General features: G+C 33.6%; 2 protein-coding genes and 2 pseudogenes across 3 annotated transcripts; 2 read left to right on the top strand and 2 right to left on the bottom strand.

The window, feature by feature from the left end:
- The first annotated feature begins 19,524 nt into the window (after positions 1–19,524).
- LOC145934304 (uncharacterized) lies at positions 19,525–104,739 on the top strand. Its single transcript, XM_083034667.1, has 7 exons — positions 19,525–19,595; positions 19,734–19,923; positions 102,772–103,035; positions 103,311–103,526; positions 103,884–104,104; positions 104,189–104,365; positions 104,475–104,739. The coding sequence occupies exons 1-7, from the start codon at positions 19,525–19,527 to the stop codon at positions 104,737–104,739; spliced, it is 1,404 nt and encodes a 467-aa protein (XP_082890793.1).
- Positions 104,740–119,267: 14,528 nt separating this feature from the next.
- On the bottom strand, positions 119,268–121,266 carry LOC145933704 (BAG family molecular chaperone regulator 2-like; annotated as a pseudogene). The gene is made up of 3 exons (XR_014424917.1): positions 121,032–121,266; positions 120,357–120,469; positions 119,268–120,278 (listed from the first exon to the last, which is right to left on the bottom strand). The product of XR_014424917.1 is annotated as a BAG family molecular chaperone regulator 2-like (transcript).
- A 4,888-nt stretch (positions 121,267–126,154) lies between these two features.
- On the bottom strand, positions 126,155–128,213 carry LOC145934303 (uncharacterized; annotated as a pseudogene).
- Positions 128,214–129,207: 994 nt separating this feature from the next.
- On the top strand, positions 129,208–130,041 carry LOC145934512 (uncharacterized). Its single transcript, XM_083034985.1, has 4 exons — positions 129,208–129,254; positions 129,402–129,603; positions 129,693–129,901; positions 129,984–130,041. Exons 1-3 carry the CDS (start codon positions 129,234–129,236, stop codon positions 129,899–129,901), a joined length of 432 nt encoding a protein of 143 aa, XP_082891111.1. The 5' UTR covers positions 129,208–129,233; the 3' UTR covers positions 129,984–130,041.
- The last annotated feature ends 5,106 nt before the right edge of the window (positions 130,042–135,147 follow it).

Raw genomic sequence — 135,147 nt, 5'->3', positions numbered from 1 at the left:
TATACATTTTAATAGTACATTGATTACAGAATCATTTGGTACCAAACAGACACCAGCGTACAAATTTTTTAACTTGATATACATAAAATAAGATTGCGTCGCATAGGGTCAGCGGTAAAAAAGTATGGATTTCTAATATTTTAAGACGAGCCAAAATTTCATCGATTATACATTTTAATAGTACATTGATTACAGAACTATTTGGTACCAAACAGACACCAGCGTACAAATTTTTTAACTTGATATACATAAAATAAAGTTGCGTCGAATGGGGTCAGCAGTAAAAAAGTATCGATTTCTAATATTTAAAGACGAGCCAAAAATTCATCGATTATACATTTTAATAGTACATTGATTACAGAATCTTTTGATAGCATGCAGACACCAGCGTACAAATTTTTTAACTTGATATACATAAAATAAAGTTGCGTCGAATGGGGTCAGCGATAAAAAAGTATCGATTACAAATATTTAAAGACGAGCCAAAAATTCATCGATTATACATTTTAATAGTACATTGATTACAGAATCATTTGGTACCAAACAGACACCAGCGTACAAATTTTTTAACTTGATATACATAAAATAAGGTTGCGTCGAATGGGGTCAGCGGTAAAAAAGTATCGATTACAAATATTTAAAGACGAGCCAAAAATTCATCGATTATACATTTTAATAGTACATTGATTACAGAATCATTTGGTACCAAACAGACACCAGCGTACAAATTTCTAATATTTTAAGACGAGCCAAAAATTCATCGATTATACATTTTAATAGTACATTGATTACAGAATCATTTGGTACCAAACAGACACCAGCGTACAAATTTTTTAACTTGATATACATAAAATAAGGTTGCGTCGCATAGGGTCAGCGGTAAAAAAGTATCGATTTCTAATATTTAAAGACGAGCCAAAAATTCATCGATTATACATTTTAATAGTACATTGATTACAGAATCTTTTGATAGCATGCAGACACCAGCGTACAAATTTTTTAACTTGATATACATAAAATAAAGTTGCGTCGAATGGGGTCAGCGGTAAAAAAGTATCGATTACAAATATTTAAAGACGGGCCAAAAATTCATCGATTATACATTTTAATAGTACATTGATTACAGAATCATTTGGTACCAAACAGACACCAGCGTACAAATTTTTTAACTTGATATACATAAAATAAGGTTGCGTCGCATAGGGTCAGCGGTAAAAAAGTATGGATTTCTAATATTTTAAGACGAGCCAAAATTTCATCGATTATACATTTTAATAGTACATTGATTACAGAACCATTTGGTACCAAACAGACACCAGCGTACAAATTTTTTAACTTGATATACATAAAATAAAGTTGCGTCGAATGGGGTCAGCGGTAAAAAAGTATCGATTTCTAATATTTTAAGACGAGCCAAAAATTCATCGATTATACATTTTAATAGTACATTGATTACAGAATCATTTGGTACCAAACAGACACCAGCGTACAAATTTTTTAACTTGATATACATAAAATAAGGTTGCGTCGCATAGGGTCAGCGGTAAAAAAGTATGGATTTCTAATATTTTAAGACGAGCCAAAATTTCATCGATGAATCTTTTGATAGCAGAATCTTTTGATAGCATGCAGACACCAGCGTACAAATTTTTTAACTTGATATACATAAAATAAAGTTGCGTCGAATGGGGTCAGCGGTAAAAAAGTATCGATTTCTAATATTTTAAGACGAGCCAAAAATTCATCGATTATACATTTTAATAGTACATTGATTACAGAATCATTTGGTACCAAACAGACACCAGCGTACAAATTTTTTAACTTGATATACATAAAATAAGGTTGCGTCGCATGGGGTCAGCGGTAAAAAAGTATCGATTTCTAATATTTAAAGACGAGCCAAAAATTCATCCATTATACATTTTAATAGTACATTGATTACAGAATCTTTTGGTACCAAGCAGACAACAGCGTACAAACTTTTTCATTTGCTATACATAAATTAAGGATGCGTCGCATAGGGTCAGCGGTAAAAAAGTATCGATTTCTAATATTTTAAGACGAGCCAAAAATTCATCGATTATACATTTTAATAGTACATTGATTACACAATCATTTGGTACCAAACAGACACCAGCGTACAAATTTTTTAACTTGATATACATAAAATAAAGTTGCGTCGAATGGGGTCAGCGGTAAAAAAGTATCGATTTCTAATATTTTAAGACGAGCCAAAAATTCATCGATTATACATTTTAATAGTACATTGATTACAGAACCATTTGGTACCAAACAGACACCAGCGTACAAATTTTTTAACTTGATATACATAAAATAAGGTTGCGTCGCATGGGGTCAGCGGTAAAAAAGTATCGATTTCTAATATTTAAAGACGAGCCAAAAATTCATCCATTATACATTTTAATAGTACATTGATTACAGAATCTTTTGGTACCAAGCAGACAACAGCGTACAAACTTTTTCATTTGCTATACATAAATTAAGGATGCGTCGCATAGGGTCAGCGGTAAAAAAGTATCGATTTCTAATATTTTAAGACGAGCCAAAAATTCATCGATTATACATTTTAATAGTACATTGATTACAGAACCATTTGGTACCAAACAGACACCAGCGTACAAATTTTTTAACTTGATATACATAAAATAAAGTTGCGTCGAATGGGGTCAGCGGTAAAAAAGTATCGATTACAAATATTTAAAGACGAGCCAAAAATTCATCGATTATACATTTTAATAGTACATTCATTACAGAATCATTTGGTACCAAACAGACACCAGCGTACAAATTTTTTAACTTGATATACATAAAATAAGGTTGCGTCGCATAGGGTCAGCGGTAAAAAAGTATCGATTTCTAATATTTTAAGACGAGCCAAAATTTCATCGATTATACATTTTAATAGTACATTGATTACAGAACCATTTGGTACCAAACAGACACCAGCGTACAAATTTTTTAACTTGATATACATAAAATAAAGTTGCGTCGAATGGGGTCAGCGGTAAAAAAGTATCGATTTCTAATATTTTAAGACGAGCCAAAAATTCATCGATTATACATTTTAATAGTACATTGATTACAGAATCATTTGGTACCAAACAGACACCAGCGTACAAATTTTTTAACTTGATATACATAAAATAAGGTTGCGTCGCATAGGGTCAGCGGTAAAAAAGTATGGATTTCTAATATTTTAAGACGAGCCAAAATTTCATCGATGAATCTTTTGATAGCAGAATCTTTTGATAGCATGCGGACACCAGCGTACAAATTTTTTAACTTGATATACATAAAATAAAGTTGCGTCGAATGGGGTCAGCGGTAAAAAAGTATCGATTTCTAATATTTTAAGACGAGCCAAAAATTCATCGATTATACATTTTAATAGTACATTGATTACAGAATCATTTGGTACCAAACAGACACCAGCGTACAAATTTTTTAACTTGATATACATAAAATAAGGTTGCGTCGCATGGGGTCAGCGGTAAAAAAGTATCGATTTCTAATATTTAAAGACGAGCCAAAAATTCATCCATTATACATTTTAATAGTACATTGATTACAGAATCTTTTGGTACCAAGCAGACAACAGCGTACAAACTTTTTCATTTGCTATACATAAATTAAGGATGCGTCGCATAGGGTCAGCGGTAAAAAAGTATCGATTTCTAATATTTTAAGACGAGCCAAAAATTCATCGATTATACATTTTAATAGTACATTGATTACACAATCATTTGGTACCAAACAGACACCAGCGTACAAATTTTTTAACTTGATATACATAAAATAAAGTTGCGTCGAATGAGGTCAGCGGTAAAAAAGTATCGATTTCTAATATTTTAAGACGAGCCAAAAATTCATCGATTATACATTTTAATAGTACATTCATTACACAATCATTTGGTACCAAACAGACACCAGCGTACAAATTTTTTAACTTGATATACATAAAATAAGGTTGCGTCGCATAGGGTCAGCGGTAAAAAAGTATCGATTTCTAATATTTAAAGACGAGCCAAAAATTCATCGATTATACATTTTAATAGTACATTGATTACAGAATCTTTTGATACCATGCAGACACCAGCGTACAAATTTTTTAACTTGATATACATAAAATAAAGTTGCGTCGAATGGGGTCAGCGGTAAAAAAGTATCGATTACAAATATTTAAAGACGAGCCAAAAATTCATCGATTATACATTTTAATAGTACATTGATTACAGAATCATTTGGTACCAAACAGACACCAGCGTACAAATTTTTTAACTTGATATACATAAAATAAGATTGCGTCGCATAGGGTCAGCGGTAAAAAAGTATGGATTTCTAATATTTTAAGACGAGCCAAAATTTCATCGATTATACATTTTAATAGTACATTGATTACAGAACTATTTGGTACCAAACAGACACCAGCGTACAAATTTTTTAACTTGATATACATAAAATAAAGTTGCGTCGAATGGGGTCAGCAGTAAAAAAGTATCGATTTCTAATATTTAAAGACGAGCCAAAAATTCATCGATTATACATTTTAATAGTACATTGATTACAGAATCTTTTGATAGCATGCAGACACCAGCGTACAAATTTTTTAACTTGATATACATAAAATAAAGTTGCGTCGAATGGGGTCAGCGATAAAAAAGTATCGATTACAAATATTTAAAGACGAGCCAAAAATTCATCGATTATACATTTTAATAGTACATTGATTACAGAATCATTTGGTACCAAACAGACACCAGCGTACAAATTTTTTAACTTGATATACATAAAATAAGGTTGCGTCGAATGGGGTCAGCGGTAAAAAAGTATCGATTACAAATATTTAAAGACGAGCCAAAAATTCATCGATTATACATTTTAATAGTACATTGATTACAGAATCATTTGGTACCAAACAGACACCAGCGTACAAATTTCTAATATTTTAAGACGAGCCAAAAATTCATCGATTATACATTTTAATAGTACATTGATTACAGAATCATTTGGTACCAAACAGACACCAGCGTACAAATTTTTTAACTTGATATACATAAAATAAGGTTGCGTCGCATAGGGTCAGCGGTAAAAAAGTATCGATTTCTAATATTTAAAGACGAGCCAAAAATTCATCGATTATACATTTTAATAGTACATTGATTACAGAATCTTTTGATAGCATGCAGACACCAGCGTACAAATTTTTTAACTTGATATACATAAAATAAAGTTGCGTCGAATGGGGTCAGCGGTAAAAAAGTATCGATTACAAATATTTAAAGACGGGCCAAAAATTCATCGATTATACATTTTAATAGTACATTGATTACAGAATCATTTGGTACCAAACAGACACCAGCGTACAAATTTTTTAACTTGATATACATAAAATAAGGTTGCGTCGCATAGGGTCAGCGGTAAAAAAGTATGGATTTCTAATATTTTAAGACGAGCCAAAATTTCATCGATTATACATTTTAATAGTACATTGATTACAGAACCATTTGGTACCAAACAGACACCAGCGTACAAATTTTTTAACTTGATATACATAAAATAAAGTTGCGTCGAATGGGGTCAGCGGTAAAAAAGTATCGATTTCTAATATTTTAAGACGAGCCAAAAATTCATCGATTATACATTTTAATAGTACATTGATTACAGAATCATTTGGTACCAAACAGACACCAGCGTACAAATTATTTAACTAAAGATATTCGAAATCTGAAAGCGCGTGCTGGTTCGTATCGTTTGTACCCGTTTGTACCGCTTTTCGTTTCGTTTGTACCCCCAGTACTGGGGTGAAAGTACCGGATTCTAAATGTAGGGGTAAGAGCTAACTTTTTTATTTTTAAAGATATTTGAATTGTGAAGCGGATGTTGCCTTCTAATCGTTTGTATATTTAATTGCGGAATCTTTTATATAAAATCTACGGTATAGATGTAAAAAAAATAAGTTGCAGGTTTGATATAAAATTAAACTAAAATTAAACTGAAATAAAATTCTCAATCTGAACTCAAACTAAAATTGAACTAAAAAATTAAACTGAAATAAAATTCTCAAACTAAAATTAAACTAAATTTAAACTTAAATTAAAATTCTCAAACTAAACTCAAACTAAAATTAAACTTTAATTAAACTCAAAATAAAATTGAACATAAAATGAATATTCTTTGATTGAAAATTTATGTCTCATTGATTAATCATTTTTTATTTCAGCGTAACTAAATAACAAAAACTAAAATGTAAATGCTTTGGTATAGTAAAATAAAAACGTGTGTGTGTGTGTGTGTGTGTGTGTGTGTGTAAATTGTGAAGTATAAATATATATAAATATATTAAAATGTAAATAATATGTTAAAACTTTACATATATTTTTTATTTTTTTTACCTTTTTTTATTTTTTTGAGGTTTTTTAATTTTTTTACTTTTAAACTTTAAAATTATTTTTGTTTTATAGACATTAAACGAACTTAAAATGAATAATTAAGATGTGGCACATATGTATAATAATAGTGTGTTTTATATTTTAATATATATTAATAAAGATAATTTCTTTTTTGTAATATCATTCTTTCTGATGCCAGTAGCGGCTTTTTATCTCTACAGAGATCATTATGAACTTCCCATTTTCCTGTCAGCCTGCGTATGTTTGCAATATAATGCCCTACACTTTCTGCATCTGATGTGCCTTGATACTCTATAACGGAAAGCAATTTATACATGCAATCATGAAATAGGAGATCTACGGGTACGTGGCTCAATGTGAATGTTCCTTCCCAATCTGATATATTTAAGTTTCTTGCTAGAATGTGAGGAATATCTTAACGAATTACTACTGGAAGGTCACGTAGACATTGTTAAAATTATTCGAGAAAATTGTTTAACATTTTATGTGACTGCTGCAGAAGAAATTCGTAAAAGATTACCAATAAATGACATATTTTTATCACAATTAATAGTTTTTCAACCATTTGTAAGCTTTTATAATAGAGAAACATCATTCAATAACGTTTCTTTCGTCATTAAAATTATTATCGGTTTTGATGAAGATGCTTTAAAAAAAGAATGGATTGCATTAGCATCAGATTTTACAATGGTAGAAAAACAAAGCCTCACTAAATTAAATTTTGATAATGCTTGGAAAGAAATTTTACAACGTCGAGACACCAATAATAATGCTAAATATCCTAATTTAAAAAATGTTATAAATACTATTAGATCGCTTCCAAATTCTAATGCCGATCCGAAGAGAATGTTTTCTCTTTTAAATAATGTAAAAACAAAAAAACGTAATAAATTTTCGTCGGCTTCTGTTAATGCTATTTGTGTATTTAAATCTGCATTAAAGACGAGGGGAGAAACAGCTATAAACATGCAAGTTAATGAAAAACATTTGTTTCTTATGTCGGCGGACAAATTATATGCTACTGCTGTAAAAAAAATAAAAATATTTTAAAGCTACATGCTGCAGACGCTGATGTTGCCGACATACCTGGTCCCTCGTCTTATTAATAATACATTTTATTTAAAAGATGTCATGCTTAAAAGCATGTAAGAAAATTGTGTATATAAATATATATATACACACACACATACACATAATATATTTATATTGAAGTATATTGGGATGCAATTCACTTTTTATTAATTAATTATATATAATTGACTTTTTATTTCTTTTTTATTTATTTTATTAATTTTTTTATTAATTTTTTTTATTTTAAATATTTATTTATTTTTATTATTTTATAATTTTAATAATGACATTTCCCAATATACATTTTAAATTTTTTGACTGAAGAAACCACCACTTTCTCGCGGTTTCCGTTGAGCAACAATATGTACGTCGTACATTTCTTCTTCTTCCTCGTCGTATCTTCATGCCTGAAGAATCGTGACATTATGGTCATGTGCAGTGGCGAACCACCGTCGTCCAACGTTGGCGGTCTTCCGCCTCTCGGAGATTCTTTTGCAATGGTTGGCCCGTGATCTCTACGTCGTACATTAGTACAAAATAAATAGGGAATAAAAAGAATAAAATCTTAAACAATATTTATAAATTAAAATATTATTTTATTACAATTATTTCTTTAAAGATAAAAAATCTTTTTTAATAGAAAGGCGTAAGTAGTGATATAAGGAGAGTTCTAACCCATGGAGCAATGAGGGGGTGAGGGGCGAGGGGAACCCAGGGCGCGGGGGATGACATCACGCGGGGAGGGGGAATGACGTCACGCGGGGAGGGGGAGGCGTCCGCGGGGAGGGGGAAGCGTCCGCGATTTTGGTGCCTGGTCCGCGAGGGGTCCGCGGGGAGGGGGAGGCGTCCGCGAGGTTAGGGTCCGCGAGGGGTCCGCGGGGAGGGGGAGGCGTCCGCGAAAGACCGCATGAAGCTTTTTGGATAAGGGGTCCGCGTGGAGAGAGGAACGCGAAGGAGAGCGCGAGGCGCACGCGAGAGAGATGACGCAAGCGAGGCGTATATGCAAGAGCGAGAGAGATAGTGCGAGATGGTTAGGTAGCGAGATGATGCGGCGATTGAGAGCGCGAGGTGTTGCAGCGAGGCGTATATGCAAGAGCGAGAGAGATAGTGCGAGATGGTTAGGTAGCGAGATGACGCGAAGGAGAGCGCGAGGCGCAGGCGAGAGAGATGACGCAAGAGCGAGAGAGATAGCGCGAGATGACGAGAGGTAGCGAGATGACGCAAAGGAGAGCGCGAGAGCTGATGCAGCGAAGGAGAGCGCGAGGTGCACGCGAGAGAGATATCACAAGAGCGAGAGAGAGATGTTGCGAGACGATGCGGCGATGGAGAGCGCGAGAGCTGATGCAGCGAAGGAGAACGCAAAGAAAGAGGTGGACGCGAGAGAGACTTTTTTTTAATAATATTTTTTTTTTAAATTAATATTTTTAGGATGAGGAAGGGGAGAAGATCTAATCTAAAATAAACTATATATTTTTAATATTTAAAATAATTTTTATTATATAACTATGTGTGTGTGTATATTTTACAAAATGTTTGTGTGTGTATGTGTGTGTGTGTGAATTTAAAATTTAAAATATAATAATAATAATATATAAAATATAAAATATAAAATATAATATAAAATATAATATAAAATATAAAATATAATATAAAATATAATATAATCATAAAATCTAAAATATAATATAATAATATAAAATATAATATTTACGACAGCAACACATGGTTAAGCAATGCCTGTCTGAACGAGAGTGCCTGGATATGATGAGGCGGTCAAATGTTTGATGCAGCGCGAAGCGGAGGCGACGGCTGGGCGGGGACTCCTGCATAACAGAAATTTGTTATTAATTAATTTAATAATTTATAATTAAAAAGAAATACTTACTAGTTCCAATTTTCCACCACAGGTTCTGGTGGATATGGCTCTAGGCCAAACAGTTCCCGAAGAGCATACATGTTCTCCCATAGCCAACTGTTATTGGCATCCATTTCCCGCGCCTCTGCAGTTTCGCACCACATTTCTGCAAACATTTATCGATGTTCCCACCTCAGCATTCTCACCCACTCTCGTTCAGTTAAATCTTGCTCCACCACGTGTTGCGGCCGTAAATTTTGCACAATGTTATAGATCATCTGAAAAATATGAATATTTAATATATATCTAAACATATTGCAACATTCTGTACAATAGTTTTAAATAAATTGTACAACTTACTATTTCGGGGAGCGTACGGCGCAGAAAACTTCCAGTCATTTTTTTTGTTTTTTTTCACTCTTTTTTAAGATACTAACGTGTCAAACGCTAAAAACTTTATGACGAACATCGCGGAGACAGACCCGCTCACGTTAAAAAGAGTAGGGGAGTAGTATGACATAATAGCTTGAACGCTTACTCGGCACATGAGATAAGAAAACAGATGGTCCGAGACAAAGATTCCATGATGAGAATAAGCATATGAATAATATTTAAAATTGAAACCACCTTCGAACGTCAATAGAACCACGTTCGAATCACAATCGAACCTCGAATCACGATCGAACCACGTTCAAACATCAATCAAACACCTTCGAACCACTTTCGAACCACATTCGTACCTCGATCAACCACGTTCGAACATCGATTGAACGTCAATCAACCACCTTCGAACCACTTTCGAACCACGTTCGAACATCGATCGAACGTCAATCAACCACTTTCGAACCACTTTCGTACCTCAATCAACCACTTTCGAAGCACGTTCGTACCTCGATCAACCACGTTCGAACATCGATTGAACGTCAATCAACCACGTTCGAACATCGATCGAACATCAATCAACCACTTTCATACCTCAATCAACCACTTTCGAACCACCTTCGAACCTCGATCAAACATCAATCAACTTCGATCGAACCACCTTCGAACCTCGATCAAACATCAATCAACCTCGATCGAACATCAATCGAACCACTCTTTTCATCATTATTTCTCGCGGTAATTTAATGTGGCATCCCGCACGCATTGGATTATACTTGTTTATATTTACAGTTAAATTGTTTATTCGCGATAATGCCCAACCACTATCGCGTTCTTGAAACTCTTCTAGCGATGCTAGTGTGGGGTCGATAACGCGGCGTTTGTACCAATCATGTAAATCGGAGGTGCGAAAGATTTCAAAGTTTTTCATATTGATACTTTTATTAGCACGCTTATCACCCGACACGAACTCGCCATTAAATATAGTGTTCACTTTCACATTAGTGTGTTTTTGCAACACTTTTTGCACGTGTCTGATCACAATGTCTTTGGCCTCCTCTAGAAATTGACGAGGTTCAATGTGATTATAGTTTATTACCGCACCAGTCAAGATGCGGCTCTCGAACGCCGTATCAATCTCTCGGCATATGAGTCCGATGTCTCGCGAACTGCTTCCGGCACTTGCATGTACAAAACGTCTGCGTACTGAATTCTTCAACCCTTCGAGACGCGCGATTTGGGAGACAAGCGATTGTCGAACTCCGATCGATAATCGTGGTCGTTTTATTCTACTTTGTTCTTCCAGTGATTCGATGTATTCGTCACATTGCTGCTCCCACACAATATATTCTTCCACCGAATTCACCCTTGCGGCTTGCTCCAACAAACTTGCTTCCAATTGTGCCATTTTTGAGATGCTCTTGCTGAACCTCTGACAATGATACTAACATGGTATGCCTCTTTACCATCCTTTTTATTTAATCGTAGAGATCATTGGCACTCGAGTATGTTGCACATTTAACCTTGACAATAATTCTAATATTTCATTAAGGATGATGTCATAGCAGCCGTGCATCGGCGCTTGAAAATTGCAATTTTACACATTTTGAACACCTGGGGGATGACAGCAGCCGGTGCATTGGTGCTTAAAATTTGAATATGTTGCATTTTGCACATTTTGACCTTGACAATAATTCTAACATTTCATTTGTGGATGATGTCATAGCAGCCGCGCATCGGCGCTTGAAATTTTGAATATGTTGCATTATTTTACATTTAATATTTCATTGAGGATGATGTCATAGCATTCGTACATTGACGCTTGAAATTTTGGATATGTTGCATTATTTTACATTTAATATTTCGTTGAGGATGATGTCATAGCAGTCGTACATTGACGCTTGAAATTTTGAATATGTTGCATTAATTTACATTTAATATTTCATTGAGGATGATGTCATAGCAGTCATACATTGACGCTTGAAATTTTGGATATGTTGCATTATTTTACATTTAATATTTCATTGAGGATGATGTCATAGCAGTCGTACATTGACGCTTGAAATTTTGGATATGTTGCATTATTTTACATTTAATATTTCATTGAGGATGATGTCATAGCAGCCGTGCATCGGCGCTTTGATTGGTTGAAAATAATTTTGCGTGAGCAATAATCCTCACCCCATTGCTTTGTATCAATAAAAACTTGTAATAATGATTTAGTATTGTATCAATCACTTATGTGAAAGGTTCTTTTAAAATGTACTCCGCCAGCATGAATTATTACGTTCCAGTACAAGAGAGCAATGTTTTGTACAAGAAGAAATGTGACAAGTAAGTTTCAATATTATCTGTTAAATGAATTTTTCAATAAACAACTTTTTTTTGTTGTTAAATAATTATTTTCAATAAAATTTTTGTAGCGCTTCATCTCATCGTGCGGCTCGTATACTCGGAAGAAGATACGTCTTAATCCCAACATCCTATAAATATTTGGAAATAGGAATCAGCGTCGGAATAATATCCTATGTGGAATTGGCTCTCGGTGATAATCGAGGCAATCAAATAATATTACCCATTGAAACATGGAAATCTCTAATGCGTAAACGAGCAGACATTGAGCAGCTAACTGAAACTCCGCTATGGATTAGTGATCTAACACTCAAAGTGGTTAACATGTATACTTCAAAAATTATAAAAATTACTTCATCTGATAATTCTTTGTACATGAAACCATCAACGTTACTACATTTATTCGATTTCGACAAATGTATTGATCATATGTATTCCTAGCTGTGTGAGAATACTCATAGTGTTAATGAAAAATTTAAACAATTTGTAAATATTTTACAATGTGATAATATTCGCGATGTGAGCAATGCCGCAAAGGCGATACGTGATAGTAATATGTTTAATAGCGAATCACTTATAGATTGTGAATTGATAACTTGTGCTATAAATGAAATTATTTATAATGCTTGCAACAAATAAATTATTTTACTGTTAAACTGTGTGTTTAATTATTTCTTTCCCGCCCCTGTTCTATATGTATATGAATAGTATGATGTGCACATGCATTATCAGCAAAACTCTTCATCAAAAAATGATGAGTTAGATGATACTCCAGTTAGAACAGAGAGATGAAGAGTGATGTAGAATTAAAATCAAGAGGGGAGCAACATTATAATATATGTGTCGTGTCATAGAGTAGCAGACTTATACGTGCATGCTCGTGCTGTGCGGTTGCATGAAACTGTAAGATATATAATTCTGCAAGTGTTGTAAAGATGATAACTCTGGAGGAATACATTGAATTACTGGAACAACTTGTGTTGTGCAATGCTGCTGACCTGAAAGAATGGGATTTTTTCGGACTGCCTCCACATAAAATTGATAAAACGATTTACTGGATGTGGGAGCCAGATTGTGATGGTTGTATCAACTTGTTAGAAAGACAATGCCCGCAAGAACTAATGAGAATTTTCGGAATGCAAATCAACCCCAAGAAATTATTAATTGGAAATTTGCAGTCACGGACAACTCGAATCGCGCGACTTGAAGAAATAAGAAGATTGCTTCGCAAACGTTTCTTAAGCATAGATACCAGTGTTCCTGCGCTTTCGACACACACTCCGGTTAATTCAATTGTGCAGGCGATACATGGGCCTACCGGAAACTATGGGATGATCCGAAAAAACGCTCTTTCCTATTCGAGGTGAACGTTAAAAGATTTTCCTATGCTGAGCATAGAGAATCCTCTGAGGAGGAATAATTGTTGTAAGTATTTCTTTTCATTTAAAAATTATTAAAATAATAAATTGATAATAAAATAAATATATTTAATAAAAATTTCTGTTATGCAGGAGTTCCGCCCTGCCGCCTCGCAGCCACCGTCACCTCGCAGCCACCACCACCTCGCAGCCACCACCTCACGCACCGCCTCGTACCACAAGTGGTGATACATGGGTCGATCGTCACGGAATATCATATCGATCCATGTGATTCGATCACCATCGCTCAACACCTCCCCACATCCCCCTATACATTTTATATTTTAAATTTTTTAATTTACACACACACACATACACACACAAACATTTTGTAAAATATACACACACACACATAGTTATATAATAAAAATTATTTTAAATATTAAAAATATATAGTTTATTTTAGATTAGATCTTCTCCCCTTCCTCATCCTAAAAATATTAATTTAAAAAAAATATATTATTAAATAAAAGTCTCTCTCGCGTCCGCCTCTCTCTTTGCGTTCTCCTTCGCTGCATCAGCTCTCGCGCTCTCCATCGCCGCATCGTCTCGCAACATCTCTCTCTCGCTCTTGTGATATCTCTCTCGCGTGCACCTCGCGCTCTCCTTCGCTGCATCAGCTCTCGCGCTCTCCTTCGCGTCATCTCGCTACCTCTCGTCATCTCGCGCTATCTCTCTCGCTCTTGCGTCATCTCTCTCGCGTGCGTCTCGCGCTCTCCTTCGCGTCATCTCGCTACCTAACCATCTCGCACTATTTCTCTCGCTCTTGCATATACGCCTCGCTGCAACACCTCGCGCTCTCAATCGCCGCATCATCTCGCTACCTAACCCTAACCATCTCGCACTATCTCTCTCGCTCTTGCATATACGCCTCGCTTGCGTCATCTCGCGTGCGCCTCGCGCTCTCCTTCGCGTTCCTCTCTCCGCGCGGACCCCTTACCCGAAAAGCTTCATGCGGTCTTTCGCGGACGCCTCCCCCTCCCCGCGGACCCCTCGCGGACCCGTCACCTAAAATCGCGGACGCTCCCCTCCCCGCGGACCCCTCGCGGACCCTAACTTCGCGGATGCCTCCCCCTCCCCGCGGCCCCCTCGCGGACCCTAACCTCGCCGACGCCTCCCCCTCCCCGCGGACCCCTCGCGGACCAGGCACCAAAATCGCGGACGCTTCCCCCTCCCCGCGGACGCCTCCCCTTCCCCGCGTGACGTCATTCCCCCTCCCCGCGTGACGTCATTTCCCCTCCCCGCGTGACGTCATCTCCCCTCCCCGCGTGACGTCATGCCCCCTCCCCGCGTGACGTCATTTCCCCTCCCCGCGTGACGTCATCCCCCGCGCCCTGGGTTCCCCTCGCCCCTCACCCCCCCTCATTGCCCCATTGGGTTAGAACTCTCCTTATATCACTACTGGCGTATATATTGGCCAAGAGTGGATTTTTATATATAAAATATACTTATAATTATTAATTATAATTATTATTAATTAATAATTATTAATTAATAATTATTAATTATAATTATTATTAATTAATAATTATTTTTAATTAAAGTTTTAAATATAAGTTACTTAATTTATGTTTAAAATATAATAATTTTATTAATATTATTTTATAATATTAAATATATTTTTTATATTTTATATTTTCTTTTTGCATATTGGGTCGCATCGCCTACTCGCTATCGCCAGTATTCCGGATTCGCTCGAAATTCGTAGCTCTATTCTATCAAAAGAAAATAAAGGACAAAAGATATATACCTGTCCTCTTCTATATGTTCGAAGGACAAGGGTTCTCATCTTTTCGGTGCGCTCTGCGCTGCCGACCTATCCCCTCCACTGCAAGATGGCTGTCGCGAAGTGGCTGTCGCGCGTGAAATCTTGCATCACTGCCTCTATCCCTCTTTCTCCGTTTTCCCTTCCCCTTTCACCTTCCTCCCTCTCATCGCCCCACTCTCACCCTCCCACGATGTCCTCTCTCCTCCTTCATCCTCGTCCTCTTCTCTCTTCTTCCCGCCTGCGCCTATAATCCTAATAGGATATCAGGACGATTCTACAAACTACTGTCTACACAATACGAGCACTGAACAAATCGTATCACGAGATATTGTTTTCAAGGAGGAATCGCTTGGAGAGTTAACGATGAAGAACGAAGAGACTTGCAACGAGTACACGTTCTCTAATTACGAAAAAGACAAACATAATACTCTCGAGCAAGCAGAAGACATCGAGCTGGTATCTCAAGAAGAACAATGAGGACAAGAGCATGCAAAACTAATCGAGGACAGAATCGAACAAGAAGAGCCTATTTAAAATTGACAACTTTAGATCGGTCTTCGATTTGGAGGCCTTCTAGGTATGAGGTCTAGATAGCCGAGTATAATACAACTTCTTCGTTCTAGGAAGCAATAAACAGCTTGGAGACTGAGAAATGGATCGAGGCTATGAGGAACGAGTTCAACGCTTATAAGAGCAACAAAATGATCAAACGCAACTTAGACGATCGTACCGAAAAAACATAATCGGAAGCCCATCGATACAAAGTACCCGTGTTCAAAATGTTGCGAGATACATCGCGACAAAACATATCGCTATAAAGCACAACTCTGCGTTCGAGAATTCTTGCAGGAACAGTGTTTTGATTATACAGAAACCTTTTCTCCAGTCATGAGATTCGATTTTCTGCGAGTTCTATTTATCTTGGTAGTTGAAAAAGATTTGAAGCTCGTGCAGTTCGAGAGCTGTGAGAAGAAATTTACATGGAAATCTCTCAGGATTTCAACATCAAGGAAGCAGAAAACAAGACATCGTATACAAATTAAATAAATCGTTGTATGGTTTAAAATAAATACTTCGGTGCTGGAACGAGAAGTTTCGCGGTTCTTAAAAACAGTAATTTTCGAGAAACTTAGGCCGATAAGTACTTATTTTGTGGTTATGATTATGTTGACGGAATCAATGTATATTAGTCGTGGATGACAGGCTAATCGCAGCCAAATTACGTCGATTTAATTGTCAAATCTCTGCGAAATGCAAAATTATGTGTCGAAATTATATGTTCTCGGTGACGGGCACATATTTGTCGGAGTTTAAATAGAAAGAAATCGCGAAAATAAAATATTTTTCTGTCATCAAGCAGCACATACGAAGCGAATAATTGATCAATTTCAAATGAGTAGGACAAAAGCTATAAGTTGCTTGCCAATCTATATTATTAATTTCAAACGATTCTGATGAAGAGAGTTAGGTAAAAGTATATATATCACGGTCGAGTCACTAATGTTTCTCGTTGTATCACGATCAGATATTGCGTATTCTGTAAGTAGATATTTAAATAATTACGACCACTGGAAAACCGTAAAAAGGATCTTTAAATATCTAATTGAATGGTCAATGTGTGTCCAAATAAAGTACAAAAACGACGGAAACATTTTCAAATCTATCGAGTTTTCAGAACTGCACGAGCTTCAATTTCACAAGCGATGTGGAGACTCGAAGGTCAATTATTGGGTTACGTGTTATGTGCAATTAATAATCTTGTATCTTGGTCGTCTCAATGACAGAAAACTTGTGACATTGAGCACGTAGACATATGAGATAATCCCAACATGCCATATATTTCCTTAGAATACAAGTTAGGTTAGGTTTGGCAGAACGGAGAGAGAGGCAAAACATCGGTGAATCTGTGTCCTTTTCTTGTACACGTATTGGTGACAGCAATGATCGGCAATCTAACTTCACCTGAAAGTATAAAGTATCGTGATGAAAAGAAAAAATTCTCCTATGTTTTACCTCTTTGTTCTGCCAAAGATATGCATGTTGGGTCTATCTTATATGTCTATGGTTGAGCACAACGGAAGCCGAATACGTAGTAGGTAGTAACGATTGCGAAAGAAGCGATATCACAGTATAAGTACACACAGTAGCGACACTGAGCGAGTAGTCGGCATCTTTGATGTAGTTGTCCTAAGTCCTAAGTCATATGACCCATTGCCACATTGAAAATTGTACATCGCTTAAATTTGAATGTAAAATGTAATGTTAGTTTATATATAAATAAATAAATAGAATGTTAATTTTTATATTAGAAATAACTATTTTTAATATCATACACCTTTTCGAATTATAAAAAACAGGTTACATACACAGGTTAATACAGGTACTTAGGCCGGGTCTACATTGATCGTAGAATCGTAGATCGTAAAAAAATTGACCAACCACAGTTGATTATTTTTGAAATAATCGACTGTGGTTGGTCAAATTTCTTACGATCTACAATTCTACGACCAATGTAGACCCGGCCTTACAGGTTATAATATCGTATATATGGGCGCAGCTATATCTTCAAATGTACAACCGACGCATGCGTACTGGAAATTTGATCTCATATAGAATAAAGAAGCGACGCTACTGTGTATATTTATACTATGGCGATACGGAACGACTGCGGAAACTATTAAAAGATCTTAGCTGCGTACTCAAGGGTGCGACGATTCTATTTGTCGATAATAAGAGCGCAGTTCGAATAGTTCATAAACGCATCAAACATATATGTAGACATAAAGTATCATTTCATAAGAGAAACTGGCAAAAACGATGAAATAGATGTGCAATATGTGTTGACGAATATGCAGCGAGCGGATATTTTTATCAAAGCTCTACCAAAGAATCAATTTAATTTTCTATGCAATAGTTTAAGCTTAGTTAAGACATCTACGTATTCGGCGGGAATTATGAATTTTAAGTTTTCTCCGACAGTCCTTCCAAATAGATTCTATAGATTGCGCAAGTGCAAGTAAGCACACTCATTCAATCTTATTGTTCTTTGTACATTAGTCCGACTAAAAGCATTCAAAAGAAAATAAAACTCTCTCAAACTCTCATTTTGTTTAGATCTTAAATAGGTACGCTCAATTACGTTAACATTGATCATAAATTTAGATACTCATATGTAGCAAAAGTATTATTATGTTATGATTTTCTTTCTGTATTAACTGAAATTTAAGATCACGAATTTAAGTTTACGGTTAGTACTTAATGTAACGTAACGTATTATGAAAAAGCTTGTGGTTGCCTTTAGTCTATGTGACTTTTAACACAATAGTTGAATTAATTTTTTTAAAGCAATGAGAAATGTAAACGTGAAAATTGACGGTTTATTCGGATGTGCTGCCTTTTGCAATATAATGTTATCAGAGAGCATTAGAATATCTGTTATCGACAAAAAGTAGTTCAAAGAGTCTAAATGAGGAACAGTCGGTTAGTGAATTACAGATTTTATTCGAAAATTGCATATAAAAGTTCATGATAATTTGGCAGCTGCATAGATTAAAAACAAAAGCCTATGATGCAGCTTTAGAAAATGTAAACCATGTTTTGTCAATCACAAAATGTGAAAACTATTTATGAAAGATATTGCAAAAATTCTATATATATTTTATTGAAAATAAAATTGAAATAATTATTAAGATCTCTTATATTAAGATCTCATCTTTCAGTAGTGCCTTTCTATATTTAATCCATTTTTTAAGAAGTCGTGTGTCGTATCTTGATCAAAATTGATAATTAATATATTTTGAAAGAAAGAAAAATAAAAGGGACTGGTTGGTTGAGGTTCTCAATATAAGTAGTAAATTTTTCGCACGTTGATCCATCTAGTAACATCCTGTCTAATCATTCTATGTATTACGTAGATATCTGTCATTATTGTCTTATATTTATAAGATTTTTTTTTAAACGATCCTAAACACTTCATGACCTGTCAATCAGCGCCGAACATATGACGTTCTGTAGATCGTGAACAAATCTCGGATAAATATTTTATATATATTGTGACGTGACGTTTTTACGCCCGTCACAGGGCCGGCACGGCCCGGCCGAGGAAGGGTCGAGAGAGAGCGACGAATACTTTTCGTCGACTCGCCTTTAGTTTTATTTAGGTACGTTCGATTCCTTTTCGTGTAATACCGAGTTGAAGTGAGTGGTCGGAGATGACCCAAATGTACCGAAGGGAGCAATCATCGTGGGATGGCGGATTTGCAGCGAAAGTGGACGACCTGGGTGGAAGCGGTGCGTTCGGGGACGCCGGATAACGCACGGTCACGTAAGGTCTTTATTGTAAGATAAATGAAATAAATAAGCAAGGGCCCGTTACTGTCGAATACGTTTTGCAGCCTCGGATAGCGGAAGGAACTAAGCGGAGGAGCACATAAAAGGGTTCCGATATCTCGAGACAGGGATGGCTACTCCAATGGGGCCGTCGGCATCGTCCCGAAGAAATCGGAACCGTCGGAGACTGATCACCTCTCGGCGGGTCCCTCAGCAAGTCGACAAACATCTGAGAAGGAAAAGCAGTTGTTCGGGAACAGCCATATTATCCGCGCCAACATTCCGAAACGTACCGAGAGCGGTTTCGAAATTACCGGGGCAACGAGGCCCGCAAGGATCGACTAGTGTCGAAATAGGATCAAGGATCGATTATCGGCGGCGCGCGCAGCGCCACAGGCTACCGGCTACCGGCGTACCGCGAGCCCAGAGTCGGGACACTGTTCGACGAGACGGCGGCGTGCGAACCACGTGAGACACCGACGGACCGCAGTAAATTGTACCGCTGACCCTATGCGACGCATCCTTAATTTATGTATAGCAAATGAAAAAGTATGTACGCTGTTGTCTGCTTGGTATCAAAAGATTCTGTAATCAATGTACTATTAAAATGTATAATCGATGAATTTTTGGCTCGTCTTTAAATATTTGAAATCGATACTTTTTTACCGTTGACCCCATTCGACGCAACTTTATTTTATGTATATCAAGTTAAAAAATTTGTACGCTGGTGTCTGCATGGTATCAAAAGATTCTGTAATCAATGTACTATTAAAATGTATAATCGATGAATTTTTGGCTCGTCTTAAAATATTAGAAATCGATACTTTTTTACCGCTGACCCTATGCGACGCAACCTTATTTTATGTATATCAAGTTAAATAATTTGTACGCTGGTGTCTGTTTGGTACCAAATGATTGTGTAATCAATGTACTATTAAAATGTATAATCGATGAATTTTTGGCTCGCCTTAAAATATTAGAAATCGATACTTTTTTACCGCTGACCCCATTCGACGCAACTTTATTTTATGTATATCAAGTTAAATAATTTGTACGCTGGTGTCTGCATGGTATCAAAAGATTCTGTAATCAATGTACTATTAAAATGTATAATCGATGAATTTTTGGCTCGTCTTAAAATATTGGAAATCGATACTTTTTACCGCTGATTCTATGCGACGCAACCTTATTTTATGTATATCAAGTTAAAAAATTTGTACGCTGGTTTCTGTTTGGTACCAAATGGTTCTGTAATCAATGTACTATTAAAATGTATAATGGATGAATTTTTGGCTCGTCTTAAAATATTAGAAATCGATACTTTTTTACCGCTGACCCCATTCGACGCAACTTTATTTTATGTATATCAAGTTAAAAAATTTGTACGCTGGTGTCTGTTTGGTACCAAATGATTCAGTAATCAATGTACTATTAAAATGTATAATCGATGAATTTTTGGCTCGTCTTTAAATATTAGAAATCGATACTTTTTTACCGCTGACCCTATGCGACGCAACCTTATTTTATGTATAGCAAGTTAAAAAATTTGTACGCTGGTGTCTGCATGGTATCAAAAGATTCTGTAATCAATGTACTATTAAAATGTATAATCGATGAATTTTTGGCTCGTCTTTAAATATTTGTAATCGATACTTTTTTACCGCTGACCCCATTCGACGCAACTTTATTTTATGTATATCAAATTAAATAATTTGTACGCTGGTGTCTGTTTGGTACCAAATGATTGTGTAATCAATGTACTATTAAAATATATAATCGATGAATTTTTGGCTCGTCTTTAAATATTTGAAATCGATACTTTTTTACCGCTGACCCTATGCGACGCAACCTTATTTTATGTATATCAAGTTAAATAATTTGTACGCTGGTGTCTGTTTGGTACCAAATGATTGTGTAATCAATGTACTATTAAAATGTATAATCGATGAATTTTTGGCTCGCCTTAAAATATTAGAAATCGATACTTTTTTACCGCTGACCCCATTCGACGCAACTTTATTTTATGTATATCAAGTTAAATAATTTGTACGCTGGTGTCTGCATGGTATCAAAAGATTCTGTAATCAATGTACTATTAAAATGTATAATCGATGAATTTTTGGCTCGTCTTAAAATATTGGAAATCGATACTTTTTACCGCTGATTCTATGCGACGCAACCTTATTTTATGTATATCAAGTTAAAAAATTTGTACGCTGGTTTCTGTTTGGTACCAAATGGTTCTGTAATCAATGTACTATTAAAATATATAATGGATGAATTTTTGGCTCGTCTTAAAATATTAGAAATCGATACTTTTTTACCGCTGACCCCATTCGACGCAACTTTATTTTATGTATATCAAGTTAAAAAATTTGTACGCTGGTGTCTGTTTGGTACCAAATGATTCAGTAATCAATGTACTATTAAAATGTATAATCGATGAATTTTTGGCTCGTCTTTAAATATTAGAAATCGATACTTTTTTACCGCTGCCCCCATTCGACGCAACTTTATTTTATGTATATCAAGTTAAAAAATTTGTACGCTGGTGTCTGCATGGTATCAAAAGATTCTGTAATCAATGTACTATTAAAATGTATAATCGATGAATTTTTGGCTCGTCTTAAAATATTGGAAATCGATACTTTTTACCGCTGATCCTTTGCGACGCAACCTTATTTTATGTATATCAAGTTAAAAAATTTGTACGCTGGTGTCTGTTTGGTACCAAATGATTCTGTAATCAATGTACTATTAAAATGTATAATCGATGAATTTTTGGCTCGTCTTTAAATATTTGAAATCCATACTTTTTTACCGCTGACCCTATGCGACGCAACCTTATTTTATGTATATCAAGTTAAAAAATTTGTACGCTGGTGTCTGTTTGGTACCAAATGATTCTGTAATCAATGTACTATTAAAATGTATAATCGATGAATTTTTGGCTCGTCTTAAAATATTAGAAATCGATACTTTTTTACCGCTGACCCCATTCGACGCATCCTTAATTTATGTATAGCAAATGAAAAAGTTTGTACGCTGTTGTCTGCTTGGTACCAAAAGATTCTGTAATCAATGTACTATTAAAATGTATAATGGATGAATTTTTGGCTCGTCTTTAAATATTAGAAATCGATACTTTTTTACCGCTGACCCCATTCGACGCAACTTTATTTTATGTATATCAAGTTAAAAAATTTGTACGCTGGTGTCTGCATGGTACCAAATGGTTCTGTAATCAATGTACTATTAAAATGTATAATCGATGAATTTTTGGCTCGTCTTAAAATATTAGAAATCTATACTTTTTTACCGCTGACCCCATTCGACGCAACTTTATTTTATGTATATCAAGTTAAAAAATTTGTACGCTGGTGTCTGCATGGTATCAAAAGATTCTGTAATCAATGTACTATTAAAATGTATAATCGATGAATTTTTGGCTCGTCTTAAAATATTAGAAATCGATACTTTTTTACCGCTGACCCTATGCGACGCATCCTTAATTTATGTATAGCAAATGAAAAAGTTTGTATGCTGTTGTCTGCTTGGTACCAAAAGATTCTGTAATCAATGTACTATTAAAATGTATAATCGATGAATTTTTGGCTCGTCTTAAAATATTAGAAATCGATACTTTTTTACCGCTGACCCTATGCGACGCAACCTTATTTTATGTATATCAAGTTAAAAAATTTGTACGCTGGTGTCTGTTTGGTACCAAATGATTCTGTAATCAATGTATTATTAAAATGTATAATCGATGAATTTTTGGCTCGTCTTAAAATATTAGAAATCGATACTTTTTTACCGCTGACCCCATTCGACGCAACTTTATTTTATGTATATCAAGTTAAATAATTTGTACGCTGGTGTCTGTTTGGTACCAAATGATTGTGTAATCAATGTACTATTAAAATGTATAATCGATGAATTTTTGGCTCGCCTTAAAATATTAGAAATCGATACTTTTTTACCGCTGACCCCATTCGACGCAACTTTATTTTATGTATATCAAGTTAAATAATTTGTACGCTGGTGTCTGCATGGTATCAAAAGATTCTGTAATCAATGTACTATTAAAATGTATAATCGATGAATTTTTGGCTCGTCTTAAAATATTGGAAATCGATACTTTTTACCGCTGATTCTATGCGACGCAACCTTATTTTATGTATATCAAGTTAAAAAATTTGTACGCTGGTTTCTGTTTGGTACCAAATGGTTCTGTAATCAATGTACTATTAAAATGTATAATGGATGAATTTTTGGCTCGTCTTAAAATATTAGAAATCGATACTTTTTTACCGCTGACCCCATTCGACGCAACTTTATTTTATGTATATCAAGTTAAAAAATTTGTACGCTGGTGTCTGTTTGGTACCAAATGATTCAGTAATCAATGTACTATTAAAATGTATAATCGATGAATTTTTGGCTCGTCTTTAAATATTAGAAATCGATACTTTTTTACCGCTGACCCTATGCGACGCAACCTTATTTTATGTATAGCAAGTTAAAAAATTTGTACGCTGGTGTCTGCATGGTATCAAAAGATTCTGTAATCAATGTACTATTAAAATGTATAATCGATGAATTTTTGGCTCGTCTTTAAATATTTGTAATCGATACTTTTTTACCGCTGACCCCATTCGACGCAACTTTATTTTATGTATATCAAGTTAAAAAATTTGTACGCTGGTGTCTGCATGGTATCAAAAGATTCTGTAATCAATGTACTATTAAAATGTATAATCGATGAATTTTTGGCTCGTCTTAAAATATTGGAAATCGATACTTTTTACCGCTGATCCTTTGCGACACAACCTTATTTTATGTATATCAAATTAAATAATTTGTACGCTGGTGTCTGTTTGGTACCAAATGATTGTGTAATCAATGTACTATTAAAATGTATAATCGATGAATTTTTGGCTCGTCTTTAAATATTTGAAATCGATACTTTTTTACCGCTGACCCTATGCGACGCAACCTTATTTTATGTATATCAAGTTAAATAATTTGTACGCTGGTGTCTGTTTGGTACCAAATGATTGTGTAATCAATGTACTATTAAAATGTATAATCGATGAATTTTTGGCTCGCCTTAAAATATTAGAAATCGATACTTTTTTACCGCTGACCCCATTCGACGCAACTTTATTTTATGTATATCAAGTTAAATAATTTGTACGCTGGTGTCTGCATGGTATCAAAAGATTCTGTAATCAATGTACTATTAAAATGTATAATCGATGAATTTTTGGCTCGTCTTAAAATATTGGAAATCGATACTTTTTACCGCTGATTCTATGCGACGCAACCTTATTTTATGTATATCAAGTTAAAAAATTTGTACGCTGGTTTCTGTTTGGTACCAAATGGTTCTGTAATCAATGTACTATTAAAATATATAATGGATGAATTTTTGGCTCGTCTTAAAATATTAGAAATCGATACTTTTTTACCGCTGACCCCATTCGACGCAACTTTATTTTATGTATATCAAGTTAAAAAATTTGTACGCTGGTGTCTGTTTGGTACCAAATGATTCAGTAATCAATGTACTATTAAAATGTATAATCGATGAATTTTTGGCTCGTCTTTAAATATTAGAAATCGATACTTTTTTACCGCTGCCCCCATTCGACGCAACTTTATTTTATGTATATCAAGTTAAAAAATTTGTACGCTGGTGTCTGCATGGTATCAAAAGATTCTGTAATCAATGTACTATTAAAATGTATAATCGATGAATTTTTGGCTCGTCTTAAAATATTGGAAATCGATACTTTTTACCGCTGATCCTTTGCGACGCAACCTTATTTTATGTATATCAAGTTAAAAAATTTGTACGCTGGTGTCTGTTTGGTACCAAATGATTCTGTAATCAATGTACTATTAAAATGTATAATCGATGAATTTTTGGCTCGTCTTTAAATATTTGAAATCCATACTTTTTTACCGCTGACCCTATGCGACGCAACCTTATTTTATGTATATCAAGTTAAAAAATTTGTACGCTGGTGTCTGTTTGGTACCAAATGATTCTGTAATCAATGTACTATTAAAATGTATAATCGATGAATTTTTGGCTCGTCTTAAAATATTAGAAATCGATACTTTTTTATCGCTGACCCCATTCGACGCATCCTTAATTTATGTATAGCAAATGAAAAAGTTTGTACGCTGTTGTCTGCTTGGTACCAAAAGATTCTGTAATCAATGTACTATTAAAATGTATAATGGATGAATTTTTGGCTCGTCTTTAAATATTAGAAATCGATACTTTTTTACCGCTGACCCCATTCGACGCAACTTTATTTTATGTATATCAAGTTAAAAAATTTGTACGCTGGTGTCTGCATGGTACCAAATGGTTCTGTAATCAATGTACTATTAAAATGTATAATCGATGAATTTTTGGCTCGTCTTAAAATATTAGAAATCTATACTTTTTTACCGCTGACCCCATTCGACGCAACTTTATTTTATGTATATCAAGTTAAAAAATTTGTACGCTGGTGTCTGCATGGTATCAAAAGATTCTGTAATCAATGTACTATTAAAATGTATAATCGATGAATTTTTGGCTCGTCTTAAAATATTAGAAATCGATACTTTTTTACCGCTGACCCTATGCGACGCATCCTTAATTTATGTATAGCAAATGAAAAAGTTTGTATGCTGTTGTCTGCTTGGTACCAAAAGATTCTGTAATCAATGTACTATTAAAATGTATAATCGATGAATTTTTGGCTCGTCTTAAAATATTAGAAATCGATACTTTTTTACCGCTGACCCTATGCGACGCAACCTTATTTTATGTATATCAAGTTAAAAAATTTGTACGCTGGTGTCTGTTTGGTACCAAATGATTCTGTAATCAATGTATTATTAAAATGTATAATCGATGAATTTTTGGCTCGTCTTAAAATATTAGAAATCGATACTTTTTTACCGCTGACCCTATGCGACGCAACCTTATTTTATGTATATCAAGTTAAAAAATTTGTACGCTGGTGTCTGTTTGGTACCAAATGATTCTGTAATCAATGTATTATTAAAATGTATAATCGATGAATTTTTTACCGCTGACCCTATGCGACGCATCCTTAATTTATGTATAGCAAATGAAAAAGTATGTACGCTGTTGTCTGCTTGGTATCAAAAGATTCTGTAATCAATGTACTATTAAAATGTATAATCGATGAATTTTTGGCTCGTCTTTAAATATTTGAAATCGATACTTTTTTACCGTTGACCCTATTCGACGCAACTTTATTTTATGTATATCAAGTTAAAAAATTTGTACGCTGGTGTCTGTTTGGTACCAAATGATTGTGTAATCAATGTACTATTAAAATGTATAATCGATGAATTTTTGGCTCGCCTTAAAATATTAGAAATCGATACTTTTTTACCGCTGACCCCATTCGACGCAACTTTATTTTATGTATATCAAGTTAAATAATTTGTACGCTGGTGTCTGCATGGTATCAAAAGATTCTGTAATCAATGTACTATTAAAATGTATAATCAATGAATTTTTGGCTCGTCTTTAAATATTAGAAATCGATACTTTTTTACCGCTGACCCTATGCGACGCAACCTTATTTTATGTATATCAAGTTAAAAAATTTGTACGCTGGTGTCTGTTTGGTACCAAATAATTCTGTAATCAATGTACTATTAAAATGTATAATCGATGAATTTTTGGCTCGTCTTAAAATATTAGAAACTTTTTTACCGCTGACCCTATGCGACGCAACCTTATTTTATGTATATCAAGTTAAATAATTTGTACGCTGGTGTCTGTTTGGTACCAAATGATTGTGTAATCAATGTACTATTAAAATGTATAATCGATGAATTTTTGGCTCGTCTTAAAATATTAGAAATCGATACTTTTTTACCGCTGACCCCATTCGACGCAACCTTATTTTATGTATATCAAGTTAAAAAATTTGTACGCTGGTGTCTGTTTGGTACCAAATGGTTCTGTAATCAATGTACTATTAAAATGTATAATCGATGAATTTTTGGCTCGTCTTAAAATATTAGAAATCGATACTTTTTTACCGCTGACCCCATTCGACGCAACTTTATTTTATGTATATGAAGTTAAAAAATTTGTACGCTGGTGTCTGCATAGTATCAAAAGATTCTGTAATCAATGTACTATTAAAATGTATAATCGATGAATTTTTGGCTCGTCTTAAAATATTAGAAATCGATATTTTTTTACCGCTGACCCTATGCGACGCAACCTTATTTTATGTATATCAAGTTAAAAAATTTGTACGCTGGTGTCTGTTTGGTACCAAATGATTGTGTAATCAATGTACTATTAAAATGTATAATCGATGAATTTTTGGCTCGCCTTAAAATATTAGAAATCGATACTTTTTTACCGCTGACCCCATTCGACGCAACTTTATTTTATGTATATCAAGTTAAATAATTTGTACGCTGGTGTCTGCATGGTATCAAAAGATTCTGTAATCAATGTACTATTAAAATGTATAATCGATGAATTTTTGGCTCGTCTTAAAATATTGGAAATCGATACTTTTTACCGCTGATTCTATGCGACGCAACCTTATTTTATGTATATCAAGTTAAAAAATTTGTACGCTGGTTTCTGTTTGGTACCAAATGGTTCTGTAATCAATGTACTATTAAAATATATAATGGATGAATTTTTGGCTCGTCTTAAAATATTAGAAATCGATACTTTTTTACAGCTGACCCCATTCGACGCAACTTTATTTTATGTATATCAAGTTAAAAAATTTGTACGCTGGTGTCTGTTTGGTACCAAATGATTCAGTAATCAATGTACTATTAAAATGTATAATCGATGAATTTTTGGCTCGTCTTTAAATATTAGAAATCGATACTTTTTTACCGCTGCCCCCATTCGACGCAACTTTATTTTATGTATATCAAGTTAAAAAATTTGTACGCTGGTGTCTGCATGGTATCAAAAGATTCTGTAATCAATGTACTATTAAAATGTATAATCGATGAATTTTTGGCTCGTCTTAAAATATTGGAAATCGATACTTTTTACCGCTGATCCTTTGCGACGCAACCTTATTTTATGTATATCAAGTTAAAAAATTTGTACGCTGGTGTCTGTTTGGTACCAAATGATTCTGTAATCAATGTACTATTAAAATGTATAATCGATGAATTTTTGGCTCGTCTTTAAATATTTGAAATCCATACTTTTTTACCGCTGACCCTATGCGACGCAACCTTATTTTATGTATATCAAGTTAAAAAATTTGTACGCTGGTGTCTGTTTGGTACCAAATGATTCTGTAATCAATGTACTATTAAAATGTATAATCGATGAATTTTTGGCTCGTCTTAAAATATTAGAAATCGATACTTTTTTACCGCTGACCCCATTCGACGCATCCTTAATTTATGTATAGCAAATGAAAAAGTTTGTACGCTGTTGTCTGCTTGGTACCAAAAGATTCTGTAATCAATGTACTATTAAAATGTATAATGGATGAATTTTTGGCTCGTCTTTAAATATTAGAAATCGATACTTTTTTACCGCTGACCCCATTCGACGCAACTTTATTTTATGTATATCAAGTTAAAAAATTTGTACGCTGGTGTCTGCATGGTACCAAATGGTTCTGTAATCAATGTACTATTAAAATGTATAATCGATGAATTTTTGGCTCGTCTTAAAATATTAGAAATCTATACTTTTTTACCGCTGACCCCATTCGACGCAACTTTATTTTATGTATATCAAGTTAAAAAATTTGTACGCTGGTGTCTGCATGGTATCAAAAGATTCTGTAATCAATGTACTATTAAAATGTATAATCGATGAATTTTTGGCTCGTCTTAAAATATTAGAAATCGATACTTTTTTACCGCTGACCCTATGCGACGCATCCTTAATTTATGTATAGCAAATGAAAAAGTTTGTATGCTGTTGTCTGCTTGGTACCAAAAGATTCTGTAATCAATGTACTATTAAAATGTATAATCGATGAATTTTTGGCTCGTCTTAAAATATTAGAAATCGATACTTTTTTACCGCTGACCCTATGCGACGCAACCTTATTTTATGTATATCAAGTTAAAAAATTTGTACGCTGGTGTCTGTTTGGTACCAAATGATTCTGTAATCAATGTATTATTAAAATGTATAATCGATGAATTTTTGGCTCGTCTTAAAATATTAGAAATCGATACTTTTTTACCGCTGACCCTATGCGACGCAACCTTATTTTATGTATATCAAGTTAAAAAATTTGTACGCTGGTGTCTGTTTGGTACCAAATGATTCTGTAATCAATGTATTATTAAAATGTATAATCGATGAATTTTTTACCGCTGACCCTATGCGACGCATCCTTAATTTATGTATAGCAAATGAAAAAGTATGTACGCTGTTGTCTGCTTGGTATCAAAAGATTCTGTAATCAATGTACTATTAAAATGTATAATCGATGAATTTTTGGCTCGTCTTTAAATATTTGAAATCGATACTTTTTTACCGTTGACCCTATTCGACGCAACTTTATTTTATGTATATCAAGTTAAAAAATTTGTACGCTGGTGTCTGTTTGGTACCAAATGATTGTGTAATCAATGTACTATTAAAATGTATAATCGATGAATTTTTGGCTCGCCTTAAAATATTAGAAATCGATACTTTTTTACCGCTGACCCCATTCGACGCAACTTTATTTTATGTATATCAAGTTAAATAATTTGTACGCTGGTGTCTGCATGGTATCAAAAGATTCTGTAATCAATGTACTATTAAAATGTATAATCAATGAATTTTTGGCTCGTCTTTAAATATTAGAAATCGATACTTTTTTACCGCTGACCCTATGCGACGCAACCTTATTTTATGTATATCAAGTTAAAAAATTTGTACGCTGGTGTCTGTTTGGTACCAAATAATTCTGTAATCAATGTACTATTAAAATGTATAATCGATGAATTTTTGGCTCGTCTTAAAATATTAGAAACTTTTTTACCGCTGACCCTATGCGACGCAACCTTATTTTATGTATATCAAGTTAAATAATTTGTACGCTGGTGTCTGTTTGGTACCAAATGATTGTGTAATCAATGTACTATTAAAATGTATAATCGATGAATTTTTGGCTCGTCTTAAAATATTAGAAATCGATACTTTTTTACCGCTGACCCCATTCGACGCAACCTTATTTTATGTATATCAAGTTAAAAAATTTGTACGCTGGTGTCTGTTTGGTACCAAATGGTTCTGTAATCAATGTACTATTAAAATGTATAATCGATGAATTTTTGGCTCGTCTTAAAATATTAGAAATCGATACTTTTTTACCGCTGACCCCATTCGACGCAACTTTATTTTATGTATATGAAGTTAAAAAATTTGTACGCTGGTGTCTGCATAGTATCAAAAGATTCTGTAATCAATATACTATTAAAATGTATAATCGATGAATTTTTGGCTCGTCTTAAAATATTAGAAATCGATACTTTTTTACCGCTGACCCTATGCGACGCAACCTTATTTTATGTATATCAAGTTAAAAAATTTGTACGCTGGTGTCTGTTTGGTACCAAATGGTTCTGTAATCAATGTACTATTAAAATGTATAATCGATGAATTTTTGGCTCGTCTTAAAATATTAGAAATCCATACTTTTTTACCGCTGACCCTATGCGACGCAACTTTATTTTATGTATATGAAGTTAAAAAATTTGTACGCTGGTGTCTGCATAGTATCAAAAGATTCTGTAATCAATGTACTATTAAAATGTATAATCGATGAATTTTTGGCTCGTCTTAAAATATTAGAAATCGATATTTTTTTACCGCTGACCCTATGCGACGCAATCTTATTTTATGTATATCAAGTTAAAAAATTTGTACGCTGGTGTCTGTTTGGTACCAAATGGTTCTGTAATCAATGTACTATTAAAATGTATAATCGATGAATTTTTGGCTCGTCTTAAAATATTAGAAATCCATACTTTTTTACCGCTGACCCTATGCGACGCAACCTTATTTTATGTATATCAAATTAAAAAATTGGTACGCTGGTGTCTGTTTGGTACCAAATGGTTCTGTAATGAATGTACTATTAAAATGTATAATCGATGAATTTTTGGCTCGTCTTAAAATATTAGAATTCCATACTTTTTTACCGCTGACCCTATGCGACACATCCTTAATTTATGTATAGCAAATGAAAAAGTATGTACGCTGTTGTCTGCTTGGTATCAAAAGATTCTGTAATCAATGTACTATTAAAATGTATAATCGATGAATTTTTGGCTCGTCTTTAAATATTTGAAATCGATACTTTTTTACCGTTGACCCTATTCGACGCAACTTTATTTTATGTATATCAAGTTAAAAAATTTGTACGCTGGTGTCTGTTTGGTACCAAATGATTGTGTAATCAATGTACTATTAAAATGTATAATCGATGAATTTTTGGCTCGCCTTAAAATATTAGAAATCGATACTTTTTTACCGCTGACCCCATTCGACGCAACTTTATTTTATGTATATCAAGTTAAATAATTTGTACGCTGGTGTCTGCATGGTATCAAAAGATTCTGTAATCAATGTACTATTAAAATGTATAATCAATGAATTTTTGGCTCGTCTTTAAATATTAGAAATCGATACTTTTTTACCGCTGACCCTATGCGACGCAACCTTATTTTATGTATAGCAAGTTAAAAAATTTGTACGCTGGTGTCTGCATGGTATCAAAAGATTCTGTAATCAATGTACTATTAAAATGTATAATCGATGAATTTTTGGCTCGTCTTAAAATATTAGAAATCGATACTTTTTTACCGCTGACCCTATGCGACGCAACCTTATTTTATGTATATCAAGTTAAAAAATTTGTACGCTGGTGTCTGTTTGGTACCAAATGGTTCTGTAATCAATGTACTATTAAAATGTATAATCGATGAATTTTTGGCTCGTCTTAAAATATTAGAAATCCATACTTTTTTACCGCTGACCCTATGCGACGCAACTTTATTTTATGTATATGAAGTTAAAAAATTTGTACGCTGGTGTCTGCATAGTATCAAAAGATTCTGTAATCAATGTACTATTAAAATGTATAATCGATGAATTTTTGGCTCGTCTTAAAATATTAGAAATCGATATTTTTTTACCGCTGACCCTATGCGACGCAATCTTATTTTATGTATATCAAGTTAAAAAATTTGTACGCTGGTGTCTGTTTGGTACCAAATGGTTCTGTAATCAATGTACTATTAAAATGTATAATCGATGAATTTTTGGCTCGTCTTAAAATATTAGAAATCCATACTTTTTTACCGCTGACCCTATGCGACGCAACCTTATTTTATGTATATCAAGTTAAAAAATTGGTACGCTGGTGTCTGTTTGGTACCAAATGGTTCTGTAATGAATGTACTATTAAAATGTATAATCGATGAATTTTTGGCTCGTCTTAAAATATTAGAATTCCATACTTTTTTACCGCTGACCCTATGCGACGCATCCTTAATTTATGTATAGCAAATGAAAAAGTATGTACGCTGTTGTCTGCTTGGTATCAAAAGATTCTGTAATCAATGTACTATTAAAATGTATAATCGATGAATTTTTGGCTCGTCTTTAAATATTTGAAATCGATACTTTTTTACCGTTGACCCTATTCGACGCAACTTTATTTTATGTATATCAAGTTAAAAAATTTGTACGCTGGTGTCTGTTTGGTACCAAATGATTGTGTAATCAATGTACTATTAAAATGTATAATCGATGAATTTTTGGCTCGCCTTAAAATATTAGAAATCGATACTTTTTCACCGCTGACCCCATTCGACGCAACTTTATTTTATGTATATCAAGTTAAATAATTTGTACGCTGGTGTCTGCATGGTATCAAAAGATTCTGTAATCAATGTACTATTAAAATGTATAATCAATGAATTTTTGGCTCGTCTTTAAATATTAGAAATCGATACTTTTTTACCGCTGACCCTATGCGACGCAACCTTATTTTATGTATAGCAAGTTAAAAAATTTGTACGCTGGTGTCTGCATGGTATCAAAAGATTCTGTAATCAATGTACTATTAAAATGTATAATCGATGAATTTTTGGCTCGTCTTTAAATATTTGTAATCGATACTTTTTTACCGCTGACCCTATGCGACGCAACTTTATTTTATGTATATCAAGTTAAATAATTTGTACGCTGGTGTCTGCATGGTATCAAAAGATTCTGTAATCAATGTACTATTAAAATGTATAATCGATGAATTTTTGGCTCGTCTTAAAATATTGGAAATCGATACTTTTTACCGCTGATTCTATGCGACGCAACCTTATTTTATGTATATCAAGTTAAAAAATTTGTACGCTGGTTTCTGTTTGGTACCAAATGGTTCTGTAATCAATGTACTATTAAAATATATAATGGATGAATTTTTGGCTCGTCTTAAAATATTAGAAATCGATACTTTTTTACCGCTGACCCCATTCGACGCAACTTTATTTTATGTATATCAAGTTAAAAAATTTGTACGCTGGTGTCTGTTTGGTACCAAATGATTCAGTAATCAATGTACTATTAAAATGTATAATCGATGAATTTTTGGCTCGTCTTTAAATATTAGAAATCGATACTTTTTTACCGCTGCCCCCATTCGACGCAACTTTATTTTATGTATATCAAGTTAAAAAATTTGTACGCTGGTGTCTGCATGGTATCAAAAGATTCTGTAATCAATGTACTATTAAAATGTATAATCGATGAATTTTTGGCTCGTCTTAAAATATTGGAAATCGATACTTTTTACCGCTGATCCTTTGCGACGCAACCTTATTTTATGTATATCAAGTTAAAAAATTTGTACGCTGGTGTCTGTTTGGTACCAAATGATTCTGTAATCAATGTACTATTAAAATGTATAATCGATGAATTTTTGGCTCGTCTTTAAATATTTGAAATCCATACTTTTTTACCGCTGACCCTATGCGACGCAACCTTATTTTATGTATATCAAGTTAAAAAATTTGTACGCTGGTGTCTGTTTGGTACCAAATGATTCTGTAATCAATGTACTATTAAAATGTATAATCGATGAATTTTTGGCTCGTCTTAAAATATTAGAAATCGATACTTTTTTACCGCTGACCCCATTCGACGCATCCTTAATTTATGTATAGCAAATGAAAAAGTTTGTACGCTGTTGTCTGCTTGGTACCAAAAGATTCTGTAATCAATGTACTATTAAAATGTATAATGGATGAATTTTTGGCTCGTCTTTAAATATTAGAAATCGATACTTTTTTACCGCTGCCCCCATTCGACGCAACTTTATTTTATGTATATCAAGTTAAAAAATTTGTACGCTGGTGTCTGCATGGTATCAAAAGATTCTGTAATCAATGTACTATTAAAATGTATAATCGATGAATTTTTGGCTCGTCTTAAAATATTGGAAATCGATACTTTTTACCGCTGATCCTTTGCGACGCAACCTTATTTTATGTATATCAAGTTAAAAAATTTGTACGCTGGTGTCTGTTTGGTACCAAATGATTCTGTAATCAATGTACTATTAAAATGTATAATCGATGAATTTTTGGCTCGTCTTTAAATATTTGAAATCCATACTTTTTTACCGCTGACCCTATGCGACGCAACCTTATTTTATGTATATCAAGTTAAAAAATTTGTACGCTGGTGTCTGTTTGGTACCAAATGATTCTGTAATCAATGTACTATTAAAATGTATAATCGATGAATTTTTGGCTCGTCTTAAAATATTAGAAATCGATACTTTTTTACCGCTGACCCCATTCGACGCATCCTTAATTTATGTATAGCAAATGAAAAAGTTTGTACGCTGTTGTCTGCTTGGTACCAAAAGATTCTGTAATCAATGTACTATTAAAATGTATAATGGATGAATTTTTGGCTCGTCTTTAAATATTAGAAATCGATACTTTTTTACCGCTGACCCCATTCGACGCAACTTTATTTTATGTATATCAAGTTAAAAAATTTGTACGCTGGTGTCTGCATGGTACCAAATGGTTCTGTAATCAATGTACTATTAAAATGTATAATCGATGAATTTTTGGCTCGTCTTAAAATATTAGAAATCTATACTTTTTTACCGCTGACCCCATTCGACGCAACTTTATTTTATGTATATCAAGTTAAAAAATTTGTACGCTGGTGTCTGCATGGTATCAAAAGATTCTGTAATCAATGTACTATTAAAATGTATAATCGATGAATTTTTGGCTCGTCTTAAAATATTAGAAATCGATACTTTTTTACCGCTGACCCTATGCGACGCATCCTTAATTTATGTATAGCAAATGAAAAAGTTTGTATGCTGTTGTCTGCTTGGTACCAAAAGATTCTGTAATCAATGTACTATTAAAATGTATAATCGATGAATTTTTGGCTCGTCTTAAAATATTAGAAATCGATACTTTTTTACCGCTGACCCTATGCGACGCAACCTTATTTTATGTATATCAAGTTAAAAAATTTGTACGCTGGTGTCTGTTTGGTACCAAATGATTCTGTAATCAATGTATTATTAAAATGTATAATCGATGAATTTTTGGCTCGTCTTAAAATATTAGAAATCGATACTTTTTTACCGCTGACCCTATGCGACGCAACCTTATTTTATGTATATCAAGTTAAAAAATTTGTACGCTGGTGTCTGTTTGGTACCAAATGATTCTGTAATCAATGTATTATTAAAATGTATAATCGATGAATTTTTTACCGCTGACCCTATGCGACGCATCCTTAATTTATGTATAGCAAATGAAAAAGTATGTACGCTGTTGTCTGCTTGGTATCAAAAGATTCTGTAATCAATGTACTATTAAAATGTATAATCGATGAATTTTTGGCTCGTCTTTAAATATTTGAAATCGATACTTTTTTACCGTTGACCCTATTCGACGCAACTTTATTTTATGTATATCAAGTTAAAAAATTTGTACGCTGGTGTCTGTTTGGTACCAAATGATTGTGTAATCAATGTACTATTAAAATGTATAATCGATGAATTTTTGGCTCGCCTTAAAATATTAGAAATCGATACTTTTTTACCGCTGACCCCATTCGACGCAACTTTATTTTATGTATATCAAGTTAAATAATTTGTACGCTGGTGTCTGCATGGTATCAAAAGATTCTGTAATCAATGTACTATTAAAATGTATAATCAATGAATTTTTGGCTCGTCTTTAAATATTAGAAATCGATACTTTTTTACCGCTGACCCTATGCGACGCAACCTTATTTTATGTATATCAAGTTAAAAAATTTGTACGCTGGTGTCTGTTTGGTACCAAATAATTCTGTAATCAATGTACTATTAAAATGTATAATCGATGAATTTTTGGCTCGTCTTAAAATATTAGAAACTTTTTTACCGCTGACCCTATGCGACGCAACCTTATTTTATGTATATCAAGTTAAATAATTTGTACGCTGGTGTCTGTTTGGTACCAAATGATTGTGTAATCAATGTACTATTAAAATGTATAATCGATGAATTTTTGGCTCATCTTAAAATATTAGAAATCGATACTTTTTTACCGCTGACCCCATTCGACGCAACCTTATTTTATGTATATCAAGTTAAAAAATTTGTACGCTGGTGTCTGTTTGGTACCAAATGGTTCTGTAATCAATGTACTATTAAAATGTATAATCGATGAATTTTTGGCTCGTCTTAAAATATTAGAAATCGATACTTTTTTACCGCTGACCCCATTCGACGCAACTTTATTTTATGTATATGAAGTTAAAAAATTTGTACGCTGGTGTCTGCATAGTATCAAAAGATTCTGTAATCAATGTACTATTAAAATGTATAATCGATGAATTTTTGGCTCGTCTTAAAATATTAGAAATCGATACTTTTTTACCGCTGACCCTATGCGACGCAACCTTATTTTATGTATATCAAGTTAAAAAATTTGTACGCTGGTGTCTGTTTGGTACCAAATGATTGTGTAATCAATGTACTATTAAAATGTATAATCGATGAATTTTTGGCTCGCCTTAAAATATTAGAAATCGATACTTTTTTACCGCTGACCCCATTCGACGCAACTTTATTTTATGTATATCAAGTTAAATAATTTGTACGCTGGTGTCTGCATGGTATCAAAAGATTCTGTAATCAATGTACTATTAAAATGTATAATCGATGAATTTTTGGCTCGTCTTAAAATATTGGAAATCGATACTTTTTACCGCTGATTCTATGCGACGCAACCTTATTTTATGTATATCAAGTTAAAAAATTTGTACGCTGGTTTCTGTTTGGTACCAAATGGTTCTGTAATCAATGTACTATTAAAATATATAATGGATGAATTTTTGGCTCGTCTTAAAATATTAGAAATCGATACTTTTTTACCGCTGACCCCATTCGACGCAACTTTATTTTATGTATATCAAGTTAAAAAATTTGTACGCTGGTGTCTGTTTGGTACCAAATGATTCAGTAATCAATGTACTATTAAAATGTATAATCGATGAATTTTTGGCTCGTCTTTAAATATTAGAAATCGATACTTTTTTACCGCTGCCCCCATTCGACGCAACTTTATTTTATGTATATCAAGTTAAAAAATTTGTACGCTGGTGTCTGCATGGTATCAAAAGATTCTGTAATCAATGTACTATTAAAATGTATAATCGATGAATTTTTGGCTCGTCTTAAAATATTGGAAATCGATACTTTTTACCGCTGATCCTTTGCGACGCAACCTTATTTTATGTATATCAAGTTAAAAAATTTGTACGCTGGTGTCTGTTTGGTACCAAATGATTCTGTAATCAATGTACTATTAAAATGTATAATCGATGAATTTTTGGCTCGTCTTTAAATATTTGAAATCCATACTTTTTTACCGCTGACCCTATGCGACGCAACCTTATTTTATGTATATCAAGTTAAAAAATTTGTACGCTGGTGTCTGTTTGGTACCAAATGATTCTGTAATCAATGTACTATTAAAATGTATAATCGATGAATTTTTGGCTCGTCTTAAAATATTAGAAATCGATACTTTTTTACCGCTGACCCCATTCGACGCATCCTTAATTTATGTATAGCAAATGAAAAAGTTTGTACGCTGTTGTCTGCTTGGTACCAAAAGATTCTGTAATCAATGTACTATTAAAATGTATAATGGATGAATTTTTGGCTCGTCTTTAAATATTAGAAATCGATACTTTTTTACCGCTGACCCCATTCGACGCAACTTTATTTTATGTATATCAAGTTAAAAAATTTGTACGCTGGTGTCTGCATGGTACCAAATGGTTCTGTAATCAATGTACTATTAAAATGTATAATCGATGAATTTTTGGCTCGTCTTAAAATATTAGAAATCTATACTTTTTTACCGCTGACCCCATTCGACGCAACTTTATTTTATGTATATCAAGTTAAAAAATTTGTACGCTGGTGTCTGCATGGTATCAAAAGATTCTGTAATCAATGTACTATTAAAATGTATAATCGATGAATTTTTGGCTCGTCTTAAAATATTAGAAATCGATACTTTTTTACCGCTGACCCTATGCGACGCATCCTTAATTTATGTATAGCAAATGAAAAAGTTTGTATGCTGTTGTCTGCTTGGTACCAAAAGATTCTGTAATCAATGTACTATTAAAATGTATAATCGATGAATTTTTGGCTCGTCTTAAAATATTAGAAATCGATACTTTTTTACCGCTGACCCTATGCGACGCAACCTTATTTTATGTATATCAAGTTAAAAAATTTGTACGCTGGTGTCTGTTTGGTACCAAATGATTCTGTAATCAATGTATTATTAAAATGTATAATCGATGAATTTTTGGCTCGTCTTAAAATATTAGAAATCGATACTTTTTTACCGCTGACCCTATGCGACGCAACCTTATTTTATGTATATCAAGTTAAAAAATTTGTACGCTGGTGTCTGTTTGGTACCAAATGATTCTGTAATCAATGTATTATTAAAATGTATAATCGATGAATTTTTTACCGCTGACCCTATGCGACGCATCCTTAATTTATGTATAGCAAATGAAAAAGTATGTACGCTGTTGTCTGCTTGGTATCAAAAGATTCTGTAATCAATGTACTATTAAAATGTATAATCGATGAATTTTTGGCTCGTCTTTAAATATTTGAAATCGATACTTTTTTACCGTTGACCCTATTCGACGCAACTTTATTTTATGTATATCAAGTTAAAAAATTTGTACGCTGGTGTCTGTTTGGTACCAAATGATTGTGTAATCAATGTACTATTAAAATGTATAATCGATGAATTTTTGGCTCGCCTTAAAATATTAGAAATCGATACTTTTTTACCGCTGACCCCATTCGACGCAACTTTATTTTATGTATATCAAGTTAAATAATTTGTACGCTGGTGTCTGCATGGTATCAAAAGATTCTGTAATCAATGTACTATTAAAATGTATAATCAATGAATTTTTGGCTCGTCTTTAAATATTAGAAATCGATACTTTTTTACCGCTGACCCTATGCGACGCAACCTTATTTTATGTATATCAAGTTAAAAAATTTGTACGCTGGTGTCTGTTTGGTACCAAATAATTCTGTAATCAATGTACTATTAAAATGTATAATCGATGAATTTTTGGCTCGTCTTAAAATATTAGAAACTTTTTTACCGCTGACCCTATGCGACGCAACCTTATTTTATGTATATCAAGTTAAATAATTTGTACGCTGGTGTCTGTTTGGTACCAAATGATTGTGTAATCAATGTACTATTAAAATGTATAATCGATGAATTTTTGGCTCGTCTTAAAATATTAGAAATCGATACTTTTTTACCGCTGACCCCATTCGACGCAACCTTATTTTATGTATATCAAGTTAAAAAATTTGTACGCTGGTGTCTGTTTGGTACCAAATGGTTCTGTAATCAATGTACTATTAAAATGTATAATCGATGAATTTTTGGCTCGTCTTAAAATATTAGAAATCGATACTTTTTTACCGCTGACCCCATTCGACGCAACTTTATTTTATGTATATGAAGTTAAAAAATTTGTACGCTGGTGTCTGCATAGTATCAAAAGATTCTGTAATCAATGTACTATTAAAATGTATAATCGATGAATTTTTGGCTCGTCTTAAAATATTAGAAATCGATACTTTTTTACCGCTGACCCTATGCGACGCAACCTTATTTTATGTATATCAAGTTAAAAAATTTGTACGCTGGTGTCTGTTTGGTACCAAATGGTTCTGTAATCAATGTACTATTAAAATGTATAATCGATGAATTTTTGGCTCGTCTTAAAATATTAGAAATCCATACTTTTTTACCGCTGACCCTATGCGACGCAACTTTATTTTATGTATATGAAGTTAAAAAATTTGTACGCTGGTGTCTGCATAGTATCAAAAGATTCTGTAATCAATGTACTATTAAAATGTATAATCGATGAATTTTTGGCTCGTCTTAAAATATTAGAAATCGATATTTTTTTACCGCTGACCCTATGCGACGCAATCTTATTTTATGTATATCAAGTTAAAAAATTTGTACGCTGGTGTCTGTTTGGTACCAAATGGTTCTGTAATCAATGTACTATTAAAATGTATAATCGATGAATTTTTGGCTCGTCTTAAAATATTAGAAATCCATACTTTTTTACCGCTGACCCTATGCGACGCAACCTTATTTTATGTATATCAAGTTAAAAAATTGGTACGCTGGTGTCTGTTTGGTACCAAATGGTTCTGTAATGAATGTACTATTAAAATGTATAATCGATGAATTTTTGGCTCGTCTTAAAATATTAGAATTCCATACTTTTTTACCGCTGACCCTATGCGACACATCCTTAATTTATGTATAGCAAATGAAAAAGTATGTACGCTGTTGTCTGCTTGGTATCAAAAGATTCTGTAATCAATGTACTATTAAAATGTATAATCGATGAATTTTTGGCTCGTCTTTAAATATTTGAAATCGATACTTTTTTACCGTTGACCCTATTCGACGCAACTTTATTTTATGTATATCAAGTTAAAAAATTTGTACGCTGGTGTCTGTTTGGTACCAAATGATTGTGTAATCAATGTACTATTAAAATGTATAATCGATGAATTTTTGGCTCGCCTTAAAATATTAGAAATCGATACTTTTTTACCGCTGACCCCATTCGACGCAACTTTATTTTATGTATATCAAGTTAAATAATTTGTACGCTGGTGTCTGCATGGTATCAAAAGATTCTGTAATCAATGTACTATTAAAATGTATAATCAATGAATTTTTGGCTCGTCTTTAAATATTAGAAATCGATACTTTTTTACCGCTGACCCTATGCGACGCAACCTTATTTTATGTATAGCAAGTTAAAAAATTTGTACGCTGGTGTCTGCATGGTATCAAAAGATTCTGTAATCAATGTACTATTAAAATGTATAATCGATGAATTTTTGGCTCGTCTTAAAATATTAGAAATCGATACTTTTTTACCGCTGACCCTATGCGACGCAACCTTATTTTATGTATATCAAGTTAAAAAATTTGTACGCTGGTGTCTGTTTGGTACCAAATGGTTCTGTAACCAATGTACTATTAAAATGTATAATCGATGAATTTTTGGCTCGTCTTAAAATATTAGAAATCCATACTTTTTTACCGCTGACCCTATGCGACGCAACTTTATTTTATGTATATGAAGTTAAAAAATTTGTACGCTGGTGTCTGCATAGTATCAAAAGATTCTGTAATCAATGTACTATTAAAATGTATAATCGATGAATTTTTGGCTCGTCTTAAAATATTAGAAATCGATATTTTTTTACCGCTGACCCTATGCGACGCAATCTTATTTTATGTATATCAAGTTAAAAAATTTGTACGCTGGTGTCTGTTTGGTACCAAATGGTTCTGTAATCAATGTACTATTAAAATGTATAATCGATGAATTTTTGGCTCGTCTTAAAATATTAGAAATCCATACTTTTTTACCGCTGACCCTATGCGACGCAACCTTATTTTATGTATATCAAGTTAAAAAATTGGTACGCTGGTGTCTGTTTGGTACCAAATGGTTCTGTAATGAATGTACTATTAAAATGTATAATCGATGAATTTTTGGCTCGTCTTAAAATATTAGAATTCCATACTTTTTTACCGCTGACCCTATGCGACGCATCCTTAATTTATGTATAGCAAATGAAAAAGTATGTACGCTGTTGTCTGCTTGGTATCAAAAGATTCTGTAATCAATGTACTATTAAAATGTATAATCGATGAATTTTTGGCTCGTCTTTAAATATTTGAAATCGATACTTTTTTACCGTTGACCCTATTCGACGCAACTTTATTTTATGTATATCAAGTTAAAAAATTTGTACGCTGGTGTCTGTTTGGTACCAAATGATTGTGTAATCAATGTACTATTAAAATGTATAATCGATGAATTTTTGGCTCGCCTTAAAATATTAGAAATCGATACTTTTTCACCGCTGACCCCATTCGACGCAACTTTATTTTATGTATATCAAGTTAAATAATTTGTACGCTGGTGTCTGCATGGTATCAAAAGATTCTGTAATCAATGTACTATTAAAATGTATAATCAATGAATTTTTGGCTCGTCTTTAAATATTAGAAATCGATACTTTTTTACCGCTGACCCTATGCGACGCAACCTTATTTTATGTATAGCAAGTTAAAAAATTTGTACGCTGGTGTCTGCATGGTATCAAAAGATTCTGTAATCAATGTACTATTAAAATGTATAATCGATGAATTTTTGGCTCGTCTTTAAATATTTGTAATCGATACTTTTTTACCGCTGACCCTATGCGACGCAACCTTATTTTATGTATATCAAGTTAAAAAATTTGTACGCTGGTGTCTGTTTGGTACCAAATAATTCTGTAATCAATGTACTATTAAAATGTATAATCGATGAATTTTTGGCTCGTCTTAAAATATTAGAAACTTTTTTACCGCTGACCCTATGCGACGCAACCTTATTTTATGTATATCAAGTTAAATAATTTGTACGCTGGTGTCTGTTTGGTACCAAATGATTGTGTAATCAATGTACTATTAAAATGTATAATCGATGAATTTTTGGCTCGTCTTTAAATATTTGAAATCGATACTTTTTTACCGCTGACCCCATTCGACGCATCCTTAATTTATGTATAGCAAATGAAAAAGTTTGTACACTGTTGTCTGCTTGGTACCAAAAGATTCTGTAATCAATGTACTATTAAAATGTATAATGGATGAATTTTTGGCTCGTCTTTAAATATTAGAAATCGATACTTTTTTACCGCTGACCCCATTCGACGCAACTTTATTTTATGTATATCAAGTTAAAAAATTTGTACGCTGGTGTCTGCATGGTACCAAATGGTTCTGTAATCAATGTACTATTAAAATGTATAATCGATGAATTTTTGGCTCGTCTTAAAATATTAGAAATCGATACTTTTTTACCGCTGACCCTATGCGACGCAACCTTATTTTATGTATATCAAGTTAAATAATTTGTACGCTGGTGTCTGTTTGGTACCAAATGATTGTGTAAACAATGTACTATTAAAATGTATAATCGATGAATTTTTGGCTCGTCTTAAAATATTAGAAATCGATACTTTTTTACCGCTGACCCCATTCGACGCAACCTTATTTTATGTATATCAAGTTAAAAAATTTGTACGCTGGTGTCTGTTTGGTACCAAATGGTTCTGTAATCAATGTACTATTAAAATGTATAATCGATGAATTTTTGGCTCGTCTTAAAATATTAGAAATCGATACTTTTTTACCGCTGACCCCATTCGACGCAACTTTATTTTATGTATATGAAGTTAAAAAATTTGTACGCTGGTGTCTGCATAGTATCAAAAGATTCTGTAATCAATGTACTATTAAAATGTATAATCGATGAATTTTTGGCTCGTCTTAAAATATTAGAAATCGATACTTTTTTACCGCTGATCCCATTCGACGCAACCTTATTTTATGTATATCAAGTTAAAAAATTTGTACGCTGGTGTCTGTTTGGTACCAAATGGTTCTGTAATCAATGTACTATTAAAATGTATAATCGATGAATTTTTGGCTCGTCTTAAAATATTAGAAATCGATACTTTTTTACCGCTGACCCCATTCGACGCAACTTTATTTTATGTATATGAAGTTAAAAAATTTGTACGCTGGTGTCTGCATAGTATCAAAAGATTCTGTAATCAATGTACTATTAAAATGTATAATCGATGAATTTTTGGCTCGTCTTAAAATATTAGAAATCGATACTTTTTTACCGCTGACCCTATGCGACGCAACCTTATTTTATGTATATCAAGTTAAAAAATTTGTACGCTGGTGTCTGTTTGGTACCAAATGGTTCTGTAATCAATGTACTATTAAAATGTATAATCGATGAATTTTTGGCTCGTCTTAAAATATTAGAAATCCATACTTTTTTACCGCTGACCCTATGCGACGCAACTTTATTTTATGTATATGAAGTTAAAAAATTTGTACGCTGGTGTCTGCATAGTATCAAAAGATTCTGTAATCAATGTACTATTAAAATGTATAATCGATGAATTTTTGGCTCGTCTTAAAATATTAGAAATCGATATTTTTTTACCGCTGACCCTATGCGACGCAATCTTATTTTATGTATATCAAGTTAAAAAATTTGTACGCTGGTGTCTGTTTGGTACCAAATGGTTCTGTAATCAATGTACTATTAAAATGTATAATCGATGAATTTTTGGCTCGTCTTAAAATATTAGAAATCCATACTTTTTTACCGCTGACCCTATGCGACGCAACCTTATTTTATGTATATCAAGTTAAAAAATTGGTACGCTGGTGTCTGTTTGGTACCAAATGGTTCTGTAATGAATGTACTATTAAAATGTATAATCGATGAATTTTTGGCTCGTCTTAAAATATTAGAATTCCATACTTTTTTACCGCTGACCCTATGCGACGCAACCTTATTTTATGTATATCAAGTTAAAAAATTTGTACGCTGGTGTTTGGTACCAAATGATTCTGTAATCAATGTACTATTAAAATGTATAATCGATGAATTTTTGGCTCGTCTTAAAATATTAGAAATCGATACTTTTTTACCGCTGACCCCATTCGACGCAACTTTATTTTATGTATATCAAGTTAAAAAATTTGTACGCTGGTGTCTGTTTGGTACCAAATGGTTCTGTAATCAATGTACTATTAAAATGTATAATCGATGAATTTTTGGCTCGTCTTAAAATATTAGAAATCGATACTTTTTTACCGCTGACCCTATGCGACGCAACCTTATTTTATGTATATCAAGTTAAATAATTTGTACGCTGGTGTCTGTTTGGTACCAAATGATTGTGTAAACAATGTACTATTAAAATGTATAATCGATGAATTTTTGGCTCGTCTTAAAATATTAGAAATCGATACTTTTTTACCGCTGACCCCATTCGACGCAACTTTATTTTATGTATATCAAGTTAAAAATTTGTACGCTGGTGTCTGTTTGGTACCAAATGGTTCTGTAATCAATGTACTATTAAAATGTATAATCGATGAATTTTTGGCTCGTCTTAAAATATTAGAAATCCATACTTTTTTACCGCTGACCCTATGCGACGCAACCTTATTTTATGTATATCAAGTTAAAAAATTTGTACGCTGGTGTCTGTTTGGTACCAAATGATTCTGTAATCAATGTACTATTAAAATGTATAATCGATGAATTTTTGGCTCGTCTTAAAATATTAGAAGTCGATACTTTTTTACCGCTGACCCCATTCGACGCAACTTTATTTTATGTATATGAAGTTAAAAAATTTGTACGCTGGTGTCTGCATAGTATCAAAAGATTCTGTAATCAATGTACTATTAAAATGTATAATCGATGAATTTTTGGCTCGTCTTAAAATATTAGAAATCGATACTTTTTTACCGCTAACCCTATGCGACGCAACCTTATTTTATGTATATCAAGTTAAAAAATTTCTACGCTGGTGTCTGTTTGGTACCAAATGGTTCTGTAATCAATGTACTATTAAAATGTATAATCGATGAATTTTTGGCTCGTCTTAAAATATTAGAAATCCATACTTTTTTACCGCTGACCCTAAGCGACGCAACCTTATTTTATGTATATCAAGTTAAAAAATTTGTACGCTGGTGTCTGTTTGGTACCAAATGATTCTGTAATCAATGTACTATTAAAATGTATAATCGATGAATTTTTGGCTCGTCTTAAAATATTAGAAATCCATACTTTTTTACCGCTGACCCCATTCGACGCAACTTTATTTTATGTATATCAAGTTAAATAATTTGTACGCTGGTGTCTGTTTGGTACCAAATGATTGTGTAATCAATGTACTATTAAAATGTATAATCGATGAATTTTTGGCTCGTCTTAAAATATTAGAAATCCATACTTTTTTACCGCTGACCCTATGCGACGCAACCTTATTTTATGTATAGCAAGTTAAAAAATTTGTACGCTGGTGTCTGTTTGGTACCAAATGATTCTGTAATCAATGTACTATTAAAATGTATAATCGATGAATTTTTGGCTCGTCTTTAAATATTAGAAATCGATACTTTTTTACCGCTGACCCCATTCGACGCAACTTTATTTTATGTATATCAAGTTAAAAATTTGTACGCTGGTGTCTGTTTGGTACCAAATGGTTCTGTAATCAATGTACTATTAAAATGTATAATCGATGAATTTTTGGTTCGTCTTAAAATATTAGAAATCCATACTTTTTTACCGCTGACCCTATGCGACGCAACCTTATTTTATGTATATCAAGTTAAAAAATTTGTACGCTGGTGTCTGTTTGGTACCAAATGATTCTGTAATCAATGTACTATTAAAATGTATAATCGATGAATTTTTGGCTCGTCTTAAAATATTAGAAGTCGATACTTTTTTACCGCTGACCCCATTCGACGCAACTTTATTTTATGTATATGAAGTTAAAAAATTTGTACGCTGGTGTCTGCATAGTATCAAAAGATTCTGTAATCAATGTACTATTAAAATATATAATCGATGAATTTTTGGCTCGTCTTAAAATATTAGAAATCGATACTTTTTTACCGCTGACCCCATTCGACGCAACTTTATTTTATGTATATCAAGTTAAAAAATTTGTACGCTAGTGTCTGTTTGGTACCAAATGGTTCTGTAATCAATGTACTATTAAAATGTATAATCGATGAATTTTTGGCTCGTCATAAAATATTAGAAATCGATACTTTTTTACCGCTGACCCCATTCGACGCAACTTTATTTTATGTATATCAAGTTAAAAATTTGTACGCTGGTGTCTGTTTGGTACCAAATGGTTCTGTAATCAATGTACTATTAAAATGTATAATCGATGAATTTTTGGCTCGTCTTAAAATATTAGAAATCCATACTTTTTTACCGCTTACCCTATGCGACGCAACCTTATTTTATGTATATCAAGTTAAAAAATTTGTACGCTGGTGTCTGTTTGGTACCAAATGATTCTGTAATCAATGTACTATTAAAATGTATAATCGATGAATTTTTGGCTCGTCTTAAAATATTAGAAGTCGATACTTTTTTACCGCTGACCCCATTCGACGCAACTTTATTTTATGTATATGAAGTTAAAAAATTTGTACGCTGGTGTCTGCATAGTATCAAAAGATTCTGTAATCAATGTACTATTAAAATGTATAATCGATGAATTTTTGGCTCGTCTTAAAATATTAGAAATCGATACTTTTTTACCGCTGACCCTATGCGACGCAACCTTATTTTATGTATATCAAGTTAAAAAATTTCTACGCTGGTGTCTGTTTGGTACCAAATGGTTCTGTAATCAATGTACTATTAAAATGTATAATCGATGAATTTTTGGCTCGTCTTAAAATATTAGAAATCCATACTTTTTTACCGCTGACCCTAAGCGACGCAACCTTATTTTATGTATATCAAGTTAAAAAATTTGTACGCTGGTGTCTGTTTGGTACCAAATGATTCTGTAATCAATGTACTATTAAAATGTATAATCGATGAATTTTTGGCTCGTCTTAAAATATTAGAAATCCATACTTTTTTACCGCTGACCCCATTCGACGCAACTTTATTTTATGTATATCAAGTTAAATAATTTGTACGCTGGTGTCTGTTTGGTACCAAATGATTGTATAATCAATGTACTATTAAAATGTATAATCGATGAATTTTTGGCTCGTCTTAAAATATTAGAAATCCATACTTTTTTACCGCTGACCCTATGCGACGCAACCTTATTTTATGTATAGCAAGATAAAAAATTTGTACGCTGGTGTCTGTTTGGTACCAAATGATTCTGTAATCAATGTACTATTAGAATGTATAATCGATGAATTTTTGGCTCGTCTTTAAATATTAGAAATCGATACTTTTTTACCGCTGACCCCATTCGACGCAACTTTATTTTATGTATATCAAGTTAAAAATTTGTACGCTGGTGTCTGTTTGGTACCAAATGGTTCTGTAATCAATGTACTATTAAAATGTATAATCGATGAATTTTTGGCTCGTCTTAAAATATTAGAAATCGATACTTTTTTACCGCTGACCCTATGCGACGCAACCTTATTTTATGTATATCAAGTTAAAAAATTTGTACGCTGGTGTCTGTTTGGTACCAAATGGTTCTGTAATCAATGTACTATTAAAATGTATAATCGATGAATTTTTGGCTCGTCTTAAAATATTAGAAATCCATACTTTTTTACCGCTGACCCTATGCGACGCAACCTTATTTTATGTATATCAAGTTAAAAAATTTGTACGCTGGTGTCTGTTTGGTACCAAATGATTCTGTAATCAATGTACTATTAAAATGTATAATCGATGAATTTTTGGCTCGTCTTAAAATATTAGAAATCGATACTTTTTTACCGCTGACCCCATTCGACGCAATTTTATTTTTTGTATATCAAGTTAAAAATTTGTACGCTGGTGTCTGTTTGGTACCAAATGGTTCTGTAATCAATGTACTATTAAAATGTATAATCGATGAATTTTTGGCTCGTCTTAAAATATTAGAAATCCATACTTTTTTACCGCTGACCCTATGCGACGCAACCTTATTTTATGTATATCAAGTTAAAAAATTTGTACGCTGGTGTCTGTTTGGTACCAAAAGATTCTGTAATCAATGTACTATTAAAATGTATAATCGATGAATTTTTGGCTCGTCTTAAAATATTAGAAGTCGATACTTTTTTACCGCTGACCCCATTCGACGCAACTTTATTTTATGTATATGAAGTTAAAAAATTTGTACGCTGGTGTCTGCATATCAAAAGATTCTGTAATCAATGTACTATTAAAATGTATAATCGATGAATTTTTGGCTCGTCTTAAAATATTAGAAATCGATACTTTTTTACCGCTGACCCTATGCGACGCATCCTTAATTTATGTATAGCAAATGAAAAAGTTTGTATGCTGTTGTCTGCTTGGTACCAAAAGATTCTGTAATCAATGTACTATTAAAATGTATAATGGATGAATTTTTGGCTCGTCTTTAAATATTAGAAATCGATACTTTTTTACCGCTGACCCCATTCGACGCAACTTTATTTTATGTATATCAAGTTAAAAAATTTGTACGCTAGTGTCTGTTTGGTACCAAATGATTCTGTAATCAATGTACTATTAAAATGTATAATCGATGAATTTTTGGCTCGTCTTAAAATATTAGAAATCGATACTTTTTTACCGCTGACCCCATTCGACGCAACTTTATTTTATGTATATCAAGTTAAAAAATTTGTACGCTAGTGTCTGTTTGGTACCAAATGGTTCTGTAATCAATGTACTATTAAAATGTATAATCGATGAATTTTTGGCTCGTCTTAAAATATTAGAAATCGATACTTTTTTACCGCTGACCCTATGCGACGCAACCTTATTTTATGTATATCAAGTTAAATAATTTGTACGCTGGTGTCTGTTTGGTACCAAATGATTGTGTAATCAATGCACTATTAAAATGTATAATCGATGAATTTTTGGCTCGTCTTAAAATATTAGAAATCGATACTTTTTTACCGCTGACCCTATGCGACGCATCCTTAATTTATGTATAGCAAATGAAAAAGTTTGTATGCTGTTGTCTGCTTGGTACCAAAAGATTCTGTAATCAATGTACTATTAAAATGTATAATGGATGAATTTTTGGCTCGTCTTTAAATATTAGAAATCGATACTTTTTTACCGCTGACCTCATGCGACGCAATCTTATTTTATGTATATCAAGTTAAAAAATTTGTACGCAGGTGTCTGTTTGGTTCCAAATGGTTCTGTAATCAATGTACTATTAAAATGTATAATCGATGAATTTTTGGCTCGTCTTAAAATATTAGAAATCGATACTTTTTTACCGCTGACCCTATGCGACGCATCCTTAATTTATGTATAGCAAATGAAAATGTTTGTATGCTGTTGTCTGCTTGGTACCAAAAGATTCTGTAATCAATGTACTATTAAAATGTATAATGGATGAATTTTTGGCTCGTCTTTAAATATTAGAAATCGATACTTTTTTACCGCTGACCCCATGCGACGCAACCTTATTTTATGTATATCAAGTTAAAAAATTTGTACGCTGGTGTCTGTTTGGTACCAAATGGTTCTGTAATCAATGTACTATTAAAATGTATAATCGATGAATTTTTGGCTCGTCTTAAAATATTAGAATTCCATACTTTTTTACCGCTGACCCTATGCGACGCAACCTTATTTTATGTATATCAAGTTAAAAAATTTGTACGCTGGTGTCTGTTTGGTACCAAATGATTCTGTAATCAATGTACTATTAAAATGTATAATCGATGAATTTTTGGCTCGTCTTAAAATATTCGAAATCCATACTTTTTTACCGCTGACCCTATGCGACGCAACCTTATTTTATGTATAGCAAATGAAAATGTTTGTATGCTGTTGTCTGCTTGGTACCAAAAGATTCTGTAATCAATGTACTATTAAAATGTATAATGGATGAATTTTTGGCTCGTCTTTAAATATTAGAAATCGATACTTTTTTACCGCTGACCCCATGCGACGCAACCTTATTTTATGTATATCAAGTTAAAAAATTTGTACGCTGGTGTCTGTTTGGTACCAAATGGTTCTGTAATCAATGTACTATTAAAATGTATAATCGATGAATTTTTGGCTCGTCTTAAAATATTAGAAATCGATACTTTTTTACCGCTGACCCCATTCGACGCAACTTTATTTTATGTATATCAAGTTAAAAAATTTGTACGCTGGTGTCTGTTTGGTACCAAATGGTTCTGTAATCAATGTACTATTAAAATGTATAATCGATGAATTTTTGGCTCGTCTTAAAATATTCGAAATCCATACTTTTTTACCGCTGACCCTATGCGACGCAACCTTATTTTATGTATAGCAAGTTAAAAAATTTGTACGCTGGTGTCTGTTTGGTACCAAATGATTCTTCTAATCAATGTACTATTAAAATGTATAATCGATGAATTTTTGGCTCGTCTTAAAATATTAGAAATCGATACTTTTTTACCGCTGACCCTATGCGACGCAACCTTATTTTATGTATATCAAGTTAAATAATTTGTACGCTGGTGTCTGTTTGGTACCAAATGATTGTGTAAACAATGTACTATTAAAATGTATAATCGATGAATTTTTGGCTCGTCTTAAAATATTAGAAATCGATACTTTTTTACCGCTGACCCCATTCGACGCAACTTTATTTTATGTATATCAAGTTAAAAATTTGTACGCTGGTGTCTGTTTGGTACCAAATGGTTCTGTAATCAATGTACTATTAAAATGTATAATCGATGAATTTTTGGCTCGTCTTAAAATATTAGAAATCCATACTTTTTTACCGCTGACCCTATGCGACGCAACCTTATTTTATCTATATCAAGTTAAAAAATTTGTACGCTGGTGTCTGTTTGGTACCAAATGATTCTGTAATCAATGTACTATTAAAATGTATAATCGATGAATTTTTGGCTCGTCTTAAAATATTAGAAATCGATACTTTTTTACCGCTGACCCCATTCGACGCAACTTTATTTTATGTATATGAAGTTAAAAAATTTGTACGCTGGTGTCTGCATGGTATCAAAAGATTCTGTAATCAATGTACTATTAAAATGTATAATCGATGAATTTTTGGCTCGTCTTAAAATATTAGAAATCGATACTTTTTTACCGCTGACCCTATGCGACGCAACCTTATTTTATGTATATCAAGTTAAAAAATTTGTACGCTGGTGTCTGTTTGGCACCAAATGATTCTGTAATCAATGTACTATTAAAATGTATAATCGATGAATTTTTGGCTCGTCTTAAAATATTAGAAATCCATACTTTTTTACCGCTGACCCTATGCGACGCAACCTTATTTTATGTATATCAAGTTAAAAAATTTGTACGCTGGTGTCTGTTTGGTACCAAATGATTCTGTAATCAATGTACTATTAAAATGTATAATCGATGAATTTTTGGCTCGTCTTAAAATATTAGAAGTCGATACTTTTTTACCGCTGACCCCATTCGACGCAACTTTATTTTATGTATATGAAGTTAAAAAATTTGTACGCTGGTGTCTGCATAGTATCAAAAGATTCTGTAATCAATGTACTATTAAAATATATAATCGATGAATTTTTGGCTCGTCTTAAAATATTAGAAATCGATACTTTTTTACCGCTGACCCCATTCGACGCAACTTTATTTTATGTATATCAAGTTAAAAAATTTGTACGCTAGTGTCTGTTTGGTACCAAATGGTTCTGTAATCAATGTACTATTAAAATGTATAATCGATGAATTTTTGGCTCGTCATAAAATATTAGAAATCGATACTTTTTTACCGCTGACCCCATTCGACGCAACTTTATTTTATGTATATCAAGTTAAAAATTTGTACGCTGGTGTCTGTTTGGTACCAAATGGTTCTGTAATCAATGTACTATTAAAATGTATAATCGATGAATTTTTGGCTCGTCTTAAAATATTAGAAATCCATACTTTTTTACCGCTGACCCTATGCGACGCAACCTTATTTTATGTATATCAAGTTAAAAAATTTGTACGCTGGTGTCTGTTTGGTACCAAATGATTCTGTAATCAATGTACTATTAAAATGTATAATCGATGAATTTTTGGCTCGTCTTAAAATATTAGAAGTCGATACTTTTTTACCGCTGACCCCATTCGACGCAACTTTATTTTATGTATATGAAGTTAAAAAATTTGTACGCTGGTGTCTGCATAGTATCAAAAGATTCTGTAATCAATGTACTATTAAAATGTATAATCGATGAATTTTTGGCTCGTCTTAAAATATTAGAAATCGATACTTTTTTACCGCTGACCCTATGCGACGCAACCTTATTTTATGTATATCAAGTTAAAAAATTTCTACGCTGGTGTCTGTTTGGTACCAAATGGTTCTGTAATCAATGTACTATTAAAATGTATAATCGATGAATTTTTGGCTCGTCTTAAAATATTAGAAATCCATACTTTTTTACCGCTGACCCTAAGCGACGCAACCTTATTTTATGTATATCAAGTTAAAAAATTTGTACGCTGGTGTCTGTTTGGTACCAAATGATTCTGTAATCAATGTACTTAAAATGTATAATCGATGAATTTTTGGCTCGTCTTAAAATATTAGAAATCCATACTTTTTTACCGCTGACCCCATTCGACGCAACTTTATTTTATGTATATCAAGTTAAATAATTTGTACGCTGGTGTCTGTTTGGTACCAAATGATTGTGTAATCAATGTACTATTAAAATGTATAATCGATGAATTTTTGGCTCGTCTTAAAATATTAGAAATCCATACTTTTTTACCGCTGACCCTATGCGACGCAACCTTATTTTATGTATAGCAAGATAAAAAATTTGTACGCTGGTGTCTGTTTGGTACCAAATGATTCTGTAATCAATGTACTATTAGAATGTATAATCGATGAATTTTTGGCTCGTCTTTAAATATTAGAAATCGATACTTTTTTACCGCTGACCCCATTCGACGCAACTTTATTTTATGTATATCAAGTTAAAAATTTGTACGCTGGTGTCTGTTTGGTACCAAATGGTTCTGTAATCAATGTACTATTAAAATGTATAATCGATGAATTTTTGGTTCGTCTTAAAATATTAGAAATCCATACTTTTTTACCGCTGACCCTATGCGACGCAACCTTATTTTATGTATATCAAGTTAAAAAATTTGTACGCTGGTGTCTGTTTGGTACCAAATGATTCTGTAATCAATGTACTATTAAAATGTATAATCGATGAATTTTTGGCTCGTCTTAAAATATTAGAAGTCGATACTTTTTTACCGCTGACCCCATTCGACGCAACTTTATTTTATGTATATGAAGTTAAAAAATTTGTACGCTGGTGTCTGCATAGTATCAAAAGATTCTGTAATCAATGTACTATTAAAATGTATAATCGATGAATTTTTGGCTCGTCTTAAAATATTAGAAATCGATACTTTTTTACCGCTGACCCTATGCGACGCAACCTTATTTTATGTATATCAAGTTAAAAAATTTGTACGCTGGTGTCTGTTTGGTACCAAATGGTTCTGTAATCAATGTACTATTAAAATGTATAATCGATGAATTTTTGGCTCGTCTTAAAATATTAGAAATCCATACTTTTTTACCGCTGACCCTATGCGACGCAACCTTATTTTATGTATATCAAGTTAAAAAATTTGTACGCTGGTGTCTGTTTGGTACCAAATGATTCTGTAATCAATGTACTATTAAAATGTATAATCGATGAATTTTTGGCTCGTCTTAAAATATTAGAAATCGATACTTTTTTACCGCTGACCCCATTCGACGCAATTTTATTTTTTGTATATCAAGTTAAAAATTTGTACGCTGGTGTCTGTTTGGTACCAAATGGTTCTGTAATCAATGTACTATTAAAATGTATAATCGATGAATTTTTGGCTCGTCTTAAAATATTAGAAATCCATACTTTTTTACCGCTGACCCTATGCGACGCAACCTTATTTTATGTATATCAAGTTAAAAAATTTGTACGCTGGTGTCTGTTTGGTACCAAAAGATTCTGTAATCAATGTACTATTAAAATGTATAATCGATGAATTTTTGGCTCGTCTTAAAATATTAGAAGTCGATACTTTTTTACCGCTGACCCCATTCGACGCAACTTTATTTTATGTATATGAAGTTAAAAAATTTGTACGCTGGTGTCTGCATATCAAAAGATTCTGTAATCAATGTACTATTAAAATGTATAATCGATGAATTTTTGGCTCGTCTTAAAATATTAGAAATCGATACTTTTTTACCGCTGACCCTATGCGACGCATCCTTAATTTATGTATAGCAAATGAAAAAGTTTGTATGCTGTTGTCTGCTTGGTACCAAAAGATTCTGTAATCAATGTACTATTAAAATGTATAATGGATGAATTTTTGGCTCGTCTTTAAATATTAGAAATCGATACTTTTTTACCGCTGACCCCATTCGACGCAACTTTATTTTATGTATATCAAGTTAAAAAATTTGTACGCTAGTGTCTGTTTGGTACCAAATGATTCTGTAATCAATGTACTATTAAAATGTATAATCGATGAATTTTTGGCTCGTCTTAAAATATTAGAAATCGATACTTTTTTACCGCTGACCCCATTCGACGCAACTTTATTTTATGTATATCAAGTTAAAAAATTTGTACGCTAGTGTCTGTTTGGTACCAAATGGTTCTGTAATCAATGTACTATTAAAATGTATAATCGATGAATTTTTGGCTCGTCTTAAAATATTAGAAATCGATACTTTTTTACCGCTGACCCTATGCGACGCAACCTTATTTTATGTATATCAAGTTAAATAATTTGTACGCTGGTGTCTGTTTGGTACCAAATGATTGTGTAATCAATGCACTATTAAAATGTATAATCGATGAATTTTTGGCTCGTCTTAAAATATTAGAAATCGATACTTTTTTACCGCTGACCCTATGCGACGCATCCTTAATTTATGTATAGCAAATGAAAAAGTTTGTATGCTGTTGTCTGCTTGGTACCAAAAGATTCTGTAATCAATGTACTATTAAAATGTATAATGGATGAATTTTTGGCTCGTCTTTAAATATTAGAAATCGATACTTTTTTACCGCTGACCTCATGCGACGCAATCTTATTTTATGTATATCAAGTTAAAAAATTTGTACGCAGGTGTCTGTTTGGTTCCAAATGGTTCTGTAATCAATGTACTATTAAAATGTATAATCGATGAATTTTTGGCTCGTCTTAAAATATTAGAAATCGATACTTTTTTACCGCTGACCCTATGCGACGCATCCTTAATTTATGTATAGCAAATGAAAATGTTTGTATGCTGTTGTCTGCTTGGTACCAAAAGATTCTGTAATCAATGTACTATTAAAATGTATAATGGATGAATTTTTGGCTCGTCTTTAAATATTAGAAATCGATACTTTTTTACCGCTGACCCCATGCGACGCAACCTTATTTTATGTATATCAAGTTAAAAAATTTGTACGCTGGTGTCTGTTTGGTACCAAATGGTTCTGTAATCAATGTACTATTAAAATGTATAATCGATGAATTTTTGGCTCGTCTTAAAATATTAGAATTCCATACTTTTTTACCGCTGACCCTATGCGACGCAACCTTATTTTATGTATATCAAGTTAAAAAATTTGTACGCTGGTGTCTGTTTGGTACCAAATGATTCTGTAATCAATGTACTATTAAAATGTATAATCGATGAATTTTTGGCTCGTCTTAAAATATTCGAAATCCATACTTTTTTACCGCTGACCCTATGCGACGCAACCTTATTTTATGTATAGCAAATGAAAATGTTTGTATGCTGTTGTCTGCTTGGTACCAAAAGATTCTGTAATCAATGTACTATTAAAATGTATAATGGATGAATTTTTGGCTCGTCTTTAAATATTAGAAATCGATACTTTTTTACCGCTGACCCCATGCGACGCAACCTTATTTTATGTATATCAAGTTAAAAAATTTGTACGCTGGTGTCTGTTTGGTACCAAATGGTTCTGTAATCAATGTACTATTAAAATGTATAATCGATGAATTTTTGGCTCGTCTTAAAATATTAGAAATCGATACTTTTTTACCGCTGACCCCATTCGACGCAACTTTATTTTATGTATATCAAGTTAAAAAATTTGTACGCTGGTGTCTGTTTGGTACCAAATGGTTCTGTAATCAATGTACTATTAAAATGTATAATCGATGAATTTTTGGCTCGTCTTAAAATATTCGAAATCCATACTTTTTTACCGCTGACCCTATGCGACGCAACCTTATTTTATGTATAGCAAGTTAAAAAATTTGTACGCTGGTGTCTGTTTGGTACCAAATGATTCTTCTAATCAATGTACTATTAAAATGTATAATCGATGAATTTTTGGCTCGTCTTAAAATATTAGAAATCGATACTTTTTTACCGCTGACCCCATTCGACGCAACTTTATTTTATGTATATGAAATTAAAAAATTTGTACGCTGGTGTCTGCATGGTATCAAAAGATTCTGTAATCAATGTACTATTAAAATGTATAATCGATGAATTTTTGGCTCGTCTTAAAATATTAGAAATCGATACTTTTTTACCGCTGACCCTATGCGACGCAACCTTATTTTATGTATATCAAGTTAAAAAATTTGTACGCTGGTGTCTGTTTGGCACCAAATGATTCTGTAATCAATGTACTATTAAAATGTATAATCGATGAATTTTTGGCTCGTCTTAAAATATTAGAAATCGATACTTTTTTACCGCTGACCCCATTCGACGCAACTTTATTTTATGTATATCAAGTTAAAAAATTTGTACGCTGGTGTCCGTTTGGTACCAAATAGTTCTGTAATCAATGTACTATTAAAATGTATAATCGATGAATTTTTGGCTCGTCTTAAAATATTAGAAATCCATACTTTTTTACCGCTGACCCTATGCGACGCAACCTTATTTTATGTATAGCAAGTTAAAAAATTTGTGCGCTGGTGTCTGTTTGGTACCAAATGATTCTGTAATCAATGTACTATTAAAATGTATAATCGATGAATTTTTGGCTCGTCTTAAAATATTAGAAATCGATACTTTTTTACCGCTGACCCCATTCGACGCAACTTTATTTTATGTATATGAAGTTAAAAAATTTGTACGCTGGTGTCTGCATAGTATCAAAAGATTCTGTAATCAATGTACTATTAAAATGTATAATCGATGAATTTTTGGCTCGTCTTAAAATATTAGAAATCGATACTTTTTTACCGCTGACCCTATGCGACGCAACCTTATTTTATGTATATCAAGTTAAAAAATTTGTACGCTGGTGTCTGTTTGGTACCAAATGGTTCTGTAATCAATGTACTATTAAAATGTATAATCGATGAATTTTTGGCTCGTCTTAAAATATTAGAAATCCATACTTTTTTACCGCTGACCCTATGCGACGCAACATTATTTTATGTATATCAAGTTAAAAAATTTGTACGCTGGTGTCTGTTTGGTACCAAATGGTTCTGTAATCAATGTACTATTAAAATGTATAATCGATGAATTTTTGGCTCGTCTTAAAATATTAGAAATCGATACTTTTTTACCGCTGACCCCATTCGACGCAACTTTATTTTATGTATATGAAGTTAAAAAATTTGTACGCTGGTGTCTGCATGGTATCAAAAGATTCTGTAATCAATGTACTATTAAAATGTATAATCGATGAATTTTTGGCTCGTCTTAAAATATTAGAAATCGATACTTTTTTACCGCTGACCCTATGCGACGCAACCTTATTTTATGTATTTGTACGCTGGTGTCTGCATAGTATCAAAAGATTCTGTAATCAATGTACTATTAAAATGTATAATCGATGAATTTTTGGCTCGTCTTAAAATATTAGAAATCGATACTTTTTTACCGCTGACCCTATGCGACGCAACCTTATTTTATGTATATCAAGTTAAAAAATTTGTACGCTGGTGTCTGTTTGGTACCAAATGGTTCTGTAATCAATGTACTATTAAAATGTATAATCGATGAATTTTTGGCTCGTCTTAAAATATTCGAAATCCATACTTTTTTACCGCTGACCCTATGCGACGCAACCTTATTTTATGTATAGCAAGTTAAAAAATTTGTACGCTGGTGTCTGTTTGGTACCAAATGATTCTGTAATCAATGTACTATTAAAATGTATAATCGATGAATTTTTGGCTCGTCTTAAAATATTAGAAATCGATACTTTTTTACCGCTGACCCTATGCGACGCAACCTTATTTTATGTATATCAAGTTAAAAAATTTGTACGCTGGTGTCTGCTTGGTACCAAAAGATTCTGTAATCAATGTACTATTAAAATGTATAATGGATGAATTTTTGGCTCGTCTTTAAATATTAAAAATCGATACTTTTTTACCGCTGACCCCATTCGACGCAACTTTATTTTATGTATATCAAGTTAAAAAATTTGTACGCTAGTGTCTGTTTGGTACCAAATGATTCTGTAATCAATGTACTATTAAAATGTATAATCGATGAATTTTTGGCTCGTCTTAAAATATTAGAAATCGATACTTTTTTACCGCTGACCCCATTCGACGCAACTTTATTTTATGTATATCAAGTTAAAAAATTTGTACGCTAGTGTCTGTTTGGTACCAAATGGTTCTGTAATCAATGTACTATTAAAATGTATAATCGATGAATTTTTGGCTCGTCTTAAAATATTAGAAATCGATACTTTTTTACCGCTGACCCTATGCGACGCAACCTTATTTTATGTATATCAAGTTAAATAATTTGTACGCTGGTGTCTGTTTGGTACCAAATGATTGTGTAATCAATGCACTATTAAAATGTATAATCGATGAATTTTTGGCTCGTCTTAAAATATTAGAAATCGATACTTTTTTACCGCTGACCCTATGCGACGCATCCTTAATTTATGTATAGCAAATGAAAAAGTTTGTATGCTGTTGTCTGCTTGGTACCAAAAGATGCTGTAATCAATGTACTATTAAAATGTATAATGGATGAATTTTTGGCTCGTCTTTAAATATTAGAAATCGATACTTTTTTACCGCTGACCTCATGCGACGCAATCTTATTTTATGTATATCAAGTTAAAAAATTTGTACGCAGGTGTCTGTTTGGTACCAAATGGTTCTGTAATCAATGTACTATTAAAATGTATAATCGATGAATTTTTGGCTCGTCTTAAAATATTAGAAATCGATACTTTTTTACCGCTGACCCTATGCGACGCATCCTTAATTTATGTATAGCAAATGAAAAAGTTTGTATGCTGTTGTCTGCTTGGTACCAAAAGATTCTGTAATCAATGTACTATTAAAATGTATAATGGATGAATTTTTGGCTCGTCTTTAAATATTAGAAATCGATACTTTTTTACCGCTGACCCCATGCGACGCAACCTTATTTTATGTATATCAAGTTAAAAAATTTGTACGCTGGTGTCTGTTTGGTACCAAATGGTTCTGTAATCAATGTACTATTAAAATGTATAATCGATGAATTTTTGGCTCGTCTTAAAATATTAGAATTCCATACTTTTTTACCGCTGACCCTATGCGACGCAACCTTATTTTATGTATATCAAGTTAAAAAATTTGTACGCTGGTGTCTGTTTGGTACCAAATGGTTCTGTAATCAATGTACTATTAAAATGTATAATCGATGAATTTTTGGCTCGTCTTAAAATATTCGAAATCCATACTTTTTTACCGCTGACCCTATGCGACGCAACCTTATTTTATGTATAGCAAGTTAAAAAATTTGTACGCTGGTGTCTGTTTGGTACCAAATGATTCTGTAATCAATGTACTATTAAAATGTATAATCGATGAATTTTTGGCTCGTCTTAAAATATTAGAAATCGATACTTTTTTACCGCTGACCCTATGCGACGCAACCTTATTTTATGTATATCAAGTTAAATAATTTGTACGCTGGTGTCTGTTTGGTACCAAATGATTGTGTAAACAATGTACTATTAAAATGTATAATCGATGAATTTTTGGCTCGTCTTAAAATATTAGAAATCGATACTTTTTTACCGCTGACCCCATTCGACGCAACTTTATTTTATGTATATCAAGTTAAAAATTTGTACGCTGGTGTCTGTTTGGTACCAAATGGTTCTGTAATCAATGTACTATTAAAATGTATAATCGATGAATTTTTGGCTCGTCTTAAAATATTAGAAATCCATACTTTTTTACCGCTGACCCTATGCGACGCAACCTTATTTTATGTATATCAAGTTAAAAAATTTGTACGCTGGTGTCTGTTTGGTACCAAATGATTCTGTAATCAATGTACTATTAAAATGTATAATCGATGAATTTTTGGCTCGTCTTAAAATATTAGAAATCGATACTTTTTTACCGCTGACCCCATTCGACGCAACTTTATTTTATGTATATGAAGTTAAAAAATTTGTACGCTGGTGTCTGCATGGTATCAAAAGATTCTGTAATCAATGTACTATTAAAATGTATAATCGATGAATTTTTGGCTCGTCTTAAAATATTAGAAATCGATACTTTTTTACCGCTGACCCTATGCGACGCAACCTTATTTTATGTATATCAAGTTAAAAAATTTGTACGCTGGTGTCTGTTTGGTACCAAATGGTTCTGTAATCAATGTACTATTAAAATGTATAATCGATGAATTTTTGGCTCGTCTTAAAATATTAGAAATCCATATTTTTTTACCGCTGATCCTATGCGACGCAACCTTATTTTATGTATATCAAGTTAAAAAATTTGTACGCTGGTGTCTGTTTGGCACCAAATGATTCTGTAATCAATGTACTATTAAAATGTATAATCGATGAATTTTTGGCTCGTCTTAAAATATTAGAAATCGATACTTTTTTACCGCTGACCCCATTCGACGCAACTTTATTTTATGTATATCAAGTTAAAAAATTTGTACGCTGGTGTCCGTTTGGTACCAAATGGTTATGTAATCAATGTACTATTAAAATGTATAATCGATGAATTTTTGGCTCGTCTTAAAATATTAGAAATCCATACTTTTTTACCGCTGACCCTATGCGACGCAACCTTATTTTATGTATAGCAAGTTAAAAAATTTGTACGCTGGTGTCTGTTTGGTACCAAATGATTCTGTAATCAATGTACTATTAAAATGTATAATCGATGAATTTTTGGCTCGTCTTAAAATATTAGAAATCGATACTTTTTTACCGCTGACCCCATTCGACGCAACTTTATTTTATGTATATGAAGTTAAAAAATTTGTACGCTGGTGTCTGCATAGTATCAAAAGATTCTGTAATCAATGTACTATTAAAATGTATAATCGATGAATTTTTGGCTCGTCTTAAAATATTAGAAATCGATACTTTTTTACCGCTGACCCTATGCGACGCAACCTTATTTTATGTATATCAAGTTAAAAAATTTGTACGCTGGTGTCTGTTTGGTACCAAATGGTTCTGTAATCAATGTACTATTAAAATGTATAATCGATGAATTTTTGGCTCGTCTTAAAATATTAGAAATCCATACTTTTTTACCGCTGACCCTATGCGACGCAACATTATTTTATGCATATCAAGTTAAAAAATTTGTACGCTGGTGTCTGTTTGGTACCAAATGGTTCTGTAATCAATGTACTATTAAAATGTATAATCGATGAATTTTTGGCTCGTCTTAAAATATTAGAATTCCATACTTTTTTACCGCTGACCCTATGCGACGCAACCTTATTTTATGTATATCAAGTTAAAAAATTTGTACGCTGGTGTCTGTTTGGTACCAAATGATTCTGTAATCAATGTACTATTAAAATGTATAATCGATGAATTTTTGGCTCGTCTTAAAATATTAGAAATCGATACTTTTTTACCGCTGACCCCATTCGACGCAACTTTATTTTATGTATATGAAGTTAAAAAATTTGTACGCTGGTGTCTGCATGGTATCAAAAGATTCTGTAATCAATGTACTATTAAAATGTATAATCGATGAATTTTTGGCTCGTCTTAAAATATTAGAAATCGATACTTTTTTACCGCTGACCCTATGCGACGCAACCTTATTTTATGTATATCAAGTTAAAAAATTTGTACGCTGGTGTCTGTTTGGTACCAAATGGTTCTGTAATCAATGTACTATTAAAATGTATAATCGATGAATTTTTGGCTCGTCTTAAAATATTAGAAATCCATATTTTTTTACCGCTGATCCTATGCGACGCAACCTTATTTTATGTATATCAAGTTAAAAAATTTGTACGCTGGTGTCTGTTTGGCACCAAATGATTCTGTAATCAATGTACTATTAAAATGTATAATCGATGAATTTTTGGCTCGTCTTAAAATATTAGAAATCGATACTTTTTTACCGCTGACCCCATTCGACGCAACTTTATTTTATGTATATCAAGTTAAAAAATTTGTACGCTGGTGTCCGTTTGGTACCAAATGGTTCTGTAATCAATGTACTATTAAAATGTATAATCGATGAATTTTTGGCTCGTCTTAAAATATTAGAAATCCATACTTTTTTACCGCTGACCCTATGCGACGCAACCTTATTTTATGTATAGCAAGTTAAAAAATTTGTACGCTGGTGTCTGTTTGGTACCAAATGATTCTGTAATCAATGTACTATTAAAATGTATAATCGATGAATTTTTGGCTCGTCTTAAAATATTAGAAATCGATACTTTTTTACCGCTGACCCCATTCGACGCAACTTTATTTTATGTATATGAAGTTAAAAAATTTGTACGCTGGTGTCTGCATAGTATCAAAAGATTCTGTAATCAATGTACTATTAAAATGTATAATCGATGAATTTTTGGCTCGTCTTAAAATATTAGAAATCGATACTTTTTTACCGCTGACCCTATGCGACGCAACCTTATTTTATGTATATCAAGTTAAAAAATTTGTACGCTGGTGTCTGTTTGGTACCAAATGGTTCTGTAATCAATGTACTATTAAAATGTATAATCGATGAATTTTTGGCTCGTCTTAAAATATTAGAAATCCATACTTTTTTACCGCTGACCCTATGCGACGCAACATTATTTTATGCATATCAAGTTAAAAAATTTGTACGCTGGTGTCTGTTTGGTACCAAATGGTTCTGTAATCAATGTACTATTAAAATGTATAATCGATGAATTTTTGGCTCGTCTTAAAATATTAGAATTCCATACTTTTTTACCGCTGACCCTATGCGACGCAACCTTATTTTATGTATATCAAGTTAAAAAATTTGTACGCTGGTGTCTGTTTGGTACCAAATGGTTCTGTAATCAATGTACTATTAAAATGTATAATCGATGAATTTTTGGCTCGTCTTAAAATATTAGAAATCCATATTTTTTTACCGCTGACCCTATGCGACGCAACCTTATTTTATGTATATCAAGTTAAAAAATTTGTACGCTGGTGTCTGTTTAGCACCAAATGATTCTGTAATCAATGTACTATTAAAATGTATAATCGATGAATTTTTGGCTCGTCTTAAAATATTAGAAATCGATACTTTTTTACCGCTGACCCTATGCGACGCAACCTTATTTTATGTATATCAAGTTAAAAAATTTGTACGCTGGTGTCTGTTTGGTACCAAATGGTTCTGTAATCAATGTACTATTAAAATGTATAATCGATGAATTTTTGGCTCGTCTTAAAATATTAGAAATCCATATTTTTTTACCGCTGATCCTATGCGACGCAACCTTATTTTATGTATATCAAGTTAAAAAATTTGTACGCTGGTGTCTGTTTGGCACCAAATGATTCTGTAATCAATGTACTATTAAAATGTATAATCGATGAATTTTTGGCTCGTCTTAAAATATTAGAAATCGATACTTTTTTACCGCTGACCCCATTCGACGCAACTTTATTTTATGTATATCAAGTTAAAAAATTTGTAAGCTGGTGTCCGTTTGGTACCAAATGGTTCTGTAATCAATGTACTATTAAAATGTATAATCGATGAATTTTTGGCTCGTCTTAAAATATTAGAAATCCATACTTTTTTACCGCTGACCCTATGCGACGCAACCTTATTTTATGTATAGCAAGTTAAAAAATTTGTACGCTGGTGTCTGTTTGGTACCAAATGATTCTGTAATCAATGTACTATTAAAATGTATAATCGATGAATTTTTGGCTCGTCTTAAAATATTAGAAATCGATACTTTTTTACCGCTGACCCCATTCGACGCAACTTTATTTTATGTATATGAAGTTAAAAAATTTGTACGCTGGTGTCTGCATAGTATCAAAAGATTCTGTAATCAATGTACTATTAAAATGTATAATCGATGAATTTTTGGCTCGTCTTAAAATATTAGAAATCGATACTTTTTTACCGCTGACCCTATGCGACGCAACCTTATTTTATGTATATCAAGTTAAAAAATTTGTACGCTGGTGTCTGTTTGGTACCAAATGGTTCTGTAATCAATGTACTATTAAAATGTATAATCGATGAATTTTTGGCTCGTCTTAAAATATTAGAAATCCATACTTTTTTACCGCTGACCCTATGCGACGCAACATTATTTTATGCATATCAAGTTAAAAAATTTGTACGCTGGTGTCTGTTTGGTACCAAATGGTTCTGTAATCAATGTACTATTAAAATGTATAATCGATGAATTTTTGGCTCGTCTTAAAATATTAGAATTCCATACTTTTTTACCGCTGACCCTATGCGACGCAACCTTATTTTATGTATATCAAGTTAAAAAATTTGTACGCTGGTGTCTGTTTGGTACCAAATGGTTCTGTAATCAATGTACTATTAAAATGTATAATCGATGAATTTTTGGCTCGTCTTAAAATATTAGAAATCCATATTTTTTTACCGCTGACCCTATGCGACGCAACCTTATTTTATGTATATCAAGTTAAAAAATTTGTACGCTGGTGTCTGTTTAGCACCAAATGATTCTGTAATCAATGTACTATTAAAATGTATAATCGATGAATTTTTGGCTCGTCTTAAAATATTAGAAATCGATACTTTTTTACCGCTGACCCCATTCGACGCAACTTTATTTTATGTATATGAAGTTAAAAAATTTGTACGCTGGTGTCTGCATAGTATCAAAAGATTCTGTAATCAATGTACTATTAAAATGTATAATCGATGAATTTTTGGCTCGTCTTAAAATATTAGAAATCGATACTTTTTTACCGCTGACCCTATGCGACGCAACCTTATTTTATGTATATCAAGTTAAAAAATTTGTACGCTGGTGTCTGTTTGATACCAAATGGTTCTGTAATCAATGTACTATTAAAATGTATAATCGATGAATTTTTGGCTCGTCTTAAAATATTAGAAATCCATACTTTTTTACCGCTGACCCTATGCGACGCAACATTATTTTATGTATATCAAGTTAAAAAATTTGTACGCTGGTGTCTGTTTGGTACCAAATGGTTCTGTAATCAATGTACTATTAAAATGTATAATCGATGAATTTTTGGCTCGTCTTAAAATATTAGAAATCCATACTTTTTTACCGCTGACCCTATGCGACGCAACATTATTTTATGTATATCAAGTTAAAAAATTTGTACGCTGGTGTCTGTTTGGTACCAAATGATTCTGTAATCAATGTACTATTAAAATGTATAATCGATGAATTTTTGGCTCGTCTTAAAATATTCGAAATCCATACTTTTTTACCGCTGACCCTATGCGACGCAACCTTATTTTATGTATAGCAAATGAAAATGTTTGTATGCTGTTGTCTGCTTGGTACCAAAAGATTCTGTAATCAATGTACTATTAAAATGTATAATGGATGAATTTTTGGCTCGTCTTTAAATATTAGAAATCGATACTTTTTTACCGCTGACCCCATGCGACGCAACCTTATTTTATGTATATCAAGTTAAAAAATTTGTACGCTGGTGTCTGTTTGGTACCAAATGGTTCTGTAATCAATGTACTATTAAAATGTATAATCGATGAATTTTTGGCTCGTCTTAAAATATTAGAAATCGATACTTTTTTACCGCTGACCCCATTCGACGCAACTTTATTTTATGTATATCAAGTTAAAAAATTTGTACGCTGGTGTCTGTTTGGTACCAAATGGTTCTGTAATCAATGTACTATTAAAATGTATAATCGATGAATTTTTGGCTCGTCTTAAAATATTCGAAATCCATACTTTTTTACCGCTGACCCTATGCGACGCAACCTTATTTTATGTATAGCAAGTTAAAAAATTTGTACGCTGGTGTCTGTTTGGTACCAAATGATTCTTCTAATCAATGTACTATTAAAATGTATAATCGATGAATTTTTGGCTCGTCTTAAAATATTAGAAATCGATACTTTTTTACCGCTGACCCTATGCGACGCAACCTTATTTTATGTATATCAAGTTAAATAATTTGTACGCTGGTGTCTGTTTGGTACCAAATGATTGTGTAAACAATGTACTATTAAAATGTATAATCGATGAATTTTTGGCTCGTCTTAAAATATTAGAAATCGATACTTTTTTACCGCTGACCCCATTCGACGCAACTTTATTTTATGTATATCAAGTTAAAAATTTGTACGCTGGTGTCTGTTTGGTACCAAATGGTTCTGTAATCAATGTACTATTAAAATGTATAATCGATGAATTTTTGGCTCGTCTTAAAATATTAGAAATCCATACTTTTTTACCGCTGACCCTATGCGACGCAACCTTATTTTATGTATATCAAGTTAAAAAATTTGTACGCTGGTGTCTGTTTGGTACCAAATGATTCTGTAATCAATGTACTATTAAAATGTATAATCGATGAATTTTTGGCTCGTCTTAAAATATTAGAAATCGATACTTTTTTACCGCTGACCCCATTCGACGCAACTTTATTTTATGTATATGAAATTAAAAAATTTGTACGCTGGTGTCTGCATGGTATCAAAAGATTCTGTAATCAATGTACTATTAAAATGTATAATCGATGAATTTTTGGCTCGTCTTAAAATATTAGAAATCGATACTTTTTTACCGCTGACCCTATGCGACGCAACCTTATTTTATGTATATCAAGTTAAAAAATTTGTACGCTGGTGTCTGTTTGGCACCAAATGATTCTGTAATCAATGTACTATTAAAATGTATAATCGATGAATTTTTGGCTCGTCTTAAAATATTAGAAATCGATACTTTTTTACCGCTGACCCCATTCGACGCAACTTTATTTTATGTATATCAAGTTAAAAAATTTGTACGCTGGTGTCCGTTTGGTACCAAATGGTTCTGTAATCAATGTACTATTAAAATGTATAATCGATGAATTTTTGGCTCGTCTTAAAATATTAGAAATCCATACTTTTTTACCGCTGACCCTATGCGACGCAACCTTATTTTATGTATAGCAAGTTAAAAAATTTGTGCGCTGGTGTCTGTTTGGTACCAAATGATTCTGTAATCAATGTACTATTAAAATGTATAATCGATGAATTTTTGGCTCGTCTTAAAATATTAGAAATCGATACTTTTTTACCGCTGACCCTATGCGACGCAACCTTATTTTATGTATATCAAGTTAAAAAATTTGTACGCTGGTGTCTGCTTGGTACCAAAAGATTCTGTAATCAATGTACTATTAAAATGTATAATGGATGAATTTTTGGCTCGTCTTAAAATATTAGAAATCGATACTTTTTTACCGCTGACCCTATGCGACGCAACCTTATTTTATGTATATCAAGTTAAAAAATTTGTACGCTGGTGTCTGTTTGGTACCAAATGGTTCTGTAATCAATGTACTATTAAAATGTATAATCGATGAATTTTTGGCTCGTCTTAAAATATTAGAAATCCATACTTTTTTACCGCTGACCCTATGCGACGCAACATTATTTTATGTATATCAAGTTAAAAAATTTGTACGCTGGTGTCTGTTTGGTACCAAATGGTTCTGTAATCAATGTACTATTAAAATGTATAATCGATGAATTTTTGGCTCGTCTTAAAATATTAGAAATCGATACTTTTTTACCGCTGACCCTATGCGACGCAACCTTATTTTATGTATATCAAGTTAAATAATTTGTACGCTGGTGTCTGTTTGGTACCAAATGATTGTGTAATCAATGCACTATTAAAATGTATAATCGATGAATTTTTGGCTCGTCTTAAAATATTAGAAATCGATACTTTTTTACCGCTGACCCTATGCGACGCATCCTTAATTTATGTATAGCAAATGAAAAAGTTTGTATGCTGTTGTCTGCTTGGTACCAAAAGATGCTGTAATCAATGTACTATTAAAATGTATAATGGATGAATTTTTGGCTCGTCTTTAAATATTAGAAATCGATACTTTTTTACCGCTGACCTCATGCGACGCAATCTTATTTTATGTATATCAAGTTAAAAAATTTGTACGCAGGTGTCTGTTTGGTACCAAATGGTTCTGTAATCAATGTACTATTAAAATGTATAATCGATGAATTTTTGGCTCGTCTTAAAATATTAGAAATCGATACTTTTTTACCGCTGACCCTATGCGACGCATCCTTAATTTATGTATAGCAAATGAAAAAGTTTGTATGCTGTTGTCTGCTTGGTACCAAAAGATTCTGTAATCAATGTACTATTAAAATGTATAATGGATGAATTTTTGGCTCGTCTTTAAATATTAGAAATCGATACTTTTTTACCGCTGACCCCATGCGACGCAACCTTATTTTATGTATATCAAGTTAAAAAATTTGTACGCTGGTGTCTGTTTGGTACCAAATGGTTCTGTAATCAATGTACTATTAAAATGTATAATCGATGAATTTTTGGCTCGTCTTAAAATATTAGAATTCCATACTTTTTTACCGCTGACCCTATGCGACGCAACCTTATTTTATGTATATCAAGTTAAAAAATTTGTACGCTGGTGTCTGTTTGGTACCAAATGGTTCTGTAATCAATGTACTATTAAAATGTATAATCGATGAATTTTTGGCTCGTCTTAAAATATTCGAAATCCATACTTTTTTACCGCTGACCCTATGCGACGCAACCTTATTTTATGTATAGCAAGTTAAAAAATTTGTACGCTGGTGTCTGTTTGGTACCAAATGATTCTGTAATCAATGTACTATTAAAATGTATAATCGATGAATTTTTGGCTCGTCTTAAAATATTAGAAATCCATACTTTTTTACCGCTGACCCTATGCGACGCAACCTTATTTTATGTATATCAAGTTAAAAAATTTGTACGCTGGTGTCTGTTTGGTACCAAATGATTCTGTAATCAATGTACTATTAAAATGTATAATCGATGAATTTTTGGCTCGTCTTAAAATATTAGAAATCGATACTTTTTTACCGCTGACCCCATTCGACGCAACTTTATTTTATGTATATGAAGTTAAAAAATTTGTACGCTGGTGTCTGCATGGTATCAAAAGATTCTGTAATCAATGTACTATTAAAATGTATAATCGATGAATTTTTGGCTCGTCTTAAAATATTAGAAATCGATACTTTTTTACCGCTGACCCTATGCGACGCAACCTTATTTTATGTATATCAAGTTAAAAAATTTGTACGCTGGTGTCTGTTTGGTACCAAATGGTTCTGTAATCAATGTACTATTAAAATGTATAATCGATGAATTTTTGGCTCGTCTTAAAATATTAGAAATCCATATTTTTTTACCGCTGATCCTATGCGACGCAACCTTATTTTATGTATATCAAGTTAAAAAATTTGTACGCTGGTGTCTGTTTGGCACCAAATGATTCTGTAATCAATGTACTATTAAAATGTATAATCGATGAATTTTTGGCTCGTCTTAAAATATTAGAAATCGATACTTTTTTACCGCTGACCCCATTCGACGCAACTTTATTTTATGTATATCAAGTTAAAAAATTTGTACGCTGGTGTCCGTTTGATACCAAATGGTTCTGTAATCAATGTACTATTAAAATGTATAATCGATGAATTTTTGGCTCGTCTTAAAATATTAGAAATCCATACTTTTTTACCGCTGACCCTATGCGACGCAACCTTATTTTATGTATAGCAAGTTAAAAAATTTGTACGCTGGTGTCTGTTTGGTACCAAATGATTCTGTAATCAATGTACTATTAAAATGTATAATCGATGAATTTTTGGCTCGTCTTAAAATATTAGAAATCGATACTTTTTTACCGCTGACCCCATTCGACGCAACTTTATTTTATGTATATGAAGTTAAAAAATTTGTACGCTGGTGTCTGCATAGTATCAAAAGATTCTGTAATCAATGTACTATTAAAATGTATAATCGATGAATTTTTGGCTCGTCTTAAAATATTAGAAATCGATACTTTTTTACCGCTGACCCTATGCGACGCAACCTTATTTTATGTATATCAAGTTAAAAAATTTGTACGCTGGTGTCTGTTTGGTACCAAATGGTTCTGTAATCAATGTACTATTAAAATGTATAATCGATGAATTTTTGGCTCGTCTTAAAATATTAGAAATCCATACTTTTTTACCGCTGACCCTATGCGACGCAACATTATTTTATGCATATCAAGTTAAAAAATTTGTACGCTGGTGTCTGTTTGGTACCAAATGGTTCTGTAATCAATGTACTATTAAAATGTATAATCGATGAATTTTTGGCTCGTCTTAAAATATTAGAATTCCATACTTTTTTACCGCTGACCCTATGCGACGCAACCTTATTTTATGTATATCAAGTTAAAAAATTTGTACGCTGGTGTCTGTTTGGTACCAAATGGTTCTGTAATCAATGTACTATTAAAATGTATAATCGATGAATTTTTGGCTCGTCTTAAAATATTAGAAATCCATATTTTTTTACCGCTGACCCTATGCGACGCAACCTTATTTTATGTATATCAAGTTAAAAAATTTGTACGCTGGTGTCTGTTTAGCACCAAATGATTCTGTAATCAATGTACTATTAAAATGTATAATCGATGAATTTTTGGCTCGTCTTAAAATATTAGAAATCGATACTTTTTTACCGCTGACCCCATTCGACGCAACTTTATTTTATGTATATCAAGTTAAAAAATTTGTACGCTGGTGTCCGTTTGGTACCAAATGGTTCTGTAATCAATGTACTATTAAAATGTATAATCGATGAATTTTTGGCTCGTCTTAAAATATTAGAAATCCATACTTTTTTACCGCTGACCCTATGCGACGCAACCTTATTTTATGTATAGCAAGTTAAAAAATTTGTACGCTGGTGTCTGTTTGGTACCAAATGATTCTGTAATCAATGTACTATTAAAATGTATAATCGATGAATTTTTGGCTCGTCTTAAAATATTAGAAATCGATACTTTTTTACCGCTGACCCCATTCGACGCAACTTTATTTTATGTATATGAAGTTAAAAAATTTGTACGCTGGTGTCTGCATAGTATCAAAAGATTCTGTAATCAATGTACTATTAAAATGTATAATCGATGAATTTTTGGCTCGTCTTAAAATATTAGAAATCGATACTTTTTTACCGCTGACCCTATGCGACGCAACCTTATTTTATGTATATCAAGTTAAAAAATTTGTACGCTGGTGTCTGTTTGGTACCAAATGGTTCTGTAATCAATGTACTATTAAAATGTATAATCGATGAATTTTTGGCTCGTCTTAAAATATTAGAAATCCATACTTTTTTACCGCTGACCCTATGCGACGCAACATTATTTTATGCATATCAAGTTAAAAAATTTGTACGCTGGTGTCTGTTTGGTACCAAATGGTTCTGTAATCAATGTACTATTAAAATGTATAATCGATGAATTTTTGGCTCGTCTTAAAATATTAGAATTCCATACTTTTTTACCGCTGACCCTATGCGACGCAACCTTATTTTATGTATATCATGTTAAAAAATTTGTACGCTGGTGTCTGTTTGGTACCAAATGATTCTGTAATCAATGTACTATTAAAATGTATAATCGATGAATTTTTGGCTCGTCTTAAAATATTAGAAATCGATACTTTTTTACCGCTGACCCTATGCGACGCAACCTTATTTTATGTATATCAAGTTATATAATTTGTACGCTGGTGTCTGTTTGGTACCAAATGGTTCTGTAATCAATGTACTATTAAAATGTATAATCGATGAATTTTAGGCTCGTCTTAAAATATTAGAAATCCATACTTTTTTACCGCTGACCCTATGCGACGCAACCTTATTTTATGTATAGCAAGTTAAAAAATTTGTACGCTGGTGTCTGTTTGGTACCAAATGATTCTGTAATCAATGTACTATTAAAATGTATAATCGATGAATTTTAGGCTCGTCTTAAAATATTAGAAATCCATACTTTTTTACCGCTGACCCTATGCGACGCAACCTTATTTTATGTATAGCAAGTTAAAAAATTTGTACGCTGGTGTCTGTTTGGTACCAAATGATTCTGTAATCAATGTACTATTAAAATGTATAATCGATGAATTTTTGGCTCGTCTTAAAATATTAGAAGTCGATACTTTTTTACCGCTGACCCCATTCGACGCAAATTTATTTTATGTATATGAAGTTAAAAAATTTGTACGCTGGTGTCTGCATAGTATCAAAAGATTCTGTAATCAATGTACTATTAAAATGTATAATCGATGAATTTTTGGCTCGTCTTAAAATATTAGAAATCGATACTTTTTTACCGCTGACCCTATGCGACGCAACCTTATTTTATGTATATCAAGTTAAAAAATTTGTACGCTGGTGTCTGTTTGGTACCAAATGATTCTGTAATCAATGTACTATTAAAAATGTATAATCGATGAATTTTTGGCTCGTCTTAAAATATTAGAAATCGATACTTTTTTACCGCTGACCCCATTCGACGCAACTTTATTTTATGTATATGAAGTTAAAAAATTTGTACGCTGGTGTCGGCATGGTATCAAAAGATTCTGTAATCAATGTACTATTAAAATGTATAATCGATGAATTTTTGGCTCGTCTTAAAATATTAGAAATCGATACTTTTTTACCGCTGACCCTATGCGACGCAACCTTATTTTATGTATATCAAGTTAAAAAATTTGTACGCTGGTGTCTGTTTGGTACCAAATGGTTCTGTAATCAATGTACTATTAAAATGTATAATCGATGAATTTTTGGCTCGTCTTAAAATATTAGAAATCCATACTTTTTTACCGCTGACCCTATGCGACGCAACCTTATTTTATGTATATCAAGTTAAAAAATTTGTACGCTGGTGTCTGTTTGGCACCAAATGATTCTGTAATCAATGTACTATTAAAATGTATAATCGATGAATTTTTGGCTCGTCTTAAAATATTAGAAATCGATACTTTTTTACCGCTGACCCCATTCGACGCAACTTTATTTTTTGTATATCAAGTTAAAAATTTGTACGCTGGTGTCTGTTTGGTACCAAATGATTCTGTAATCAATGTACTATTAAAATGTATAATCGATGAATTTTTGGCTCGTCTTAAAATATTAGAAATCGATACTTTTTTACCGCTGACCCTATACGACGCAACCTTATTTTATGTATATCAAGTTAAAAAATTTGTACGCTGGTGTCTGTTTGGTACCAAATGGTTCTGTAATCAATGTACTATTAAAATGTATAATCGATGAATTTTTGGCTCGTCTTAAAATATTAGAAATCCATACTTTTTTACCGCTGACCTTATGCGACGCAACCTTATTTTATGTATAGCAAGTTAAAAAATTTGTACGCTGGTGTCTGTTTGGTACCAAATGATTCTGTAATCAATGTACTATTAAAATGTATAATCGATGAATTTTTGGCTCGTCTTAAAATATTAGAAATCGATACTTTTTTACTGCTGACCCTATGCGACGCAACCTTATTTTATGTATATCAAGTTATATAATTTGTACGCTGGTGTCTGTTTGGTACCAAATGATTGTGTAAACAATGTACTATTAAAATGTATAATCGATGAATTTTTGGCTCGTCTTAAAATATTAGAAATCGATACTTTTTTACCGCTGACCCCATTCGACGCAACTTTATTTTTTGTATATCAAGTTAAAAATTTGTACGCTGGTGTCTGTTTGGTACCAAATGGTTCTGTAATCAATGTACTATTAAAATGTATAATCGATGAATTTTTGGCTCGTCTTAAAATATTAGAAATCCATACTTTTTTACCGCTGACCCTATGCGACGCAACCTTATTTTATGTATATCAAGTTAAAAAATTTGTACGCTGGTGTCTGTTTGGTACCAAATGATTCTGTAATCAATGTACTATTAAAATGTATAATCGATGAATTTTTGGCTCGTCTTAAAATATTAGAAGTCGATACTTTTTTACCGCTGACCCCATTCGACGCAACTTTATTTTATGTATATGAAGTTAAAAAATTTGTACGCTGGTGTCTGCATAGTATCAAAAGATTCTGTAATCAATGTACTATTAAAATGTATAATCGATGAATTTTTGGCTCGTCTTAAAATATTAGAAATCGATACTTTTTTACCGCTGACCCTATGCGACGCAACCTTATTTTATGTATATCAAGTTAAAAAATTTGTACGCTGGTGTCTGTTTGGTACCAAATGGTTCTGTAATCAATGTATTATTAAAATGTATAATCGATGAATTTTTGGCTCGTCTTAAAATATTAGAAATCCATACTTTTTTACCGCTGACCCTATGCGACGCAACCTTATTTTATGTATATCAAGTTAAAAAATTTGTACGCTGGTGTCTGTTTGGTACCAAATGATTCTGTAATCAATGTACTATTAAAATGTATAATCGATGAATTTTTGGCTCGTCTTAAAATATTAGAAATCCATACTTTTTTACCGCTGACCCTATGCGACGCAACCTTATTTTATGTATATCAAGTTAAAAAATTTGTACGCTGGTGTCTGTTTGGTACCAAATGATTCTGTAATCAATGTACTATTAAAATGTATAATCGATGAATTTTTGGCTCGTCTTAAAATATTAGAAATCGATACTTTTTTACCGCTGACCCCATTCGACGCAACTTTATTTTATGTATAGCAAGTTAAAAAATTTGTACGCTGGTGTCTGTTTGGTACCAAATGATTCTGTAATCAATGTACTATTAAAATGTATAATCGATGAATTTTTGGCTAGTCTTTAAATATTAGAAATCGATACTTTTTTACCGCTGACCCCATTCGACGCAACTTTATTTTATGTATATCAAGTTAAAAATTTGTACGCTGGTGTCTGTTTGGTACCAAATGGTTCTGTAATCAATGTACTATTAAAATGTATAATCGATGAATTTTTGGTTCGTCTTAAAATATTAGAAATCCATACTTTTTTACCGCTGACCCTATGCGACGCAACCTTATTTTATGTATATCAAGTTAAAAAATTTGTACGCTGGTGTCTGTTTGGTACCAAATGGTTCTGTAATCAATGTACTATTAAAATGTATAATCGATGAATTTTTGGCTCGTCTTAAAATATTAGAAATCGATACTTTTTTACCGCTGACCCTATGCGACGCAACCTTATTTTATGTATATCAAGTTAAAAAATTTGTACGCTGGTGTCTGTTTGGTACCAAATGGTTCTGTAATCAATGTACTATTAAAATGTATAATCGATGAATTTTTGGCTCGTCTTAAAATATTAGAAATCCATACTTTTTTACCGCTGACCCTATGCGACGCAACCTTATTTTATGTATATCAAGTTAAAAAATTTGTACGCTGGTGTCTGTTTGGTACCAACTGATTCTGTAATCAATGTACTATTAAAATGTATAATCGATGAATTTTTGGCTCGTCTTAAAATATTAGAAATCGATACTTTTTTACCGCTGACCCCATTCGACGCAACTTTATTTTATGTATATCAAGTTAAAAAATTTGTACGCTGGTGTCTGTTTGGTATCAAATGGTTCTGTAATCAATGTACTATTAAAATGTATAATCGATGAATTTGTGGCTCGTCTTAAAATATTAGAAATCCATACTTTTTTACCGCTGACCCTATGCGACGCAACCTTATTTTATGTATAGCAAGTTAAAAAATTTGTACGCTGGTGTCTGTTTGGTACCAAATGATTCTGTAATCAATGTACTATTAAAATGTATAATCGATGAATTTTTGGCTCGTCTTTAAATATTTGTAATCGATACTTTTTTACCGCTGACCCTATGCGACGCAACTTTATTTTTTGTATATCAAGTTAAAAATTTGTACGCTGGTGTCTGTTTGGTACCAAATGGTTCTGTAATCAATGTACTATTAAAATGTATAATCGATGAATTTTTGGCTCGTCTTAAAATATTAGAAATCCATACTTTTTTACCGCTGACCCTATGCGACGCAACCTTATTTTATGTATATCAAGTTAAAAAATTTGTACGCTGGTGTCTGTTTGGTACCAAATGATTCTGTAATCAATGTACTATTAAAATGTATAATCGATGAATTTTTGGCTCGTCTTAAAATATTAGAAGTCGATACTTTTTTACCGCTGACCCCATTCGACGCAACTTTATTTTATGTATATGAAGTTAAAAAATTTGTACGCTGGTGTCTGCATAGTATCAAAAGATTCTGTAATCAATGTACTATTAAAATGTATAATCGATGAATTTTTGGCTCGTCTTAAAATATTAGAAATCGATACTTTCTTACCGCTGACCCTATGCGACGCAACCTTATTTTATGTATATCAAGTTAAAAAATTTGTACGCTGGTGTCTGTTTGGTACCAAATGGTTCTGTAATCAATGTACTATTAAAATGTATAATCGATGAATTTTTGGCTCGTCTTAAAATATTAGAAATCCATACTTTTTTACCGCTGACCCTATGCGACGCAACCTTATTTTATGTATATCAAGTTAAAAAATTTGTACGCTGGTGTCTGTTTGGTACCAAATGATTCTGTAATCAATGTACTATTAAAATGTATAATCGATGAATTTTTGGCTCGTCTTAAAATATTAGAAATCCATACTTTTTTACCGCTGACCCTATGCGACGCAACCTTATTTTATGTATATCAAGTTAAAAAATTTGTACGCTGGTGTCTGTTTGGTACCAAATGATTCTGTAATCAATGTACTATTAAAATGTATAATCGATGAATTTTTGGCTCGTCTTAAAATATTAGAAATCGATACTTTTTTACCGCTGACCCCATTCGACGCAACTTTATTTTATGTATAGCAAGTTAAAAAATTTGTACGCTGGTGTCTGTTTGGTACCAAATGATTCTGTAATCAATGTACTATTAAAATGTATAATCGATGAATTTTTGGCTAGTCTTTAAATATTAGAAATCGATACTTTTTTACCGCTGACCCCATTCGACGCAACTTTATTTTATGTATATCAAGTTAAAAATTTGTACGCTGGTGTCTGTTTGGTACCAAATGGTTCTGTAATCAATGTACTATTAAAATGTATAATCGATGAATTTTTGGTTCGTCTTAAAATATTAGAAATCCATACTTTTTTACCGCTGACCCTATGCGACGCAACCTTATTTTATGTATATCAAGTTAAAAAATTTGTACGCTGGTGTCTGTTTGGTACCAAATGGTTCTGTAATCAATGTACTATTAAAATGTATAATCGATGAATTTTTGGCTCGTCTTAAAATATTAGAAATCGATACTTTTTTACCGCTGACCCTATGCGACGCAACCTTATTTTATGTATATCAAGTTAAAAAATTTGTACGCTGGTGTCTGTTTGGTACCAAATGGTTCTGTAATCAATGTACTATTAAAATGTATAATCGATGAATTTTTGGCTCGTCTTAAAATATTAGAAATCCATACTTTTTTACCGCTGACCCTATGCGACGCAACCTTATTTTATGTATATCAAGTTAAAAAATTTGTACGCTGGTGTCTGTTTGGTACCAACTGATTCTGTAATCAATGTACTATTAAAATGTATAATCGATGAATTTTTGGCTCGTCTTAAAATATTAGAAATCGATACTTTTTTACCGCTGACCCCATTCGACGCAACTTTATTTTATGTATATCAAGTTAAAAAATTTGTACGCTGGTGTCTGTTTGGTATCAAATGGTTCTGTAATCAATGTACTATTAAAATGTATAATCGATGAATTTGTGGCTCGTCTTAAAATATTAGAAATCCATACTTTTTTACCGCTGACCTTATGCGACGCAACCTTATTTTATGTATAGCAAGTTAAAAAATTTGTACGCTGGTGTCTGTTTGGTACCAAATGATTCTGTAATCAATGTACTATTAAAATGTATAATCGATGAATTTTTGGCTCGTCTTTAAATATTTGTAATCGATACTTTTTTACCGCTGACCCTATGCGACGCAACCTTATTTTATGTATAGCAAGTTAAAAAATTTGTACGCTGGTGTCTGTTTGGTACCAAATGATTCTGTAATCAATGTACTATTAAAATGTATAATCGATGAATTTTTGGCTCGTCTTAAAATATTAGAAATCGATACTTTTTTACCGCTGATCCTATGCGACGCAACCTTATTTTATGTATATCAAGTTAAATAATTTGTACGCTGGTGTCTGTTTGGTACCAAATGATTGTGTAAACAATGTACTATTAAAATGTATAATCGATGAATTTTTGGCTCGTCTTAAAATATTAGAAATCGATACTATTTTACCGCTGACCCCATTCGACGCAACTTTATTTTTTGTATATCAAGTTAAAAATTTGTACGCTGGTGTCTGTTTGGTACCAAATGGTTCTGTAATCAATGTACTATTAAAATGTATAATCGATGAATTTTTGGCTCGTCTTAAAATATTAGAAATCCATACTTTTTTACCGCTAACCCTATGCGACGCAACCTTATTTTATGTATATCAAGTTAAAAAATTTGTACGCTGGTGTCTGTTTGGTACCAAATGATTCTGTAATCAATGTACTATTAAAATGTATAATCGATGAATTTTTGGCTCGTCTTAAAATATTAGAAGTCGATACTTTTTTACCGCTGACCCCATTCGACGCAACTTTATTTTATGTATATGAAGTTAAAAAATTTGTACGCTGGTGTCTGCATATCAAAAGATTCTGTAATCAATGTACTATTAAAATGTATAATCGATGTATTTTTGGCTCGTCTTAAAATATTAGAAATCGATACTTTTTTACCGCTGACCCTATACGACGCAACCTTATTTTATGTATATCAAGTTAAAAAATTTGTACGCTGGTGTCTGTTTGGTACCAAATGGTTCTGTAATCAATGTACTATTAAAATGTATAATCGATGAATTTTTGGCTCGTCTTAAAATATTAGAAATCCATACTTTTTTACCGCTGACCCTATGCGACGCAACCTTATTTTATGTATAGCAAGTTAAAAAATTTGTACGCTGGTGTCTGTTTGGTACCAAATGATTCTGTAATCAATGTACTATTGAAATGTATAATCGATGAATTTTTGGCTCGTCTTAAAATATTAGAAATCGATACTTTTTTACTGCTGACCCTATGCGACGCAACCTTATTTTATGTATATCAAGTTATATAATTTGTACGCTGGTGTCTGTTTGGTACCAAATGATTGTGTAAACAATGTACTATTAAAATGTATAATCGATGAATTTTTGGCTCGTCTTAAAATATTAGAAATCCATACTTTTTTACCGCTGACCCTATGCGACGCAACCTTATTTTATGTATAGCAAGTTAAAAAATTTGTACGCTGGTGTCTGTTTGGTACCAAATGATTCTGTAATCAATGTACTATTAAAATGTATAATCGATGAATTTTTGGCTCGTCTTTAAATATTTGTAATCGATACTTTTTTACCGCTGACCCCATTCGACGCAACTTTATTTTATGTATATCAAGTTAAAAAATTTGTACGCTGGTGTCTGCATGGTATCAAAAGATTCTGTAATCAATGTACTATTAAAATGTATAATCGATGAATTTTTGGATCGTCTTAAAATATTAGAAATCGATACTTTTTTACCGCTGACCCTATGCGACGCATCCTTAATATATGTATAGCAAATGAAAAAGTTTGTATGCTGTTGTCTGCTTGGTACCAAAAGATTCTGTAATCAATGTACTATAAAAATGTATAATCGATGAATTTTTGGCTCGTCTTAAAATATTAGAAATCGATACTTTTTTACCGCTGACCCTATGCGACGCAACCTTATTTTATGTATATCAAGTTAAAAAATTTGTACGCTGGTGTCTGTTTGGTACCAAATGGTTCTGTAATCAATGTACTATTAAAATGTATAATCGATGAATTTTTGGCTCGTCTTAAAATATTAGAAATCCATACTTTTTTACCGCTGACCCTATGCGACGCAACTTTATTTTATGTATATCAAGTTAAAAAATTTGTACGCTGGTGTCTGTTTGGTACCAAATGATTCTGTAATCAATGTATTATTAAAATGTATAATCGATGAATTTTTTACCGCTGACCCTATGCGACGCAACCTTATTTTATGTATATCAAGTTAAATAATTTGTACGCTGGTGTCTGTTTGGTACCAAATGATTGTGTAAACAATGTACTATTAAAATGTATAATCGATGAATTTTTGGCTCGTCTTAAAATATTAGAAATCGATACTTTTTTACCGCTGACCCCATTCGACGCAACTTTATTTTTTGTATATCAAGTTAAAAATTTGTACGCTGGTGTCTGTTTGGTACCAAATGGTTCTGTAATCAATGTACTATTAAAATGTATAATCGATGAATTTTTGGCTCGTCTTAAAATATTAGAAATCCATACTTTTTTACCGCTGACCCTATGCGACGCAACTTTATTTTATGTATATCAAGTTAAAAAATTTGTACGCTGGTGTCTGTTTGGTACCAAATGATTCTGTAATCAATGTATTATTAAAATGTATAATCGATGAATTTTTTACCGCTGACCCTATGCGACGCAACCTTATTTTATGTATATCAAGTTAAATAATTTGTACGCTGGTGTCTGTTTGGTACCAAATGATTGTGTAAACAATGTACTATTAAAATGTATAATCGATGAATTTTTGGCTCGTCTTAAAATATTAGAAATCGATACTTTTTTACCGCTGACCCCATTCGACGCAACTTTATTTTTTGTATATCAAGTTAAAAATTTGTACGCTGGTGTCTGTTTGGTACCAAATGGTTCTGTAATCAATGTACTATTAAAATGTATAATCGATGAATTTTTGGCTCGTCTTAAAATATTAGAAATCCATACTTTTTTACCGCTGACCCTATGCGACGCAACCTTATTTTATGTATAGCAAGTTAAAAAATTTGTACGCTGGTGTCTGTTTGGTACCAAATGATTCTGTAATCAATGTACTATTAAAATGTATAATCGATGAATTTTTGGCTCGTCTTTAAATATTTGTAATCGATACTTTTTTACCGCTGACCCCATTCGACGCAACTTTATTTTATGTATATCAAGTTAAAAAATTTGTACGCTGGTGTCTGCATGGTATCAAAAGATTCTGTAATCAATGTACTATTAAAATGTATAATCGATGAATTTGTGGATCGTCTTAAAATATTAGAAATCGATACTTTTTTACCGCTGACCCTATGCGACGCATCCTTAATATATGTATAGCAAATGAAAAAGTTTGTATGCTGTTGTCTGCTTGGTACCAAAAGATTCTGTAATCAATGTACTATAAAAATGTATAATCGATGAATTTTTGGCTCGTCTTAAAATATTAGAAATCGATACTTTTTTACCGCTGACCCTATGCGACGCAACCTTATTTTATGTATATCAAGTTAAAAAATTTGTACGCTGGTGTCTGTTTGGTACCAAATGATTCTGTAATCAATGTATTATTAAAATGTATAATCGATGAATTTTTGGCTCGTCTTAAAATATTAGAAATCGATACTTTTTTACCGCTGACCCTATGCGACGCAACTTTATTTTATGTATATCAAGTTAAAAAATTTGTACGCTGGTGTCTGTTTGGTACCAAATGATTCTGTAATCAATGTATTATTAAAATGTATAATCGATGAATTTTTTACCGCTGACCCTATGCGACGCAACCTTATTTTATGTATATCAAGTTAAATAATTTGTACGCTGGTGTCTGTTTGGTACCAAATGATTGTGTAAACAATGTACTATTAAAATGTATAATCGATGAATTTTTGGCTCGTCTTAAAATATTAGAAATCGATACTTTTTTACCGCTGACCCCATTCGACGCAACTTTATTTTTTGTATATCAAGTTAAAAATTTGTACGCTGGTGTCTGTTTGGTACCAAATGGTTCTGTAATCAATGTACTATTAAAATGTATAATCGATGAATTTTTGGCTCGTCTTAAAATATTAGAAATCCATACTTTTTTACCGCTAACCCTATACGACGCAACCTTATTTTATGTATAGCAAGTTAAAAAATTTGTACGCTGGTGTCTGTTTGGTACCAAATGATTCTGTAATCAATGTACTATTAAAATGTATAATCGATGAATTTTTGGCTCGTCTTAAAATATTAGAAATCGATACTTTTTTACTGCTGACCCTATGCGACGCAACCTTATTTTATGTATATCAAGTTAAATAATTTGTACGCTGGTGTCTGTTTGGTACCAAATGATTCTGTAATCAATGTACTATTAAAATGTATAATCGATGAATTTTTGGCTCGTCTTTAAATATTTGTAATCGATACTTTTTTACCGTTGACCCCATTCGACGCAACTTTATTTTATGTATATCAAGTTAAAAAATTTGTACGCTGGTGTCTGCATGGTATCAAAAGATTCTGTAATCAATGTACTATTAAAATGTATAATCGATGAATTTTTGGATCGTCTTAAAATATTAGAAATCGATACTTTTTTACCGCTGATCCTATGCGACGCATCCTTAATATATGTATAGCAAATGAAAAAGTTTGTATGCTGTTGTCTGCTTGGTACCAAAAGATTCTGTAATCAATGTACTATAAAAATGTATAATCGATGAATTTTTGGCTCGTCTTAAAATATTAGAAATCGATACTTTTTTACCGCTGACCCCATGCGACGCAACCTTATTTTATGTATATCAAGTTAAAAAATTTCTACGCTGGTGTCTGTTTGGTACCAAATGGTTCTGTAATCAATGTACTATTAAAATGTATAATCGATGAATTTTTGGCTCGTCTTAAAATATTAGAAATCGATACTTTTTTACCGCTGACCCTATGCGACGCAACTTTATTTTATGTATATCAAGTTAAAAAATTTGTACGCTGGTGTCTGTTTGGTACCAAATGATTCTGTAATCAATGTATTATTAAAATGTATAATCGATGAATTTTTTACCGCTGACCCTATGCGACGCATCCTTAATTTATGTATATCAAGTTAAAAAATTTGTACGCAGGTGTCTGTTTGGTACCAAATGGTTCTGTAATCAATGTACTATTAAAATGTATAATCGATGAATTTTTTGCTCGTCTTAAAATATTAGAAATCGATACTTTTTTACCGCTGACCTATGCGACGCATCCTTAATTTATGTATAGCAAATGAAAAAGTTTGTATGCTGTTGTCTGCTTGGTACCAAAAGATTCTGTAATCAATGTACTATTAAAATGTATAATGGATGAATTTTTGGCTCGTCTTTAAATATTAGAAATCGATACCTTTTTACCACTGACCCCATGCGACACAACCTTATTTTATGTATATCAAGTTAAAAAATTTGTACGCTGGTGTCTGTTTGGTACCAAATGGTTCTGTAATCAATGTACTATTAAAAAGTATAATCGATGAATTTTTGGCTCGTCTTAAAATATTAGAATTCCATACTTTTTTACCGCTGACCCTATGCGACGCAACCTTATTTTATGTATATCAAGTTAAAAAATTTGTACGCTGGTGTCTGTTTGGTACCAAATGATTCTGTAATCAATGTACTATTAAAATGTATAATCGATGAATTTTTGGCTCGTCTTTAAATATTTGTAATCGATACTTTTTTACCGCTGACCCCATTCGACGCAACTTTATTTTATGTATATCAAGTTAAAAAATTTGTACGCTGGTGTCTGCATGGTATCAAAAGATTCTGTAATCAATGTACTATTAAAATGTATAATCAATGAATTTTTGGATCGTCTTAAAATATTAGAAATCGATACTTTTTTACCGCTGACCCTATGCGACGCATCCTTAATTTATGTATAGCAAATGAAAAAGTTTGTATGCTGTTGTCTGCTTGGTACCAAAAGATTCTGTAATCAATGTACTATTAAAATGTATAATCGATGAATTTTTGGCTCGTCTTAAAATATTAGAAATCGATACTTTTTTACCGCTGACCCTATGCGACGCAACCTTATTTTATGTATATCAAGTTAAAAAATTTGTACGCTGGTGTCTGTTTGGTACCAAATGATTCTGTAATCAATGTATTATTAAAATGTATAATCGATGAATTTTTGGCTCGTCTTAAAATATTAGAAATCGATACTTTTTTACCGCTGACCCTATGCGACGCATCCTTAATTTATGTATATCAAGTTAAAAAATTTGTACGCAGGTGTCTGTTTGGTACCAAATGGTTCTGTAATCAATGTACTATTAAAATGTATAATCGATGAATTTTTGGCTCGTCTTAAAATATTAGAAATCGATACTTTTTTACCGCTGACCCTATGCGACGCATCCTTAATTTATGTATAGTAAATGAAAAAGTTTGTACGCTGGTGTCTGTTTGGTACCAAATGATTCTGTAATCAATGTACTATTAAAATGTATAATCGATGAATTTTTGGCTCGTCTTAAAATATTAGAAATCGATACTTTTTTACCGCTGACCCTATGCGACGCAACCTTATTTTATGTATATCAAGTTAAAAAATTTGTACGCTGGTGTCTGTTTGGTACCAAATGATTCTGTAATCAATGTATTATTAAAATGTATAATCGATGAATTTTTTACCGCTGACCCTATGCGACGCATCCTTAATTTATGTATATCAAGTTAAAAAATTTGTACGCAGGTGTCTGTTTGGTACCAAATGGTTCTGTAATCAATGTACTATTAAAATGTATAATCGATGAATTTTTGGCTCGTCTTAAAATATTAGAAATCGATACTTTTTTACCGCTGACCCTATGCGACGCATCCTTAATTTATGTATAGCAAATGAAAAAGTTTGTATGCTGTTGTCTGCTTGGTACCAAAAGATTCTGTAATCAATGTACTATTAAAATGTATAATGGATGAATTTTTGGCTCGTCTTTAAATATTAGAAATCGATACTTTTTTACCGCTGACCCCATGCGACGCAACCTTATTTTATGTATATCAAGTTAAAAAATTTGTACGCTGGTGTCTGTTTGGTACCAAATGGTTCTGTAATCAATGTACTATTAAAATGTATAATCGATGAATTTTTGGCTCGTCTTAAAATATTAGAATTCCATACTTTTTTACCGCTGACCCTATGCGATGCAACCTTATTTTATGTATATCAAGTTAAAAAATTTGTACGCTGGTGTCTGTTTGGTACCAAATGATTCTGTAATCAATGTACTATTAAAATGTATAATCGATGAATTTTTGGCTCGTCTTAAAATATTAGAAATCGATACTTTTTTACCGCTGACCCCATTCGACGCAACTTTATTTTATGTATATCAAGTTAAAAAATTTGTACGCTGGTGTCTGCATGGTATCAAAAGATTCTGTAATCAATGTACTATTAAAATGTATAATCGATGAATTTTTGGCTCGTCTTAAAATATTGGAAATCGATACTTTTTACCGCTGATCCTATGCGACGCAACCTTATTTTATGTATATCAAGTTAAAAAATTTGTACGCTGGTGTCTGTTTGGTATCAAATGGTTCTGTAATCAATGTACTATTAAAATGTATAATCGATGAATTTTTGGCTCGTCTGAAAATATTAGAAATCCATACTTTTTTACCGCTGACCCTATGCGACGCATCCTTAATTTATGTATAGCAAGTTAAAAAATTTGTACGCTGGTGTCTGCATAGTATCAAAAGATTCTGTAATCAATGTACTATTAAAATGTATAATCGATGAATTTTTGGCTCGTCTTAAAATATTAGAAATCGATACTTTTTTACCGCTGACCCTATGCGACGCAACCTTATTTTATGTATATCAAGTTAAAAAATTTGTACGCTGGTGTCTGTTTGATACCAAATGGTTCTGTAATCAATGTACTATTAAAATGTATAATCGATGAATTTTTGGCTCGTCTTTAAATATTTGTAATCGATACTTTTTTACCGCTGACCCCATTCGACGCAACTTTATTTTATGTATATCAAGTTAAAAAATTTGTACGCTGGTGTCTGCATGGTATCAAAAGATTCTGTAATCAATGTACTATTAAAATGTATAATCGATGAATTTTTGGCTCGTCTTAAAATATTGGAAATCGATACTTTTTACCGCTGATCCTATGCGACGCAACCTTATTTTATGTATATCAAGTTAAAAAATTTGTACGCTGGTGTCTGTTTGGTACCAAATGGTTCTGTAATCAATGTACTATTAAAATGTATAATCGATGAATTTTTGGCTCGTCTTAAAATATTAGAAATCGATACTTTTTTACCGCTGACCCTATGCGACGCAACCTTATTTTATGTATATCAAGTTAAAAAATTTGTACGCTGGTGTCTGTTTGGTACCAAATGGTTCTGTAATCAATGTACTATTAAAATGTATAATCGATGAATTTTTGGCTCGTCTTAAAATATTAGAAATCCATACTTTTTTACCGCTGACCCTATGCGACGCAACATTATTTTATGTATATCAAGTTAAAAAATTTGTACGCTGGTGTCTGTTTGGTACCAAATGGTTCTGTAATCAATGTACTATTAAAATGTATAATCGATGAATTTTTGGCTCGTCTTAAAATATTAGAATTCCATACTTTTTTACCGCTGACCCTATGCGACGCAACCTTATTTTATGTATATCAAGTTAAAAATTTGTACGCTGGTGTCTGTTTGGTACCAAATGGTTCTGTAATCAATGTACTATTAAAATGTATAATCGATGAATTTTTGGCTCGTCTTAAAATATTAGAAATCCATACTTTTTTACCGCTGACCCTATGCGACGCAACCTTATTTTATGTATATCAAGTTAAAAAATTTGTACGCTGGTGTCTGTTTGGCACCAAATGATTCTGTAATCAATGTACTATTAAAATGTATAATCGATGAATTTTTGGCTCGTCTTAAAATATTAGAAATCGATACTTTTTTACCGCTGACCCCATTCGACGCAACTTTATTTTATGTATATCAAGTTAAAAAATTTGTACGCTGGTGTCTGTTTGGTACCAAATGGTTCTGTAATCAATGTACTATTAAAATGTATAATCGATGAATTTTTGGCTCGTCTTAAAATATTAGAAATCCATACTTTTTTACCGCTGACCCTATGCGACGCAACCTTATTTTATGTATAGCAAGTTAAAAAATTTGTACGCTGGTGTCTGTTTGGTACCAAATGATTCTGTAATCAATGTACTATTAAAATGTATAATCGATGAATTTTTGGCTCGTCTTAAAATATTAGAAATCGATACTTTTTTACCGCTGACCCCATTCGACGCAACTTTATTTTATGTATATGAAGTTAAAAAATTTGTACGCTGGTGTCTGCATAGTATCAAAAGATTCTGTAATCAATGTACTATTAAAATGTATAATCGATGAATTTTTGGCTCGTCTTAAAATATTAGAAATCGATACTTTTTTACCGCTGACCCTATGCGACGCAACCTTATTTTATGTATATCAAGTTAAAAAATTTGTACGCTGGTGTCTGTTTGGTACCAAATGGTTCTGTAATCAATGTACTATTAAAATGTATAATCGATGAATTTTTGGCTCGTCTTAAAATATTAGAAATCCATACTTTTTTACCGCTGACCCTATGCGACGCAACATTATTTTATGTATATCAAGTTAAAAAATTTGTACGCTGGTGTCTGTTTGGTACCAAATGGTTCTGTAATCAATGTACTATTAAAATGTATAATCGATGAATTTTTGGCTCGTCTTAAAATATTAGAATTCCATACTTTTTTACCGCTGACCCTATGCGACGCAACCTTATTTTATGTATATCAAGTTAAAAAATTTGTACGCTGGTGTCTGTTTGGTACCAAATGATTCTGTAATCAATGTACTATTAAAATGTATAATCGATGAATTTTTGGCTCGTCTTAAAATATTAGAAATCGATACTTTTTTACCGCTGACCCTATGCGACGCAACCTTATTTTATGTATATCAAGTTAAAAAATTTGTACGCTGGTATCTGTTTGGTACCAAATGGTTCTGTAATCAATGTACTATTAAAATGTATAATCGATGAATTTTTGGCTCGTCTGAAAATATTAGAAATCCATACTTTTTTACCGCTGACCCTATGCGACGCATCCTTAATTTATGTATAGCAAGTTAAAAAATTTGTACGCTGGTGTCTGTTTGGTACCAAATGATTCTGTAATCAATGTACTATTAAAATGTATAATGGATGAATTTTTGGCTCGTCTTTAAATATTAAAAATCGATACTTTTTTACCGCTGACCCCATGCGACGCAACTTTATTTTATGTATATCAAGTTAAAAAATTTGTACGCTGGTGTCTGTTTGGTACCAAATGGTTCTGTAATCAATGTACTATTAAAATGTATAATCGATGAATTTTTGGCTCGTCTTAAAATATTAGAAATCCATACTTTTTTACCGCTGACCCTATGCGACGCAACCTTATTTTATGTATATCAAGTTAAAAAATTTGTACGCTGGTGTCTGCATGGTACCAAATGATTGTGTAATGAATGTACTATTAAAATGTATAATCGATGAATTTTTGGCTCGTCTTTAAATATTTGAAATCGATACTTTTTTACCGCTGACCCCATTCGACGCAACTTTATTTTATGTATATCAAGTTAAAAAATTTGTACGCTGGTGTCTGCATGGTATCAAAAGATTCTGTAATCAATGTACTATTAAAATGTATAATGGATGAATTTTTGGCTCGTCTTAAAATATTAGAAATCGATACTTTTTTACCGCTGACCCTTTGCGACGCAACCTTATTTTATGTATATCAAGTTAAAAAATTTGTACGCTGGTGTCTGCATGGTATCAAAAGATTCTGTAATCAATGTACTATTAAAATGTATAATGGATGAATTTTTGGGTCGTCTTAAAATATTAGAAATCGATACTTTTTTACCGCTGACCCTATGCGACGCATCCTTAATTTATGTATAGCAAATGAAAAAGTTTGTACGCAGGTGTCTGTTTGGTACCAAATGGTTGTGTAATCAATGTACTATTAAAATGTATAATCGATGAATTTTTGGCTCGTCTTAAAATATTAGAAATCGATACTTTTTTACCGCTGACCCCATTCGACGCAACTTTATTTTATGTATATCAAGTTAAAAAATTTGTACGCTGGTGTCTGCATGGTATCAAAAGATTCTGTAATCAATGTACTATTAAAATATATAATCGATGAATTTTTGGCTCGTCTTAAAATATTAGAAATCGATACTTTTTTATCGCTGACCCCATGCGACGCAACTTTATTTTATGTATATCAAGTTAAAAAATTTGTACGCTGGTGTCTGCATGGTATCAAAAGATTCTGTAATCAATGTACTATTAAAATGTATAATGGATGAATTTTTGGCTCGTCTTAAAATATTAGAAATCGATACTTTTTTACCGCTGACCCTATGCGACGCAACCTTATTTTATGTATATCAAGTTAAAAAATTTGTACGCTGGTGTCTGCATGGTATCAAAAGATTCTGTAATCAATGTACTATTAAAATGTATAATCGATGAATTTTTGGCTCGTCTTAAAATATTAGAAATCGATACTTTTTTATCGCTGACCCTATGCGACGCATCCTTAATTTATGTATAGCAAATGAAAAAGTTTGTATGCTGTTGTCTGCTTGGTACCAAAAGATTCTGTAACCAATGTACTATTAAAATGTATAATGGATGAATTTTTGGGTCGTCTTAAAATATTAGAAATCGATACTTTTTTACCGCTGACCCTATGCGACGCATCCTTAATTTATGTATAGCAAATGAAAAAGTTTGTATGCTGTTGTCTGCTTGGTACCAAAAGATTCTGTAATCAATGTACTATTAAAATGTATAATGGATGAATTTTTGGCTCGTCTTTAAATATTAGAAATCGATACTTTTTTACCGCTGACCTCATGCGACGCAACCTTATTTTATGTATATCAAGTTAAAAAATTTGTACGCAGGTGTCTGTTTGGTACCAAATGGTTGTGTAATCAATGTACTATTAAAATGTATAATCGATGAATTTTTGGCTCGTCTTAAAATATTAGAAATCGATACTTTTTTACCGCTGACCCCATTCGACGCAACTTTATTTTATGTATATCAAGTTAAAAAATTTGTACGCTGGTGTCTGCATGGTATCAAAAGATTCTGTAATCAATGTACTATTAAAATGTATAATCGATGAATTTTTGGCTCGTCTTAAAATATTAGAAATCGATACTTTTTTACCGCTGACCCTATGCGACGCAACCTTATTTTATGTATATCAAGTTAAAAAATTTGTACGCTGGTGTCTGCATGGTATCAAAAGATTCTGTAATCAATGTACTATTAAAATGTATAATCGATGAATTTTTGGCTCGTCTTAAAATATTAGAAATCGATACTTTTTTACCGCTGACCCTATGCGACGCATCCTTAATTCATGTATAGCAAATGAAAAAGTTTGTACGCTGTTGTCTGCTTGGTACCAAAAGATTCTGTAAACAATGTACTATTAAAATGTATAATGGATGAATTTTTGGCTCGTCTTTAAATATTAGAAATCGATACTTTTTTACCGCTGACCCCATGCGACGCAACTTTATTTTATGTATATCAAGTTAAAAAATTTGTACGCTGGTGTCTGCATGGTATCAAAAGATTCTGTAATCAATGTACTATTAAAATGTATAATGGATGAATTTTTGGCTCGTCTTAAAATATTAGAAATCGATACTTTTTTACCGCTGACCCTATGCGACGCAACCTTATTTTATGTATATCAAGTTAAAAAATTTGTACGCTGGTGTTTGCATGGTATCAAAAGATTCTGTAATCAATGTACTATTAAAATGTATAATCGATGAATTTTTGGCTCGTCTTAAAATATTAGAAATCGATACTTTTTTACCGCTGACCCCATTCGACGCAACTTTATTTTATGTATATCAAGTTAAAAAATTTGTACGCTGGTGTCTGTTTGGTACCAAATGGTTCTGTAATCAATGTACTATTAAAATGTATAATCGATGAATTTTGGCTCGTCTTAAAATATTAGAAATCCATACTTTTTTACCGCTGACCCTATGCGACGCAACCTTATTTTATGTATATCAAGTTAAAAAATTTGTACGCTGGTGTCTGTTTGGTACCAAATGGTTCTGTGATCAATGTACTATTAAAATGTATAATCGATGAATTTTTGGCTCGTCTTAAAATATTAGAAATCGATACTTTTTTACCGCTGACCCTATGCGACGCATCCTTAATTCATGTATAGCAAATGAAAAAGTTTGTACGCTGTTGTCTGCTTGGTACCAAAAGATTCTGTAAACAATGTACTATTAAAATGTATAATGGATGAATTTTTGGCTCGTCTTTAAATATTAGAAATCGATACTTTTTTACCGCTGACCCCATGCGACGCAACTTTATTTTATGTATATCAAGTTAAAAAATTTGTACGCTGGTGTCTGCATGGTATCAAAAGATTCTGTAATCAATGTACTATTAAAATGTATAATGGATGAATTTTTGGCTCGTCTTAAAATATTAGAAATCGATACTTTTTTACCGCTGACCCTATGCGACGCAACCTTATTTTATGTATATCAAGTTAAAAAATTTGTACGCTGGTGTCTGCATGGTATCAAAAGATTCTGTAATCAATGTACTATTAAAATGTATAATCGATGAATTTTTGGCTCGTCTTAAAATATTAGAAATCGATACTTTTTTACCGCTGACCCCATTCGACGCAACTTTATTTTATGTATATCAAGTTAAAAAATTTGTACGCTGGTGTCTGTTTGGTACCAAATGGTTCTGTAATCAATGTACTATTAAAATGTATAATCGATGAATTTTGGCTCGTCTTAAAATATTAGAAATCCATACTTTTTTACCGCTGACCCTATGCGACGCAACCTTATTTTATGTATATCAAGTTAAAAAATTTGTACGCTGGTGTCTGTTTGGTACCAAATGGTTCTGTGATCAATGTACTATTAAAATGTATAATCGATGAATTTTTGGCTCGTCTTAAAATATTAGAAATCGATACTTTTTTACCGCTGACCCTATGCGACGCATCCTTATTTTATGTTTATCGTATTAAAAAATTTGTACGCTGGTGTCTGCATGGTACCAAAAGATTCTGTAATCAATGTACTATTAAAATGTATAATCGATGAATTTTTGGCTCGTCTTTAAATATTAGAAATCGATACTTTTTTACCGCTGACCCTATGCGACGCAACCTTATTTTATGTATATCAAGTTAAAAAATTTGTATGCTGGTGTCTGTTTGGTACCAAATGGTTCTGTAATCAATGTACTATTAAAATGTATAATCGATGAATTTTTGGCTCGTCTTAAAATATTAGAAATTGATACATTTATGCTGCTGACTCTATGCGACGCATCCTTAATTTATGTATAGCAAATGAAAAAGTTTGTACGCTGTTGTCTGCTTGGTACCAAAAGATTCTATAATCAATGTACTATTAAAATGTATAATCGATGAATTTTTGGCTCGTCTTTAAATATTTGAAATCGATACTTTTTTACCGCTGACCCTATGCGACGCATCCTTAATTTATGTATAGCAAATGAAAAAGTTTGTACGCTGTTGTCTGCTTGGTACCAAAAGATTCTGTAATCAATGTACTATTAAAATGTATAATGGATGAATTTTTGGCTCGTTTTTAAATATTAGAAATAGATACTTTTTTACCGCTGACCCCATGCGACGCAACCTTATTATATGTATATCAAGTTAAAAAATTTGTACGCTGGTGTCTGTTTGGTACCAAATGGTTCTCTAATCAATGTACTATTAAAATGTATAATCGATGAATTTTTGGCTCGTCTTAAAATATTAGAAATCCATACTTTTTTACCGCTGACCCTATGCGACCTTATTTTATGTATATCAAGTTAAAAAATTTGTACGCTGGTGTCTGTTTGGTACCAAATGATTCTGTAACCAATGTACTATTAAAATGTATAATCGATGAATTTTTGACTCGTCTTTAAATATTTGAAATCGATACTTTTTTACCGCTGACCCCATTCGACGCAACTTTATTTTATGTATATCAAGTTAAAAAATTTGTACGCTGGTGTCTGCATGGTACCAAATGATTGTGTAATCAATGTACTATTAAAATGTATAATCGATGAATTTTTGGCTCGTCTTTAAATATTTGAAATCGATACTTTTTTACCGCTGACCCCATTCGACGCAACTTTATTTTATGTATATCAAGTTAAAAAATTTGTACGCTGGTGTCTGCATGGTACCAAATGATTGTGTAATCAATGTACTATTAAAATGTATAATCGATGAATTTTTGGCTCGTCTTTAAATATTTGAAATCGATACTTTTTTACCGCTGACCCCATTCGACGCAACTTTATTTTATGTATATCAAGTTAAAAAATTTGTACGCTGGTGTCTGCATGGTATCAAAAGATTCTGTAATCAATGTACTATTAAAATGTATAATCGATGAATTTTTGGCTCGTCTTAAAATATTAGTAATCCATACTTTTTTACCGCTGACCCTATGCGACGCAACCTTATTTTATGTATATCAAGTTAAAAAATTTGTACGCTGGTGTCTGCATGGTATCAAAAGATTCTGTAATCAATGTACTATTAAAATGTATAATCGATGAATTTTTGGCTCGTCTTAAAATATTAGAAATTGTTACATTTATGCCGCTGACCCTATGCGACGCATCCTTAATTTATGTATAGCAAATTAAAAAGTTTGTACGCTGTTGTCTGCTTGGTACCAAAAGATTCTATAATCAATGTATTATTAAAATGTATAATCGATGAATTTTTGGCTCGTCTTAAAATATTAGAAATCGATACTTTTTTACCGCTGACCTTATGCGACGCAACCTTATTTTATGTATATCACGTTAAAAAATTTGTACGCTGGTGTCTGCATGGTATCAAAAGATTCTGTAATCAATGTACTATTAAAATGTATAATGGATGAATTTTTGGCTCGTCTTTAAATATTAGAAATCAATACTTTTTTACCGCTGACCCCATGCGACGCAACCTTATTTTATGTATATCAAGTTAAAAAATTTGTACGCTGGTGTCTGCATGGTATCAAAAGATTCTGTAATCAATGTATTATTAAAATGTATAATCGATGAATTTTTAGCTCGTCTTAAAATATTAGAAATCGATACTTTTTTACCGCTGACCCTATGCGACGCAACCTTATTTTATGTATATCAAGTTAAAAAATTTGTACGCTGGTGTCTGTTTGGTACCAAATGATTGTGTAATCAATGTACTATTAAAATGTATAATCGATGAATTTTTGGCTCGTCGTAAAATATTAGAAATCGATACTTTTTTACCACTGACCCCATTCGACGCAACTTTATTTTATGTATATCAAGTTAAAAATTTGTACGCTGGTGTCTGTTTGGTACCAAATGGTTCTGTAATCAATGTACTATTAAAATGTATAATCGATGAATTTTTGGCTCGTCTTAAAATATTAGAAATCGATACTTTTTTACCGCTGACCCTATGCGACACAACCTTATTTTATGTATATCAAGTTAAAAAATTTGTACGCTGGTGTCTGTTTGGTACCAAATGATTCTGTAATCAATGTACTATTAAAATGTATAATCGATGAATTTTTGGCTCGTCTTAAAATATTAGAAATCGATACTTTTTTACCGCTGACCCCATTCGACGCCACTTTATTTTATGTATATAAAGTTAAAAAATTTGTACGCTGGTGCCTGCATAGTATCAAAAGATTCTGTACTCAATGTACTATTAAAATGTATAATCGATGAATTTTTGGCTCGTCTTAAAATATTAGAAATCGATACTTTTTTACCGCTGACCCTATGCGACGCAACCTTATTTTATGTATATCAAGTCAAAAAATTTGTACGCTGGTGTCTGCATGGTATCAAAAGATTCTGTAATCAATGTACTATTAAAATGTATAATCGATGAATTTTTAGCTCGTCTTAAAATATTAGAAATCGATACTTTTTTACCGCTGACCCTATGCGACGCAACCTTATTTTATGTATATCAAGTTAAATAATTTGTACGCTGGTGTCTGTTTGGTACCAAATGATTGTGTAATCAATGTACTATTAAAATGTATAATCGATGAATTTTTGGCTCGTCTTAAAATATTAGAAATCGATACTTTTTTACCGCTGACCCCATTCGACGCAACTTTATTTTATGTATATCAAGTTAAAAAATTTGTACGCTGGTGTTTGCATGGTACCAAATGGTTCTGTAATCAATGTACTATTAAAATGTATAATCGATGAATTTTTGGCTCGTCTTAAAATATTAGAAATCTATACTTTCTTACCGCTGATCCCATTCGACGCAACTTTATTTTATGTATATCAAGTTAAAAAATTTGTACGCTGGTGTCTGTTTGGTACCAAATGGTTCTGTAATCAATGTACTATTAAAATGTATAATCGATGAATTTTTGGCTCGTCTTAAAATATTAGAAATCGATACTTTTTTACCACTGACCCCATTCGACGCAACTTTATTTTATGTATATCAAGTTAAAAATTTGTACGCTGGTGTCTGTTTGGTACCAAATGGTTCTGTAATCAATGTACTATTAAAATGTATAATCGATGAATTTTTGGCTCGTCTTAAAATATTAGAAATCGATACTTTTTTACCGCTGACCCTATGCGACACAACCTTATTTTATGTATATCAAGTTAAAAAATTTGTACGCTGGTGTCTGTTTGGTACCAAATGATTCTGTAATCAATGTACTATTAAAATGTATAATCGATGAATTTTTGGCTCGTCTTAAAATATTAGAAATCGATACTTTTTTACCGCTGACCCCATTCGACGCCACTTTATTTTATGTATATAAAGTTAAAAAATTTGTACGCTGGTGCCTGCATAGTATCAAAAGATTCTGTACTCAATGTACTATTAAAATGTATAATCGATGAATTTTTGGCTCGTCTTAAAATATTAGAAATCGATACTTTTTTACCGCTGACCCTATGCGACGCAACCTTATTTTATGTATATCAAGTCAAAAAATTTGTACGCTGGTGTCTGCATGGTATCAAAAGATTCTGTAATCAATGTACTATTAAAATGTATAATCGATGAATTTTTAGCTCGTCTTAAAATATTAGAAATCGATACTTTTTTACCGCTGACCCTATGCGACGCAACCTTATTTTATGTATATCAAGTTAAATAATTTGTACGCTGGTGTCTGTTTGGTACCAAATGATTGTGTAATCAATGTACTATTAAAATGTATAATCGATGAATTTTTGGCTCGTCTTAAAATATTAGAAATCGATACTTTTTTACCGCTGACCCCATTCGACGCAACTTTATTTTATGTATATCAAGTTAAAAAATTTGTACGCTGGTGTTTGCATGGTACCAAATGGTTCTGTAATCAATGTACTATTAAAATGTATAATCGATGAATTTTTGGCTCGTCTTAAAATATTAGAAATCTATACTTTCTTACCGCTGATCCCATTCGACGCAACTTTATTTTATGTATATCAAGTTAAAAAATTTGTACGCTGGTGTCTGTTTGGTACCAAATGGTTCTGTAATCAATGTACTATTAAAATGTATAATCGATGAATTTTTGGCTCGTCTTAAAATATTAGAAATCGATACTTTTTTACCGCTGACCCTATGCGACGCATCCTTAATTTATGTATATCAAGTTAAAAAATTTGTACGCAGGTGTCTGTTTGGTACCAAATGGTTCTGTAATCAATGTACTATTAAAATGTATAATCGATGAATTTTTGGCTTGTCTTAAAATATTAGAAATCGATACTTTTTTACCGCTGACCCTATTCGACGCAACTTTATTTTATGTATATCAAGTTAAAAAATTTGTACGCTGGTGTCTGCATGGTATCAAAAGATTCTGTAATCAATGTACTATTAAAATGTATAATCGATGAATTTTTGGCTCGTCTTAAAATATTAGAAATCGATACTTTTTTACCGCTGACCCTATGCGACGCAACCTTATTTTATGTATATCAAGTTAAAAAATTTGTACGCTGGTGTCTGCATGGTATCAAAAGATTCTGTAATCAATGTACTATTAAAATGTATAATGGATGAATTTTTGGCTCGTCTTTAAATATTAGAAGTCGATACTTTTTTACCGCTGACCCCATGCGACGCAACCTTATTTTATGTATATCAAGTTAAAAAATTTGTACGCTGGTGTCTGTTTGGTACCAAATGGTTCTGTAATCAATGTACTATTAAAATGTATAATCGATGAATTTTTGGCTCGTCTTAAAATATTAGAAATCCATACTTTTTTACCGCTGACCCTATGCGACGCAACCTTATTTTATGTATATCAAGTTAAAAAATTTGTACGCTGGTGTCTGTTTGGTACCAAATGATTCTGTAACCAATGTACTATTAAAATGTATAATCGATGAATTTTTGGCTCGTCTTAAAATATTAGAAATCCATACTTTTTTACCGCTGGTGTCTGTTTGGTACCAAATGGTTCTGTAATCAATGTACTATTAAAATGTATAATCGATGAATTTTTGGCTCGTCTTAAAATATTAGAAATCCATACTTTTTTACCGCTGACCCTATGCGACGCAACCTTATTTTATGTATATCAAGTTAAAAAATTTGTACGCTGGTGTCTGTTTGGTACCAAATGATTCTGTAACCAATGTACTATTAAAATGTATAATCGATGAATTTTTGGCTCGTCTTTAAATATTTGAAATCGATACTTTTTTACCGCTGACCCCATTCGACGCAACTTTATTTTATGTATATCAAGTTAAAAAATTTGTACGCTGGTGTCTGCATGGTACCAAATGATTGTGTAATCAATGTACTATTAAAATGTATAATCGATGAATTTTTGGCTCGTCTTTAAATATTTGAAATCGATACTTTTTTACCGCTGACCCTATGCGACGCAACCTTATTTTATGTATATCAAGTTAAAAAATTTGTACGCTGGTGTCTGTTTGGTACCAAATGGTTCTGTGATCAATGTACTATTAAAATGTATAATCGATGAATTTTTGGCTCGTCTTAAAATATTAGAAATCGATACTTTTTTACCGCTGACCCTATGCAACGCATCCTTATTTTATGTTTATCGTATTAAAAAATTTGTACGCTGGTGTCTGCATGGTACCAAAAGATTCTGTAATCAAAGTACTATTAAAATGTATAATCGATGAATTTTTGGCTCGTCTTTAAATATTAGAAATCGATACTTTTTTACCGCTGACCCTATGCGACGCAACCTTATTTTATGTATATCAAGTTAAAAAATTTGTACGCTGGTGTCTGTTTGGTACCAAATGGTTCTGTAATCAATGTACTATTAAAATGTATAATCGATGAATTTTTGGCCCGTCTTAAAATATTAGAAATTGATACATTTATGCCGCTGACCCTATGCGACGCATCCTTAATTTATGTATAGCAAATGAAAAAGTTTGTACGCTGTTGTCTGCTTGGTACCAAAAGATTCTATAATCAATGTATTATTAAAATGTATAATCGATGAATTTTTGGCTCGTCTTAAAATATTAGAAATCGATACTTTTTTACCGCTGACCCTATGCGACGCAACTTTATTTTATGTATATCAAGTTAAAAAATTTGTACGCTGGTGTCTGCATGGTATCAAAAGATTCTGTAATCAATGTACTATTAAAATGTATAATCGATGAATTTTTGGCTCGTCTTAAAATATTAGAAATCGATACTTTTTTACCGCTGACCCCATTCGACGCAACTTTATTTTATGTATATCAAGTTAAAAAATTTGTACGCTGGTGTCTGTTTGGTACCAAATGATTCTGTAATCAATGTACTATTAAAATGTATAATCGATGAATTTTTGGCTCGTCTTAAAATATTAGAAATCGATACTTTTTTACCGCTGACCCTATGCGACGCAACCTTATTTTATGTATATCAAGTTAAATGATTTGTACGCTGGTGTCTGTTTGGCACCAAATGATTGTGTAATCAATGTACTATTAAAATGTATAATCGATGAATTTTTGGCTCGTCTTTAAATATTTGAAATCGATACTTTTTTACCGCTAACCCCATTCGACGCAACTTTATTTTATGTATATCAAGTTAAAAAATTTGTACGCTGGTGTCTGCATGGTATCAAAAGATTCTGTAATCAATGTACTATTAAAATGTATAATCGATGAATTTTTGGCTCGTCTTAAAATATTAGAAATCGATACTTTTTTACCGCTGACCCCATTCGACGCAACTTTATTTTATGTATATCAAGTTAAAAAATTTGTACGCTGGTGTCTGTTTGGTACCAAATGATTCTGTAATCAATGTACTATTAAAATGTATAATCGATGAATTTTTGGCTCGTCTTAAAATATTAGAAATCGATACTTTTTTACCGCTGACCCTATGCGACGCAACCTTATTTTATGTATATCAAGTTAAATGATTTGTACGCTGGTGTCTGTTTGGCACCAAATGATTGTGTAATCAATGTACTATTAAAATGTATAATCGATGAATTTTTGGCTCGTCTTTAAATATTTGAAATCGATACTTTTTTACCGCTAACCCCATTCGACGCATCCTTAATTTATGTATAGCAAATGAAAAAGTTTGTACGCTGTTGTCTGCTTGGTACCAAAAGATTCTGTAATCAATGTACTATTAAAATGTATAATGGATGAATTTTTGGTTCGTCTTTAAATATTAGAAATCGATACTTTTTTACCGCTGACCCTATGCGACGCAACCTTATTTTATGTATATCAAGTTAAAAAATTTGTACGCTGGTGTCTGTTTGGTACCAAATGGTTCTGTAATCAATGTACTATTAAAATGTATAATCGATGAATTTTTGGCTCGTCTTAAAATATTAGAAATCCATACTTTTTTACCGCTGACCCTATGCGATGCAACCTTATTTTATGTATATCAAGTTAAAAAATTTGTACGCTGGTGTCTGTTTGGTACCAAATGATTGTGTAATCAATGTACTATTAAAATGTATAATCGATGAATTTTTGGCTCGTCTTAAAATATTAGAAATCGATACTTTTTTACCGCTGACCCCATTCGACGCAACTTTATTTTATGTATATCAAGTTAAAAAATTTGTACGCTGGTGTCTGCATGGTATCAAAAGATTCTGTAATCAATGTACTATTAAAATGTATAATCGATGAATTTTTGGCTCGTCTTAAAATATTGGAAATCGATACTTTTTACCGCTGATCCTATGCGACGCAACCTTATTTTATGTATATCAAGTTAAAAAATTTGTACGCTGGTGTCTGTTTGGTACCAAATGGTTCTGTAATCAATGTACTATTAAAATGTATAATCGATGAATTTTTGGCTCGTCTTAAAATATTAGAAATCGATACTTTTTTACCGCTGACCCTATGCGACGCATCCTTAATTTATGTATAGCAAATGAAAAAGTTTGTACGCTGTTGTCTGCTTGGTATCAAAAGATTCAAAGGAAAACTCACAAAAGCGATAATTTAATTTGAAAGATTCGTTTCGCACATAGATCAAGTCCGTCGACGGTTTCGTGGCGTCTGTGAACGCGGCCCTGAGGAAAAACGAGGAGGCTCCTAAGCTGGACAGCGCAGCCTCCCGTCTAGAGAGTTACGACGTCGTGGAATCTAAAGGTCTCGATGAGGATGTGGAGAAACTGATCAAACTGTACAGCAATCTCGACATTACCACGACGCCGATGCCCGGGTGTCCGAAGGGCAGCCTGAGAACCCTCCTTCGAGAGGGGGATTTGAAACTCAGAGACGCCACCAGTAAAGTATGCGACAATGTTATTTATTGTTAGTCAGATCAAAATTACTTTTATATGAATAAAATGAAACTATATTCAGAAATATAAGTATATGAGATTAAAAGAGAATATCCATGATTGTCAATAATAAGCGAAATAATTGAAAATAATTCTGTTGTAATTTGACTTATTTTATGAAGTAGTTTCTATAGCTAATTTTTTTCTATATCTTAAAGATAGCAATTATTTAATTCTCACTGTGTTGAAATAAGAATTTACGGTCTATTAATTATCCTTTACAGATGGAAGTGCACGTACTATTATTGACCGACATGCTATTGATTTGCAAATCTACAACGAAAAAAATGTTTAAGATCATTAGGCAACCGTATGTTGTCGACCGCATACGAATACACGAGGTCAAAGAACCGTCCAGTATAGGATTGGTTTATCTTAACGAGTACGGGACAGTTTCGGCCGCTTTAATCCTGAGCGCCGGTGACCCGAAACTAGCCAAGGTGACTCGACAAATATCACGAATTACGACAAAGTTCGCGGAATGTTGATTCACTGTTCCGTTCGATTTAGATTCCGCGTTTGTAGTGTACCTTCATTCATCAACGACGGTCTTCACTAATGTCGCTTAACTAGATATAATTATAGTTGAAATTAAATTTTTATCTTTCTTTGTAACTAACAACATGTATATACATAATGCAATTTTTTAATAATCTAGAGAAGATTGAATTAATTAAATTTAAAGTTAAAATTGGTCGATGTCGGTGAAACCGCAAACCTTCATGATTTTAGCTAATGCGGTTTCTAGTTTACGAGCGGAAGTTGTTTTAAACTAACAGTACCACATGCTTTTTCAGTCGTGGATGGAATCCTTGAGACACGCTCAGCAACAATTCGTATTGATGAAAGCACCGTCGCTCGGTGCCGAGCCAGTAATGAATCTGGCACCAGTTAGCAGGCAACCGAGTACTTTGGGCGACGGCGATTTCGAAACGGAAGAGTGCGAGGGGACCTTTCCAAGAACTCCGCGTGGCAGTAGCAGAGCCTCACATGTTAGCAGTCTCGCTCATAGTCATAGGTATGTTTCGAAAAGTAAAAAAAAAGAAATCTCGAAGTCTTGTTGTATTTAAAATGCCTATAAAATGCGTTCCATCATTTCTAGCGGTAGTATGGAGATGGAAGGCGCGTCTCAGGGAAGTAGCAGCTTTCTACCCAGTTATAATCCGAGCAGAAACGTCAGCGTGGAGACGAACGAACAACCGCGAGCGTCGAGTTCGTTGTCGTCGGAGGAAGGTGGCGAATCGAGTTCCGGGCATAATCACAGATCCATGCACATAAGGTGAGCGCGATGTTGAAACGTATATCAAACTTTCGCGATTTCACATTGATGAATCGCAAAGTAAATGGACTGTAATAACATCTCTATTAAAACTCATTGTCCGAATCAGGCGTTCGTTATTGAGTAAATCACCGAACACGCTGAGTGTCCAAGTACCGTATTCGAGTCTGGGTCAATCGCTACCCAATCTAACACTGGCTACCTCACCGCAAACTTCTACCGTGTCGCCAACTCCACCGAACTCATTGCTCATCGTGCCGCAGATGACAAAGAGCAAAGACACCCTGCTCTCACCAGGACACCGAGGTAGCAATTACCGACGCGGATCTCTGTGCCTGCGTTTGTCACACTTTTCCGGGACCGAATTTCAATAAAAGACGCACTAACGTAGTCTTGCACACTCTCTAACTCTGCACGCTGATTAGATCATAGTAACATGTAAATTACTATATCACGAGTACTTCTTATTTAGAGCTTCTCTATTTCAAAACCACATGTCTTAATGCCATTTGCTTATTTGTATATTTGTGTTGTATCTTTTTTTACATTTATTTTACACAATTATTTTGCGATAATCAATTGCTTATGTTGTGTCTTGTAATATCCTTCATCTACAAATTCTATGTTAATCTCGGTATTAAGGTTTTTTTTTGCGCTGAAGATGGCCCTAAGAAGGATCCGAAACGTCCGCGAATATTTTATTAAGATAATTTGGATCTAAATAAACGATATGCGTTTGAATGCTTATATAATACATTTAATTTTTTAAAAAATTGCGCCCTATTAACAGCGCCTAGGCTCATATTGCCATTTACTCAGTTTAATGTTTATTTTACAACTTTTGTCAAAAATATGATTTTTATCTTGTTTTTTTATTTTCGGGATTGAAAGATTAGAAAAGATTGGCTACTTTAATCAAAATTCTTCATTAATAATTAAGTGTATAAATTGATAAATAATAATATATAGACATTTTCATTCATCTGTTGCACATGTTTGTTTACATATTTATAAATTGTATTTTAAGAAAACATAATCATATAGGAATGTACATTTTCCAAGAAGTGAAGAAGATAATACGTTATCATGCGATTGTAGCATGTATCGTGAAATTATACGTTACGTGTTACATAATGATTTGTCATGCTGTGCATCAGATCTATAAAATTGAAAGATACGACAAAGTAATATAGGATCGGAATTATTTTAAATTATAATATTGTATCGCGTGAATAATTTATCTTAGATATTGCGAATCGATAATAAAAGTATTTGTCTCGACCGTTATATTTACTCGAGACAAACTCGGCATTATAATATGGACGCAAACAAAAACAGTGTAAGTCGACTCGGATTGTTTCGTGAGACAGCCAAGTAAAAACAATATCTCCGATTACCTTGACGAGGTCGTAAGACAAAGCAATAACCGAAAAGTCAAGAATTATCTAGAAGTCTAAGCGAAAGAAATAAATACAGCCGATTAACTGTCGGAAGGAACAGTCCTCGCTCGAATTTAATACCGTTGACATTGCCAAATATATTCTATCTTATTTTTCACTGAGGGATTTAGAACAATTTCTTTACTGCCGTTCATCTGCGCTTACAGTAATTAAAACGCCATTTCGATATTGAATAATGAGTATTATTTGTGAGCATTAGCTTGATTTGTGTGAGTTTTAAAATAAACGTGCAAAATATGATTTTAATTGATAAGAAAATCAAATTTCATTTAATCTTTCTTGCGGATAATTCTATACAAAATTAAAAAAATGCAAATTATTCCGAGAAATGAATTATAGATGAGTCGTCGTAACGGATTGCAACTTGATACCTATGCCAACGCAAACATGAAATTAAATTCATCAATTCAAAAGTCATTTGTGAACTTGTGCAAGTCATTGTATATTGCGATAAAAAGGTCCAATTTAAAAAGCCATTTCGTTAACGTAATTTGCAAGGTATTTCGTCTCCTATTATAACCCTATTACACAGTTGGAAAATTTGTGTTTTCTTGTTAAAAACGGACCCCGTTAAAACTTTTGTGTTAAATATTTAACACATTCATGTGTTAATTTAACATATTGCTGTTATGTTAATTGGACTCAAATGTTAAATTATTAAAACAACTAAAAAAAAGTGTAAAAATAACATAATGTATATCTATTTTTAATTTTACACAATAAATATGTTCCGTATTATTAGTGACAAGATTTATCTGTTAAAATTTACAGAAAAAATGTTAATTTTACTTTATAATATAAGTGGGGGTGATAAAATGTAAAATTAACAATTTTTTTAGTTAATTTTTACATTAAAACTATGTTAATTTTACACAAAATTTATTTTAAGTTTATTTGAAGTTTGCATTTATTTTATGCTAAAATATTAACACAATATTCGGACTTCCGTTTCCGGTTGCGTGATAGAAGGTTGGAGTGCTGTCAGAGAGTGTGTTTTGAGTGGTTATTAGAGGTAGGAGGAGGAGAAGAGGTGAGAGAGAGTGAGTCAGTGAGAATCTGGAGTGAGTGCAAGCCGGGGGATTGCAGGCGAGTTGGTAGAGAAGGGAAAAGAGCGGTGAGAAGAGAGTAAAGTGGTGCAGGTGGAGTGAGTCAGCAATTAGGGAGATAGGTGAGAACAGGTGTAGAGAGATCGGAGCAGGTGTAGTAGGTATAGGGAAAGAGAAAAAGGTAGGTGGCGCGAGAAAAGTCACTAGACATAGAGTAAGAGAAGTATAGAAGGGAAATGGATGAGGTGCAAAGAATAAAGAATGTTGAGAAGAGGGAGAGAAGGGCTAGCACGGGGACGCCGGAAGAGGTTTTAAAAAGGAAAAGGGATGAATTAGAGGATATAGGATTGAGAAAAGAGATGGAGGAGAAAGGGGACATACAGTGGTTATTTAGGAAAAGTAAAAAGGTGATAAGATCGCCAGAGACAGGAAGGAGAGAGGAGGCAGGAGGGATGGGGGAGAGCATAAGAGAGATGGGGAGGGAATGGAAGGAGGAAATAATCAGAGAGATGAGAGAGATAAGAAGAGAAATTAAAGAGGAGATTAAGGAGGGAATAAGAGGACAGGAAGAAATAAGAGAGGAGATAAGGGAAAGGGACGTAATGTTCTTGTTAGAAACATGGGTAGATGAAAAAGGGTGGGAGAAGATAAGAGGGAGGTTACCTGTGGGATTTAAGTGGGAGGTGCAATATGCGAGGAAGAAAAATAGGAAAGGAAGGGCAATGGGGGGAATAGTAGTAGGGGTAAGAAAAGGGTTAGGAATAGAAGAAAAGGGTGGGCGGAGAAGGAAGGAATGATGGAGGTGATGATAAGGAAAAAGGGGGAGAGATGGAGATTGGTGGATGTGAACGTAAATGGGGATTTAGAAGAGAAATTAGGAGAGATGAGGGAGTGGACGGAGGAGGAGGGAGGTGGGATTAGAACGATAATAGGGGGGGATTTTAATGCTAGAACAGGAGAATTGGGGGGAAGGGTAAGGATAGGGGAGGAGAGAGAAGAGGAGGGAAAGGAAAGAAGGTCGAAGGATGCAAAGGTGAATGGGGAAGGAAAATTGTTAGTGAGAAGATTAGAGGAGATAGGGTGGGCAATTGTGAATGGAGGGGTAGCAGGAGATGAGGAGGGGAGCTGGACGTACATGGGGCCGAATGGGAGATCAGTCATTGATTATGTGATTGTGAAGGAGGAGGTGAGGGAGGAAATTATGAGGGTAGAGATAGGAGATAGGATTGACTCGGACCACATGCCGGTAGTGGTAAGGAAAGAGGTGGAACTGGTCGGGAGAGGGGAAGAAGGAATTCAGGGAGAGGTTAGGAGTGATAGGGGAGAGGCAGGGAGATGAACAAGAAGAGAGAGGGGTAGAGGTGGAGTGGGGGAGGATGGAAAGAAAAATACAGGAAGTGCTAAGTAAGGGAAATGGGGGGGAAAGTAGGGAGGAGAGAAGAAAAAGGGGAGGGTGGTTTGATGAGAAGTGCAGAAAAGATAAGGGGGAGGTGGCAAAGGAGTTGAAAAGATGGAAGAGAAAAGGGAGGGAGGGAAAGGAATATAAGAGAAGAAAGAAGGAGTACAAGGGATTATGTAGGAAGAAGAAAGAGGAGGAGAATGAAGAATGGACTAGGAGGGCAGTGGAAGCGAGGACGGAGGGGCAGGTATGGGAGGTAATTAGGAAAGAGAGGAGAAGGGGGAAAGGAGGGGGGGAGAAGGGATTGAGATGGAAGAATGGAACAGTTATTTTAGGGATTTATTAGGGGAGGTGGAGTCAAGAGTGGTGTTGGGAGGAAGCAGGAGGATAAGGGAGAAGGTGGAAGATCAGGAAGATCAGATAGAGAGGGGAGAAATTAGGAGGGCGATAGGAAGGATAAAAGATGGGAAGGCGGTGGGGGTGGATGGAATACCAGGAGAAGTGTGGAAATATGGCGGAGAGGGGCTAGAAGAGTGGGTGTGGGAATTATGTAATAGGATATGGAAGGGGGAAGGGTGGATTAGAGAATGGTGTGAGGGATTGAATACTGGAAGAGAGGGGAGAAAAGTTCTGGACAGGGAGGGGAGTGAGGCAGGGGTGTCCTCTGAGTCCGCTGCTGTTTAATATGATGATGGCGGACTTGGAGGAGGAGATGAGGAAAGGGTGATGGGGAGGAGTGAGGTTGGGAGAGGATGGAAAGATTAGGTAGATATTTGGAGGGGAAGGGATTGAAGTTGAATGAGAGCAAGTCGAAGGTGATGAGGTGCAGGAAGGGGGGAGGGAGGCTGAAGAAAGCTAGTTGGTATTGGAAGAGAAAGAAGTTGGAGGAGGTAAAGGAGTACAAGTATTTAGGCTATATGTAGTACAAAGGAATGGGGGGCAGGATGGACAGGTGCGGGAGAGGATGAGGAGGGGGGCAGCAGTATTGGGGCAAGTATGGGGGATAGGAAAGAGGAGATTTGGGGGTAATTGGGGGAGGAGAGTATGGCTTTTCGATGCGTTAGTGTGGACGGTTTTAGGGTATGGGGTTGAGATATGGGGGTGGAAGGAGAGAGAGGGATTGGAAAGGGTGCAGGAAAGATATATGAGATGGTTGTTAGGAGCGGATTGGGGAACGCCGGGGTATATGATAAGGGAGGAGCTCCAAAGGAAAAAGTTAAGATCAAGGATGGGAAGAAGAGCGTGGGGATATGAGAAGAGGTTGGAGGAGGGTAAGGGAGGGGAGTTGGCGAGAGTATATTTAGAGGAAATTAAGGAGAGGGCTAAAAAGGGAGGGGAAATGTCAGAGTGGGAGAAAGAAAGAAAAGAGTTCTTTGAGGATAAAGGGATGAATTTAAGGGAGGTGGAGGAAAGAAGGGAAAGAGGGGAATTTAGGTGGGAGGAGGTTGAGGAATGGGAAAAGAAAGGACAGAGGGAGGAGAGAGGGGAAAAGATTGAGAATTCGGTATATAATAAATGGTACAAGCAGGTAAAGGGGAAGGGAGTACCGAAGTATCTGAGGAAAGGATGGACGGAAGGAAGGTGGCAGAAGATGGCGAAGTACAGATTGGGGAATGGGATGAGGGGACACAGATATTGGGAGAAGGAGGAGGAAAGGAGGTGTAGGATATGTGGGGGAGGGGTGGAGACATGGGAACATGTATGGGAGGAATGTATGGAATGGGGAAGGGGGGAAAGCTGGCAGGAAATGGTGAGGGAGGTACTGGGGGAGGAAGGGGAAGGGGAAGTGTGGATAAAACTGTTGGAGGAAGCGAGAGGGGGAAGGCGGTGAGGGGAGAGGGGGAGAGGGAGAGAGTGAGAGAGAGAAAGTGGAGGAGGGAAGGCGGAAGTAGCCGGAAGCGGAGGTCCAACATTAGAGTAAGCTAGTAATAAGATTGCGTAAGATAGGAGGGGGAGGGTGAGAGTGTGTGTGGAGGGGTAGTTAGAGCGTAAAGAGAGAGATGAAAGAGAGGTAAATGGTGCGAAGAGATAGGGCGAGAGTAAGGCGGAGTGGCGTGGCGTTTTGTTTTTTGTATATTGTATAGGCTAAGTCATATGTTAAGGATAGATTATAAGTGGAAGTAAAGTTTGTGTAAAGGTTTGGGACCGCTCCTTAAGTGAAAAAGCGCCTTGTAATCCTCAAGTGGGGCAGCAATAAACGTTTCTAATCTAATCTAATCTATTAACACAATATTCGTGTCACCATTTAACATATCCGTATTATGTTAAATTAACACAAAAATTTCTGTGGACCGTTGATATTGAGACAGGTGATATTTGTTAAATTTAACACAAATTTTTCAACTGTGTACTTTTCATCTAGATTAATTTTATTTTGTATCAAAATTTTTTGAAATTAATTTATTTATACCTGTCGTCATTCATATATGTATATAAGTTGCATGAGATAAAAAATACTTTATTGCGATATACGCGGATTATTATTTAGAGTTAAATATTCATCAATCATGGAGAGAGTATAATCTCTCGAGAAAAATTAAAATCATTTCAAAAAACAATTGTCTTAATATACAATTCGAAACAGCGGCGATAAGTTTGAATCTCCAAATCCGCCTTTATATGTTCCGGAAGCTTGTCCCACACGCAGTGAACGTAATTGCCGCACATTCGCAATAAAACTGTTTTCGACACAAATTGTAGCTGTTCGGCGCTCAAATTACAAATATCGTAAGGACTTGATAGCAAGACAAACATTTTTTCGTTACTGAGCAATTCGCGGTTCCGCGCAGCTATAAATAGGCAGACGTTCGATCCAGTCAGGAGTGTGAACATGAATTTCGTGCGACAACCTTTCGCGATGTGCGTGACGAATTACGACGCCAGATTACGATCGATGGGGGACAACGCGGAGATGCGTAGACACGGTACGATACTGCCGACTACTATACGCGCGATCGTTTGCGGCCCCTCGAATTGCGGTAAAACTAACGTGTTGATTAGTTTGATAGAAAGCCCGCACGGCGTCCGCTTTGAAAACGTGTACGTGTACTCAAAATCGCTGCAACAGCTAAAATATCGGTATCTGGAGAATTTGTTGACGTCGATCGATGAAATCGGCTATTTTACATTCTCCAATAACAGTGACGTCATTCCACCGAGCGAAGCATGTCCAAACTCGATTTTCGTTTTCGATGACGTGGCGTGTGACAAACAAAATACGATAAGAGAGTACTTTTCAATGGGACGCCACTCGAACGTCGACTGCTTCTATCTCTGTCAGACATACGCAAGAATACCGAAACATCTTATACGCGACAACGCAAACCTGCTAATCTTGTTTAAACAGGACGGTACCAACTTGAAATATGTGTACAACGATCACGTGAATACCGACATGTCATATGAGGATTTCAGTGAATTATGTCGTACTTGTTGGCAGCAAAAGTATGGATTTCTAGTGATAGATAAGGATAGCTCGCTTACGAACGGCCGATACAGAAACGGATTTAACGTGTTCGCGATACCGCAAAACAATTAGTCGTTGCCGATGTTCTGTCGAGAGAGGTGAAACACGAGCGTTCGACACTCTACCGACATGGTTGAGAACGATAATATTCGCGAAAGTGAAAAGATAGCGAAGGAGATTGCGAAAACGAGTGAAGCAATCCGCAAGAAACATCGCGCTTTGAAGACCGGTAAGATCGATGACGATATCGCGGTCAAGATCCATTTTAGACCTATTATTGAGCCGCTACAAAAGATTGTCGACAACTCGATCGCGGTGAAAAACGAGCCGGAAATTACCGCAAAGATTAAAATCTTACCCATCAAGCGGTACAAGGAGGAGGAGGAGGAGGAGTTGGAAGAAGAGAAGGATGATGCGACACCGAAAAAGAGGAAACGGTCAAACCCGAATCGCTCATCGACACCGCGTACATCGAATGCTTTATTGGATGAACCGATGATAAGCTCTACACCGTTCGCGACAACGAGAATCGTACAACCTATGATACTCGAAACACTCGCAAACGAAAATGTTTTCGAAACCTCGGGCAGCACGCTCGAAACATCGTTTGTTCTAAACACATTACAAACGCTGGAAGGTCAAGAAATGTTGCGAAAGCACTTGGGACCACTGGGACAAGAGTACATGAGCACTCTCCTCGGTGGCGACAAAGAAAGGAAAATCGATCACGTGTACGGTGTCTATTTCGATAAGGATGAAATGCGTCTCGGTAACAAACGATTCGACATTGACAAATATGACTCTATAATTATAGACGAAGTGAAGTACATCGGTACACCAGGATTATACGAATTGATCTTCAAGAGAATTCCCGATGATGACATTTACACGGAGGATGTATAAATACAAGAGCATATTATTGGCGACGAACGCGCATAAACGCAATTATGACACACAAGGTCAATTACGAAGCCACAGGGGATACAAGTACAAACATATAATCGCATCATTGATCGATTGAAAAGAAAAAATCTGGAAAGAGAGTATTCATGCCTCACGCGATGGCACTAACCGACAATAAAATCGATTACATACACTGGGATGATCCCAACGAGCTAGTGGATCGGGTACGATTGCTGGACGCTTCGCGCCGAGCTGGCCACAACGCTCACGACAATGAGATCCTGTCGATCATCGAGGAATTTCGCGAAGCAGGCATTATTATAAATTGAATGGTGTCTCGACAAATCTAATCAGTCGATCAGCGTCACTCGTATCGGGGGAAAAAAATGCCTATCAACAAATTTGGATTATTCGAACCAAGAAATGATGCAACCGGCACAAGCGATCATTGGGATAGATTGGTGAAAAGTTACGTGCGCGGAAACGCTCTGTGTCGTGTCGCTACAGACTATGATGCAACCTGAAGCTGACACTGATGCCGTCAACAAACTGTATGTGGAATCCTGCGTTAAAAGATTGATGAATCAACAGAAAGAATCAGATGAGAAGCTGACTTCGTTCGAGAAGGATGTGCGGGCAATACAGATTGTGATAAACGAACCTCAATGCGCGGCTAACGCTAACTCAGAAACGGCTATCAACCTGAATGAGCAGCAGTGAACGGATTAGGAGCGGCTATCGAACGGTTATCGAACGGCTACGAACAATTATCGAACGGCTACGAACAATTATCGAACGGCTACGAAGGATTATCGAACTGCTATCTAACTACAATGAGTGATAGTGGTAGTAAACGGCCTAGCAACAGCTGCGAACGAGGGTACGAACAACTCAAGCAGGGTTGCGAACGAGGCTACGAACAAGTCATTAAAGACTACATACAAGGCTACAAACAACTCAAGCAGGGCTGCGAACGGGTCAGTAACGGCTGCGAACGGGTCAGGAGAGGCTACGAACGGGTTAGAAACGACTGTGAACAAGGCTGCGAACGAATCAAGAACGATTTTCGAATGAGGCATTCTGCCTCAGGAACGACGCATCTGTAACATGATTCTTGTTACGCTTCTATCATACTATTTCTTCATAAGTTTATAATTATTGATATAAAATAAGGAAGTGAATAAAAGCTAATAATATATAATAAATAAAATGTAAAGAAAAAAATTATAAATAATATATACATTTTTGATAGCTCAAAGCACTCATAATAGTGCTATAAGTTATCAAATTTTCAATACTTTTTTGCTTCTTTATTTTATAAAATGTGTAAATAAATATATATTACAAAAAAGAATAATATCCATAAAAAAACTTATCTTTTTAAAAAAAGGTAAAAAAAAGCGAAGTTTACGCGACATGTGAAAAAGTGTTATAGAAAGAACAGTGTGTTTTAAAGTACTGTAAACTTGTGTTGCAAAATTAATATTTCTAAAAAAAAAATAATATCAAAAAGTTGCGCCAAATAAATAAAATTTATACAAAAAAATTGAAAATTTAAAACTTATGCGAAAATTAAAAATTAATACAAATTATAAAAAAATAAAAAAATTTTAGTTAAAAAAACTTGGCGCTGCTAAATTTCAAAATTACTGTAATGTATTTTAAAGTAACAAATAATTAATTTACTGCAATATATTTGTAACGGGTCGCTTTCGCGAGCTCGGGATAACGCAGTCGGGATCAGGGCTCGAGAAAAGCGTAAGACACGAACGCGTGGTTTATTAAAAAAAAAGAACTTATTTATTTTGATTGTGGCTACATAAAAAAAAACTATGTGCGTATGTGTGGGTGTGCGTAAGTATGTGTGTGAGAGAGAGTCGCGTTACATGTATTTAAAAGGCCTTCGTTATAGAGATGTCGCAGGCGGACTTTAAATTCGCCGGAATGTGTGTATACAATGTTTGTGTCGGTGTGTGCGTGTATTGACGCGTCGCGGTGTACGCATGTCGTTTGGCGCGGGGTCGGTGCGATGAGGGGTCGGCGACCGACGCGCGGCTAACACAGCTGACAGCGGGCCGCGCGAGAGCGGCCGCTCTCTTCGATATATCGAAGAGAGCGGCCGCTCTCGGGAATCCGCGAAACAAAAAAGATGGTGCGGTCGTGTTCGGTATTTTCCGACGTACATCGGGCGCCTTCGTAGCCGGGCCCGTTCCCCGAGTTCGGTACCGTGTTTAACGGTAAAGTTTTAAACGGGGCGTTCAGCGCCTGCTGCCCTGCCCGGCGGGTGGTCGCCGGGCGCAGCCTTCCGACGGGTGGACGGTCGGGAACGATGGGGGTGCATCGTTACATATTTTAACATAACAAATAATTAATTTACTGCAATGTATTTATATATCTTAAAATAATTAATTTAATATAAAAAATACAGAAATATTTACAATGTAAATGCACGGAGTTTGACATTAGCATAGTGTTTAATTAATTATTGCAATGTATCTTAAAGTTAAAACAAATAATTAATTCTAAATAAACCTTATACTTTATTAGTAACAAATAATTAATTTACTTTAAACATTATATCATAATAACTGAAATATTAATGGAACAATTAACTGGAACATAAATGTACAGAGTACGTTAATATTATTAGCATATTGTTTAATTTAGCAGCGCCAAGTTTTTTTAACTAAAATTTTTTAATTTTTTTATAATTTGTATTAATTTTGAATTTTCGCATAAGTTTTTAATTTTCAATTTTTTTGTATAACTTTTTATTTATTTGGCGCAACTTTTTGATATCATTATTTTTTTTAGAAATATTAATTTTACAACTCAAGTTTACAGTACTTTAAAGAACACTGTTTTTTCTATAACTTTTTCACATGGCGCGTAAACTTGGCGCTTTTTTTTACCTTTTTTTGAAAAGGTAAGTTTTTTTATGGATATACCTATATGACAACGCATTCGGGCGATTGACTTTTAACGGACCGATAACCAGATCTGATGTTATATGCTGCGAAACATAATCACATGAATATTTTTAATGCAGTATTAATCGCATTTACCGAAAACTGGTTTACGTCTATTCAGAATTCCGGATCTTATATCTTTATCCACGTCGTAACCCACTTCTCTTACGCGCCGTATACATTTGACCAAATTATTTGAGCCACATTCCTCGATCGAACGATCGTCAATCTGCAAGAAATGAGCACATTATTAAGAATAACTCGACAAAATTAAATTCTCGATCTTCGGAATATTACTTTGCACATAAATTAAATCATTGAGGTTTATCAAAATTGCATTAAAACTTTTACTTGAATTTAAAATAATCTTTAGCTATGATATATATGTATAAAATCATAATATAAATGAATAAAATCATTAAAATCTATCAAAATTGCATTAAAACTTTTACTTGAATTTAAAATAATTTTTAGCCACGATAAAAGAAGTTAATAATATATATTATTAACTTCTTTTATAGAGATATATTTTCCGGAAATAAAAAATAATCTTATATTTGTCTTACTTAGGTGGTGATAGTGGGCAACGGGGCCGTGGGGAAGTCGTCGATGATTCAAAGATTCTGCAAAGGTACATACACGAGGGACTATAAGAAGACGATCGGCGTAGACTTCCTGGAGCGTGAGATCGAGTAAGTAATCGCTCGCGTTGCGTGTCGAATCGTTCTAATTGAAAATTACTTATTGACTTAACATGCTTGACATTCGGACCAAAAAGTCAACTGAAACTTCATCTACGATGTTGCATTAATTATTTATTAATTATACATCTTCGAGACGTGTTGAGATAAAAAATGATTGAGAAAATAACTGAATAATTAAGTATAGATTTTCGAGACGTTAAAAGTATAGTGAGATATATTTGACAATTTAAAGCGCAAAAATATTTCCAAAAACAATCTTGATTGTAGTTGCTAGTTCAGACAAATTAAATCGATTCGAATTTTATTACACCGATCCGATTATTCGCTGCCGATCATCATACTGCTACTTACGTATACATATACGGATTCGAGAGCGACGTGCCTGAGAAAAACCCGATTTTAATCATGCCAGCGCAAGCTACCGTGGGATACTTCTCGTATTCCCCTCCAAATACTCGACGATGTAATGTCGGTCAATGTAGAAAGAAATTTTGTCTCGTTGCGTGTGTGTGCGATCCATCTTTTAATATCCATTCATATCCTTAATCACCTTTTGCATTCCTAGAGATTATATAATTCGCAGTAACGGTTTGGATCATAATTCATAAAAGAAATATATATATATATATATATATATATATATATATATATGTATACATACATATACTGAATTAAAATAAAACTAATAATTATATGTAATTAGGCAAAACATTTTAGTCATCGAAATTAAAAGATTTCTCGCGAATTGCTTTAATAACATGTAGATAATAAGTATATAAATAAATATTTTCTTAACATACAGGGTCGATGACGAGGATGTAAGACTAATGCTGTGGGATACCGCAGGACAGGAGGAATTTGACGCTATCACCGCGGCTTACTATCGCGGTGCTCATGCCTGTGTCCTCGCTTATTCGGCCACCGACAGGGATTCCTTCGACGCTATCCCCTCGTGGAAACTCAAGGTACGAGTCTACAAGAAGTTCCATCTGAATTAGCGCTCTCCCTAAAATTTAATTTGCAAAAACAACAAGATTAATACATATATGGAGATTTATAAAAAAATTGGAAAATTATTTGAAACAATCTGTCAAAATCAGCTGATCTATGAGACACTTTGTATAAATCTTCCTAAAACTTTCCTTTTACAGGTAGAGAATGAATGTGGAGAAATTCCCACGATCCTAGTGCAAAACAAGATCGATCTCGTGGAGCAATGCATGATCGATCCGTGAGTTTCAAACAAATAAAAAAAAGAAAAATTTATATCTATAAATAAAAAAAATCACCTGGATATATTTTACAGAGACGAAGCCGAAAGGCTCGGCCGCGCCTTGGGTTGCAAACTTTTACGGACGTCCGTGAAGGAGGATATCGGCGTGATGAGCGTCTTCCGGCACTTGGCATCGCGATGTCTGCACGAGATGCGTCGCTCCGACGATGATTATCAGGACGACCTGAGATTGTACTCCGCGGAGCCTAGATCGCCTTCCGTCATTAGTACGAATAGGTTTAATCGCGTATTATCACTTGTAAAAGTCCACAATATTCATTCGTAATGCGGATGACGTTGCATCTTTTCTTTACTTTACAGGTGCCTTCAGTCCGGACGGATCAATGTGCGGTGGCCGTAATGCCGGTAATGGAACGATAATTCTCCGACCGGGCGGCAAAACGAAGAGTCATAAAAAACGAAATTTCGTGAAGAACGCTTGTAGACTCTTGTAGACTATTTTCTCTAATAGTGTACGCACGAACGTACGATACAACGTTACATTGTGCTCGGAATATCATCGCACGGAGGTGTATACGTGGTATACGTGGTGTGCCTTGTAAATATACATAGTTTATTCTGGTAAGCGAAACACGAACGGGTGATTTTACAGTGTCCAACAGTGCAAGCTCGTCAGATTTTCAACTAATGGCCTACGGTAAAAATTACAATTGTAAAGGATAGTATGCGCATCACAATCGGGAGCTTCTTAATTTATACACGATAGAAATAATTATACTCGAGTGTTAACCAAATGGTATAGATTATTACAAGATAGAAAAAAACTAATCGCAAACACATTAAGTACAACTCTATGCCACTGCGAATGAGAATACCACGCGTAATTTGTAAATTTCTCGCCATATTATTATTGAATAAAAATTATCATATTTTCTTAACTGCACTGCATGCAAAGCTCAAACTATGAAGTCAGAATTGTAATGTCAATATTAATAGAATATTAATGATAATAATAATGATTAATAATAATTATATATATTTTATAAATATTTATAATATATAAATTATTATATATATATATATTATAAAATAATTATAATATATATAATAAATATATATAATAGTAGTTATTTACACATTAGCGCGATAATATCGATCATCCAAGTCTGACAACAATAAAATATCTGAAAAATTTATTATTCAATGTCTAAATTCAATAAAAATATTTTATTATCGACATAGTTCTGTTCTTTTTTAATTGTTTCACAAAGATCAGGCATTAAGATTTGAAAAATTTATCATTTCATTTATCATTTGTGTAAATTTAGTGACAAATATTTTTTTTATTATCGACATAATTCTTTGTTTTTTTATTGGTTCGAAAACTGGCTAAGTACATTTGAAAAATTTACCATTCAATGTCTAAATTTAATAAAAAGTATTTTATTATCGTCAATAATAATCAGCTTTATAAAAATTTGAAATTAAACTTGAATAAAATAAAAAAAAAGCATTTCCAAAACTATGTGGTATATGTGGTTTAAATATAAATAATTTAATATAAACCACATTTTCTTAAGGCAACTGTTATAGTAAGTTAATATATCTATTGTATGTGTTATATATATACTTAGTTATATATATATATATATATACTCTATTATGTTTATTAATTATATTACAAAACACAATGAAATCTTTGTACATTTTGCTAAAAATAAAACAAATCTTTAATAAGCGCGCATGTGAAATCTGTGAGATGTTCTAAATATGCATAAGATAAAAAAAAAAATATTAAAAAATTTTTAAATAAACATTAGTTGTGATTATCTCAAATTACCCCTCCAAAGAAAAAAAAAATATATATTGTATATATATATATGTATCTTTTAATGATAAAATGAATTAATCATTCTTCTAGAAACTGATAGTTCTTATGATAATTGATATTTTATATATATAGCAAATATATAATTGTATCAAATGAGAATGTAAAGAGGCCCACTTATTTCACTTTCAACATTAATGTAACATTTAAGATTCCACATTTGCATTTGTATACACGTTTTTGTAGAAATTCTTTATTTCAAAACGTACATATATTAGGTCTGGAAACTGTTGATCGACGTTTTCTTTCGCGAGCAAAGGTATTCTTTTTTCTCTAAAGAATGCTGAAATGCTAAGCATCTTAAAAAATAAATTCGGAAATCATATAAGAAATCAGGAATGAGTGTCACGTCATTATAACAGTAAATCCAGTTGACTGCTATATATTCTATATATATAATCGAATATTCTACGCAGTCTAATTTACCCGCGAAAGAAAGTGGATCTAGACGCGCAGACAAGACAAGAACGCGCAATTTCTCTCGAGTGTTCCCCAAAATCGCTGCGCTCGCGATAATGCCGGAACTTTGGAAAACTCGGATAGTTGAAAACTGTATGAAGATTGAGGCAGACTTATCTGCCAAATAATCCCTTGGTGTTTTCACTGTGTCATTTCCAAGATGTGCATCTTGTCGATATAGTCGAGTAATCCCTGCAATCTCTTCTTGATTCGTTTCTGATCGTCCAATGTGCATCCGAGAATAGCAGTCTCAAACATTTTATCCGAATGGATCCCATACCATACCATGCGAGGAGCATGCATTCATAAATTCTGCACATCTCTGTCGACTACTGCTGGGATCTTGGCGCAAGCTCACAACCTAGCTGTCGATCAAGCCGTTAACCTGAAAATGAAATGACATTTAATCACTCGTTGCAAAATTGTACTTTTATACAATTTGATTGCCGAATATCTCACATACCTGATGCAATGCCTCCCGCTGAACATGATCACGTTGAACAGTAACTAATACATCTACGGTCGAACATCGCATAGACAATCTTTCTGCATACCTCAAAACATCGTCCCTGTCGGCTTTATGAAAAAAAAAATATATATATATAATTATTGTTAATATTGTTGCAAACAGAAGCTTTTAAACTGAATGTATATAATGGATGTTGAAATGTTTGAAAGACTGTATTTAACACAATAATCTATATATATTAATTTTATTATTTTAATGTCACTTTAAATATTTATTTTTAAGATTAATTATAATTGTATAATAAGTCTCTAATATTTGAACATGATAATTATTAAATATACAATGTCTATTAACATTTTAGTACAGATTGTCATATTAACATTTTAATACAATGTTATCATTGTATAAAAATAGGATTCGAGTTGAAGAGAAACAATTTGATTCCAAGTATCGACGTATTGTGACTTATTTTTATATAGAAATTTTAACCGACGCACAATATATCAAATGGAAAAACGAAAAAAGAGTCTCGGTCATTCCGACACTTTCCGACCGCGCGGGTAAAAAAATAAATATATACCGTTTCTACAAAACATTCTAGAATGTCACTAGCGAGATTCTAGAGTGTTCGATGGAAAATGCAATGGATGAAAAAATGTAAACACTCACGTTCCTCGAGGGCAACCAGCATGTCGTTGTTCCTAAGCGTGTCCAAGGTCGTGAGCAAGGAATCCTTCTCCTCCTCGAGCCTCGAGGCATCCTTCCGCAATTGCTCTACGTGCACCTCGATCTGATCCAACAGGCCGACTAACCTATCCTTCGGCTTCGGCTCGCGCTGTTCTCGTTCCTGATGCTGCTGTCCGCTCTCCATCCTGCCTTTCAACGCTTTTCCCTTTGTCGTCTCCGAGGATCACCGCTCGTAATCTCTAGGATCTTCCTTCACAACGTCGATGCGGACACGCGCGCGCGCGTCTCTCGTTCACACGCGATCTGCGTCAAGATCCGAGGGTCCGAGCCGCTTTATGTTTCTTATGTGTCGCCGTGACGCAACGTCGCGTTGCGTCTCTCCCGATGGATGGATGGATATGATATATACCGCCGACGCGGGAATATATACTTTTGTATACGCGAAATATCGCGCGCGACCTTAAGCGTGCCGACACTCACTTCCGAATGGCGCTAATCAACATATATGATTGTTGATAGAGGCGGAGAGTAATGCGAAACCGCGAGCGAGCGATATCGATAGCGTGTATGATATATTAGCCGAGATATTAATCGGCAATCTCCTCTTCGCGATATAAAATGCGATAGACGCGTCAGAATAATAATAATAATAACAACGAGATTTTATGTTTGCTTACCCCGCGCTTTCTTTTGACGTTTGCTTTTTCAATCGATATCGCGGTTACTTTCTACGCTTTTTTTATCTGTATATATATTTACATATACGATGTGCGAATAGTTTTTTGTATGAATTTACGGTTCCTTCGCGGATCTGCGGAAAATCAGTTGTCCGGTTAATAGAAAGATCGAAGAATTGTTTGAAATTCGACGACCAATGTTTTGAATAAGGGATATTTTGCGTCCACGTGAATCCTAACTTACCGACCGAACAGCCGCGATCAGCTGTCAAGTATTCTAATTTCAACAAAATATACAGGGTGTCCCATAATTCGCGAACCACCCGTCAGTTGCAGGTAGAGCATGTTGAACTGAATAGAAAAGTCCTCTACCATTTTGCGATTTTCGCAATAATTAATGAGAAATAAATTAAAGAAGATCAGCCAATTCGCGTGACGACGGCGAGAAAAGACAGCCCAGTTTCATATCGTTACTAAGCATGCGGCGAAAAGAAACAGTATAATGTTACACGGTTGCTAGGCGCGCGATGAAGCGGGGAGGAGCGCTTTACAAAAGACAGTAACTACATACGAGTAGCGCTAACTCTGGACCCCCGAGTGGGCTGTCTCTTCTCGCTGCACGCTTATCATCGCTCGAATTGGCTGATTTTCTTTAATTTATTTCTCATTAATTATTGAGAAAATCGCAAAATGGTAGAGGACTTTTTTTACTCAGTTTAACCTACTCTACCTGCAACTGACGGGTGGTTCGCGAATTATGGGACACCCTGTATATAATAATTTGAACAAAATTTTTAACCATTTCAATATTGCTATTCGTAATAATCGCTTCCCCGAATGTTGTTTCTAATCTCTATACTGTCTTTCCAGCTTGAATTCAGTCGCTGATTTGACTGGCCCTGCCGGAAATCGACCGATCGCCATTATTCGCGTCGTCCCTTTTTCTTTCCGGTAAACGTGTCTTCACGGTGAGTGTAAACGTGCTCTTATAAAATGTTCTTATAACGTGTTTTTGCATTCATTTCGTTCGATCGTTTATCGTTTCGTCGAAACGTTATTTCGCTCGCTCGCTAAATTCACCCTACTTTATAAGTCTGAATAGTTTCGTTTGCATTTTACTACAAGTTTCTCATCGAGCTCTTGTCGTTTCAGGTCTGTCTGCCGAGCCAATTACATCAACCAATAATGGTGAGTAAATAATAAAATATTTGTCGTTTTATTAAGTGTCACGTCTGGGTGATCTTCCTTCTCTCTCTATGCCTAGGCTAGTGAGAAAACGGGCGCTCTCTATTTTTGTGAGGCAACCTGCTTACACCGGCTATACCTCTGGGACGCCGAGAGCTAGGACCGAAGTTACGGATCTATTGAATGTTGTAGGTCACAGGAGTGGGGTATTAGTTACTAGTTGGGAGTATCGAATCTATTAGCGATATCTTCGATGTCGTTTAAAATAGTTATGACTTGATCGAAAGTTATTTTACCATTCAAATATTCATAGATCAAATTGAGTATTAATTGGTAAATTGTATTGCAAATTAAGCCTTGAAGTTGTTTATTCATCTGGATAATAATAATTCAGGGGCTAATTAATAAAATGGATTTGATATTTATTTAATCGTCTGTGAATTCGACGCTTATTTGAGCACCAGGGATATGAAGATTATCTAAGCAGACTATGAGTTGATCGATATCAATAGTTCCTTCTAAAACGTCAGTTAGTAGCCCGATGATTATATTTATAATTGAATTTGCATCATCGTTTGTTAATCCTTGGACGTCTAATTCAGTAGATCTGGGTAGCATTTGAATTAATTGGTAGAGGCAATGATGAGAATAATATATTTATAATGAGTTAGATAAGGATTATCGTGAGATAACATGAAGGGGAACTAGAGGGAGTGAGATATCAATATCCGATACGTCTATTCATTTGGGTTTAAATATGAATTCAAAAGGAAGGTCTGGGGGTACGGAGAATGTCTTCGGGCAAGTATGATGAATGCCTCGTCGACGATGGAGATACGCAGGGTGTTGATGGGAGGTTTGTCGTCGGGCAAGTATGATGAATGCTTCGACAACGACGGGAAGTAGGGGAAAAGGCAGAGAGTTGCTTGTGTGCTTACGGTAAAAGTATGCGTTGCAACTATAGGTAAAATGAGGATTGGACCACGTCCAGAGTGAAATTAGTTCCGGAATTCTGTTTAAGAATCCTTATGCGATATCTTTCTCCTGTTATCGATTTTTATTAGGTGAGAGAAGGTAATGAGGAGTTGTCTTCGGGCAAGTATGATGAATGCCTCGTCGACGATGGAGATACGCAGGGTGTTGATGGAAGGTTTGTCGTCGGGCAAGTATGATGAATGCCTCGACAACGACGGGAAGTTGGGGAAATGGTAGAGAGTCGTCTGGACCTACGAAAGGTACGTCCAACGGCTAGAGGTAAAATGCGGGTTTGGACGACGTCCGAGTGATACCAGGAGTATTGTTTCTACGTTAATGTTGCTAAATTCTGATATTGATACCTTGAATAATTATGAAAAGGTAGTTGGATTCTGATTTGATAAATACTGATTGACAACGGGAAACTGTTAGCTGCATGCAATGCTTAACAGTGGATTTCGTTTATTTGTTTTAGGAGAAGGTAGTGATTGAAAGAGAATTGTCAGTCTAGAGTAACTTAGAATTAAAATTGGCGTGTTAAATAGTCTGGGTAATTATAAGTACTTACCTTGTGATAGACTGTGAACTTCAGGCAGTGGATCGTAATACGCTCGTTCGCCTTTTTCCCTTCTCTAGGACCTCGGTCGCGGGATGTTTGGCAAAATCAACGTATTCGAGTTTTGAAGCACAAGAGTTCTTTATTTAACTTTTACTTTATAATTCTATGCGCGACTAACAAATTGGGTATGTCGACGCAGTTGACGGCAAACGCGCGACTTTATACAGAGTATCGTAAGGCTACAGAAATGATGTACTGTAGAGCTACGGTGGGATCTCGATAATGAGATGCCGTAGAGTTACGGTGAGATGCTAATGATGGTATGCCGCAATGAAGTTAAGAATTAAGGGTTTATATACCCATCAAATCGAGAAAAATCTGAGTGTCGTGTGCAATTCCCTTTTGGTGGGGATTTCTAAGAAAGACGTTTTCTTGGAATATGTCACAATAAATTGTACTAAGAGGTCATGATACGGTGACCCGCAGGAGCGAACGCTCTAGGTGTCAACTATCAATTTACGAGTTTTAGATAATCTGGACCGGATATCGAAGTTAGGCGGTGAGCTTGAGATGAGGAGCGACGATTCCAAGAAGTGTCTAATTTATTATTCTTTTGTGGTTTGAACGCTAGCATCCGATAACGCGAGGGAGATAACGGACGGAAGCGGCTTGTCACCTACGATCGGCACTTAATTACTTGCTGATTATGAGCTGTTTTTAGAGAGGTCTGCGCATAGATACATGTTAAAGTTTCTTGTAGTTCGCCAAATATTCATTTGTACGTTTATGGAATCATTTCTTATATAATTTATTTTATATTATTAGTTAGAATTCTTAATGATTGATAATTTATAATAAAACTTGAGTTTAATGCAATAGGGTAAGATTAGGTTATTTCTAAATTATAGAATTATGATTCCATAACGTAATATCGAGACTTTCTTGTTCTCGTTTGACTTAATTCTGTAATAAAATATTCTCTTTAATTATATCCACTTGGGCCTTATTTATAAGTCTCTTCATTTAATAATTTACTCAATAAATCTTAATAATCTTGGGTTCGTTATCGAAATCATTTAATGACTGAAATAAGGCTTCGTAAATATAATTGCGGATGAAATCTTAAAATATTAAGTGTTTGAACACTTTTAGTAATTCATCGAATGCTTGTCGCAGGCTTGTCGTTACAATGCATCGCAAGATAAGGATTTATGGAACCTTCCTCATAATAATTCTGTCAGTGATTAAAATACTTCTAAAACTCATTACTATAAGTCTTAAATTGTTAAGTAAAGTTCGACAAGTTATTATGTTTCTGATTCCATAAATAATATTATTATATTGTTTAATTAATATTGAATATTCATATATAGGTGGGTTAGTCATGATTAAAATATATTCTTATTGCTAAGGGTTAGTTTCATTTAATAATAACTGGTTAGTTGAAGTATACGCTCAGGGGTCTCGGATGACGTTTGATTGGTCGGATCGCTAGTTCCTGGTAGCGGCTAGTTAGAACTAGATAACTGGAGACCCTAGATTTGGTATGGTTAGTAATTAATAATATAAATGCTTGATTTTAGTCTAAACAATTATATGTAAAGAGGAAAATCATTAATTATCCTTAAATTTTAAGTATTGGCGCAGGAAAAACAGTAGCGCGCAAAAATATGGTTTCGCGAAAATGACGGGACGTTACACCTCCCCCCTTATTTAAGAACAAATTGCGATGTATTCGAAGGAATTTGTTCGAGATCTTTTAAACGATCTCTTAAATTCTGATATGAATTAATATCAGAAACATTATTAGTAGTTGCTGATTCGATGTTGGATGAGGCATTATCATTTGGTCTTGAAAACCCATTAATGATTACGGTAGGTTCCCTGGAGAGGTCTTCAGGAGCAGAAGGTGACGGTGGTCCCTTGGCTGGTTTTTTATTATCGGTCCTATCGACAGGTCCTCGTGCGAGATGAAGTAGTAGATGAGTGAGAGAGCTCCAAATGGCTCCAGCCAAATGCATGCTCCATCCATAGGCGGAATGTAAGGCATAACCGTGAATAGCTGTATCGACGAAGACTTTTATGATGCGAATAATTATTAGAATGCCAAGGATTCCAGCGGTTGCTGATCCGAATGAAATAAATCCGGTCCATACTCGTGAGGCGGCACTCTCGGCAATTTTATTGAGAGAGGCTTCGTCCAATAAATTATACATGGAGACAGCGTCGGAGTTAATGGAGTATCCCGTAATTCCTCTTGCAATTGTATTTAGAAGAGCGGGTTTCTCTGCGGGGAACATAATGTGATCCCTCAGTTTTTCTATATCTTCTTCGGAGTTCTATTCCGCTGACAGCGAGGGCTCCTGGCGTCAAATAATCCCAGGTTAATGTCGTCATTGGTTTTAATTGTTGCGGAGGTAACTGTCTGATTTGAGGTTCAGGTGTAAATTGAACCCATGTATCCTCGATACGGTACATAGTTGGTAATTCAAAACTGCATTCCCTTTGATTTCCATATTTAGAAATTATCCGGGATTTCGGGGTGAGAAACAAGGAAGTGTTGCGGGTGGTTACAGGTAATTCCGTGTAACATTCCTTTGTTTTCCTTACTACAACATCTACAGGTATGCATTTGACGATGTGCGTGGTTTCCCCGGTTGTAACTGCCATATAGCCGGGTCCTTTCATAAGGCGATATGCGAATTCATCTGGTTGAAGAGTAGCGAAAGACAGGGCGTTGGTGATTACCTGTCTTTCTAATTCGCATTTTTGTTGCATAACATTATAATATAATGAAGTCATTTGTTGTCGGATGTGTTTTTCCACATACACGAATTTAGAATTCATATATGTGAATATATCCAGGTTGTCCACGGGGATGATACCTCGGCTGGCGAAGGTATCGCCTTGCTTTGTCTCTAGGATAAAGAGCTTAGGGTGCTCTGTGCGAAATAAAGTGTATCCGCACAAGGGTTGTTCTTTTGTCTTCGTAAGTGCGAACGTGACGTCCTGCGTAGTCAGACTATAAATAATCGGAGAAAGGTTAGTTGAATTATCTGTAATTTTAGTTGCTAAACCCTCATAAAGAACGTCATATTGATGGAAATTGCAAGCGGATGTTGGCAAGGATTTCCAATACGAGTATCCGTTTTCGGAATCGATGCAAAATCCTTCGCTCAAGAGACAAATGGTTCCGGATTTTAATATTATTTTTCCGGAGTTTAATTGTACGGGAACGTGCGATGTCCTCAAGGAGATCTTGACGACGGCTTGAACAACGACGTTGTCCCAGGTTCCGTAAGGATCGGAGTACTGAGTGCCTTTGCAGGTTCCGTCGTTATTAGTGCGTCCGGCTAAGGTGAGACTATGATAAGTAGTCTGATTAGCTCTTAGTCCGTGAATGATATTGCTATCCCCGAGAGAGAATGTTCCATCTTGGAATGCCCTTCGGCACACTGTATATCCGGTTTCGTGGATATAATCTGCCTTTCCGTTATGGACTATGGAGACATGCGAGTGCATTCCGCAGTGGTAAATTGTCCGTGATATTTCCACCTTGCACTGGATGACTTTTGCATGATTGTAGTCCGAGAGTTGTAAGAGTTGCATGTAGACGTCAGTCGAATTGGGTTTCCGTATATCAAGATTGCATTCTCCAACATCGAGCAACGATACCGAAGTAATATTCAGGTGTTGTCCGCCACAATCGAATCCAATAAGAGCGTGAATCGGATTAACGAGAACGAGAATCGCGAAGTACGACAACATGTCTGTAATAATGCATAGTGAAGTATATATACTCGTATATAGATATTCTTAATCTAATTGTTCGTGTATGTGATATTGCTTTAAAATTATGGTTATATGTGTATGTTTGTATTCCTATAGCTTTGTAATCAAGTAGGATATATATATATGTGATTATTATTGAATATATATATATTCTTATTCTAATTATACGTAAATATATATATATTGTTTTATTATTATTATTTTTTTGTGTGCTTTTTGGGTTTTTTTTTCTTTATATATATATCTATATATATATATAGTATATGAGGTATCCTTTTGTCACCGAGTAAAGTATGGAATTATAATAGATTATGTGCACGTTTTATTCTAAAATTATGAATATGTAAATTATTTTTTTTTCCCTTTTTTTTTATATATATATGCTATATGTCTTATAACTTTATTTTGCAACTGAGTAAGATATAAGAATTGTACTTGGGTATATATGTACGTTCTATACTTAAGATATATATATTTCATTAAAATTACTTTAATTAGATCAGTTAGAACCAATGCGTAGATGTTAATTATTTAGGGTGAAGCTTATCGTAGCGAGGAATATATACTATATTAACTTACATAGATGCTTAATGATAAATAAAAATTCTCTTCTCTCTTTTTGTTATTATTTTTTTCGAGGACGCTTTCGTATTTTGCTAGTTCTCTGAATCAGGCCGCCAAGCTGCGAGGGTCTGATATTACATCCATATGTGTAGTTTTTCGCTGGGAAAAGTTGTGTTTTAACGTCTTTGGTAAGTTAGAAAGGGCGTGTCAAGTCGTAAACATATCATAGGTAGAAGTGTATGTGAGTAGAGGGGGAATGGGAGGAAAAAGAAAATGGTTTTCCACGTGCAGGTCAACGAAGAAGAATCGCACAGTCGCGTTTAGTTTTGTAGTGGTAAGAGTGTTGTGAAAAAAGAAAAATTTATAATGGAAATTGAAGTCCCGTATTCGAAAACGAAGGTGGTGATCAGGCGATTACCGATAATTCTGGTGATGGAGTTTGATAAGGAGAACGTAAGTAGTTATTCATGAATGTGTATGAGTCCGTTTTATTATTAATGTTATTACCTCTGATATTAATGATATTTGATATTTGCTTAATAATTTGGAACGGGGCGATCGAGATAGGGAAATATAATAATTAAGGGTTTTCTTTCTCAGCCCGACGTTATTCTTTCTGTGTATCAATACACGAAGAAGGATCGCGAAGATCGGCGAGTGAGAGCCGAAGAGAGACGGCGCTGGGAGGCTTTCCTGGAGGAGGAAGGGGATGATATTTTCTCCCTGAATAAATTATTCGAGGAATGGAGCGAGGAGGAGAGATTGTTCAGAGAGAGATTTCTGATCACCGATGAGATGCTCAGTAAGTTCTTTTAAATTTTTTTTTTTATGACGCGGTTTGTTAATATATAATTGATAATTCGATGTATGTAACCTTTATTTGTTTGTTAGAGGACGACTGGGATTGTGGACCACCGTGGAGGGTATGCTTGTGGAAGAACGTAGTGAAGATGAGTAGACTACGTGCTGAAAGAAGGGTGCAGAGAATGATCGATTTCGCGGCGCCGGTGAGGAGGTGTGAGGACGCGGGGTACGATGATTTTGAAGACGCGGAGTACCGTGAAGAAGTTTTACGCCAAGCGGGATTCTATAAGAATTAGGTAAGTAAGCTTTCTTTTACTTTGTTTTGCCTTGGGTTTATCTCATTGCTTGGCATTATATTATTTTTGTGCATTGTTTCAGAACTGCCTTGATAGCGTCATCGATTCAGGTTATTCTGAAGAGCGCGCGCGCGATTGCAAACGTATATATTTTTAATAGTTCCTTTATAATAATTATTATCGCATGTATTTTACGTAATTATTAAAATTATGCTTATCGAGAAACTGCGTTATTTTATTTCATACTGCCTTCATAAGTACTTTATATACTCGTAAGATTAGAGGAAACACCGTAGAAGCATTTTATTGTTTATGATTAAGATTCATTAATTAAAATATATATATTCTTATGATTTAAATCCATATATATATGATTCGTAAGAAGCTAAGAATGCACTTTGTTATATTATTATCGTATTAATTATCGTATATATATATTTTGTTTTTTTTTTTATTTTTTTTTTTATTTTTTTTATTTATTAAATAGGACGAGCACTTTATTATCTACGATCAAGATTAAATAAATCAGATATTTGTCAGCCATATTTGCTTAAGACTAGTTATTTGTCGTAATGTAATTGTTTCGCCAGAATAATTATAGTAGTAAGATCGAAGGAAGCTATAAAGAGACATTTTATCATTTTATATATAAGATTAAATAGATAGGACACTTTATCGTATTAGGATTAAATAGATAGGACATTTTAAAGTTACTTAAAGTATAGTATATTTTATATAATTTTAACGATATATTATCATTTAATATATATATATATGTATTATCTCTATAAATTTGAACACTAATAATGATTAAATGCTGCGTATAATTTTCATATTACGTTTTAGACTGTACGTTTAACGAAATGTAGTATAACTAGTTTACTGTATCTCCTAATTTTAGTTAATTACGCGGAATTGCATTTGCCTTAGACTTAAGTATTTATAAGGTTATAATAAAGATATAATTTATTCTATACTTTGTTATAGATTAGTGATTTATTTGGTTAATAAATGTTAAGCTAGAGACCGTTTATAGAATTGTTTTAGTTATGACTAGATAACTCATCAAGGTTAGAATATAGGTTACATAGGAGTATGTAAATGTTAGAAAATAGATTTTGTTTTAGTAAATAAATTATTTGGTTATTAGGTTGGGGTTCTCAATTCAATTTCGAAGCCAGTGTTGTTATCGTACACCGAGAGGTAAAGAACATCCAGGGTAGCAGTGTCCAGAACTAGAAGTGCGATTTTGTTAGAATAGTATGTTTTAAAGGCGTTCATGAATTCTATATAAGCGATAAAGCAATCGTTACATTGTAAAACAGAGCGTTTTTCTATGGCTATTTCGCTGCTGCAGATTTGACAGTCGGCAGGGCTCATATCTCCGTCTATAACTCCGTGACCAATTATATGTTTATAACCCTTTGGGGTTGTGCGGTTATAGCATTTAATACAAAGTCTATTGCCACTTTCTTCAGCTTGGTAGCCAGATATTCGTAGGCATTTTATTTCATATAATTCTGGAAAGTGCTTTAACAAGGGATGTGGGTTGTATTTAAAATTCTTCCCGATGCACATTTTGCAATTAGTAAGTATAGCGTTAGTATTTATTGTTGTTAAAGTTTTTTTTTTATGCGTATAAAGTAGAAATATTTAGTATGGTTGCTGCATTTAAGCAGAAATTAAGATGGTTTATTAGAAATGGAAAATTTGTTAATTAGTTAATTAATAAAAGATGTCAGGTGATCCGTAAAACAGTATTGATAAAAAGGAGAACTGTTTCCACCTGAAGTTGATCCGGGGCCTTAGGGGCAGTTCGTAGTCACAGACGATGGAGAGCTGTTAAAGAGGATAACTGCTTTAGGCCCTGGAATAATGTTTCGTTGGCGCTGCCAACATCTGTAAACAAAGATGATACATGTTATTTTATCCTGGTTCAACATGTGCAATTTTTAACTTGTTAACGTGAACAATTCTGGGTTTATTTTTGACTAATAATTTGACGTTGCACTGCGGTAGAACTTCTATAATTTCATGGGGTCCGGTATATTGGTCGGCGAATTTTCCTTTTGCAGGTTCCTTTAGTAAAAATACACGTGATCCTACTTGAAAATTTTGTTCGTTAACTTTTCGATCGTAATAATGTTTACTTCGTTCTTTAGAGTTTATGAGGTTTTTGCGTGCGTCTTCTTGTGTGTCATGTATTCTGTTAAATAAATCAGTCAGATAATCTCGATAGGTAGTCTCTAGATTTCCTTCGACAGGTGGGTGAGCGGAGGGTAATCGGGCTATTCTACCGAAGATTAACTCAAATGGTGGGTATTTAGTTCCTTCATGAACACTAGTGTTATAAGAAAACATTGCCATGTTAATATGACTATCCCAGTCTCTCTCTTTCTGGACCTGAATTTTAAGATATTCTGTCAGTACATGATGTGATCTTTCAAGAGAACCGTTAGATTGAGGATGATAGGCGGTAGTTTTAAAGTGTTGTATATTAAACATTTTAGCTAAATTTCGTATGAGACCAGAGAGAAAATTAGTTCCTTGGTCCGTAAGGATGGCTTTAGGAGCGCCGTATATGCAAATGAAATTTCTAGTGAGCGCAATAGCAATGGATAAAGAATTAGCTTCTCTTAAAGGAACGGCTACAGAATATTTAGTCAATAAATCTTGCATAGTTAATATATATTGATTTCCAGAATTTGTTATAGGGAGAGGACCTACTATATCGAGAGCTACTTTGTCGAATGCGGCCCTAGGTGTATCTGTAATTACCATGGGTTGTCTTGTTTTTACACGTGTTAATTTCTTTAACTGACATTGACGACACCTCTGAATAAGATGCTGTATATCTTTTTTCATAGTGTTCCAATGATAATAAGGTCTTAATCGGTTATAAGTTTTAGTTACTCCTTTATGACCACCGTGAGCGGAAGAATGATTCTCGATAATGAGCGTTTCGCGTTCTTCGGCAGGGGGAATTCGAACTAAGTTTTCGCAAACTGTAATGTGGATGGGTAATTCTCTCAAAAATTCTTGAATTTGGCTAATCACGTATCGCCATGGTATATCGTCGAAACGATCAGTTTTACTGATACTAAAGGAGGCTAAACGTAATTCGGTTACGGCATCTAAAAGGGAACGCATACAATTTTTTAACGTTTGTTGTTCTAAGCGCGAACGATTATTTAATCTTATAGGAATGGATATTAATGTTTTTGATTTAACTGTTTGTACATTTACTCTTTCAAACGTGAGGTTCTCATATACAGGTAGTAAATTTGCTTGTTGATATTCTTTAGCGCCGTTATCATAAGGAGTTCCATCCATTTGAATAAAAATTACGTGATCGTCTTTTTGTCTTAATAAACAGTCGCGGCTTTCGGTTACTAGAATTAAATCTGTTTCCCGTGGTTCTGCGAGTTGGAGTACTTCTTCATATATGTGATCTCCTTCGCGTAGGTCAATAACTGTTCTTCGTTTATTGTCGCCGTCTTCGCTGCTGTCGTCGTCACTGGAATATTCTTCTACTATTACGTCAGGTTCCTGAGGATGTGGATTAGGTGGAGGAGTCTTAATAACTTCGCAATAAATATTAGGGTTACTAGAAACAGGTTCGACTAATGATTCGTTTGAAGGTTCATCATACTCGTGATTTACGAATAGAGGAATGGCGAGATTAATAGGTGGATTTCTGGATAAAGCATCTGCATTATTATTTAAACTCCCTTTCTTATATTGTATTTCGTATTCGTATTCAGCCAATTTTGTTCTCCATTTCCATAATCTGGAGGAAGGGTCCTTAATAGAATGTAACCATACGAGAGGTTTATGATCAGTAATAATAGTGAATTTCTTTCCGTATAAATAAGGTCGAAAATGATTGACGCAATAAACTATGGCTAAGCATTCTTTTTCGATAGTAGAATAATTTTGTTCGGCGTTATTTAACACGCGGGAGGTATAAGCGATAGGTAAATCTTTTCCGATTTGTCCTTGACTGAGTACTCCTCCGACAGCATATCCGGATGCGTCGGTTGTTAAAATGAAAGGAAATTGAGTGAAATCGGAATATTGAAGTATAGGTTCAGAGCATAAAGAGCGTTTTAGAATGTCGAAAGCCTCTATTTGCTTTTGTTGCCAATTAAACGTATTATTTTTCTTTAGTAGGTCTGTGAGTGGTTTAGCGACCTTGGAAAATTGAGGGATAAATCGTCTATAGTATCCAGCTAATCCTAGAAATTGTTTTATGTGTTTTTCATTTTTCGGAGGAGGAAATCTAATTATAGATGCTATTTTCTTTGGATCGGGCCTGACTCCGTCATCTCCGATAATATGACCGAGGTACGCTACTTCGTGATGTAGAAATTCGCATTTATCGGGTTGTAATTTTAAATTCGCGTTTCTTAATCTTTGCATCAATTTATTAAATTTAATTTCATGCTCTTCTAGAGATCTGGCGTAAATAACTATGTCGTCCATATATACGAATAATTCATTACCCTGTAATCCAGAAAGAACGTTATCCATTAATCTTTGAAAAGTCGCTGGAGCATTTTTTAGACCGAAAGGCATTCTTTTAAATTGATAATGACCGTATGGAGTTGAAAATGCGGTTTTAGGGGCATCTTTAGGAGCCATGGGGATTTGATGGAAACCGGAGGCTAGATCGAGAACAGAGAAATATTTAGCGGATCCTAATTGATCTAAAATATCAGTTATATTTGGGAGAGGGTATGCGTCTCCTATGGTTTTTTCATTGAGACCGCGATAGTCGATGACCATTCGCCATCTTTTATTTCCCTGCGAATCTGATTTTTTGGGTACTATCCACACGGGGGAATTATAAGGGGATGTAGAATATTCGATTAAATTATTGGATAATAATTCATTAACTTGTTTATTGATCTCGTCTTTGTGGACAGGAGGAAATCGATATTGTTTCGTATGGATAGGGATCTCATTAGTAGTGGGTATGAAATGCAGAGTGGCGTTAGTAGCTCCGAGATTATCGTCAGGAAGATGAAATCTGTCGGCATGATTATGAATTAATGATTTGACATTATTGAACTCCTCGGAGTTTAAATGTTCTAATCGTAGAAGCTGCATGGTAGCAGATGTGCGATCGCAAGAAGCTTCGTCATTGCGAACTTCTTCGAGATATGAAGGGTTATTAATATATAAAGGAGAAGTCGTTACGAGCCCTCGGGTTGCAACGACTTGGGTAGAATTGTCTTCAAAAT

The sequence above is a fragment of the Prenolepis imparis genome, unplaced genomic scaffold (assembly GCF_030444845.1).
Source record: "Prenolepis imparis isolate NDT839.2.m4 unplaced genomic scaffold, iyPreImpa1.0 SCAF_3, whole genome shotgun sequence".
NCBI classification, from domain to species: domain Eukaryota; kingdom Metazoa; phylum Arthropoda; class Insecta; order Hymenoptera; family Formicidae; genus Prenolepis; species Prenolepis imparis.
The sequence above is the reverse complement of the archived record's forward strand: the minus strand, read 5'-3'. Positions and strand labels throughout refer to the sequence as shown.

Bases quoted from the DNA above. Each gene is read 5' to 3' on its own strand.
- LOC145934304 (XM_083034667.1), top strand. From the start codon at position 19,525: ATGGCGGATTTGCAGCGAAAGTGGACGACCTGGGTGGAAGCGGTGCGT. The intron at 19,596-19,733 runs GTCACGTAAGGT...ATCTCGAGACAG, and splicing joins GGGACGCCGGATAACGCACG to GGATGGCTACTCCAATGGGG. The intron at 104,105-104,188 runs GTATGTTTCGAA...CATCATTTCTAG, and splicing joins AGTCTCGCTCATAGTCATAG to CGGTAGTATGGAGATGGAAG.
- LOC145934512 (XM_083034985.1), top strand. From the start codon at position 129,234: ATGGAGTTTGATAAGGAGAAC. The intron at 129,255-129,401 runs GTAAGTAGTTAT...TTTCTTTCTCAG, and splicing joins TGGAGTTTGATAAGGAGAAC to CCCGACGTTATTCTTTCTGT. The intron at 129,604-129,692 runs GTAAGTTCTTTT...TTTGTTTGTTAG, and splicing joins GATCACCGATGAGATGCTCA to AGGACGACTGGGATTGTGGA.